This window comes from Gymnoscopelus braueri (genome assembly GCF_963280865.1).
Source record: "Gymnoscopelus braueri genome assembly, chromosome: 2".
NCBI classification, from domain to species: Eukaryota; Metazoa; Chordata; class Actinopteri; order Myctophiformes; family Myctophidae; genus Gymnoscopelus; species Gymnoscopelus braueri.
This window is the reverse complement of record NC_137604.1, coordinates 19,607,282-19,751,460: the sequence shown is the minus strand read 5'-3', so window position 1 is coordinate 19,751,460 and position 144,179 is coordinate 19,607,282. Positions and strand designations below refer to the sequence as shown.

Below are 144,179 nucleotides of genomic sequence, written 5' to 3'. Positions count from 1 at the left end.
TTGATATCAGCTGAAAGGAATAGATATTTGAACTATTCCAATCAAATTGGGAGATATTTCACCTAAGTACACAATGGTTGTTGTGAGGCAAATTGTCCATTGTTCATTATCAGATTCCCCCAGCCTCCACAATATGTTACCCCAAAACACATCCCTTTCCAAATAGATCCACTAGTGAACACTTTGTTTGGCTTTGGCCTGCGTTGCCAGGGTGGTGGGACTCTGTGCTTCAGAAAAACAATGATGAATCAGAAGATGGCGTGAAGCGTGTCCAAGAACATGCCTTCCCAAACTACTGGGACCTTACGAGAAACATCTCTCCAGCCATCCATCCCTCCTCTTTTCCCTCCTTTCTTTCATTCCCATAAAACATTCTTTCTTCCGGCCTCTCTTTAATTCTGGCGACTTGTTGAAACCATGGGTGGTTTTGGCACTGGACTTGGTAAAAGTTAAAGAATCGGGTGTTATCCATGGTGGCCATTTTACTTTTTTTGCCAGAGTTAAAACCTTGACCTTTGATTTGATTCTCACAATAGCTCTGTTTTGCTCCCAAACATCCTGTGCTATTTTGATAGATTGTGCAATGTAACCAGGTTACCAAATTACTGTGGTTTTGTTGAAGATTTGGCATCTAACTAACCCTCTATTGAACGTTACACTCACAAATTGGATTGCATTACACAAATTGATTGTGTCCACAAATGGACTATTTGTGCCACTGCGGTCAGGCAAACACCTGCGCTGTCACAAGTCACTACAGAGAGACACAAAAAGAGCTTTTTGAGCTTTGAACAAGGACCCACCTGCCAGGTCAACCGTCTTAATCTAGGCACATACAGCATTTTTGGACGATATCTTGCAAAACCTTCTTGCATAAATTGCATGTTCTTTATTTGTTTTCAGTGAGAACTGTTACAATTCACCACATAACACTGACTGCTATTTGTTAATAAATTATTCATCCTTCTGCTGCATGAATGTATATTCTGTATATCTTCGATCACTAATTCATTCGTCCATTTATTTTCTGTTCATTCTATATTCTGTATTTTATTTTTTGGCATATAGACATATAATCTTCCTCAATAACCCAGGGAAGGTGCAATTCCAAACTATCCTTATATCCTCAGTTGTTAATTTCTTCACACATTCTTTCTTTTTGTTTGTATATTCTGTATTCTGTATATTTTCTATGTATATCATACCTCAGCGAATGAGCCCCAGGGAATGATTTCTTCTATAGGCTATGATCACTCACTACACCAATGTCTGTGTATACTGATGCTGTTTTTACAATTTATTACTTACTTTATTACTTATTATTACTACCTTACTTGAATTATAACTGAATTTGTATTACCTACTTTTATTATATTTTGTACTACAGTTTATAGTTATGTTGGACAATTACTTATAGCACTTTCTGGAGTCTCCCGCACCAACATTTCACTGCACATACACATATGAGTATGTGAGAATTAAAGTCTTGAACAAGACTTTTTTCTGTCTGGGCCATGTTATTTGACTAAGAGAAGTCACACAGCACAGTTACATGACTGTACAGTAGTTGAAACTAATTCCTTTCGAGACAGATGGAGATGGCATTAGAGCTGATCCACTGACCTCACTCCCCTTTTCTAACTTTTCCCCAATGTTAATTGTTTGTGCGTCCCCCCCACTTTATTTTAATCAATGAGATATAAGGTTTCTAATCAGACATCTGCACTCCATATGTTTCCAATTTCCCTTGAGAGACAGTGCATTATAGTAAAAAAAAAAGACTGTAAATATGTGGGGGCAAATATTCTACATTATGGACTTCAGCAGTGCAAAATGTACATGACACTTATTGACAGTGTCAGTGTGTAGCCTACAGTAGATGCAAGGAAAACACCTTAATGGAATAAGTTCACAATGATTAAGCATAGTTTGCAAATAAGTGTACTTACTTGTCATACCACATAGCACTAAACTTACTAAATGCATACTCTAGTATTACAAGCACACATGTCCAACATGTGTTCAAAGGAGAAACGTATTTGAAATATTTTTCAAATATGTTACCTTTAATCTGTTGTTCTGCAAAAGCTAATTATAGTGGAGATGAAAGTATACAATTTGTTTTGAAATGTAGTGCAGTAAAATAATGGCATTCCCTATAATGTAAATACACAAATATATAACTACTGCAAAACAGCATTAACATAACTGAAAGTACTAACATACTTAGTTTTCACCCTTATTAGTCCCAAACCCATTAAAACCCTATATCAAGTCATATATCATATCATATCATATATCAGTCATCTTAACACATAACCCATTATGCTACTGTCATGATGATGGAATTCTAAACAGTACATAACAATCATCAAACCCTCATGTCCCTTTGTGTTATGCTGATGACTCAACTACAGAGATGTATGGAAAATCTGGAGTTGTATTTAAACTTAGTTGCACGCCAAAAATAGCAGATCTACAAACTCACAACGCATTGAGTAGATTGCCTATTTTCACTGTGCGACACCGTCATACAATGGAGCCTAAATTGGGCATAACTATGTCTCAATGCAGTGACTGGAACGAGACATTTATTGTCTCATAACCCCTCATTCAATGCTTCCATCCCACCCTCCCATACACCTGCACATTTCTAACAAGCTGATCACAGAGCTTGCATACCAGACAGCAATTCCAGTACATGCCTGCCCTGTGTGCACACTTTCCTCCCTTTGTTAGCCCACCACGGCCACACACACACACACACACACACTACACACACACCAATGTAGTTTCCTGCCAGCAAACACTGCAAGACGTGTTTCTAATTATAAATGTGAGTAGGTCTGAGGCACACTCTCTCCCGTCTCCGCAGGCCACTGCAGCCGCTAGTGGAAAAGCCCTATAAGATTTATGACGCAAAGCCCCACACTTCCACCCCAAATGTAGCAGAGACGCAGAAGACTTCACTTTCTATGGCTGTAAATTAGACAAGCTTGGCCAGCAGTAGTGTGTGCATGCGACCCTGATAGCATTGTTATGGAGGTGGATAAATAGGCTCCCAGAGGCCTGTTGGGAATGGATGCACTTGTTACATTCACTCCAATAACTCACTCGGCCTGATAAAGTATATATCTTTTACTTCATCACTGCTCATCATAATGTGTTGTGTGTTAAAGGTCAAAAATGTCCAGTCCACGTTCAAGTCCTATCCAAATTCACAGTTTCACTAACGTGTGAAGAAGTATTTTACATACAGACACATAAACGTGAGCTTTTTATGTATTCTATGAGGTGTTAATTTGTCCAACTAATTAAACACTTTAAAATTACATTTCAGGTGGATGCTGATGTTAAATGTATAGCATATGGGGGAAAGAGTTTAAGAGTGCAAAACTCCATGCAAGCATATTAGACTTGATAGACCTGTAAGCGATGCTATGGTAGATTTTAGACAATTGCAAATTACAGTAGCTGTTTGCTGTTTGGTATCTACATTTAGGCTTACCCACCAAACAACTGTAAGGTTCAATAAGGTAATGAGCGGATGACTTTGCCAGGGACAAGCCATTAGCTCATTATCAATCAACACAGGGGTGAAAGGAAGGACTACTTTCAACCTGGAGTGCCTATTTTTGTAAATATAGATGAGAATTTAAAAAAGGGTTAGATTTTGGAATAATTTAAAAAATAGCAAATCTGTAAGCTCACAATGCATCGCATCATGATGCATTGTGAGCTTGCAGATTGGCAATTTTCGCTGTCTGTTGTACGGCGAAGTACAGTTTATAGGGCTTATTGAACTGAACTAAAGCACAAACCTTCAAAGAGCCACCGTTGCTGTCCCTAGGTAAACATTTCTCATTCATCTTCATAAACATTTTATTATCTCACCCATCTAAAACAAAGACAGAATGAATCCACTGGTGGATTATTTTAGCTTGAACCTTTCATTACTGAAAACAAAAGGAAATCCTTCACAGACAGGAAGGTTTCCCTTTTGTGTAATAAAGACAAAAACTGTTGTGCCAAAAACAATCTGAGATGGAGTAAACAGCACATGGGGACAAACTACTGTACCTTCATGACAAATCTGTTGATTACCAGGCTCTGGCATACCAGGACAATTGATCACAACAGTAGTCAGTCAGTCATATCCCTAGGGAGCAATGAGTGGACTCTGTTTAACAGTTAGGGAGGGATAGAAAACATGTGGGTATCCAGGTTGCTCTTTGAGAAATGCCTCCACTGGGACAATTATGTAGTGGGACATATTCACGTGCATTACACATCAGCTCTCAAATGGTGCACGGTTTTCCTACACATTGTTCATTACTGATGATCTAGTCAAGCAGCCAAAATGTTCATAAACACAGGAAATTGCAGTGAATATTTAAAGACATCTTTGGCAGCAATGGAGTTGAGGTCAATGTAATATTGTTGATCATAGGAAACTCGTCCCGGCTATTAACAATGACAAAAACAAACAGAGGTGGGTCAATGGGTGGACGTTTTTTAGACAAGGACGCCAACAAATAGAAGTGGGGCTTTCCTACAGTGGACGGGGCTCGCTGTGGCCCTTCAAGACATGAAAGAGGTTCTTGGAGCTGCCAGAATCACTTTCAATACTTGGAGATTTTGCAGAGGAAAAGCAGCGATCCAGAAGCTTTGTTCCTTTGTTAGTGTTCTCAAGTGTTGCTCTGGGAGCCCATAGGTGCATTGAGGGGATTTTATTAAGGGTGTGACTGTGGTTATACAATAACACTGAAGTTCAGTCTCTATCTGCTATCACACATGTTTAGATCCAGAAGATGTATAGATTAGCAGAAAGTCATGTCAACACTGGGAGCTGAGGGACCATACCATAAATAATACAGGACAGTAACATGTAAACTATGCAGTTCCCTTGCATTGTCTGTTGTGCCACAAGAGGACACATATTGCAACAGTGGCAGAGGAGGAACTTATGCATTTTGCAAAACAAATCATATTTTGACATAACATAATGACAATGACGGGGGTTGAGGATTAAAAGAAGATAAAATCACATTAGAATCTGAATGACAAATGAATGTACATTTAAGAGGCATGTTTTTTGGTGCAGGGACATAAAGACATACATACAGAGATTCAGAGCACTTACTGATACAGTACGGTGCAAGAACAACAGGAACTCACATGCTGTGCAAGAGCACTGTGGATAAACATCAAGGTTGCAATTTGAAAAATCTAAAATTAATCTGTTAAAGGGCAATTTACTTAATATGGCCCAAAGTAATAATGTGGAATTATTATGGAATAGGCCACTCTGCATGGTCACGTACTAGGCTACGTCATTATAAATATTGTCATAAATATCATTGTGACCATAGACTTTAAATGAGCGGCTCGATCATTATATGGAGTGTGCTGGCATCTAGCGGTCAAAAGATCCTTCTGCAGTAGCCTACACTCCACTTGTAGGCTACCTAACAAATTATCCTGATACAAGCAGGACGACAAACAAAGAAAGAAAGAAAGAAAACAAACAAACAAATTCACTGCAATTGCTTAAACTTCTAAATTAGTTAGTTAACGTGGGACAATGTTTGTTTTGTTACTGTTTGTTTTTGTTTGTACAGTGGTCACAATTTGTGTTTAAAATAATTTGTTTGTATCATATGGCATCTTGGCATTTTAATTTCCGAAGGTAGCATGTACTGTAGCTACAATTGATCAGTGATGGAAGAAGTAATTATTTTTTTTACTGAAGTAAAAGTATTAATACCACAATGTAGAAATACTCTGTTAACTAAAAGTCTGGTATTCACAATGTTTCACTCATGTTTACAAATGCATATAATGTATAAAAAATCCATTGTTTTATTACAAAACCTACATTAACCACTCTAGCCCTACAGTATATATGTATATGTATACATATATATATGTATGTATATGCTTTGGCTATTTGAAAATAGACGATCTACAAGCTAACGTGGTGATGTGATGTGCTGTGAGCTTGCAGACCACCTACACCTACTATTTTCAAAAGATTTTAATTTGAAAACTTGTTTTACTTTTGGGGTTTTAAGTATATTTTGATGCCAATACTTTTGCATGCTTACTTAAGTAAAGTTTTTCATAACTCTATGATCATGTCAGTATCATGTTCACTATCATGGTCAGTATTACGGTCACTATCATGGTCAGTGATAGTGACGGAAGGAATTCTGCTGTCTCCGTACCAGGCCCAGGGTCGGCTGCTTCAAATCAACTATGATGACGTGGGATTTGGAAGACAGCACAGCATGCGAGTGTGGCGAACCTGAGCAAACTGCTGAACACATAATCCACCACCTCTCCCCTGTACAGACCACCTTATCACCACGTGTCCCCTGTACAGACAACCTTATCACCACCTGACCTGTCCCCTATACTTCAGAGGCCCTCCTCTTTCCAAGTGGGACCAGAGACGTGGGCGTGGCTGCACGACACTGAGTTAGACATCTGATGATGATACACAATATATCATTGTGTGTGTGCAGTTTGTGTAGTGTGTGTGAGAGCTCAGTACTGCCACCAGGTGGGGGTAAAGTTCTTCCAGCGATCAGGAGTTCAATCTGTGGAGCATGTAAGACCTTCATCAATATCATGATCAGATGCTGTACGCTGGCTACCAGTCACTGTTAGAACCAGGTCTATGAAAACAAGCCCAAAATAAGCGAATAGGGCAGGTCAGTCAAACTTTATTGTCTAATTTGTTTTAGAGCAGTGGTTCTCAAACATTTTCATGTATTTGGCCACGGACCCCCATCGTTAAATGTCTCAAAAACAATCTGATTTTTTTTTTAGATTGTTTGAAAATTGCCTATCTACAACCTTGACGAGCTTGTGAGCTTGTAGGTCAGATATTAAAACAAAAATAAGAATCTTTATTTATTTATTTGCACAGAAAAAAATCTACCAAACACACATTTCCAAACTTTTTCTTTTATGTTTGTATATTTTATTATAACAATTGTATATGAAACACACACACACACACACACACACACACACACACACACACACACACACACACACACACACAGGATCCCCCGTGCATTCTACTGCTGAGCAAATACAAAAGGCCAGAGGATCAATTGTTTTGAACTTCATGCAATACCGCTTGTCAACCAGTAATGGTCCTACCAGACCTACCAGGGCTCTATATTATTGACTCTATACTCCTTCTTTCCCTATACATCAAATCTCTTAGCCAAAATAGCCGGTCTAAAGGCTTATAGATGGACGATTTTCGCAGAATGTTCGGCCACAGAATAGGGACGCTAGTCCATGTGGTTAAGGTAAAGTCTGCTTCTCACCAGAATCAGAAACAGAAATGCCGGCGTGCTGATCTTGGGGTTGCTGCCAGTACTGTCAAGAAGAAACATGAGGGACATTATGAGCAGTATGATACATGTTATGAAAAGAACCGTACAATTACTGCTGTTGAATTGTTGCCTTTGTTAAATGTGTTTTGCCATGCATTGTGAGGACCACATTGGAAACAAACCTAAGGCATTCATTCGTTTTCAACGTCAGATAAAACACAGATAAAAGATAATTATTATCATTACTATTTCAAGGTGCTGTATGTCAGCTGGATAAAGATGTACAGAGGACTAAATTCCACAAACCTAATTTGAAAGTCATTTGATTGTAGAAGACACCAACCTGTTTAGACAACAGCAAAAAACGTTTTATTTCTTTTCAAAAATAGCTATCATTCTCTCCTGCCCAACACCACAGAGGTTGTGGGTTCGAATTCACCGCGGTGCATCCGGCTTTGTCAGGCGTCTATGCACACACAATTGACCCGTGTTCGGGGGAGGGAAGCCGGGCGGAGAGGAAACGGATATAACTCCTGTGTACCTGGCCAATCACGATTGATTCTAAAATATACATTAATTGAACAAAGTTGAATGAAGTTATCTGAAAACAGCTAAAATGGAGAACATTTCAGCAGAGTGGCATATACAGTATCTGATCTGTGATGTTAAGGTCCACATTCTCAGTCGCTGATGTTGCAATGTTTTATTGTGGGGCAAGCACCCTGGCCACTAACACAGACAGCGGATCCAACTGAAACAGAGAGCTCAAGGCTAATGAAGCACTAAATCCATGACAAACACATTCTTCATTGAGATTAAATCAAAATAACTCCATTATCTCTCAAGAAGTCAGAGCACACATTCTGCTACTGTAAGCCAAAATACAATAGGGAAAATCAGGAAAATGTTACCTGTGCATGTGTTGCGTATGATGCAGTGCTCAATGATGGGGCTACAGTTGTCTGTCATTTCCAAGCAGTGATGTGCATGGTGGTCCTGGTCGGATTTATCATCAGGATTGAACTACACGAGACAGAAGAGAGTTTATCAATACATTTGTGACAGCAACAATTAAATAATTCACAGGTCAATATGACAAAGCATGCATGCAGAAAAGTAAAAACACCAAAGATTGCCATATGGCATACATGGTCATGTATCCAACGTATGCATCCTCGGAACCTTCAGAGAACTCACATGTAGAATACTTTAAGGTATTCTGAATGACCGCCTCATCAGCAACTTTTCCTGGAGCTATGAAATGGAGATACTATAAACTATAGACTACAACTAGATGTGAAAAAAACGTAAAAACAATTAAAAAAAATGTACATAAACTAGAAATAAAAACTAGACTTTAGAAAAAGTGTTATTTTTTAATATATAAAATGGGTTTTCTTTTCTTCTGTCAATTTCCCAAAAACAACAGCACAGCAAGAATTAAGAGGCACTAGTACATATGTTTATTGAGACTTTGATATGAATCAAATGCCTTCACAAAGTATTGTGTTTATATTGTAATATTTACTATACCCTGAGAAATAGCTCTTGTATTATAATTTAAAAACTATAACTAATACCAAAACTAATCAAAACTATATATAGAAACCCTGCTTCAGAGCCATACATGCCTAAACCGATCATTGTAATGGGCGAGTCGACATTGATCCATTCATCTGTATAAGTACCAGAGTGGATGAACATCAGACCATCAAAGTGTGCCTCCTGGACCTCTCCAAGGGCATCCTCGATGGTGTCAAAGTACTGAGGAGAGAGACTAGCCTGGTTCCAGTCCATAGACCCCGCCCACTGTCTGAGTGAGCTCCTCTTGAGTCTTGAGTGAGCCTGAAGCTCCACGCAGCTTCAGGCTGATAATCAGGCTAGAGAGAGACAACATAAAGCCTGAGTACATACTGTGGTTGTGTGCGTTGCAACCATAGGGTTGCAACGCAACACAAGCTTATCTGCTATTCATGGTGTGCGACACTGACATGCAACCAAGTATAAATCGGGCTTAAAGATATCGTTTTATGTTTTGGTGTGAAAAAAACTTGCAAACAAGCATGTTTTCCCGTCCCTTGTATTACTTGGATTACTTGTAACTTGTATTACTTGTATTACTGTAGAAGTGTTCAGCAAAGCCTGCATGGTTTAACATGTGCTCCTTTGTTCTGTGAAGAAAAATAGAAATCCCATGAATTAATTTAACACTAACTGCACATGAGGGAATTAACAGGGCATACTTATCTTCATATAAAGCTGAATATTTAATTAAATTCACACTCACTGGAACGGCGGAACACCATTAAGCATGAGTTATAAGCCTAACTAGAATTAAAGCAAAATGTGTGCAACCTTTACATTTGTACAACAGTGAGGTCAGCAGCAGAGGGTCAGTGGACACAAAGGAGATTGCATACCAGTTGCTGAAAGCTTTCCTTCCACGGCTGTTCAATGTTCATATTCTTCTGGGTTAATCTGAAAGAACTCTTCCTGCAACGGAAGACATAGAAAAGTTGTTTAAAATGAATGGAGGAATATCACAATCAATGTTGTCCTTAATACACAAGAGATAAGACACAATCAAGACAACACACGATTCAGTCACCATGTGACTAGCCATACTGTACATACTGTAGGTCTGACACGATCATGACCTTTTATTGACGATTAATTGTCATACAAATAATTGTGATCAACGATTTAATTGTGTTTTCGGCATTGAACATTGGAACATATGAATAACAATTGACATTTCTGTTTGCCTTTTAGGCTTTGTATAAAAACAAATTGCACAGGGCAGATATGACAAATATGTAACTTATACTTTGCAAATAGTTTGAAAATAGCTGAAATAGACGATATAAAAGCTTGTTGTGAACTTATGAAGATGATGGAAAAATAATAAAGTAATGTTTTCTTTCTTTAGGAGATGCTCTCCATGCTCTCTGGTGTGGGGATCATTTTGTTGGCTTCCCACCAACTAAGTACTAAAAAATAATCATCATTTATGAACTTTAACGTTAACTCAGGTGTTTGCTACTGCAGTTTTCAGTTGCATGGACCGTGACACGGATTCTCAAAGTAGGGTCCAGGCCGGGGACCCCCAGGGGTCCTTGACTAGGTAAGTAAGTAAAATGAGTTTGTACAGCAGCTTTCATAAACAGTGACAGACACAAAGTGATTCCCAGTTTAAGAAACAAAAGCTTATCAATGATCAAATCAAAAGACAGAGAAAGAAAGAAAACCATCAATATGAGACAAAACTAATCACAATGCAGGGCACAAAACATACAACTCTATGTAAAAGATCAGTCTGATGATGTGGTTGATGCCATTAGGATGCTAATGTAGATAACGACAAGGCATGTGGCATTGATCACATCACAGCTGAACACCCCAATTATGCAAGCAATACAATCTGACCTCTATTGGCCATGATGTGTTTTACAGGTCTGTTGGTTCATGGTGTCCTTCCAGAGTCAATCACCTCTGTACAATTAGTGCCTGTCCTTAAAGACAAGGCAGGTAAACTAAGCATTGATAACTATAGACCAATCGCTCTGGCCAGCATCCTCTCCAATGTATTGGAAAGAATCATGTTTGTACGTCTTGAAATGTTTGTCTTGACTGCAGATAACCAGTTTGGATTTAAAAAGAAACACGGCACAGACTTATGCATTTTTGCACTTAAATAAATTATTGCCAGCTACAGTAGCTGTAATTCCACTGTCTTCCTATGCTTTATTGATGCTTCTCGAGCTTTTGACAGAATTAACAAATCAGAAAATGGAGGATATAGACCCCTTAACAGACGACGTCACACTGATAAGAACCAGTATGTGTGCAACCAGTATGCGTGCAATGAAACCCATTCTGTCAGGTCTCGCTAGGACGCGCCTCACTAGCCAACACACAAGAGGGGGTTGGGTTGTCCTGAAACCAGTGCACCCCAAAACAACAGGTTGAGAATTGATTGCTTGAAACAATCACCTGTGCATCCAGTCTCAATGTTGGTAAACAAATAATTGGTCTATAGTTAATCCTGGGAAGAGCTGTCTCCAGTACTCGTCCAGGCTGCGTAAACACTGGCGAGTCAGTCTCTATTTTTGGGCGGTTTCACCGCCCCTATAAGTGAGATTTGGAAAAATGTACAAATATCTTGGGCAGTGAAACCGGCCCTAAAAGTGAGGTTTGGAAATTTGTACAATTATCCTGCGCTGTGATTGGCCAATCACAATCTATTCAGGACTGTGATTGGCCAGTGTCACATGACACATGTGCATAGCCCTATATAAGCAACCATAACTTTAAAAAAAAACAAAATATTGTTTTTTTTAAGTTATGGTTTTGTCCATCATAAAGTGTGTTTTACAAAAGATAAATGTTTTTATCTTTTGTACATGATTGATCGACTCCATTCAGTATTGTGATTAGCTAGCAAGACACATGCTGACACTAAGTGGCTCTTTCAGATCAAAGCATATATATTGGTTGACTCCATTCAGTATTGTGGTTAGCTAGGAAGACACCGCCCACTTCACACAGGGTGTGATTTTTTTTTCTTCTATTGCTTAATTTGTTGTGTGATGTTGAGGATTTATGTACTCTATGGACCCCCTGTGTGTCTGGAATAAAGTTTAAATTGAATAAAAGGCTGTCTGAACAGGTGAGTCTCCATGGATTAAAGCAAAATAAAATCTCACGACTGAAACATTTTGTTAGGCCAAGTCCTAATCTGCAATGTGTGAAACGGCGTGAAAGGACCCCCCCCCTTGTTTTTATGAAATATCCAAGATCATTAGGGTTTTCTGGAAGATTGATGTATTCTATTGCTAGTTTGACCACTTCAAATACTCATAAAATAAGTAATAACCGAAAATAGGCTATCTACAACAAGCCTATTGTAGATCTGCTATTTTTGAAAATGTTTTGAAAATGTTCAACAAATCTTCTCTTTATATGGAGGTCCCTGGCATAACATACTTTCAAATGGGGGTCCATCAATTATGGGGGTCCTTTACGTGATAATGTTTGAGCACCACTGAACAATGACGTTAGAAGCTATATCAATATAACATCAACTGACATTCGACAAATGAATAGCTGGATCTGGGCTGGAACAGATAGGCCAGATCTGTTCCTGGATAGATAACAGATAGTTCCTGGACTGGATCTGGGCTGTAAAAAACGTGAAACTATAATATGCTAACGTTAGCCAATGCAATGTTATACATTGGTGTGTGGGTTGTGTGAGGGTGCTGGGGGTCTGGCTCTGGGGGTGTGTGGCTAGTGGACACGCCCCCCCCCCCCACCCCCACCTACGTCGGGTACTTAAGCTGCAAAGTGATCAGATCAAAGTTTGCAGTATCACCATGATGGAGGTGACACAGGTTTGGATGGTGGTCCAGTTGTTAGGACATGGAGCTTATGGAGAGGTCAGTATGCTGGTCAATCAACAGACTGAGGAGGCTGTGGCCATGAAGGTGGTGGACACCTCCAAGGATGAATGGTGCAGCGCTGACATCAAGCAGGAGATCTACATCCACAAGGCTCTCAAGCACACCAACATCGTACGCTTCTTTGGCCAGCAGAGCGTGGGCCAGATGGCCTATCTGTTCCTGGAGTACTGCAGTGGAGGAGAGCTGTTCCACCGCATACAGCCTGGCGTGGGCCTGGAAGAGCCACAAGCTCTCGGGTATTTTGTGCAGCTGATGGCGGCCGTGGAGTACCTCCATTGTCTGGGCGTCACGCACAGAGACATCAAGCCTGAGAACATCCTGCTGGATGAGAGCGACAACCTGAAGCTGACCGATTTTGGTTTTGCCGCCGTGTTTCGTTGTCGCAGTGGCAGCGCCGGCAGCATCGAGCGTCTCTTCAGCAGGCGGTGTGGGTCACGTCCGTACATGGCCCCCGAGGTTCTCGGCCAGACGGAGTTCAGAGCCCCGCCTGCAGACCTGTGGGCCTGCGGGGTGGTTCTGACCGCCATGCTGACTGGAGAGCTGCCCTGGGATCAGGCCAGCGACACATCTCAGCAGTATCTAGACTGGCTCGAGAAGAAAATCTACTTGACACCTTGGAACAAAATCCACCCCACACCACTTAGTCTGCTGTCTAAACTACTGCTGGCCAGTCCAGAGGGGCGCATCTCCATCCCGGACATAAAGAGCCACTGTTGGTTCACCCAGACCCAGAGAGCAGGTGGAAACCTGGGGCCTGTTGCACGAAACCGAGATAGCAGATTAAACCAACATTTATCAGCTATCCTGGATGAATTTATCTTGGTTTAGCCATGAATCGGTTTCATGAAAGCTGAGTTATCTCGCTAGATTAATTTAGCCAGTTAATAAAAATAAAAAAAACACAAAAAAACTTCCTCTCCTCTTGCTGTGACCTTGCCGTGGTGGAGAGGCTTGAGTGACTCGGTGACCTTGAGAGCGATGCTGGTGGGTGGGGGTTCAAACCCTGTCAGCTTCAATATGGTTGACCGTGTCGGACCCCCAACCAGCATCTCTGATGATGGTCACAGATAAGAGTCCAGACAAACAACAGCACCAAACCGTTTCTTTTCGTATTGGGCATAGAGTTATAATATATGGTATTGGGTTGGGTAGTGACATGGGCCTTCTCTGTACATGCTATTCACACTTATGTCTGACAACCTCCAGTTTACTTCCGGGAAGTCGGAAGGGGATCGGTAGATTTTGTCCATAGAGATTTTATGCACTTCTCCAGACTCAGTTAAGCCAACATTGTTTAATTTCGAAAGGTAAAGTTAAATACTAATACTGTCTTGTTACTAATTACTATCTTGTTTTCTTGATAAAGTTATCTGTCTTTTATACTTTGCCATTCTGAAATTGCCTTAAATTTGGTTGGGAATGTATGCCAGCAACCAATGCTAATGATGCTGCTGCTGTCTGCCAGCATGTATGTGATATTTAGGACCACAATGTAAACAAGTCCAGGACTTTTTGTGTTCATTCATTTTACCCTAAATGTGTGAATATACCTTGTGCTGTTTACATTTCCGTCTAATAAAGTATTCAATCAATCAATCATCCATTCAGAGTGTGTTAATTTATCCAACTCAGTGTGTAGTCTGGTACATACTATAACCAAATGAACCTGTCACAGATACTCTCACTGACTGACTATACAGTTGAAACGATTTATAGGGATGAGGAGATTATCCACTCAATGCAACTTGATGATTTCTATTATGTTTTGTCTCCTGTTGTATTCAACGTTTACTTGGATTGATCTATCTAGTAAATTAAATAAGTGCAATACGGGGGGCTGTCTTATAGGTAACTTGTAAGGTCTATCATCAATCACCTTATATGCGCTGATGACCTGGTCGTTCTGAGTCCATACAGTGGAGGCTTACAGCAGCTATTGAAAGTGTGCTCAAATAATGACAATGATTATGACATAATTTATAATGCAAAAAAGAGCAGTGTCATGATAGTGAGAAGCCATTAGGACAAGAAATTGGTCTTCCCAACCTTTCACTTATGTGACAGTCGTCTCTCTGTGTGCCAGGAAATCAAGTACCGTGGCCACATTTTCACTGATAATCTCCATGATGAGAGAGATATCTCTAGACAGTGCCGCAAACTTTATGCCCACGCTAATATGCTGCTTTGCAGTTGTGTTCAGGCCCTGTCAAGTGTGCACTTTTTAAAGCATTCTACACTCCCATGTATACAGCTTTCCTGTGGTGCACATAAAAGAAAGGTAGCATGCGGAGGCTTAAAGTGGCCTACAATGATGCCCTGAGGATACTACTTAAGGTCCCTAGATGGCATAGTGCCAGTCACTTGTTTTGTTTGGGCTCTATTAAGGCACTCTATGGATTCACGTCTGTCTCGCCTGGATGAGTCCAGGAACAGTAGTATTGAGGATATAGTCAATCCTGGGAAGAGCTGTCTCCGGTACTCGTCCAGGCTGCGTAAACACTGGAGAGTCAGCCTCTATTTATGATTTAATGTTTAAAAATAAATAATATATATATTGTTTAATTTGTTGTGTAATGTTGATGATGTGTATGTACTCTGTGGACCCCCGTGTGTCTGGAATAAAGTTTAAATTGAATAAAAGGCTGTCTGAACAGGTGAGTCTCCATGGATTAAAGCAAAATAAAATCTCACGACTGAAACATTTTGTTAGGCCAAGTCCTAATCTGCAATGTGTGAAACAGCGTGAAAGGACCCCCCCCCTTGTTTTTATGAAATATCCAAGATCATTAGGGTTTTCTGGAAGATTGATGTATTCTATTGCTAGTTTGACCACTTCAAATACTCTTTAATCATAAAATAAGTAATAACCGAAAATAGGCTATCTACAACAAGCCTATTGTAGATCTGCTATTTTTGGAAATGTTTTGAAAATGTTCAACAAATCTTCTCTTTATATGGAGGTCCCTGGCATAACATACTTTCAAATGGGGGTCCATCAATTATGGGGGTCCTTTACGTGAAAATGTTTGAGCACCACTGAACAATGACGTTAGAAGCTATATCAATATAACATCAACTGACATTTGACAAATGAATAGCTGGATCTGGGCTGGAACAGATAGGCCAGATCTGTTCCTGGATAGATAACAGATAGTTCCTGGACTGGATCTGGGCTGTAAAAACGTGAAACTATAATATGCTAACGTTAGCCAATGCAATGTTATACATTGGTGTGTGGGTTGTGTGAGGGTGCTGGGGGTCTGGCTCTGGGGGTGTGTGGCTAGTGGCCACGCCCCCCCACCCCACCCCACCTACGTCGGGTACTTAAGCTGCAAAGTGATCAGATCAAAGTTTGCAGTATCACCATGATGGAGGTGACACAGGTTTGGATGGTGGTCCAGTTGTTAGGACATGGAGCTTATGGAGAGGTCAGTATGCTGGTCAATCAACAGACTGAGGAGGCTGTGGCCATGAAGGCGGTGGACACCTCCAAGGATGAATGGTGCAGCGCTGACATCAAGCAGGAGATCTACATCCACAAGGCTCTCAAGCACACCAACATCGTGCGCTTCTTTGGCCAGCAAAGCGTGGGCCCGATGGCCTATCTGTTCCTGGAGTACTGCAGTGGAGGAGAGCTGTTCCACCGCATACAGCCTGGCGTGGGCCTGGAAGAGCCACAAGCTCTCGGGTATTTTGTGCAGCTGATGGCGGCCGTGGAGTACCTCCATTGTCTGGGCGTCACGCACAGAGACATCAAGCCTGAGAACATCCTGCTGGATGAGAGCGACAACCTGAAGCTGACCGATTTTGGTTTTGCCGCCGTGTTTCGTTGTCTTAGTGGCAGCGCCGGCAGCATCGAGCGTCTCTTCAGCAGGCGGTGTGGGTCACGTCCGTACATGGCCCCCGAGGTTCTCGGCCAGACGGAGTTCAGAGCCCCGCCTGCAGACCTGTGGGCCTGTGGGGTGGTTCTGACCGCCATGCTGACTGGAGAGCTGCCCTGGGATCAGGCCAGCGACACATCTCAGCAGTATCTAGACTGGCTCGAGAAGAAAATCTACTTGACACCTTGGAACAAAATCCACCCCACACCACTTAGTCTGCTGTCTAAACTACTGCTGGCCAGTCCAGAGGGGCGCATCTCCATCCCGGACATAAAGAGCCACTGTTGGTTCACCCAGACCCAGAGAGCAGGTGGAAACCTGGGGCCTGTTGCACGAAACCGAGATAGCAGATTAAACCAACATTTATCAGCTATCCTGGATGAATTTATCTTCGTTTAGCCATGAATCGGTTTCATGAAAGCTGAGTTATCTCGCTAGATTAATTTAGCCAGTTAATAAAAATAAAAAAACACAAAAAAACTTCCTCTCCTCTTGCTGTGACCTTGCCGTGGTGGAGAGGCTTGAGTGACTCGGTGACCTTGAGAGCGATGCTGGTGGGTGGGGGTTCAAACCCTGTCAGCTTCAATATGGTTGACCGTGTCGGACCCCCAACCAGCATCTCTGATGATGGTCACAGATAAGAGTCCAGACAAACAACAGCACCAAACCGTTTCTTTTCGTATTGGGCATAGAGTTATAATATATGGTATTGGGTTGGGTAGTGACATGGGCCTTCTCTGTACATGCTATTCACACTGATGTCTGACAACTTCCAGTTTACTTCCGGGAAGTCGGAAGGGGATTGGTAGATTTTGTCCATAGAGATTTTATGCACTTCTCCAGACTCAGTTAAGCCAACATTGTTTAATTTCGAAAGGTAAAGTTAAATACTAATACTGTCTTGTTACTAATTACTATCTTGTTTTCTTGATAACGTTATCTGTCTTTTATACTTTGCCATTCTGAAATTGCCTTAAATTTGGTTGGGAATGTATGCCAGCAACCAATGCTAATGATGCTGCTGCTGTCTGCCAGCATGTATGTGATATGTAGGACCACAATGTAAACAAGTCCAGGACTTTTTGTGTTCATTCATTTTACCCTAAATGTGTGAATATACCTTGTGCTGTTTACATTTCCGTCTAATAAAGTATTCAATCAATCAATCAATCAATCATCCATTCAGAGTGTGTTAATTTATCCAACTCAGTGTGTAGTCTGTGTACATACTATAACCAAATGAACCTGTCACAGATACTCTCACTGACTGACTATACAGTTGAAACGATGTATAGGGATGAGGAGATTATCCACTCAATGCAACTTGATGATTTCTATTATGTTTTGTCTCCTGTTGTATTCAACGTTTACATGGATTGATCTACAGTATCTAGTAAATTAAATAAGTGCAATACGGGCTGTCTTATAGGTAACTTGTAAGGTCTATCATCAATCACCTTATATACGCTGATGACCTGGTCGTTCTGAGTCCATACAGTGGAGGCTTACAGCAGCTATTGAAAGTGTGCTCAAATTATGACAATGATTATGACATAATTTATAATGCAAAAAAGAGCAGTGTTATGATAGTGAGAAGCCATTAGGACAAGAAATTGGTCTTCCCAACCTTTCACTTATGTGACAGTCGTCTCTCTGTGTGCCAGGAAATCAAGTACCGTGGCCACATTTTCACTGATAATCTCCATGATGAGAGAGATATATCTAGACAGTGCCGCAAACTTTATGCCCACGCTAATATGCTGCTTTGCAGTTGTGTTCAGGCCCTGTCAAGTGTGCACTTTTTAAAGCATTCTACACTCCCATGTATACAGCTTTCCTGTGGTGCACATAAAAGAAAGGTAGCATGCGGAGGCTTAAAGTGGCCTACAATGATGCCCTGAGGATACTACTTAAAGGTCCCTAGATGGCATAGTGCCAGTCACTTGTTTTGTTTGGGCTCTATTAAGGCACTCTATGGATTCACGTCGGACCCCCTGTGTGTCTGGAATAAAGTTTGAATTGACTAAAAGGCTGTCTGAACAGGTGAGTCTCCATGGATTAAAGCTAAATAAAATCTCACGACTGAAACATTTTGTTAGGCAAGTCCTAATCTGCAATGTGTGAAACAGCATGAAAGGACCCCCCCTCCCCCCCCCCCTTAAAACAAGCAGAATATGTACAATAGTTATAATGTTTTGGTAGCCAAACAGTCAGCCAGTTGAAGAAATTGCAGATTAAGCCTTTAACCTTTGTTTTGATGAAATATCCAAGATCATTAGGGTTTTCATAACAATCTATCTACAACAAGCCTATTGTAGATCTGCTATTTTTTAAAATGTTTGAAAGATTCTCAACAAATCTTTTTATGGAGGCCCCTGGCATAACATACTTTCAAATGGGGGTCCATCAATTATGGGGGTCCTTTACGTGAAAATGTTTGAGCACCACTGAACAGTGAACAATGACGTTAGAGCTATAAGCTATATCAATATAACATCAGCTGACATTTGCCAAATGAATAGCAAACATTTATCATGTTTGCTAACTGGATCTGGGCTGTAAAAACGTGAAACTATAATATGCTAACGTTAGCCACTTAGCTTAGTAGCTTAAGCTAAGCCACGTTAGCCTTAATTAGTCTCTATATTTACCTCACATACACTGAAGCCAGTGATTATTATTATTAGATTTAGCTAGACTTTCTTATTCCTCGTGAATTAGATCATTATCCTCATGGATTAATCTGTGTTATATTAACGTTGTAATGTTGGTCAATGCTACGTTAAATTAGCTGTTTTCGCTCATTCAAGCTGCTACATGACATTATAAGGACTTGCATGTTTTTACTGCACAAATAAACGTTCAATAACGTTACCTTGGAGCTCACAGGTGGTCCATCAGATGTGTCATGCCAGTGTTAATAACACAGCTGTTGATCCACTGCCTACATTTACCCAGTTCACTTAAATCTCTGTGTCCAAATGGACCATTTAATGTGATCATTATATAATCCATATTATTCTTCATAATTGCCGTGTTTATTAACGCATGCTTGTTTACGTTGATCATTTCCCCGTGACGTGTTTGTCTGATAAAAATGGCGGCTATATACACTAGCAACGGTTGCTATGCGCGACAATCGGTCGCTATTGGGGGGCGGGGCTTAGCTCCGCAGTTGTGCGAGCGCTGGGTATTTAAACTGTAAAGTGATCAGACAATTTCATTATGGAATTCATCAACATGATGGAGGAAGTGACACAGAGTTGGACGGTGGTCCAGGTGTTAGGACATGGAGCTTATGGAGAGGTCAGTATGCTGGTCAATAAACAGACTGAGGAGGCTGTGGCTATGAAGGTGGTGGACACCTCCAAGGATGAATGGTGCAGCGCTGACATCAAGCAGGAGATCTACATCCACAAGGCTCTCAAGCACGCCAACATCTTACGCTTTTTCGGCCAGCGGAGCGTGGGCCAGATGGCCTATCTGTTCCTGGAGTACTGCAGTGGAGGAGAGCTGTTCCACCGCATACAGCCTGGCGTGGGCCTGGAAGAGCAACAAGCCCACAGGTATTTTGTGCAGCTGATGGCGGCCGTGGAGTACCTCCATCGTCTGGGCGTCACGCACAGAGACATCAAGCCTGAGAACATCCTGCTGGATGAGAGTGACAACCTGAAGCTGGCTGATTTTGGTTTTGCCGCCGTGTTTCGTCGTCGCAGTGGCAGCGTCGAGCGTCTCTTCAGCAGGCGGTGTGGGTCACTTTCGTACGTGGCCCCCGAGATTCTCGGCCAGACGGAGTTCAGAGCCCCGCCTGCAGACCTGTGGGCCTGTGGGGTGGTTCTGACCGCCATGCTGACTGGAGACCTGCCCTGGGATCAGGCCAGCGACACATGTCAGAACTATCTAGACTGGCTCGAGAAGAAAATCGATGTGACACCTTGGAACAAAATCCACCCCACACCACTTAGTCTGCTGTCTAAACTACTGCAGGCCAGTCCAGAGGGGCGCATCTCCATCCCGGACATAAAGAGCCACCGTTGGTTCACCCAGACCCAGAGAGCAGGTGGAAACGCGCACTCCCTGGGATCTGCCTGCAAACACAACAACATACCCAGAAGAACCAGCTGTGAATTCTAATATTATGGCTGTGGGAACATGGTCGAAAAAAGGCACTTGCCCATGGGCTCCAGTATTGCACCCAATGAGTGCCAGAGTGACATTTTGAGCTCAGACTTGAGCTGGCTGAATAAAAAAAAAAACACAAAAAAAAAAATCCTCTCCTCTTGCTGTGACCTTGCCGTGGTGGAGAGGCTTGAGTGACTCGGTGACCTTGAGAGCGATGCTGGTGGGTGGGGGTTCAAACCCTGACAGTTTCAACCCCCCCATCGCTGATCATGGTCACCGATAAGAGTCCAGACAAACAACAGCACCAAACCGTCTCTTTCCGGGTTGGTTAGTGACATGGGGCCTTCTCAGTTGCAAACCCCTCCCTATAGAACTCCCTCCCAGCTCACATCAGAGCTGCCCCCACCCTCACCTCGTTAAAAAGCACCCTCAAAACAACCTCTTCAGACTTGCAGTCCCCACCATCATACGGGGGTAAGAGTCCCTATCCATTCGGACACTATCCCTTATGGGGGCCCCACGTTGAGAACCAGTGGTGTAGTTCTCTGTCTTACAACATGCATACAAAACAAAGCATTGTTTATACATGGTGATGGATGAGACAACGGTGACACAATTGGTTATATGTTTTAATATACAGCAAGCGTTACCCAAACATTTTAGTGCTGCGACCCCCCAAAATAATCATATTTGAACTGGGGACCACCCCCCCCCACCCTGACAAGTACTTGGAATTGTAGGCATAATAATAATAATAATGAATTGCATTTTTATAGCGCTTTTCTACCCAAGTACTCAAAGCGCTACACAATAGTTCATTCATTCATACATTGGGAGGTGAAGCGGCGAACAGTCAACGCCAGCGTCCTCACTTCCCACATTCACACACCATTTCTAGTTTGATTCGGTTCCACAGATAAATATTGTGAAAATAGCCGAACCACAACCACAAGAGCTTGTAGATCAGCTATTTTCACAATATTTGCCTCTTTCTTGCGTAATATTTGACAATTTGACATTTTTTCCACATTAAATTGTCACTTTAGAAATGTGCAGGTGCCCTATCAAACATACAAACATTTAACAGTAACATACACTTACACTGTATGTTCTTTTGTTTACTGTTGAGTGAAAAAACAATCTTGCACATTAAGCTAATCATCTGGGACCCCCCAAAATTATTTGGGGACCCCCAATTTGGGAACCGCTGATATACAGTATGAGCAATTATGAACAAAAATATACTCATTTGATGTCTTGTTACTGGACCTTTTACTGGACTGTACTCAACCTGTAACATTCTAATGGAAGTCACAATATGGTGTTTTACCTACTCTACCACTGCACACAAATGAGACATTTTCACACTTGATAAGGTTACACTAAAATATAGGAACATTGTTTAGAAATGTATTTCTCCTTACTAACAGTAAATGGATCATCATGTTATCTTTTTAGCCCTATAATGTCTGACTGTACCACATGCTGTTTACATTTCTTACTAATGAAGTATTATTATTTTTCATATATGGTATGTATGCTAGGAAAAATAATTACATCTTAGAAAACGGTGTCTGTATTATGTTACTATCACGCCAAATGGTACATACACTGTACACATACATGTGAAAAACTTTCGGAAGCTCCACTACACATCAAGTATATAAATAAACTGTGGGAGAGAATGCACATTATTGCAGGTGAACATTGTTACCTATAATACAGGTAGACCTCATAATGGTAAGTTCCAAGTAAAATAAAGTCTGGAGTAATGGAAGACAAGAAAACTCAATGCAAATTAACATATTTATTGATGTGAAAAGAAACAAACTCAGTGAAGTTATTGCTAATATCTACAAACAATCCTCATCGTGGATATTTCATTTGTGGAAGTGTGTGTTTGTGCAACCCTGCAAGTCTATTCAATCAATTTCAATGTGTTGTGTTGTGTCCTGCCTGAAGAGCATCTTTCTTTTCACATGGGAATGTGGTGCAGGTACAGTTTTGGACCAGTAGGTGGGAGTACGCTCAAACAGGCTGTCTCACAGAACGCAACCATAGACTGATTCTGATTTGATTTTTATATGTTCTTTTATTTGCTTTTTACAACAATTAATTTACAAAATTCAGCACAAAACATATATAAACGAGTTAAAAAGTTCATTATCTTCATTTCATGTCAAAACGCATGCATGATCTCTTCTCACAACTATTAGCATTTGCATAACAAGCATGACAAACATAATGGGAAAAATGATAATCCACAACACTCCTATTATACATTCTATATTTAGTTAAGAGTGCAAGTACTGATATTCAATTACAGGTCTTTTATATGCTTTGTTTCCATGCATCCTAGCTAGGAGGACGGTCTGAAACCCCTGTAAAGAAATACAGGACTGAGTCAGTTGTGTGGTCACAGGTCGGAAATGTTGCCACAGGTAGAGGGGATGCTCCTTTCGTAGGGTTTCTGATGGTGATCAATTCAAACACACGTAGTATGGGGGGGATTTAACAGTTTTTTGTACAATACTCCCAGTGGCGTCAGTTTTTGTTTTAAAAAACAATGACATGTCTTTTTCAACCACAGCATGATGCCTTTTGGATCCATCAAGACCTTCTGCAGAACTTCATTATCAGCTCGAGTCTTTGAGTCCACCATCTTCTTTAGGCTGAGCATTTCAGTCCAAACAGAGCTACCTGGGGAGCTTGATCTGCAGTTTATCACCCAATGTTATCCGTGCGTCGGCACGGCGGCACGCCCAGGCCTTCATTTAAAAGCATAAAAAGAAACATTTCAATACAATTTTAAAAAGTGAAGCGAATATCAAATAAAAGAAAATTAAGACAATAAATATACTTACAGTGCTGGTAGCTGTTGAAGTCCTCTGACAGATCAGCTGCAGAGTATCCAAGGCGTTCACAGACAGCCTTCAATGTTTCATCCCACAGAGGACTGCAGCATGGGCTATGGGAGACAAACAACAAGGCACAGAACATTTACACAAAAAATGTAGGGCATTTAACCACTTAAACCCCCTAGAATTGGCACTATTCTTGTATCACTTTTTTCCATCTACACCAAATCTTTTCTCAAAAATATAAGAATAATACGTTGAAATAGAACATAAAAATACAAGAATATACTTGTAGGGGGACACCTTCGGTTACTTTGAATACAAATACTAGTTGAGGCGGACAATATTGACTGGAAATAGGCTACAGTTAGTATCTGAATGTTAGTTACTTTCAACCACTGACATAATAAACTGTCATATATCTCTGTCTCTCTCTCCCCCTTTCACAGGTGTGTCAGCTCTCTCCCTCCCTCTCTTAATATTTTAAGAGGAATTTAACATTGGAATTTAATGAACATTCCAGTTAAGAAGAACGATAATCAAACTAACGTGTTTTCCATTGCAGAGCGTTCCAGAAGGCAGAGCAAGTTGATCAACGTTCATGTGGACAACTTGAGGAACCGTCCCCCGTCCAATGACGACATCATGGAGGCCATCACAGAGTGCATCCGTGCACTGTACACTGGCATCGATCAGGCAAGTGACCTTTCCTCACTCACAGTAGTTGACGGGCAGCTGCTCAGACCTCCAGAGGATTTCACAGTGGTGCCTCCTCTTCAGACACACTGTTGCTGCGCAGCTGCGGTGGGGACCACCCCAATTGGCTGAGGCCACGGCCGCCTCCTGTGAAGCCACCTGCGGTGATGTCCACCGCAGACACCGTTCTATTCCAGGTCTTCTCCGGGTCCCTGGTGACTCCGCCCCACCCTGACACCCTTACTTCACCCTTCAGGTGGAACGCCCGCAACCAGTATGACCTCATGGAGGTGATCGGGCAGCAGCTGCCCAGAGTCACCTCCCGTGTGGAGTGGAGACAACTTCTGGATGGGTGCTCCAGCGCTAGTGGAGGGTGACTGTCTACACTCTACAGGACAGATGGACAGATGATGCTGACGGTGTTCTGTAGCTTCCCCGGAGAGAAGGTACGGAGGAGTTTCATCTTTAGCGACAACCTGCGACAAGACGGAGACTGATGTCGATGAGACCATCGGCAGAAGCCCTCCTCGAAGCAAGAAACCTTTTAAAAAAAAGAGTAAACCAGATTCCGTCTAGAACTGTCTAGTGCTGTCACACAGTCGTTGCTGTCGTATTTTAAACAGTGAACTAGGCCTCAGGCATGCAAACAGCCCCGAGGTGAAAAGGGTGACAACATGTTTTTTTTTCGGGTCAGGTGTCACACTATTGCCCTATTTGGATTCAAAACGGCTATTGTAGCTGAAAAGCTACAAGTTTGCATGTCTGAATAATGCAAAAACAGAATTATTTGTTTGCATTTGCTTTTTTTCCTCCCCCATATATTTTCATAATAAAAAAGTGCGTATCGTATCGAAATCGTATCGGCACACCCCTAACACACAGATGTGCCCGTTTTTACAGTAGACATTACAGTAGACATGCTCCACATATAGTACACATTACATTCCAACGTACGAGACCAAGCAAAGAATGGAATGAAGCCATGAATCCCATGATGAGATCGTAAGCTCTGTAAGTCAGCATACACTGCAACAATCATGAAAATTCACATAAAAAAAAAAAAAAAAGCTGATCTACAAGCATCACAACCCCTGATGCTACAAATATATATCGCTGCTGCCGGGCGGAAACCTTCCATCTCCAGATTCTAACTTTTTGTGTTTTTCCGTAAATTAAATAACGCCATTCTTGATCATACAGTGTCACACGAAAGCATCAAAAGTAGCAGATCCACAAGCTCTCTCCTGATTGAGCTTGTAGATCTGCTACTTTTCGAATCCTGAAAAATAACAGGTTTTGGACATACTGTATGAATGATGTTTCCGATCCGACAGAGACCGATATATTCAAGACTTGTCAAAGTGTACTTGCCTGCTAATGTGTTCCTCCTGCCATCCGCCCTGATGATGACATCAAACTCCAGCTCGTTGACAGGGTGTGTCCTGGGGAGGACCTCAGCCCTCCAGGCGATCCCTGAGAAAACACGCCGCATGGAATCATCAGCCCAGAAGTGCTTCCACACACAGCCAACAACCACTCTGTCTCTGTCCGCAGCTGCACTGCTGCAACCACATGCTCTCCTCCTTCAGGGCTGCAACTATGGAGCATTTTCTTAGCGATTATTTCTATCCATTACTTTTTCGATTAATCAAGAAGCATACAAAAATAAAAATAAAATCATTTGAATGTATCAACGAATGAATTAACCGCATATACGCTTTAATTTATACTTTGTGTGTCATGCAATAATAGTGAAAATAGCAGATCGAACGTGCTGTTGTGAGCTTGTGTTGTACATCGGCTATTTTCACTATTTTGGAAAAGAATTTGAAGCCTTTCAACCATCATTACATGCCCTATAGCGATCGATTACTAATAGATTATCTTATTAAATTATTGATTATTTTCTATAATCGATTAGTTAAGTGCAGTTAGTGTAGTTAACTGCAGCAGACAGTGCTGGTCGTCAGGGGTCACTTACGCTCCGTTTCCTGGTCTTCGGGTGGCTCGATCAGACCCTTGAACTCCACGTTGACGTGGATCTCGATGCCGAGGAGGAGAGCCACCTTGAGCAGCATGAGCTGGAGCTGTCGAATACCTGCAGGAAGAGACCAAGAGGAAGCACGGTCAAACCCTGACACTATGAAATAAATGCATGAGGGACAGTCAAACACTGATGCTATGACTGCATAAGGTACAATCAAACACTGATGCTATGACTGCATTAGGTACAGTCTATCCCTGATGCTATAAACTGCATACGGTACAGTCAATCCCTGATGCTATAAACTGCATACGGTACAGTCAATCCCTGATGCTATAAACTGCATAAGGTACAGTCAATCCCTGATGCTATAAACTGCATAAGGTACGGTCAATCCCTGATGCTATAAACTGCATAAAGTACAGTCAATCCCTGATGCTATAAACTGCATAAGGTACAGTCAATCCCTGATGCTATACGCTCCATAAGGTACAGTCAATCCCTGATGCTATAAACTGCATAACGTACAGTTACACACTCATGCTAAGAGACTGCATAATGTACTGTAGAGTAGACATAGGGCCCCATCTTGCACGCCGCCTTATGCCTAAACCGTTCAGGCGTTTTTCACTATTTTGAAAAACATTTTTTTAAAAGAATTCAAACAGCCGATCTACAAGCTCACAATGTGGCGATGTAGATCGTCTATTTTCACTATTTTAAATGTTTTTGAAAAAAAGTAAAAAATGCCAAAAACGTTTAGGCATAAGGGGTAAGGCGCCGTGCAAGATAGGGCCCATAATGTCACTACGATACATCAGACTTCAACACAATGAGGGTATAGTAACAACTTTCAATAATATTGAATGTTGTGATATATCAGAGACATTGCGACAGGATTTTGGACATTACACAAGTCTATTACAAAATCATCCTCCAAAAGATGAGAGCATTTCAGATTTCATCTTTATCTACTCACTGATATGATCGATTGAACCCGCGCAGAACTTCACGTAGAACTTCTTGGCCCCGAGGCCCCTGAGGTCTTGGATGGTGAAGGGCCAGAGATGGAGGACATTGTTCCTGGAGAAGAGGGAGCACCACCTTGGCTCCAAGGAAGCCCAGCTCAATGGCTGTACGGAGGCCACATGGCCCCGCACCGATGATCAGACACTGGAGAGGAAGAGAAAACAAAAGTTTGGCTGCCGTCATCTGACACAGTAACAAATAGGGGTTTTATGAAAGAGAATTGTCCATCGTTTTATTTGTTTGCGTTTGTCTGAGGAAGAGCTAGATGCTTGAAATGCCAACTTGGTGCCAACACAATTATCCATCGAAGCATGATCCAGTGTTCTAATTTAAAGGGATAGTTCACCCAATTTTATTTTCTATCTATTAGTCACCCCATGGAGACTTGAATTCATGAATATGTTTTTGTTTTTGTCACATTCCTAAGCCAATAATTTCATGACCAGCGGACCGGTAGGAGACACAAAGAGTCTCCTTTGTGAACCGGAACCGCTGCCGGTCATCAAATTGTTGGCTTAGGAATGCGACAAAAGCAAAACAAATATCCATGAATTCATGACTCCATGGGGTACTAATCAATTGAAAAAGTCATTTTGGGGGTGAACTATCCATTTTATGTTTCCTTCTTTCCAGAACCTAGGAATTTATCAAATGATATTTGTGCCTTGGTAAACTATATATTTTTTTATGCTTTGGTGTAAAGTTCAGAGAATCCAGAAATGAGGTTATACTTGCCAACTTTTCAATAACTGAGCTCAAGAAAATGTTATGTCAAGCATATTTCATATTTTTGTGTGTAGTTCAAACCTCTCTCCTTGTCTCTTGTACTTAACCACTTGTTTTATACTTTGCTATACGGGTCGAGCTAAAATAACTGATATACTGTACAAGCACACAGCTTGTAGGTCTATTTTCCCTTTATTTGAAAATTCTTGAAATGCTTTTTTAATGATGTTTTTTCACCTATAATGACATGCCGAAAACAGGTTCAAAGTGGTCGAGTAAGTCTCACCTTTGAGTTGGCACATGCTCGTCCCTTCTTGTACTCCTTCTGGGCGGCCCTCTTGTCCAGCTTGGCCCACAGGGCCTTGGCCTTCCAGTAGTTGAGCTTGGACTTGAGCTTGTGGTAGAAGACCCTGTACTCGTGGGGCTTGAGCTCCAGGTGGTCGCAGAGCTCCTGGAAGGACTTCAGCGTGCCCTTGAAGGTGCTGGCGTGGACGAAGTTGTCGAACAGGACGTGCGAGCGCTTCGGGCCGTCTCCGACCCCCGCCGCACCGGTGGCGCCCCCGTCCCCCATGGTCCAGCGGAGCCCGACACCGGCAGGCTCCTCCTGAGGGCCCCGTCACGTCGTCACCACCACCAGGCAGGGGACTGTGGGTGCAGCACCACCCAGTCCTGGAACTGTTGTCTCTAGTTGCTCTGGCCTGGGAGGGGAGGGGTGGGGGGGGGCTCTTAACTACCAGCACCTCCAGTCATCCTCATCCTGGGAAGGAGACAAGAACAAAACCTACAAGATGTCAGGACGCCGTTTGGGCAATGGTCGCCCGAGAAATTACCTGGGCATGGCACCAACCCCACTCAACCTCGGCCTGACCGTGGAGTTAAGGAAGGAATCCATCCATTCATTCTGTGTTTTGTAGTAAGACGTCCAGTTTTCACCAGCTCCTCCAAGACAGCTGTCAAAAGCACATGGAAGCAGCAACACACAGCAGGCTATAAACTACTGTGTCTCTAGATATGCCACACTACGTTGTGACCAGTGCCATCTATTAGAGAGTTACGCCAACTCCGTTCACTTCTTCGGGCCAGGTCTTCTACATACACATACATTGGCGAATAGTGACAAATCCCTGAACCGGAAGTACATGGAATGCATTGAAGTGGACGGCTCCTTGTCACTATTTCCAGCTACATGAACCACGTGACCGACGCTGTTTCTGACCCCTCATTGGCGCAACTCTCTAATAGAAGGCTCTGGTTGTGACTATAATAATGTATGTATAATTAAGTCAAAATTAAAGAACGGCTTGCAATATAGAAGATGTTCCTGAAATCCAAACGTTCGAATCATGGTGTCAAGGTTGCGTATTAGACACTGAACCCAAATGCAAAGCCACAGTAGACCAGAGTAGATTGGCAGTCCAAAAGCAGTCTAAAAGGCAAAGCTTACAGGAACGTTGCAGGCAGGAGAACAAGCGGTCCAAAAATATAAAAAATCCAGGTAGGCTACATGCAAACAACCAAAACCTCCACGTAAAAACACTGAGGCCGGCGAGGCGACAAAGGTTATTAACTCTCAATGAACCGATGTCCATTCTTATAGGTAGCCTACTGATAGTAGGTTGATTGGAGAAGTGGCCTCGGGTGTGTAATGGGCATGGCATGCCACTGTTGGGCTAACCTCGCGTCACTAATCTTTCCACCTGTTGGGCTGATGAGTTATGATGTAGTGGAAACAGGTGTGTGCCATAGGCGTGTGGTGTGTACAATCTTTGGGTGTGTACAAGGACTGAAGTGTGGTGGAATCATAGATACACAAATCTTCCCTGGCACAAAATGTTTTCAGATGGGGTCCGCGGACAAATACTGTACAAATTAATCTCAGGACCTCAATGGAAATACGTTTTGTTTTTTAAATCCTTTAGCATCGTTTTGTATAAATCTGTACCACTGTGCCTTCTTTTACAAACTGTTTAATAAAGTATTTCAATCAATAAATCAAAAGATCCTTGACATGAAAATGTTTCAATGACTGGTTTAAATAAACAACTTTAGACAGCAAGCCCAAATAGCCAAAAAAATTGAAACAAACAAGCTAAAAAAAACGCTACCACCAATATTTTCAAATGACTTTACAGAAAAACAATCACAAAGTCACTAAGAATTAGCAGAAGAGTGTTATGAAGTAAGGGCATATAACCACGTCCACCTGGGCTAAACACCAAAGACAGAAGGATTCTCCGAACAGGGTAGGAACATAGAGTTAAAAATAAGGGTAGGAACATAACGTTTAAGGCTCTGGGGGTAGGGCATCGGCAATCCCCGCCCACATTGTGTGAAATTAACTCTGATTGGGAGGAAAGCCTGGTGACGCAGGGTTATTAGTGTTGCCATGTCCGATTATTATAAGCGACTTTGGGCTTATTTTTCTGTAAAGTTGCTTGTAAATATTTTTTTTTGTCTTGTTTCTAAATGTTTTGAATTGTCATTTTAACCAGTGGTTCTCAAATATTTTCATGTCATGGACCCCCAAAGTAATACGCATTTGTCCCTCCTTTACCACCACATCTGAAAATGTTCAGATGGGGGGGACCCCTGTCCTGTACCAGATTTGTGTTCGAATATTTAAAAGATCTTCCAAATATTCCACATTTGATTTCAAAGTTTTGGGAAAATAGCAGATCTACAAGCTCATAACGTGTCGCATCGCTTGTTTTGTTTTCCTAGAACTGGTTGCTTATTTCTCTCGCAAAATCTGGCAACGCAGGAGGTTACGTATCAAAGACCCCATGCTTTCACTGATCGGGTGTTATTGCTGCAATCAGTTCTTGAATAAGGTAAACAGACGTTACAATGTTCCCAAAATAACATTTACGTTGATCAATTTATATGCTTGCTTTTAGTCACGTATGTCTTGCTTGCATAGAAAGATGCTGCATGTGTTTATAGGCTGAACGCACGAATTGTAACTTTAAATGTCACAGTTTTATAACTGTCCATGAAATGTCCTCTGCACACAGCCATGTGTTAGACTGATGTCTTGAGTCAAACATTGTACTGTATGATTTAACCACTACATGCTCTGTAAAAGTAAAAGATCTACACTGATACTGTAACTGGGTGCAGAGCTGTCTTTATTCTGAGCAATGAGCATTATATAAAAAGGAGGTTTATAGAGGAACTATAGAGGACTATAAGAAGGTTTTACAGATATTAACATTATGAATTGATTCCTTATGACTGCGGACCAGTGCTAGCCTTGGATCTATCATAGATGTATTTTTTTTAATCAATTCTGACATTTGCATAGATATGAAAGAAAAAGTCAGACTTGATCAAATATATCTATGATAGTCTTGAAGGCTCTAGTCTAGACCAGTGCCAGCTTTGTATACAGAGTGTTTTACAGTAATCATTCATCAATGCCTGATGACACTAAACTACCTTACAAATTACAGAACAAATTGGGCTGTTGGTTATGTGTTGTTGGCTCAATCTGTTGTTGGCTGCTGCTGCTGCTAAATGTCCCATGCCTGCATTAAGCTGCATAATGTCTGTGTTGAAACACACAACAACATGGTCGATGTGACTGCAGAAGTTTCACAGTGTGACTCATGCTAGCCATGATATTATGACATCTGTTACTGTCACCTGTTATTTTATGCAATAGTGGTGCGTGGTGCTCATTTAGCCGTGGCAGTATCGAGGCTTTAGTGCACCCAGCACAGGTCCCACTGCTTTCTTCTGATATCTTATAAGCACAATACACAAGATCTTTCAGTCTAACACAACATCAAAGAAAGTTATTTTGAGTCCACAGTTTCCTTGGTGGCATTTATAATGTGATGATGTACTTGTAGGCTATATGGCCGAATGAATGCTGAGAAAAAAAAGCTTCTCTCTTTCTCTCTGTCCTACCAACATCCTTACTTGATGCAGAAGTAAAAAATTACTACTGAGGTAATGCCAGAATCAAAATCCAACGGTGTATCAAATGGAGGAGCAAGGATTGTTGTCGAGGATGATGATGAGGTTTTAAGGTAATAGTATGTTGTGTTGTTCTTCTTAATCATTGCTAAAGTAATCTTTAATATACATTTCTCTATGAGAGATCATGAATGCTCTACGACTAATAGCTACTGCTCTGGGAATACGCAGTTACGTTTCAAACAAATTATGAATTGTGGAGATTAAGTCATAATTATTATAATTGAAAATACCTTGCATACAGTAGTGATTGATAACCATAATGCAGCATGACAGCTTTGCGCTTCTGTCTTCTATCATCTCCACCCACCATCAGTCCAACTGACCTGTCTGAGCTGTTAGCAGAGGGGACCAAAGACTCACATGACAAGGCGGAGAACTGTCAGTTTGTCAAAGAGTTCCTTAGAGGGCGCATCAAACGAGAGCTTTTCAAGGTTTGTCTCCTGGTCGCCAGTGAGTGTATTTACATGGATTCTGCAAAATGTTAGAGCTTTTTCAATAGGCCTATGTCCTATATTGGGTACGCTGTTTCTATGTATTTGCTTATATGCTTCTCTTTACAGTATCTATAATACAGTAACTGTGGAAGTTACACAAACAACAAAAAGCTGTTTTATTAATAATGTGTTGACAACTTGGCATGCTTTATTTGGTACATAATTGAGGTATGAGCCTAGCCTACAGTATATGAGGTATTGTTAAAGGTAGGGTAAGTGATATGTTTCGGTAATTATTATGTTTTTGTTTTAAAAGGTTAAAGGTACTATATTCTGATAGTAATCATTGCTACAGAGCGTTTGTTCGGTCACAGGGGTCTCTGCACTCTTTAGTAAACAGAATATAGTACATTTTCAGGTAGGTGACAACAACATTTAAGCCAATCAGGAGAGCGCACTGAAAATGCATTTTCTGTTTAATAAAGAGCTGGAGAGACATGGGAGACTTTACTGAACAAACAGTCTATAGCAATGAGTACTATCAGAATATAGAGCTATTTAACACTTATTTTAACAAAAGTAAATCACTTGCCCTACCTCTAACTGTATGCATGTACTGTATATTATCTATTGCAGTGGTTCCCAAACTTTTTAGTTCAAGACCCAAAAGGGAAATCGGCTGTTTGCCCGGGTCCAAAACTAGTGAAAATAGTAGATCTACAAGTCAAGCTCACAACGCGTTGCTTTGTGCCACGTTGCAAGCTTGCAGATCTGCTATTTTCACTACTTCTTAAACATTTGTTTTCTAATTTAGGGAATTTCTTTGATTATTTTTATTTTATTCATGAAATTCTTTTTGACATTTAAAAAAAATAAGTTTTCATTTGTTTTCACCTCATGAAAATGTGTGCGTGTTTAAAATAATAATTGACAAAATTTAGGAAACAAAAAATAAAGGGATATTCACAAATAGACCCAGTTCCACTGTTTGGGAAACCGTGATCTATAAAATCTCCCCCTCTCTCTCTGTACTTATCTTTGACCAGAGGGGCACACAAGCACTCTACTTTGTCTACTCAGCCTTGGAAGAGGAGATTGAGAAGAATGAAGACCACCACCAGTTTGCACCCATTTATTTCCCCACTGAGTTAAATCGGAAAGAGGCTCTTGCCCGAGACCTGGAGTATTTCTACGGAGAAGACTGGGAGAAACAGGTCAGCAGGGGCATGTTGAGCCTTGATAGTGCAGTGGGCACCAAAACAGAGTCGATTGTGACGGTTGTGAGTGTGGCCATTGCAACCGAAGGATGTTTTTCTTTCGGCAGCAGAACTGTCTGGTGCTTGAGCCTGTGCAGGTTAAGCATAATTTATACTCCATTGCATGACAGTGTTGCTGTGCCGAAATAGAACTGATCTGTCTTGACAGTTGACACCATCATAATACAGAGCATAAAATAGGCTTCAGGTCACCACACATCAGCTGATGTATCAATGGAGAGGGGCCTTTGAAACACCTGCTCCAGTCACCTCTGATCACGGAAAACATGATTGTTTATTAAAACACAATGATTCAATATTATAGCAGTTTGTATGGCAGACACCAGCTTTCATGTTGTTTCACCACATCCCAACAGATCAGCCTCTCCCCAGGTGCAAAGCCTTATGTTGACCGAATTCACGAGGTGGGAGAGAAGGATCCAGTTCTGCTGGTGGCTCACTCCTACACCCGCTACATGGGAGACCTTTCTGGAGGACAGATCCTGAAGAAGGTGGCGCAGCGGGCACTGAAACTCCCTTCCACAGGCGAGGGCCTCAACTTCTACCAGTTCGAGGGGATCCACAGTCAAAAGGGCTTTAAGCAGCTGTACAGGAGCAGGATGAACGAGATAGAGATGGATGCTGAGACCAAGGAGAGTATCGTGGCCGAGTCCAATCGGGCCTTTGGCTTCAACATGATGGTGAGGGAAATGCAGTGCTTGTGGAAATGTTTATCTGCCAATAGAGGTTCTGATTCTCAAAATAGTGTTTCTACTTGTTGAATGAAAATGCATTTCATCCTTATGTAACAGAGGCAATTATTCTGTCTAAATTAGTGCACTATATACCATTTGTGTTTTCTAAATGGAATCCAGTCATTATTTCCTCAGTGCAAACCTGCATAAACAAGAACAAGAGAACTGTTATAAGAATACCGTATTGGGGAGCTTTTTCATACCTATATACATTTAAGGAAAGTCAGCCCTTCCTGTGGTGCGACTGAAGGCACTTCATTTTTAATCATTTGTTTCGGCGAAATAACCACAATAACATCTCACATGTCACTACAACACCAGTCACAACGTGCGCAATTCATTCACGCAGTTATTCGTCCACTTTTCATTGCTCAACACACATTTGCCCCCTCACACCATAATTAAATCCGTCCAACACAAAATTCCCCACACGGGGAATGGAACGGCATCCATTGTTGGTTGTGCGAGTCAGGGTGCACTACTGCACTTCTTATTTTCGCTTATTAAACGCTCTCAAACTTCTTCTTTGAGGCAAGGAATTCACTTATAACATATGGTTTGGATATAATTCAGTTGTTTCACTTCATATGTGTGGTTAATTAATCATGACAGAGCCTCTTTAAAAATAAAAATTCAGAGAACCGGCAGGGTCGAACAGTCACACGCTGCGTCATGGCTGTCCCCCCCGCCCCACCCCCACAACACACACACACACACACACACACACACACACACACACACACAGATCTGTTGTGCTGTAGTCAAGGCTTTGTATTGCAAAAAAAAAACAGCCGATGGGGTCCGCGATGTTTCACGGGGCTCGCGATGTTTCACGGGGGTCCGCGATGTCTCGCGGGGATCCCAGACTCCCAGGGGGTCCGCGGACCCCCTGGGAGAAAAATTATTTACAAAAATTAAAAAACTTTTTTGGGGGACATTTCTTCATGAAAAAAAAAAAACAGCCGATGGGGTCCGCGATGTTTCACGGGGGTCTGCAATGTTTCGTGGGGGTCCCCAAGACTCCCAGGGGGTCCGCGGACCCCCTGGGAGTAAAATTATTTAAAAAAATGTAAAAACTTTTTTGGGGGACATTTTTCTCCCACGATTTTTTAACCCCAAAATAAGCAAGCCCTCGCTTAATTTTGCCCGGACGTAATTTGTTTGTCATGTTTGTGTGTGTGTGTTGGAGCGTCTCAGTGCGGCTGCAGAGTTCATGTGCAACATCTTGCATGTGGCTGTGGCTTTACAGTTTTCCTTCGCCGTGTCTGCAGGTCACGGCTAAGGGTGGGGGGGGGGGGGGGGGGACGCTCTGGTTTTTTTTTTATTTTTTTTATCCCATGATTTTGTACCCCCAAACACTTTTTTCTTTGGGGGGGTTGGGGGGGGGGGGTAGGGGGGGGCACTAGACGTTCTGCCCGCGTAGCGGGCAGAACTTCTAGTACCTTTACATGTCTTAAATGATATAGATACTGATGTCAAACAAATAGGTATAATTTCCAGGAGCAGGGAGCAGAAGTCCATGGTTGGGATTTATATGGAGTTACGAACACTGCTTTTTATGCAGGTATCTAAAGTAATGGAGGGGGAAAAAATGAATGAAAAAATGTTCTACAAATTCACCACCTCTATTCACCACCTTCTATGTATTGTGTAAAGTTACCCCTGATGGAGTCTGTTTACCACAATGATATCATAGATTTTTATTAGTCTCTAGTAGTGAAAGGTATAGTAATTTTGTGTAAAACATTTAATTGGCAAAATGTGTCTGAACATGTACTAATGAAGATTTTAAGTTCCAACTGTAACGTTTTTTTGTTTTTTAAAGCTGTATTATGTCACTTTTTACTAATCTTTATAAAACATATCTAATCCTACCCCTTCATTCGTCAAACCTTAGCGTAGGGGTGTAACGATACGATACGATACGATTCAATAATTTAAAATCGATACAGTTACTATTTAGCTAAGAAATTAAATCTGTGTGAAACAAGTGGATAGATATTATTATGGATATAAATAAGTAAACAGTAATTCTCTGGCAAATACATGGACATTGTATTTGAACACATATGGACAAACCCGCACCTTGACCATTTATTTGACGTTCATATTTACACAACCGTGGTATAAATACAACATAACTTGTGTATTTGGTCTCCCTGCTCTTGAGTATTTAACAGGAAAGTTATATAGTGCCGCTTTAAGTATAGTAACGCATTTGAACATGTTTAAATGTGTCTATATTTATTGAATCACAGGTATTCACAGAACTTGAAGAGATTGGGAAGACCATCGAAGAGGAGGTCCAAGATGCAGGCTTTGGACACAGTCATGCAGAGACTATGCAGGGAGAAGACATCAACAAGTGTCCGTATTATGCTGCTAAAATGGGTAAGTCAACACAAAGAGTCTTTTGTGATGTTAATGTTATTTCCATATTTGACTGTCAATAATTAAATTAATCATCCTGGTCTTTTTGTCTGCCACACTCATTCACGCCTCTGTCTTCTTTCTTTTCTTCATTTGCCTTTTCTCCATAGCCGCCAGTGGAAATCCCAGCTATGCATGTCAGTTAGCCCTGACACTTCTTAGACACCCTACCTGCCAGTTGGTGCTGGCTTCTTGGGTGGCTGCCTTTGCTGGACTGGCTGCCTGGTACATCATGTGATCTGTCATAGATCGATTCAGCCGGTTACTACAAGGCAAAGATTAAAGGACACAGTGTATTGTTTTGAGCTCATTTTGAGATTTTTGCTCATGTACCAAATTTGACCACCTCCCATCCAACTTCTCTCATTGTTTCTTCAGGACAATAATAATGTGTTATATAGTACTGTAGACCTGTTGCTCCCAACCCATATCTTTAGGGACCCCTGGTACTGCTGTTTTTCCATTCTACCAGGACTTTAACTGCATTTACCCTGTGTCTTTGTAGTTATGAACACAACATTATGGTATCAACACAGTGCCTGCGGGCATGGTTGATGTGGCGCTTACACTCGCACAGGATGTTCCACGGGGAGCTGGTGTGCTCGGACACTTCCCTGACAGGTTGGGGGGTAAGTCAGTGAGTCATTGGAAGCCCCCTTTGTTGGACAGCCAATCAATGTCTTGACCTGAGCTTGGAGCTCAGGGTTGTTCACCTGGCTGGTTCTGCAGTTTTCCCTAGTGGGTAGACATGTGGTGGTGTGGACAAACAATGCTACAGTGGTGGCTTACATCAACCACCAAGAGGGCGAGTGAAAGATCTCCACGTCTCCACAGTGTGGCAATGGCTGAGAGCCTGCGTCTGTGGGCACAGGGATATCTACCATCTGTACATGCAGCATACATTCCCAGGGTTCACAACACGGCAGTGTACATGCTGGAGGGCAGGGCCACAAGAGGGGGACAGATGCCTGCATCATAAGGTTGTAGAGCAGCTTAGGAAAATGTTTGGCAGAATCTGAGTAGACATTCTTGCCTCCTCAGGGAACTCTTTTTGTCAATTCTGGTTATCAGTGACAGAGCCACCGGAACCCCTGGTTCTGGATGCCCTCTGCCCACAACTGGCCGGAGGAAAAATCAAACTGTGCCCTGTACAGTACAGCAGGGATTCAGAATCCCTGCTGTACTGTACAGGGCACAGTTTGATATTGATTACCCTGTCGTGCTCTTTGAGGCACCGTGAATATATTTCCAGCAGGTGTGTCTTGGTGGGAAGGGCCTTTATAGGGGTAGCCTAGCCACATAATGCAAGTGTGCATCATGGTAGTGCATCGTTAAATCCTTAACTCGAATGTGTCCCTCTGCCGTTGAGTTATTGGACATTGGAGTTATCCAGTCAGGTCACATAACTGTAGTGACCTATATAACCTTTGTTGTAACAGTCTTATGTTATGTGAGACAAATTAATCCTGGTAGGATGGAAAATCCTCAATAACAGAGAGGTCCAGAGGACCAGAGCCATCTCTTCTAGATACAGAAGTTTATTGTTGACATCTCAGTGGTGTGCTATTGTGTTTTATGCATTTCCAGCCCCTTTACTTGGTTTTGATTTCCTACCTGAAATTTACACTGTATTATGTACCATGTGTAATAACTGTAGAGGAGATTCATTATGCAATGCATATTTATGGACATAACTGTGTTACAGTACATAGTGTGAGAAATGTGTTAAGTGTAAAATCTCATACTTTAGTTTGATCATGTTATTCTCAATAATTCATAATAGGGTGCAACAACATGGTATGCTTTGTGACCTTGGATGTACTGTAATAGAACATACTCATGAATTCACTCTTTCAGGATACTGTAATTATGTTTTAACAGTGAACAGGCGTGTCTCAGTTAAATTTCTCGGTTGGAATAATTTATTATGCATTAAATACTGAAACATGAATGATTTTATTCACTTTGAATGTGAGTTCAAACAGCAGAGAACATGTTCGACGCACAACACTGAAATATTCAACAATGTACACAAATATTTTAAGTCTGTCTTTTAACAAATCATGTTAAAGACCCAAACACTTTTTCAAATGCACGTTTGTCCACCACTTGTCCAAAGCGCATGGAGAAATACAAGGTCTGTGGAGTACTGAACCTCTTCAGCTTCAAAATGGGTTCACCTATAGCGTCGCCTGCATCCCCGATGGTCATGACGTCTGACACAGGCAAGTACATATCATGGCGCTTGCCCCAGAAGGTGAGGCGAGAGACTTTGAGGGTGGTCTGGGAGGAGTCCAGGTACATCATCCCCACCACTCTCCTGAGGAAATGACTTGCCGTGTACAACATGGCGCCGGCGAATGCCGCTATACCAGTGCTATAACTAACCAGGAGGTAGGACACGTCTCCTTGGAGATAGAGGTAATAGACGGGAGGCAGAATGACCAGAGTGATGGCTGTCTGAAGCAGTTTGAGCCTAGAGAGACCACTGAGAAGCTTTATGTGTGGTAGTTTGTAGATCATACTGTATTTCTGTGTGGACAGGTCACAGTATTTTGACAGGGTGATAACTTGGGAAGAACAATGCTGAATGGGTGCCAGTAGTCTTCCATGTGTAGCTAGATGGGGCTGTACACTTGAACTTCTCAGTGCACATGATGATCCTCTGGCACAGGAGAGTAGTTGTGAAGTTAGCCTGGGAAGGACTGTTGTTGACCTAAGCTGTATCAAATAGAAAGATCAAAGGAATTGAAATTACCATTAAAATGTATAAACGGATGACATGTGTGTATATACACATCTTGACTACACTATGACATCTGCATTGTAGAAAATGGTATAACTAGCTAACTGTCTAGGTTAGGTACAATTATACAATTGCCTATGGGCACTAATAAGCAGTATCTAACGTTAGTTGGTGTCTACTTTTTCAGACCTCTTGCATGTCGAGTGAATTAAAACAAAACTGAGAAAATTAATCAGTCTTACCATGACGGACAGCAAGCTTACGACCAAATGTCAATAAAAAGATCACTGCATGGAAGCAGCCATGTCTAAACTTCGACCCGGATGTAGACAATGATAAAAAATAGAGATGTTACCGTTCGTTTCCATAGATATATATAAAGGCTAGATGGCTCAAGGGGACGGAGCAAGCGTAGCTCAACCGCGGCCATCTTGAAACAGTCATTCATAACATTATGTCTATGGTGCATATACTTTGAAATAACCATAGCGTGCTCAATTTTCATCCGATTTTCAAACGGTTTGGTGTGTTGTAAACACCAAAGATGTAGTTATGATACTGCATACTTATAATTATAATCATGTTTTTTTATTTTTTATTTTATTTTATAATTGTATCATTTATTACATCTTTGGTGTTTACAAAACACCAAACCGTTTGAAAATCGGATGAAAATTGAGCATGCTATGGTTATTTTAAAGTATATGCACCATAGACATAATGTTATGAATGACTGTTTCAAGATGGCCGCCATGTGGCAACGTCGTACTCCATTGGCCAGCAGCGCGGGTGAGTCATCTAGCCTTTATATATATCTATGTTCGTTTCCGCCTACACGTACGTCACGTGGATCAACGTCACGTGATGCCTTTGTTTGGCCCGGAGAAGCGTCAGCTGAGCCTGTCCCGAATCCGGGCCAAATTTGTCAAAAACCCGGATTTGTGACTCAAAGAATGTATTATCAATTATCAAAGAATATATTTACATAAATTGAAATTATTCGCTGGTTGCATTTGACGTAACGTCGCATATCAAGCTTTCTGCAGTACCTGAAACTTCACTGTTCTATTCACTGTTACGCGCTCGGATCCGACCCAGAGCCCGCCTACCGTATCCGGTCAAACTCTATGGAATACACGCGTACATATTTTTTCCCGTATCCGCTCTAAACCGGATATCCAAACTACAACAATGTGAATGGATCCCCTTGATCCCCAGTCTTTTGGCGTACGTGCGTAACGTGATGCGTAATAAGCGTAAATGATCTGCTGAGCTGTCATATCAGATATAGGCCATAGGTTATCAGCTAGCAGCTCTCAACCCAGCCATGTGTTGTTTGACAGTGACACTAATAGAACGAGAATGTTGCTGAGTCGTCATTTATAATGTCATGATTCTCAGACAGACGGAACACGACCGTTTCCGGGGACGTGCGTGTTGAAAGAAAAAGGACAGAAAGTTCCAACCCTGGACACTGTGCTGTGGGTCACATGTAGCCTGCAGAGACATCATGCTGCAGCTCGGAGATGATGTGACTCTCTACTCCCTTGTGTTCGTGGTGGTTCTGCTGGGGACCAGGAGTCCGCTGTGGTCCAGCGGCCTCACGGCTGCCCTGTACGTCTTCTTGCTGGCGTTTCGGTTCCCTCAGGTGCCACCAAGCCGGGCACGACAGGTACTGCGGCCTGCCAAAGCTCCAGGCTCCTCCTCTGGGATTGCCCACCGTGGTGGGGGACACGATGCGCCGGAGAACACCCTGGCAGCTATTCGAGAGGTGAGGAGTCAAAAGAGGGACACCCATTATTATGGGACAAACAAGGGCACTTGGTGGTAAACGTTCTCAGATTTTTTTACTGAAATAAAAGTATCAATACTGCAATGTAGAAATAGCCTGTGACGAGAAAGTAAGAGTCCGGAATTCAAAATTGACTTGAGTAAAAGTACAATAGTATATCAAAATATACTCAAAGTATCAAAAGTTGAAAGTACTTATTATGCAGAATGTCCCATTTCACAACTTTTCAAATGTATACAATGTATAAAAGTCTTTTGAAAATAGCAGATCTACAATCTCTACAAGATCCACAATTCGTTGCATGGCGACGCATTGTGAGCTTGTAGATCAGCTATTTTCAAATGGCCAAAATGTATGTGGCTGAAGTGGTTAATATATGTTTTGTAATCAACATCTACAAAGTAACTAGTAACTAAAGTGTTCAAATAATTGGTGTGGAGTAAAAGTATAATATTTGAGATGTAGTGGAGCAGAATTTTAAGTACTGAAAATTGGAAATACTCCAGTAAAGTAAAGATACCTCACAATTATACTGTACACACAAAAGTACAGTACTTGAGTAAATGTACTGACACCACTGGACAAGGGGGTCTTTACCCAAGAAGTCAAAATGATCACTGCCCAAAACACATCTGGGCCCCAGATGCATGATGTGTGTCCTGTTTGGTGCACCACCACACATTTGCTTACAGCCTATTTCCATGCTAGCTAGGATATTAATTAATAAAATCTTAGATTGTATATATCGTATACATTCTTACCTAGAGAAAACACTAGTAGTGCATCCTCATTATTTATTTGTGTCCCTACCCAATTTAGATTCACAATTCTTCCCCATCTCTTTGAAATTTAGATTACTCAAGTTTGAAGGTCTCCATTGAGGTTAAAATTAAAGGATAGGCTCGTCATCAGATTTTTGGTGAATATTGTGACAAAAATGTGCGATTCTCTCATATTCTTCTTCTGCTGCTAGGCCAGTAAGAATGGTGCATCAGGTGTGGAGTTGGACCTAGAGTTCTCATCAGATGGCATCCCTATTTTGATGCACGATGACACGGTGGACCGTACGACCAACGGGTCAGGAGCTCTCAGCCAGATGAGCTTCTCGGAACTGGCTAAACTGGATGCAGCTGCCAAACATCGGCTCAGGTGAGAGGGAGAGAGCTGGCCTCACTGTCTGTCAGGCCTCACTTAAACATAGAGGCAGATAAGAAGCCTTGTCTCAAGGCCTGTCCACAGTCCACACACCAAGAATGATAAATATAAAGATAACTATAACGTTAATGATGTGAGCAAATCCGCACTGATGAACAATAGTGTTCTGTAAACATGTGGAACGTGAGTGATGTGTTGAGCGATGCCCTGCAGTTTTGGATGGATTGTGATTGGTTGTCCCAACTTGTCCGTATTTCTATCGTTCATTAAATCTCTCTGGAAGTGATCCCAACAATATCATTCACCGCTGTTGTTATAGTTGTGGTGTGGTCTCTGCCATCAACTTGAGTTAGAACGAGTAAAAAAAACAATTTAGTTATCATGATAGTGTGGGAGGCCCTTGAAGAGGGTCATGACATTTTTCACATGCATTGTGTGATCATAAATGTACAAATGCTGATTTATGTGTATATTATATTATGTGCACTCTTTCATGTTGACAATATATCATGGTGGTGTGAAGTTAATCATTCTGCTGTTGTATTCATAGGCTCTGTAAAAGCAAGTCAGATAAATGACTAGACAAACAATGGGGAGAATGGGCTTCCAAAACACCATATAATAAAGTTTAACTCAAGACTCCTCTCGTAGAAAGCCACTTGAATGCAGAAATGTATATATTTTTGCTCGTATTAGCAATTTAGCACTAAAATACAGCACATACAAGCAATGAATGCGATGTTCATTTCTTCTTTTTGTAACATCAAGGGACCAAGGTCTTAACTGTTTGCTTGTTGTTGCGGCCTTTCAGGGACACATTTGCTGGCGAGAAGATCCCAACGCTGCAGGAGGCAGTGGAGGAATGCATCAAACTCCAGCTCACCATCTACTTTGATGTTAAAGGCCACCCAGACCAGGTACAGGCAATCAAAGTCAAGACCCTGAATTGAAGTCTGAATGTGTTAATCGATTTGGATCACTAAAACATTGTTTCTCAGAGAATGTCAGAAATAGAATCCATTCATCATCAAAATGCAAGGCTGAATTCCTTGCAGAAAATCCTTGCCCACTCATTTCAATGAAAGTTGCTCATCCAGTGCAGACTGCCCCAAAATTGTCTGTCTCCTTCTGGGCTTCGAGGACATAGAGCATGCACATTAGTGTCCTTTATGCGTCTTACGTCATCTCGTACACGTTTCAATACTGTAGTAAAGCTTGCGGTACCAGTTGGCCACTTGTCAACTATTGCTTCAACCTTCCGGTCCTCTGGGCGTGCATTATAATGGCTATGCTCTGTCAAGTATTTCATCCCAACTAACCTAGATCGATTAATCATTTTGTATGTGGGAATGGTTGAGGACTTAATGACTGACACAAGTCTGTTTGTTGTTAATCAGTACATTTTCAGTCAAGCAAAGGAATTCAGGTCTGTATCATAGATGGGGTTGTTGTTTCAGCCGGTCAGGGCAGAGCCAGAGCAGTTTTCCTACAGACCCGATACACAGTGGTCAGCCCACCTGCAAGTCTGTGAGGAACACTCACGTACTACAAACAAGTATCACATACTATCCGAAAATGTGCTTGTTATCCTCTCCTAGGCAGCAGCAGCTCTGAAGGAGTTATATAAGAAACATCCAGTTCTTTACAACACCAGCATCGTCTGTTCCTTTGAGCCCAAAGTAATTTACAGGGTAAGTGGGCAGTGCTATAAGCGCTTTATATGTAATTATACACATTTGCACAGACGTGTAGGAATGCACATTGTGGCTACATATCAATGGTAATCTGTACTCAGTTGTTTGAGTCAATGAATGTTTAAAAACATAATCGCTGAATGGGTCTCACAGCAACATTTTGTCTCTGGTTGACTCCTGGCTCAGATGAGGCAGGCTGACCCGGACGTGGTCACAGCGCTGACCCACAGGCCGTGGAGTCTGAGTCTCTTCGGAGACGGCAAGCCACGCTTCTCGTCACGATGGGAACACCACTGGACAACCCTCATGGATGTGCTGCTTGACTGGGCGCACCATAACCTGCTGTGGAAGTTCTGTGGAATCAGTGCCTTCCTGGTGCAGAAGAACTTTGTCTCACCGTGAGTCTCTCTCTAAGCTAAACCAAAGGCACTAAATCAGAAGTCTCTCTAAACGGCACAATTATGTAATATTCAATCCTACAAGCAATTTGGGAAGCAGCTGTGTTCCAAAATGGTGCATTTCCTGTATACACACTTAAAAATAACATTTCACTGTTATTATGTAACACCCAGTGGTGGAAAAAGTACTCAGATGTTTTACTTAAGTAAAAGTATCAATACTGCAATGTAGAAGTACTCCGTTACAAGTAAAAGTCCGGAATTCAGAATTTACTTGAGTAAAAGTACAAAATTATTGGTATCCAAATGTACTTAAAGTACCAAAAGTAAAAGTACTAAAATGTTTGAAAATAACAGATCAAGAAGCTCACAACGTGTCGCGATGCGATGCGTTGTGAGCTTGTAGATCGGCTATTTTCAAATAGCCTATGTATAAAACAAGGCTAAAGTGGTCAATGTATGTTTTATAATATAACAATATCTGCAAAGTAATAACTAGTAACTAGTACTCCACTCCAATAAAAAATTGGAGTGGAGTAAAAGTGCAATATTTGCCTCTGAGATGTAGTGGAGTAGAAGTAAAAGTATTGAAAATTAGAAATACTCCAGTAAAGCAAAAGTATCTTAAAATTGTACTTAAGTACAGTACTTGAGTACATGTACTTAGTTACTTTACACCACTGGTAATACCTAATGTGTTATGTGTACATATTTTGTTTTTTTATGTTGAGTAGGGAAAACACATCTTGTGTTATTTATTTTCAACACATTGTTCTTTTATTTTTTATTCCCCCCCCCCCTTTTTTTTATTTAGAGTAGCTAATACTTTTTTACCCCCTTTTCTCCCCAATTTAATTGAAAGCTAAATGATTAATGAAACATACGTCGGTTAGGCTGGTGAAACAACCTAAACACAAAATGTTGTGATTGTATCGACCTGAGGTGTCTGAGGGACGTGAGGTTGTTCAAAATGAGGATTTTTACACCATATTCTTTCTCATGTCAACAGGGACTATGTCCAATACTGGGCCCAGAGGGAGGTAGAGTTGGTATCGTGGACAGTCAACACAGCAGTGGAGAAGCAGTACTACCAGGACCTGTTGCAAATCAACTATATTACCGACAGTCTAGTGGAAGATTGTGATCCTCATTATTGACATTAGCATGGAGATACAATTGTGTGTGTGTGTGTACACACACAGAATTTATGATAGGGTATAGGGCATCATTTTATACATTGGCAGAATGTTGTTCACATTCATTTGTGGGATAAAAGTGTGACTTTGAGACCTTTTAAACCATGCAATATAAGCCAATTGGGAGCATAAATCATTTGGCAGTTACATCATGGTAAGGTAACTAACTATACAACCCAAACCTCTACCAAAGTGTAATTGTTTTAAGCTTACAGTTGCAGTACATGTGATTGTCTCTCAACCTGGCAATGCTAGTGCCATGTCACTCACTTTACACTACATATTCTAACTGAACTACATATTTTGACCTGTGACGTGACAACATTGTTTGAACATTCATATCCTTGTAGTGTTTGTGGTCTGCAAACCAGGAATCAAATACTAAACATATCTGATGTACTGTATCCATCAATAGAGTGAATTGTTGCTCATAATCTGTGTTTGCACTTTTTAAATTATCCATCCTAATGACCTTAATGCATAGCCACACAGTGAAATAACAGTCTCTGCTTTTTATTCTCATTCAGTTGAACAACAAAAGGGACAGTCACAATACCTTTTCACCAATAATAATAATAGTAGTAGTAGTATATTACTAATAATACCTGTAAAAATACAATAATAGATGTACAGGAATTGCATCTGACTACCACATTGACGAGAGATGGAATAATGACTAATGCTTAGTAACAAGGCATACATGGTAGCGGAAGCTCATAATGTAAGGTAACATTGCAAGGCATACATACATTAGACCGGGATAAAGAAAATAAAATATTACGATATAAAGAAAGCATTAGATGCCGAGAAATGTTTTTATGAGACAGCATTTTGAAACCATACTTGGACACAAAGCTTCTGTCATTCATTCAGATACAGTTTGGTGCCAAAGGGTCCACACGTGGGGTGTTTTTAGACCCCTGGCTTTCATATCAGCACCCCTAAACATAAAATATTAATAAATTATTAAAACAAAGTCCCCAGCCACTTATTTTGACAGTATGGCTGGACATTTGGAGTTGATGCTCATTAGGAAAGGATACTTTAATTTTCATTCAGACTGTTTTTTTAACAGTTTGGCATGTGAAAATATATGGTCTTCTGTCTGGGTTTCGTCCCTGCTCCTATCACATGTCATTTGTTTCATCACACATAGACCTAATCAAAATGGGCTAGTCTGTTCTCTAACCTTATTCTTAATTAGTTTACACAACATTAAGTGGCTCAATCAGGGTGGGCTGTTGATCACTGGCATCTTGGTTTGGAGATGTCAGGTGTTGTTGGCTGGGTTTATAAACTACAGATCACAAGCATCGCCCTGGATTAGCCAGTCTGAGCTGCTTTTCTTGTCGGCCTGTGTCTTCTAGCAGCAGTGTTCACTGCAGCTTAATGACAACGTTTTGTCACTTGTGTGAACTGTAGGTTAATGCTTACGACCAAATGAGACCCAAGCATATACTTCAATTTAGCCAACAAATGGCTATCTCACACAGGAGCTGTCCTGTCCTAAAATGTAGCCTGGGGGCTGTGTCTGTGGCTTTGCTACTGGTGTCAGTCACCACAGTGAATCGGTTATTATAAGTGCATTTTCTACTGTAACATATTTTATTCTGAATTCATAATTAGGACAGATTCACACGTGCAGCCTAGGTAGGAATTAATAGGTGAAAGGTGAACTGTAGTATTTTGGAAGAACGCCCCCCCAGTGACGTCACTGAAGGGGGAGTACCCCCCCGTCACTCCTCATCGGCACCCATGTGGGTTCTGACGAAATCGACGCGCCGTCAGTGTTGCCATGTCTGCTTATAAGCGACTTTGTGCTTGTTTTTCTGTGAAGTTGCTTGTAAATATGCGGGTTGCGTTTTTTAGGGGCTTCTCACAAGCTTGTGTAGCTGCTTATTTGGGCTTGTTTCCTAAATGTTGTTGAAACCAGTGGTTCTCAACCAATTTCATGTCAAGGACCCCCAAATGTATTTGTCTGCAGACCCCCCTTCTGAAAATGTCTCCCATACAAGATTTTGTGGAGTTGAATATTCCTAGATTTTTCTTTGAAAATAACAATTCTACAAGCTAGTGGATTGTAGATCGGCTATTTTCAAAGAAGGGGTTTGAGTGCTCAGGTGGCGTGTATAGTCGCTTCTTTGGGGCTTGTTTACTTTTCATAGACCTGGTTGCTTGTTTTTCTCGCGAAATCTGGCAACACTGCGCGCCGTGCGTAACCCTCCTCCTTGTATAATAATCCACTTGCACAACCGGCTTGGCGCTGCTCCTCTCCTCTCGTCTCCTCTGGTCTCGAAGAACAAGGTGAAACAACCTGAATAATTTCCGTTGGAGATAGGGCGATTGGAGTGGAAGGAAGGGACAGACAGACACATGCACACACACACACACACCCTCGTTTCAAAGATCACAATCACGTGGAAACGGTTCACCTTGAATGACCTATTACAGGACACCTTTGCAGGAGCAGCAGCAGCAGCAGACAGACGGCGCTTTAAAACGAAGTCACACGTTTTGCATTGGATTGCATTGCATGGCCGACGTCTGACCAGCTGACTTGGAAAAGCTGCAATATTTTTTCCACTGTGGCTGCATGATCGAGAGGATTCCTAAAGAAGAGGGGGGTTGTTGAACTGTTGACAGGCAACATAATAAATAGAGCCACTGACTGACTGCACCCTGTGTCACATCACACCCTAGGGACGCTTCAGTTCCGAGGATATTAGTTTTATGCAACACTGAAGTTATTGGGGAAGGCGATCACATGATGTACACAATTACTAGAGGTCCCAGTAAACTTGCTACACAACGGAGGACAGGTGAGCAAAGCATTCCAAAAAATAAATCAATTATTTGCAAGACAATGGGAGAACTATGGCTAACTATGGCTTATCACAATTCACAAGATATTGCTAGAAGAACTGGACTAATGTAATAATGGGCTGATCACTGTATAATCTTTGGAATTGTCTCACTATAGGGCCCACACAACAAATTGAGACTAAAAACAAGGACTTGAAGCTTAACCAGACCTCTTGGTTAACGTCAAAGTAAGTAAAAAAAACATTCATTTTGCAATCTTATAGGAGTATATAGGTCCAGGACTATATTATAGGCCATTCCTGTAGCTACAGCGCAAAGCATGGGCCGAAAACATTTCCAAAAATTGCACAGCACATGTGCTCAGCCCCGGTGACTGTATGATAATAACTTATATCACTGATATCATTCATGTCGTGACGTGCGACATGAATTATACCAGTGACAATGACAAGTTGAAAATCGAGAGATCATGTACTGTAGACAGTGACTGTCGTATATATTGCAGCCAATCCTTGAAATCAATGACTTGTAACCAGAGACAGTATCGTCCATAACTCATGATGACCTTGCAAGGTTATAGCTTGTCTGTCGTCTGATGGTCGCTGTGTGTGTGCCAATTGTCATCGATGACACTCACACTGACAGTGACTGTCTGCCCCGGCGGGTGGCTTCGTTGTTTACGGGCTCTGTAGCCCCTTTTGGAACCTCTCCCTCTGCTAAATAGTTCCGAGATGAGGTTCCACAGCGTAGGGTGCCGGCAGATGACGACACCGACTAATATTGTTGATTCTGACCTTTTTCCGCGCATCGTATCCAAAAAGTAAAGGTCGTCTTCCCTGCTCTCAGATGTTTTGCATTTTAGCGGTCAAGAAAGTCTAACTGACGGGTTGAGACAAGCGTTTAAATCGCTATTTCAGTCAGCCTGTGCCATGTTTTCCCAATGCAATCTGACGGGAGCAGTACTGCGCATGCGGACGGGGGTTGACCACACGACAGGCTGACTAAATAAGCGATTTAAACGCTTGTTTCAACCCGTCGCTTAGATTTTCTTGACCGCTAAAATGCCAAACATCTGAGAACAGGGGGGAATACCTTTACGTTTTGGATACGATGTGCGGAAAAAGGTAAGAATCAACAATATTGGCCACCGTTCGCCGGTGTCGTCATCTGCCGGCACCCTACGCTGTGGAACCTCATCTTGGAGCTATACACCTGAGGGAGATGTTCCGATTGGAGCTAGGGGCACTGCTGTTTGTCAACAGCAACAAGGACGCAGATTCGACTAGCCTGTGCTTATTTGGCACAGAAAAAGAAGCACGTCTGTGACTGTCTGTCTGTCGGCCAACAATGCATTCGATTTCGTTCCAACTCCCAAGCTCTGCCTTTTCTATGTAGCCTGGTATTTAAATGACACATTTCCAATGTTGCTGTTTATTTTTGTGTAGCTTTTGTCGTTAAAAATGTTTACAAAACAATAGCCTAAACACCTGTGCTTTAGCCTACATTAAAGCTGCAAGAATCCATAAGTTGAATGTCCTACAATAAGATTATTCAAACCTGGGTCTCCCGATATGGGACCAAGAAGACGGAATCCCCATATTCCCCACTTGTCTGGGGGAGATTGTATTTTATGAGCTTGAGTCAGTACTACTTGTCAACCAGCAGGTGTCCTACTCCTACCTGACACCATGCAGGGTCTAACATTCTCAGTGGAAGAGCAGGGAGAGGGGAGACCACCTCCAACCCCTGCAGATGTACTAGATATATTGTGTCAACATAGCCTACTCTACCAAATTGGTTAAAATTCTTCATACAAATTCAATATGATTGCACCTTTTTTAAAGGACAACAAAAACATGAACATACAGTACTGTATACAAAGTATATCCCCTCTCCCTCCCAACCACACATCAAATACAGCATTTATCATCTTCCCAGTTGACATATAGAGTGAGTGCGGATCAATGAACATCTGGAATCTGTTTAATATTGACAGAAAAGCAAAAATAATGAAGCCAGCAAGGACGATGAACAGTATGGGCCTGTAGTGCCTGGATTCAATTATAAAACTAACAATATACCGTCAAGAGACAGACAAACACCCCTATCCACACACACACAGACATGCACATACGCGGTAAAATCCAGAGGTTTTTATTTTTACTCTGAGAGTGTACCAATGTGACCAAATAGACCCGTTGGGGGTCCATTTGTACCATTCTCAGAGTTAGAAGTTGATGTAACACCGATCATTTGACTGTTTACTGTACATACACTCATGCACACACTCCCACAGACAGACAGCCATGTACATATTCATAACAGACAGACAGACAGACAGACAGACAGACAGACAGACAGGTGTCTCCTCTGCTGTATAATTACATGTCACTGGAGAATTCCCAACATCACACTAATTTGTGTCAAAACGCTAACATTACAGATATGGATGTTTAATTAACTTTAAATAAGAGACACGTGTGCCTAATTTAGGTATCAGCTGTATACATAAATATCCAGGATTACATTCACATTTTTGGGCATATGGCCTAAACATCTTTGACTTAATTAATGCTTACATTGTTGTGTCTGAATTTTCCAGCTCTCCGCCCCCTAAGATCGTGTTCAATCGTCTCAACGGGAAACGCTACAACACAGCAGCAACGCAAAAGTCAGACAGCTCTGCCGAAGGCTTCACACCTGCCCATGAAGAGAATGTCAGATTTGTCTATGAAGGTGAGGGCCACAGGATGTTAATGTTTGATTTACTCTACTGATCTCCAAGTGGGAGTGAATTCATCTGTGTACTAGACTAGGGCATCCATCAACAGCGAGGTCAGACCTCAGGATCGGACACGGAGCAGTATCTCTGGAGCCGGGAGGGTTCAGTGTCTTGATCAAGGACACTTCTTCAAAATGAGTAATATTGCCACTAAAAAATAACATATACTGGTGATGAATATAGATTATTATCTGGGCATTTGTCATCCGAGTTTGGATAACAAGGGCAAGGATGACAGGCAATAATTTATTTGTTGTTATCCCACCTCGGTTAAGGCTGTGTCAGCCCACAACGAGCCTTAGCTGGATAACCTTGAGCAACTACGAATGCCTGGTTAATGGTGTATATATCACTCTATTGATGAACGGATGATTCCAAAGACACCGCCCAGTAAACAAGGGAAATTACTCTTGTACTGTATTTAAAAACATTTTGTCAACATACAAATAGTATGTAACATTTTTGGTGACAAAATATATTATGTTTTTTTTTCCCCTTATTTTTTTGCAACATCATGGCAACAGTATAGTATGACTTTTTTGACAACGTAATGATGTATGAATGTTTTATGCAATTTTCAGTACATTGCTGTGAGTTTTTATGGCATGACTCTGAAAGAGGCTAAGCCATCCAAGAGTGTCTGTCTGTCTGTCTGTCTGTTTGTATGGAGCTAATCTCATAAACTGCTGGACTGATCAGCGCCCAAATTCTTGTGCACACACTGTCATTAGGCTAACGTACCAACATAGAATCCCACTAATGAATGTTCACATTCGTCTCTTGTCGGGTGGAAACCTCATTATGTCCAAAATTGTTACTTTTCAGGATTCAAATTCAAAAATAGCAAAAAGTAGCAGATCTACAAGCTCGAAACGTCGCTTCGTGCCGCGCCTCAAGCTTGCGGATCTGACGCTGTAGTGTCAAGTAGGGCATTCATTTAAAATATGAAGATAAGAGGTTTCTGCCCATCAGCAGTGATATGTTCAAAGATTTGCAAACAAGATCTTTCAAAACTAGCAGATCTACAAGCGACGCACTATGAGCTTGTATATCTACTATTTTTTAATAGCCAAAGTATAAAATATGGTTAAAGTGGTAAATAAATTAGCTGGGGACCCCTTTGGGTCCACGGACCCCACTTTGAGAACCAATGCCATAATATAGCCGAGAGCTTTCCAATCTTTCATCATGACCTCATTAGCTCCAAAACCCTACTGTACACACACTGAGCTACAGACTCCTTTCTGCTTGTCCTCTGATGTTTAAAAAAAAAATCTGTCCTCTGTATGTACATATGTACTGTATGCTTTCAAAACTTTCTTTGACATGAAGAGTGTGGGATTTAACACTGCCATTGTCACTGCTCGCGTGTTGCCACCCCTGGCTGCTTTCTCCTGTGTGTGTGTGTGTGTGTGTGTGTGTGTGTGCTGTACGTCTCATTGTGTTTCTGTAATTACAGTATGTACTCTTGGAGGTGCATGCTTGATAAGCAGTGTTATAATGTTTCTATGTGCTGTAGTAGGTCATTCATTTGTAGACAGGTCTGAGCAGTAACATGTCAGGTTTCATGTGTGTTATTGGGTGTGTGCGTCACATCGTCTGATGACGCGAAACAACTTTTTGAATGCCACGGCCGTAATACACAGAAGACATGGTATTTCTTTCCAGCACTATATAGATTATCTCACATACAAACAGGATTTATACCAGTATCATGATCACTCACTATCATGTCAGTATGATGTCAGTATCATGATCAGTTTTAAATGGGCGAAGCTTCCCTTTAAAAGGCATGAGCTAAATTTTTGTCTGTTCTTATCAAAGTTTGGTAGCAGGGTTTCTAATTCAAGAGGACAAAGTTTGAGTATCCTCCTGTCATTTGTTGTCATTTGTCATGTGTCATTTGTTGCATACCACATGCTGCTTACAACAGCCGTTCTGCTCACCATATTCTGTTGAAAGTTCCCAAAACAAATACTGTGTTGTGTCTGTCGTCATTCTGGTCTGCTGCCTGCGGCCAGGGACTGAAACTACTTGCAAAAACACATTGTAACATCGCAAAACATGTGTTGACTTGAAGAGTGTGACTGGAAATTTAACCTGGGACCTTTTGTTTCCCAGGTGGCCTCTCTATGTACCCATCCAGCTATGGCCACCCAAAACAACTACAGGCTGTACAGGCTACTAGGTTGTGAATGAGCTTACTTTTACTGGGTTTAATTCCACAGCAGTTATCCTGGATATATATCATGGTAATAATGAATCCTTAATCGACTGCCTGGATTTAGGCTAAATGCCTTACGGTACCTTGACTGTAAGGCATTTATTGTATGCATTTTCTTCTGTACCTGTACGTCCATCCTAACACCATTTTGTATGTGTGTGTGTGTATGCAGCGTGGCAGGAAGTGGAGCAGAGCCTGGGAGATGGTGCTGGGGTCCGTGGGGAGCCGGCGCCTGGCCAAGGGGCTGTTCAGTATGCAGAGAAGACCCCCAGCACTGTAATGAAGAGTAAGTTGTGTACACAAGTCAACACTAACATCTCTCTCTCTATTGCCCTAACAGGGGTAGGCAACCTGCAGCTCTTTAGACCCTTTACAGTAGCTCCCCTATTGAAACAAATAACGGTTATTTTCCTTTTTCATTTATCATTGCTGTTGGCCTAAAGTTATTCTTACTTTCTCCAATTGTAAAAATGTATAGCCTATACACAAATCTACCTTGATCTGCATTGAGAAATTGAAAAAGTGTTCAGCTGGGCATGAAAAAGACGGTGAATTCCGATTTACTCAACAGAGTAAAGAATCGTTTTAAGAATTGTATTCCAAACTCCACTAGTGCTGCTAGTTTTGTGGCAACTCAGAAGACAGTAAGCTGTGGCTGTAGAAAGCTGTTCATGGAAGGTGAATAACCACATTAACCGTAGTGTCCCTATTCTGGGCATGTAATAATAGGCAAACATTCGGAAAATAGGTGTCCAAAAATCGATAAGCTCATAACGCGTTGCTTCTTGTGCGACGACACCTGTGTTCATGACATATATACTATACGCTTGCAATGACATATATACTATACGCTTGCATTAGAAGTTAACTTCTCTGATTATTTTATGACATCCTCAACTCATCTGTTCTCCCTCGTTTTATCCATACTGTAAAGACCTTGTGACAAAACTACCTTTTAACCACTTAAAGGGGAAATCCACCCATTTTCAATATTTAACTATGTCATTAATATAGCATAAAGGAGTTGTGTGGAAATAAGAAAAAAAAAAAAAAAAATTAACATTGCAAAAAAATTTAACATTGCAAAAAAATTAACATTGCAAATTACACCATGATGAGTCATCACAGTGTAATTTGCAATGTTAATTTTTTTGCAATGTTAAATTTTTTTGCAATGTTATTTTTTTTTTAAATTTTTTCTTATTTCCACACAACTCCTTTATGCTATATTAATGACATAGTTAAATATTGAAAATGGGTGGATTTCCCCTTTAAGCCCTATTTCCCAAAATGTACAACATTATTTTGAAAATGTGAGACAGTTTGGAAAACTTTCGCTTATAATGACATGCCCTAGTGTAGTGACACCAGGGTTGAAGTGGTTAAGATCTTTAATTTTGGGGGGACTTTCAAGGCCCTTGAAGGGGCCTGCTCAAGGGCCTTGGCTTATCTTTTTTTTAACCTTTTGGCTCAGGCTTATCTGTAGATAAAATATAACTGTTGAAGTAGTTCTCTTTTAATGTCTAACTCGTCTAGTCTGCAAACTACACTAACCTTTGACCTGCTCTAGTTATTGATTCAACAGGCTCTTGTCAAGTTTCTCACCCAAACCTGTCTCCTCCTGTTCTTTCGAGGCTCTCTTAACCACATTTCAACATTTGGCGATTTGCCGATCTACAAGCTTAGCTCACAACGCGTTGCGATGCGTTGTGAGTTTGTAGATCAGTTATATTCGGTGCAAAGATTAGTGTAGAGGGGGCTGGGGGGAGTAGGTTTTCTAGTATAGACCCCTGGGGGATCATAGACAAAAAGCTTTGTCACGTCACAGTAAACCTGTGACGTGACAAAGATTGATTCACCTGTTCCTTTACAATCAAATTCTGTCTGCCCACACTCACCTTCTGTCCCTTCATTTCTATACAGACTTTGTGCCCATCGACCTGGAGGAATGGTGGGCCCAGCGTTTCCTGGCCAACATTGCAAACCTGTCATGACTGGTTGATGCCTCTGCTGGGGACCAGGAGGAAGGACTAGGGGAGGCGGGGCCAGGTGGACGCCCTGCTGCTGACCACATGAAGAATGTGGCCGTAGGGACATGAATCAGTACGACGCACTCGGATTTGTGTGGAGCCTGAGCACCTGCTGTGATTCGATGCTCTGCGCAATCGTGCTTCATCCTACTGCAGAGCGCTGGGTGTGCAATACGCAACAATCACCTGTTTATGAACTCTGACAGTGATGACTTGATGTTGCACTGCTAAGAAGGACCCCTCTCTGTACCTGAATAGCCTGTTGGGTGGAAGATGATGATGATCTTGGATTTTTTTAAGAACCTCCCTCCTGACTCATGTGCTCAGCTGAAGTATGTATTTCTTGGCTGATCTTTGGATATAAAACATTTGAAAATGCAAAAAGTAAAATGTTTTACAAGAGCTCACTGTGTGCTGAAATTTATTTTGAGCCTGTTTTAGTTCAATAGCGTCCAATTTATTGCAGTGGTGGAAAGTAAATTAAGTACATTTACTCGAGTATTGTACTTAAGTACAAATTATGAGGTACCTTTTACTTTACTGGAGTATTCAATACTTTTACTTTCATCTCAGAGGCAAATATGAGTGCTTTATTTGATTATAGGTACTTAAACGTGATTAAAGGGGGGTAAAAGGTAGCAACCAAATATCAGACTTGGCGAGCTACACTTAAAATGTATCTGAAATTGTCTTTTCTAATTACTTTGCATAATATTAACCACTTCAGCCCTATATACTTTGGCTATTTGAAAATAGCTGATCTGCAAGCTTGTAGATCGGCTATTCTTAATGGATTTTTACACACATTCTCATACATTTGAAAAATGGGACATTCTGCATAATGAGTACTTTTACTCTTGGTTCTACAATTAGAATTTTTGGAACACCACTTTTACTTAACAGAAACTGAGTATTTCTACATTGTGGTATCAATCCTTTACTGAAGTAATTTATTTTATTACTTCCATCACTGATCAATGTACAGTACATCATACACATGCAACCATCAAATTAAAACCTCAAAATACACAATTTACAAAAAATCCTTTTACTTTTTATATTGTTGAACAATAAAACCAGCGTTCAGCTATTATCTGAAATATTTATATTGCACAGAACCATGGTATCTGTAAAATTTCAAATTTGCCTCTATTTTAAAACGTACATTTTCTTATGTTCTCTTTCCTCATAGTTATTTCCAGAAAAAAACATTATGTTCCCCACAGTGTTTCAGGCCATGGCTGTAGCAGCTCCTCGTTTTCTCCCTCTCGCTCCCCCTCTAGCTGCTCCTCTAGCTCCTTGGCCCCTGGCTCGCCTCCGGGTGGGTGCGGAGCGGCCGGGTTTGGCCGTGGTGAAGGTAATGCACTGAGAGTCCAGGTAGTCCAGAAGCTTGGCAGCAGCCAGGCGGATGCCGGCGGCCTTCAGCCGGGCCTGGAGGTGAGACAGGACCAGGGGCTGGTACTGCAGGATCTGGCTGTACAACGCCGGGTCAGACAGGATGAAGGAGCGCACCGCCTGGAGACGATCCTCGAGGCGGGAGGAAGCCTGCGAGGCCGTCACATCGCTGTCCGAATCTCCATCAGAGGAGAGACACAGCTCTGGGTTGGACCTGCGATCACAGAGGATATCGTCGTTGTCTCCAAACTTGTGTTTTTTTCATAAATTAATGCCCTACTTGATCATACAACAGTGTCACACAAAAGAATCAAAAATAGCAGATCCACAAGCTCGGAACGCGGTGCGAAGCAACGCATTTTGAGCTTGTAGATCGATATATCATCACTGTCGGTTGGAGACATTGAATGTCCAAAACTAAAAGATATTCTGTATTCCAATAGATCAAGTGTAGCTATTTAGTCACAAGCTCTTGTTATACTAGTTGGTTAAATATTTATAAAACCCACAGAGAGACTTAACCACTTTCAACTTAGCGTCTCTAATTTGGACATGTCTATATCGCCGAAAACGTTCAGAAAAACAAAATGTTTCAAAAATAGCGGACGTAGCTATTGTTAGCTTCTTTTACACAATACTGTCACACGACAAAGTAGGACATTAACGTATCCATATAATTGTATATAAGGTAAGTATATAGTCAGAGCACAATCATTTAGGTATAGACGAATCCACAGAGCGGCAATCATAACTGCGGTGTCTAGCGGGTGCCGCTCTGCATCGCGACACCGCAGCGTCTCTGTGGATTCGTCTACAACAATGAGACAACACGTACATCCTCTAGTCCAGGGGTCTTCAACGTTCTTCAGCCCAAGGACACCTTAGCTGAGAGAGAGATGAAGCAGGGACCCCCCACTATAAACTTTTTCATAGATAGCTTCATAGACTTGTTTGACAGCACTGTCAATGTGTAGCGTAGTGTTGGATTCATGTAAATGTGTATTTTCAGACAGTTAACCACTTAAACCCTCTATTACAAAACTTGTACTTTGTCTGCTCTTTTTTTCCCTTACACCAAAGAGGTGAGAAAATAGCCAATCTACAAGCTCACAACGTGAGCTTGTAGATTGGCTATTTTCAGCTAATGTTACCCTCAGAATAGGGATACTAGGATTCAAGTGGTTAATGTAAAATAAAATAAAGTTCCTATCACACACAGATTTGGAGGACCCCCAGTAGTAACTCTGAAGACCCCTGCTCTAGGGTTAGGGTCTAAACCTTACCTCTCAGAATCTTCACTGGCAGCAGTTGAGGAGGTATTGGACCCTTGTGAGGCAGAGAGGGGTTCTGCATCTTCCTCACCGTGGTGATTCACATCATGAGAGACGGTGGGGGGCTGTTTGAATGTCACTGCCTTGGCACAGGAGCCTGGCCGAGTGCTGAGGGCAGCGCTACTGGTGGTGGTGGTGGTGGGGAGGGACTTTGAGGGTGCCTCATCTTCGGACTCTGAGCCAGCTATTTGGTGTGTGTACTGATGAATCTCCTTCAGCTTGAGGACCATCTGGCGTTTGGGTAAAGGACGCACACCAAACCTAATTGGAAGGGGGGAAAAAAAGAAAAAACCCACTGACAATTAGTGACAAGGAGCCAAGATGAGCACATGGTGATCATTAAGAATGGTAATTAGTGTGGTTGCCCGAATGGGCAACCAGACTATTGTTTTACAGAAACTTTATCTCTAGATAAACAATTTTTTCAACCGCATCTCCTCCCACAGTTTATTTTTCCCAATTTAGTGCCATATGTCAAAATGACCGGCCTCACCGGGAATCGTCTGCTTGTATTTTGTTAAGAGATTGGTTGCATAGTTTTATTGATATTGATTTATTAGTGCATTAAATGTCCCCATCCACTTTAATGGAAAAGTGAAAAAACTAAAATTCAAGTATTTTTTTCTCAGAAACCGTAAGAGCTAGAGTTACCAGATTTGGAGGGGAGGTTTATAATTTAGTCCGAAATTATGTAAATAAATAATCACACCATTCGGCCTCATGGTGGCGCTATAACAGCCCACTTTACGTTTTTGGCCTATAACTTTTGAACCGTAGGTCCTAGAATAAAAATCTTTTTCCCCCTAGATTCCTTGGGTCATGACGCAACTCCCCATATAGGCCACGCCCATTTGCGTCATGATAGATTTTCCGCCATTTTGAATTTTCTTCAAAACACACTTTTAGCTCCTCCTCCCACATATTTTCTTCAAATTTCACAAAAATCGGTACACATTATCTCTGGACCCATGCGATAATCTGGATGAAACAGAATTTTGATAGGTTGTACCGTTTGTCCGTAAATGGCTTCCAAAGTTAGAGGGAGGGGCCCGTTTTACAAAAAAGCCCACAAATCACGAACAAAACGTCCAATCAATCCCAAATTTAAATCACATGTCGAGGGTGGTTTACTCAACAAATCACCAAAAGCATTTCCACTTTGATCCATAGGGGGCGCCACAACTGCGCAAAACGTAACCGTTTGATGCAAAAACATGATTTTTGGGGGGATCACTCCTCTCAAAATGAAAAGCAGGTGATCTCAGGAGTTACATGACGATGTCATTTGCCCGCTACATTTGTGGGAGGGGCTTATTTATTTAGTGGGAGGGGCCTATTTCTTAAAATCAAAACGCCATGTATCACGAACGCAGGATCCAATCGGCACCAAATTCGAACGGCACGTCGCACGGCCTCCGACGGTATTCCTCCAAGCGTATTCCTCAAGTCCTGGCGGCGGCGACCCGCGACTGTCGTCGGCGCAACCACACTTTGCAATTGCCCTGAATTGCGACGCGTCTAGTTAGTGTGGTTGCCCTAACAGGGCAACCAGACTATAGTACTGGATGGTCTTTATTAATCCGGATAAACAATACTTCAAACTGCTATTTCTCCCACAGTTTTTATCCCCCAATGTTGTGCCATATCTCAAAATGACCGTCTTGACCTGGAATCGTGCGCTTGTATTTTGCTAAGAGATTGGTTAAATAGTTTAATTGATATTGATTTATTAGTGCATTAAATTTCCCCATCCGCTTTAATGTAAAAGTGAAAAAACTCAAATTCAAGTATTTTTTTCTCAAAAACCGTAAGAGCTAGAGTTACCACATTTGGAGGGGAGGTTCATAATTTAGTCCAAAATTATTGAAAAAATAATTACACCAATCGGCCACATGGTGGCGCTATAACAGCCCCCTTTACGTTTTGGCCTATAACTCTTGAACCGTAGGTCGTGAAATCAAAATTTCTTTTCACCTGGATTCCTTGGGTCACGACGCATCTCCCCATATAGGCCACGCCCATTTGCGTCTGGATAGATTTTTTGATATTGATTTATTAGTGCATTAAATTTCCCCATCCACTTTAATGGGAATTGCAAAAACTCCCATTCAAGTATTTTTTTCTCGGTAACCATAAGGGCTACAGTTACATGACTTGGAGGGGAGGTTAATAGATTATTGCAAAATTATTTTAAAAAAAATCACACCAGTCGGCCACATGGTGGCGCTATAACAGCCCACTTTACCTTTTGGCCTATAACTCTTGAACCGTAGGTCGTAAAATCAAAATTTCTTTTTCCCTAGATTCCTTGGGTCATGACGCAACTCCCCATGTACGCCACGCCCATTTCCGTCTGGATAGATTTTCCGCCATTTTGAATTTTCTTCAAAACACACTTTTAGCTCCTCCTCCCACATATTTTGTCCAAATTTCACAAAAATCGGTACACATGATCTCTGGACCCATGCGATAAACGTCTCCAAGCTGAATTTTGATAGTCCTTACGGTTCGTCCTTAAATGGCTTCCAAAGTTAGCGGGAGGGGCCCGTTTTACAAAAAAGGCCAAAAATCACAAACGAAACCTCCAGTCAATCCCAAATTTGAATCACATGTCAAGGGTGGTTTACTCAACGGATCCCCAAAAGCATTTCCACTTTGATCCATAGGGGTGCGCCACAAATGCGCAAAACGTAACCGTTTAATGCAAAAACATTATTTCGGGGTGGATCGATCCTCTCAAAATGAAACGCAAGTGATCTCATGTGAGACGTGACAATGTAATTGGCGCAGCCTCCGACAGTATTCCTCCCAGCGTATTCCTAGAGTCCCGGCGGCCGCAGCCCACGACCGGCGTCGGCGCAACCACACTTTGCAATTGCCCTGAATTGCGACGCGTCTAGTATTAACATTGTTCTTGAACAATGTTAATAAACAATATTTCAAACTGCATCTCCTCCCACAGTTTTTATTCCCCAATTTCGTGCCATATGTCAAAATGACCGTCTTGACCGGGAATCGTGCGCTTGTATTTTGTTAAGAGATTGGTTAAATAGTTTAATTGATATTGATTTATTAGTGCATTAAATTTCCCCATCCGCTTTAATGGAAAAGTGAAAAAACTCAAATTCAAGTATTTTTCTCTCAGAAACCGTAAGAGCTAGAGTTACCAGATTTGGAGGGGAGGTTTATAATTTAGTCCGAAATTATTGAAAAAATAATTACACTAATCGGCCACATGGTGGCGCTATAACAGTGCCCTTTACGTTTTGGCCTATAACTCTTGAACCGTAGGTCGTAAAATCAAAATGTCTTTTTCCCTGGATTCCTTGGGTCACTACGCATCTCCCCATATAGGCCACGCCCATTTGCGTCAGGATAGATTTTCCGCCATTTTGCATTTTCTTCAAAACACACTTTTAGCTCATTTTCCCACATATTTTGTCAAAATTTCACAAAAATCGGTACACATGATCTCTGGGCCCATGCGATAAACATATCCAAACGGCATTTTGATAGTCCTTACCGTTCGTCCGTAATTGGCTTCCAAAGTTAGTGGGAGGGGCTCATTTTACCAAAAATGCCAGAAATCACGAACGAAACGTACAATTGATCCCAAATTTGAATCATAGGTCGAGGGTGGTTTACTCAACGAATACCCAAAAGTATTTCCAATTTGATCCATAGGGGGCGCCACAAATGCGCAAAACGTAACCGTTCGATGCTAAAACATGATTTTTGGGGGGATCAATCCTCTCAAAATGAAACGCAAGTGATCTCAGGAGTGACGTGACAATGTAATTGGCGCAGCCTACGACGGTATTCCTCCCGGCGTATTCCTCGCGTCCCGGCGGCGGCGACCCCGCGACCTGCGTCGGCGCAACCACACTTTGCAATTGCCCTGAATTGCGACAATTCTAGTATTAACATTGTTCTTGAACAATGTTAATAAACAATATTTCAAACTGCATCTCCTCCCACAGTTTTTATTCCCCAATTTCGTGCCATATGTCAAAATGACCGTCTTGACCGGGAATCGTGCGCTTGTATTTTGCTAAGAGATTGGTTAAATAGTTTAATTGATATTGATTTATTAGTGCATTAGATTTCCCCATCCGCTTTGATGGAAAAGTGAAAAAACTCAAATTCAAGTATTTTTTTCCCAGAAACCGTAAGAGCTAGAGTTACCAGATTTGGAGGGGAGGTTCATAATTTAGTCCAAAATTATTATACATATAAATACACCATTCGGCCTCATGGTGGCGCTATAACAGCCCCCTTTACGTTTTGGCCTATAACTCTTGAACCGTAGGTCGTACAATCTAAATTTCTTTTCACCTAGATTCCTTGGGTCATTACGCAACTCCCTATATAGGCCACGCCCATTTGCGTCAGGATAGATTTTCCGCCATTTTTAATTTTCTTCAAAACACACTTTTTGCACCTTTTCCTACAAATTTGGTCCAAATCTCACACAAATCGGTACAGGTCATCTATGGACCCATGCAATAAATTTTTCCAAACGGCATTATGATAGTCCTTACCGTTCGTCCGTAATTGGCTTCCAAAGTTAGTGGGAGGGGCCCGTTTTACCAAAAATGCCAAAAATCACGAACGAAACGTCCAATCGATCCCAAAGTTAAATCACATGTCGAGGGTGGTTTACTCAACAAATCACCAAAAGCATTTCCACTTTGATCCATAGGGGGCGCCACAACTGCGCAAAACGTAACCGTTTGATACAAAAACATGATTTTTGGGGGGATCACTCCTCTCAAAATGAAAAGCAGGTGATCTCAGGAGTTACAGGACGTTGTCATTGGCCCGCTACATTTGTGGGAGGGGCCTATTTATTTAGTGTGAGGGGCCTATTTCTTAAAATCAAAACGCCATATATCACGAACGCAGGATCCAATCAGCACCAAATTCGAATGGCACGTCGCGCGGCCTCCGACGGTATTCCTCCAAGCGCATTCCTCAAGTCCCGGCGGCGCCGACCTGCGACCGGCGTCGGCGCAACCACACTTTGCAATTTCCCAGAATTGCGACCCGTCTAGTTAGTGTGGTTGCCCTAACAGGGCAACCAAACTATTGTTATAGAGAAACTGAAAAACTTCAAACCGCATCTCCTCCCACAGTTTTCATCCCCCAATGTCGTGCCATACGTCAAAATGACCGTCTTGACCTGGAATCGTGCGCTTGTATTTTGCTAAGAGATTGGTTAAATAGTTTAATTGATATTAATTTATTAGTGAATTACATTTCCCCATCCACTTCAATGGAAAATGGGAAAATAAAAAAACTAGATTTCAAGTATTTTTTTCTCAGAAACCGTACGAGCTAGAGATACCAGATTTGAAGGGGAGGTTCATAATTTAGTCCGAAATTATTTAAAAAATAATCAAACCATTTGGCCTCATGGTGGCGCTATAACAGTCCACTTTACGTTTTGGCCTATAACTCTTGAACCGTAGGTCATAGAATAAAAATATTTTTTTCCTTAGATTCCTTGGGTCATGACGCAGCTCCCCATATAGGCCACGCCCATTTGCGTCAGGATATATTTTCCGCCATTTTGAATTTTCTTCAAAACACACTTATTGCTCCTTTTCCTTCAAATTTTGTCCAAATCTCACACAAATCGGTACACGTGATCTATGGACCCATGCGATAAAGATATCCAAACGGCATTTTGATAGTCCTTACCGTTCGTCCGTAAATGGCTTCCAAAGTTAGCGGGAGGGGCCCGTTTTACAAAAAAGCCCACAAATCACGAACGAAACGTCCGGTCAATCCCAAATTTAAATCACATGTCGAGGGTGGTTTACTCAACAAATCCCCCAAAGCATTTCCACTTTGATCCATAGGGGGCGCCACAGTCCTTATTAGTGTGGTTGCCCTAACAGGGCAACCAAACTATTGTTATAGAGAAACTGAAAAACTTCAAACCGCATCTCCTCCCACAGTTTTCATCCCCCAATGTCGTGCCATACGTCAAAATGACCGTCTTGACCTGGAATCGTGCGCTTGTATTTTGCTAAGAGATTGGTTAAATAGTTTAATTGATATTAATTTATTAGTGAATTACATTTCCCCATCCACTTCAATGGAAAATGGGAAAATAAAAAAACTAGATTTCAAGTATTTTTTTCTCAGAAACCGTACGAGCTAGAGATACCAGATTTGAAGGGGAGGTTCATAATTTAGTCCGAAATTATTTAAAAAATAATCAAACCATTTGGCCTCATGGTGGCGCTATAACAGTCCACTTTACGTTTTGGCCTATAACTCTTGAACCGTAGGTCATAGAATAAAAATATTTTTTTCCTTAGATTCCTTGGGTCATGACGCAGCTCCCCATATAGGCCACGCCCATTTGCGTCAGGATATATTTTCCGCCATTTTGAATTTTCTTCAAAACACACTTATTGCTCCTTTTCCTTCAAATTTTGTCCAAATCTCACACAAATCGGTACACGTGATCTATGGACCCATGCGATAAAGATATCCAAACGGCATTTTGATAGTCCTTACCGTTCGTCCGTAAATGGCTTCCAAAGTTAGCGGGAGGGGCCCGTTTTACAAAAAAGCCCACAAATCACGAACGAAACGTCCGGTCAATCCCAAATTTAAATCACATGTCGAGGGTGGTTTACTCAACAAATCCCCCAAAGCATTTCCACTTTGATCCATAGGGGGCGCCACAGTCCTTATTAGTGTGGTTGCCCTAACAGGGCAACCAAACTATTGTTATAGAGAAACTGAAAAACTTCAAACCGCATCTCCTCCCACAGTTTTCATCCCCCAATGTCGTGCCATACGTCAAAATGACCGTCTTGACCTGGAATCGTGCGCTTGTATTTTGCTAAGAGATTGGTTAAATAGTTTAATTGATATTAATTTATTAGTGAATTACATTTCCCCATCCACTTCAATGGAAAATGGGAAAATAAAAAAACTAGATTTCAAGTATTTTTTTCTCAGAAACCGTACGAGCTAGAGATACCAGATTTGAAGGGGAGGTTCATAATTTAGTCCGAAATTATTTAAAAAATAATCAAACCATTTGGCCTCATGGTGGCGCTATAACAGTCCACTTTACGTTTTGGCCTATAACTCTTGAACCGTAGGTCATAGAATAAAAATATTTTTTTCCTTAGATTCCTTGGGTCATGACGCAGCTCCCCATATAGGCCACGCCCATTTGCGTCAGGATATATTTTCCGCCATTTTGAATTTTCTTCAAAACACACTTATTGCTCCTTTTCCTTCAAATTTTGTCCAAATCTCACACAAATCGGTACACGTGATCTATGGACCCATGCGATAAAGATATCCAAACGGCATTTTGATAGTCCTTACCGTTCGTCCGTAAATGGCTTCCAAAGTTAGCGGGAGGGGCCCGTTTTACAAAAAAGCCCACAAATCACGAACGAAACGTCCGGTCAATCCCAAATTTAAATCACATGTCGAGGGTGGTTTACTCAACAAATCCCCCAAAGCATTTCCACTTTGATCCATAGGGGGCGCCACAGTCCTTATTAGTGTGGTTGCCCTAACAGGGCAACCAAACTATTGTTATAGAGAAACTGAAAAACTTCAAACCGCATCTCCTCCCACAGTTTTCATCCCCCAATGTCGTGCCATACGTCAAAATGACCGTCTTGACCTGGAATCGTGCGCTTGTATTTTGCTAAGAGATTGGTTAAATAGTTTAATTGATATTAATTTATTAGTGAATTACATTTCCCCATCCACTTCAATGGAAAATGGGAAAATAAAAAAACTAGATTTCAAGTATTTTTTTCTCAGAAACCGTACGAGCTAGAGATACCAGATTTGAAGGGGAGGTTCATAATTTAGTCCGAAATTATTTAAAAAATAATCAAACCATTTGGCCTCATGGTGGCGCTATAACAGTCCACTTTACGTTTTGGCCTATAACTCTTGAACCGTAGGTCATAGAATAAAAATATTTTTTTCCTTAGATTCCTTGGGTCATGACGCAGCTCCCCATATAGGCCACGCCCATTTGCGTCAGGATATATTTTCCGCCATTTTGAATTTTCTTCAAAACACACTTATTGCTCCTTTTCCTTCAAATTTTGTCCAAATCTCACACAAATCGGTACACGTGATCTATGGACCCATGCGATAAAGATATCCAAACGGCATTTTGATAGTCCTTACCGTTCGTCCGTAAATGGCTTCCAAAGTTAGCGGGAGGGGCCCGTTTTACAAAAAAGCCCACAAATCACGAACGAAACGTCCGGTCAATCCCAAATTTAAATCACATGTCGAGGGTGGTTTACTCAACAAATCCCCCAAAGCATTTCCACTTTGATCCATAGGGGGCGCCACAGTCCTTATTAGTGTGGTTGCCCTAACAGGGCAACCAAACTATTGTTATAGAGAAACTGAAAAACTTCAAACCGCATCTCCTCCCACAGTTTTCATCCCCCAATGTCGTGCCATACGTCAAAATGACCGTCTTGACCTGGAATCGTGCGCTTGTATTTTGCTAAGAGATTGGTTAAATAGTTTAATTGATATTAATTTATTAGTGAATTACATTTCCCCATCCACTTCAATGGAAAATGGGAAAATAAAAAAACTAGATTTCAAGTATTTTTTTCTCAGAAACCGTACGAGCTAGAGATACCAGATTTGAAGGGGAGGTTCATAATTTAGTCCGAAATTATTTAAAAAATAATCAAACCATTTGGCCTCATGGTGGCGCTATAACAGTCCACTTTACGTTTTGGCCTATAACTCTTGAACCGTAGGTCATAGAATAAAAATATTTTTTTCCTTAGATTCCTTGGGTCATGACGCAGCTCCCCATATAGGCCACGCCCATTTGCGTCAGGATATATTTTCCGCCATTTTGAATTTTCTTCAAAACACACTTATTGCTCCTTTTCCTTCAAATTTTGTCCAAATCTCACACAAATCGGTACACGTGATCTATGGACCCATGCGATAAAGATATCCAAACGGCATTTTGATAGTCCTTACCGTTCGTCCGTAAATGGCTTCCAAAGTTAGCGGGAGGGGCCCGTTTTACAAAAAAGCCCACAAATCACGAACGAAACGTCCGGTCAATCCCAAATTTAAATCACATGTCGAGGGTGGTTTACTCAACAAATCCCCCAAAGCATTTCCACTTTGATCCATAGGGGGCGCCACAGTCCTTATTAGTGTGGTTGCCCTAACAGGGCAACCAAACTATTGTTATAGAGAAACTGAAAAACTTCAAACCGCATCTCCTCCCACAGTTTTCATCCCCCAATGTCGTGCCATACGTCAAAATGACCGTCTTGACCTGGAATCGTGCGCTTGTATTTTGCTAAGAGATTGGTTAAATAGTTTAATTGATATTAATTTATTAGTGAATTACATTTCCCCATCCACTTCAATGGAAAATGGGAAAATAAAAAAACTAGATTTCAAGTATTTTTTTCTCAGAAACCGTACGAGCTAGAGATACCAGATTTGAAGGGGAGGTTCATAATTTAGTCCGAAATTATTTAAAAAATAATCAAACCATTTGGCCTCATGGTGGCGCTATAACAGTCCACTTTACGTTTTGGCCTATAACTCTTGAACCGTAGGTCATAGAATAAAAATATTTTTTTCCTTAGATTCCTTGGGTCATGACGCAGCTCCCCATATAGGCCACGCCCATTTGCGTCAGGATATATTTTCCGCCATTTTGAATTTTCTTCAAAACACACTTATTGCTCCTTTTCCTTCAAATTTTGTCCAAATCTCACACAAATCGGTACACGTGATCTATGGACCCATGCGATAAAGATATCCAAACGGCATTTTGATAGTCCTTACCGTTCGTCCGTAAATGGCTTCCAAAGTTAGCGGGAGGGGCCCGTTTTACAAAAAAGCCCACAAATCACGAACGAAACGTCCGGTCAATCCCAAATTTAAATCACATGTCGAGGGTGGTTTACTCAACAAATCCCCCAAAGCATTTCCACTTTGATCCATAGGGGGCGCCACAGTCCTTATTAGTGTGGTTGCCCTAACAGGGCAACCAAACTATTGTTATAGAGAAACTGAAAAACTTCAAACCGCATCTCCTCCCACAGTTTTCATCCCCCAATGTCGTGCCATACGTCAAAATGACCGTCTTGACCTGGAATCGTGCGCTTGTATTTTGCTAAGAGATTGGTTAAATAGTTTAATTGATATTAATTTATTAGTGAATTACATTTCCCCATCCACTTCAATGGAAAATGGGAAAATAAAAAAACTAGATTTCAAGTATTTTTTTCTCAGAAACCGTACGAGCTAGAGATACCAGATTTGAAGGGGAGGTTCATAATTTAGTCCGAAATTATTTAAAAAATAATCAAACCATTTGGCCTCATGGTGGCGCTATAACAGTCCACTTTACGTTTTGGCCTATAACTCTTGAACCGTAGGTCATAGAATAAAAATATTTTTTTCCTTAGATTCCTTGGGTCATGACGCAGCTCCCCATATAGGCCACGCCCATTTGCGTCAGGATATATTTTCCGCCATTTTGAATTTTCTTCAAAACACACTTATTGCTCCTTTTCCTTCAAATTTTGTCCAAATCTCACACAAATCGGTACACGTGATCTATGGACCCATGCGATAAAGATATCCAAACGGCATTTTGATAGTCCTTACCGTTCGTCCGTAAATGGCTTCCAAAGTTAGCGGGAGGGGCCCGTTTTACAAAAAAGCCCACAAATCACGAACGAAACGTCCGGTCAATCCCAAATTTAAATCACATGTCGAGGGTGGTTTACTCAACAAATCCCCCAAAGCATTTCCACTTTGATCCATAGGGGGCGCCACAGTCCTTATTAGTGTGGTTGCCCTAACAGGGCAACCAAACTATTGTTATAGAGAAACTGAAAAACTTCAAACCGCATCTCCTCCCACAGTTTTCATCCCCCAATGTCGTGCCATACGTCAAAATGACCGTCTTGACCTGGAATCGTGCGCTTGTATTTTGCTAAGAGATTGGTTAAATAGTTTAATTGATATTAATTTATTAGTGAATTACATTTCCCCATCCACTTCAATGGAAAATGGGAAAATAAAAAAACTAGATTTCAAGTATTTTTTTCTCAGAAACCGTACGAGCTAGAGATACCAGATTTGAAGGGGAGGTTCATAATTTAGTCCGAAATTATTTAAAAAATAATCAAACCATTTGGCCTCATGGTGGCGCTATAACAGTCCACTTTACGTTTTGGCCTATAACTCTTGAACCGTAGGTCATAGAATAAAAATATTTTTTTCCTTAGATTCCTTGGGTCATGACGCAGCTCCCCATATAGGCCACGCCCATTTGCGTCAGGATATATTTTCCGCCATTTTGAATTTTCTTCAAAACACACTTATTGCTCCTTTTCCTTCAAATTTTGTCCAAATCTCACACAAATCGGTACACGTGATCTATGGACCCATGCGATAAAGATATCCAAACGGCATTTTGATAGTCCTTACCGTTCGTCCGTAAATGGCTTCCAAAGTTAGCGGGAGGGGCCCGTTTTACAAAAAAGCCCACAAATCACGAACGAAACGTCCGGTCAATCCCAAATTTAAATCACATGTCGAGGGTGGTTTACTCAACAAATCCCCCAAAGCATTTCCACTTTGATCCATAGGGGGCGCCACAGTCCTTATTAGTGTGGTTGCCCTAACAGGGCAACCAAACTATTGTTATAGAGAAACTGAAAAACTTCAAACCGCATCTCCTCCCACAGTTTTCATCCCCCAATGTCGTGCCATACGTCAAAATGACCGTCTTGACCTGGAATCGTGCGCTTGTATTTTGCTAAGAGATTGGTTAAATAGTTTAATTGATATTAATTTATTAGTGAATTACATTTCCCCATCCACTTCAATGGAAAATGGGAAAATAAAAAAACTAGATTTCAAGTATTTTTTTCTCAGAAACCGTACGAGCTAGAGATACCAGATTTGAAGGGGAGGTTCATAATTTAGTCCGAAATTATTTAAAAAATAATCAAACCATTTGGCCTCATGGTGGCGCTATAACAGTCCACTTTACGTTTTGGCCTATAACTCTTGAACCGTAGGTCATAGAATAAAAATATTTTTTTCCTTAGATTCCTTGGGTCATGACGCAGCTCCCCATATAGGCCACGCCCATTTGCGTCAGGATATATTTTCCGCCATTTTGAATTTTCTTCAAAACACACTTATTGCTCCTTTTCCTTCAAATTTTGTCCAAATCTCACACAAATCGGTACACGTGATCTATGGACCCATGCGATAAAGATATCCAAACGGCATTTTGATAGTCCTTACCGTTCGTCCGTAAATGGCTTCCAAAGTTAGCGGGAGGGGCCCGTTTTACAAAAAAGCCCACAAATCACGAACGAAACGTCCGGTCAATCCCAAATTTAAATCACATGTCGAGGGTGGTTTACTCAACAAATCCCCCAAAGCATTTCCACTTTGATCCATAGGGGGCGCCACAGTCCTTATTAGTGTGGTTGCCCTAACAGGGCAACCAAACTATTGTTATAGAGAAACTGAAAAACTTCAAACCGCATCTCCTCCCACAGTTTTCATCCCCCAATGTCGTGCCATACGTCAAAATGACCGTCTTGACCTGGAATCGTGCGCTTGTATTTTGCTAAGAGATTGGTTAAATAGTTTAATTGATATTAATTTATTAGTGAATTACATTTCCCCATCCACTTCAATGGAAAATGGGAAAATAAAAAAACTAGATTTCAAGTATTTTTTTCTCAGAAACCGTACGAGCTAGAGATACCAGATTTGAAGGGGAGGTTCATAATTTAGTCCGAAATTATTTAAAAAATAATCAAACCATTTGGCCTCATGGTGGCGCTATAACAGTCCACTTTACGTTTTGGCCTATAACTCTTGAACCGTAGGTCATAGAATAAAAATATTTTTTTCCTTAGATTCCTTGGGTCATGACGCAGCTCCCCATATAGGCCACGCCCATTTGCGTCAGGATATATTTTCCGCCATTTTGAATTTTCTTCAAAACACACTTATTGCTCCTTTTCCTTCAAATTTTGTCCAAATCTCACACAAATCGGTACACGTGATCTATGGACCCATGCGATAAAGATATCCAAACGGCATTTTGATAGTCCTTACCGTTCGTCCGTAAATGGCTTCCAAAGTTAGCGGGAGGGGCCCGTTTTACAAAAAAGCCCACAAATCACGAACGAAACGTCCGGTCAATCCCAAATTTAAATCACATGTCGAGGGTGGTTTACTCAACAAATCCCCCAAAGCATTTCCACTTTGATCCATAGGGGGCGCCACAGTCCTTATTAGTGTGGTTGCCCTAACAGGGCAACCAAACTATTGTTATAGAGAAACTGAAAAACTTCAAACCGCATCTCCTCCCACAGTTTTCATCCCCCAATGTCGTGCCATACGTCAAAATGACCGTCTTGACCTGGAATCGTGCGCTTGTATTTTGCTAAGAGATTGGTTAAATAGTTTAATTGATATTAATTTATTAGTGAATTACATTTCCCCATCCACTTCAATGGAAAATGGGAAAATAAAAAAACTAGATTTCAAGTATTTTTTTCTCAGAAACCGTACGAGCTAGAGATACCAGATTTGAAGGGGAGGTTCATAATTTAGTCCGAAATTATTTAAAAAATAATCAAACCATTTGGCCTCATGGTGGCGCTATAACAGTCCACTTTACGTTTTGGCCTATAACTCTTGAACCGTAGGTCATAGAATAAAAATATTTTTTTCCTTAGATTCCTTGGGTCATGACGCAGCTCCCCATATAGGCCACGCCCATTTGCGTCAGGATATATTTTCCGCCATTTTGAATTTTCTTCAAAACACACTTATTGCTCCTTTTCCTTCAAATTTTGTCCAAATCTCACACAAATCGGTACACGTGATCTATGGACCCATGCGATAAAGATATCCAAACGGCATTTTGATAGTCCTTACCGTTCGTCCGTAAATGGCTTCCAAAGTTAGCGGGAGGGGCCCGTTTTACAAAAAAGCCCACAAATCACGAACGAAACGTCCGGTCAATCCCAAATTTAAATCACATGTCGAGGGTGGTTTACTCAACAAATCCCCCAAAGCATTTCCACTTTGATCCATAGGGGGCGCCACAGTCCTTATTAGTGTGGTTGCCCTAACAGGGCAACCAAACTATTGTTATAGAGAAACTGAAAAACTTCAAACCGCATCTCCTCCCACAGTTTTCATCCCCCAATGTCGTGCCATACGTCAAAATGACCGTCTTGACCTGGAATCGTGCGCTTGTATTTTGCTAAGAGATTGGTTAAATAGTTTAATTGATATTAATTTATTAGTGAATTACATTTCCCCATCCACTTCAATGGAAAATGGGAAAATAAAAAAACTAGATTTCAAGTATTTTTTTCTCAGAAACCGTACGAGCTAGAGATACCAGATTTGAAGGGGAGGTTCATAATTTAGTCCGAAATTATTTAAAAAATAATCAAACCATTTGGCCTCATGGTGGCGCTATAACAGTCCACTTTACGTTTTGGCCTATAACTCTTGAACCGTAGGTCATAGAATAAAAATATTTTTTTCCTTAGATTCCTTGGGTCATGACGCAGCTCCCCATATAGGCCACGCCCATTTGCGTCAGGATATATTTTCCGCCATTTTGAATTTTCTTCAAAACACACTTATTGCTCCTTTTCCTTCAAATTTTGTCCAAATCTCACACAAATCGGTACACGTGATCTATGGACCCATGCGATAAAGATATCCAAACGGCATTTTGATAGTCCTTACCGTTCGTCCGTAAATGGCTTCCAAAGTTAGCGGGAGGGGCCCGTTTTACAAAAAAGCCCACAAATCACGAACGAAACGTCCGGTCAATCCCAAATTTAAATCACATGTCGAGGGTGGTTTACTCAACAAATCCCCCAAAGCATTTCCACTTTGATCCATAGGGGGCGCCACAGTCCTTATTAGTGTGGTTGCCCTAACAGGGCAACCAAACTATTGTTATAGAGAAACTGAAAAACTTCAAACCGCATCTCCTCCCACAGTTTTCATCCCCCAATGTCGTGCCATACGTCAAAATGACCGTCTTGACCTGGAATCGTGCGCTTGTATTTTGCTAAGAGATTGGTTAAATAGTTTAATTGATATTAATTTATTAGTGAATTACATTTCCCCATCCACTTCAATGGAAAATGGGAAAATAAAAAAACTAGATTTCAAGTATTTTTTTCTCAGAAACCGTACGAGCTAGAGATACCAGATTTGAAGGGGAGGTTCATAATTTAGTCCGAAATTATTTAAAAAATAATCAAACCATTTGGCCTCATGGTGGCGCTATAACAGTCCACTTTACGTTTTGGCCTATAACTCTTGAACCGTAGGTCATAGAATAAAAATATTTTTTTCCTTAGATTCCTTGGGTCATGACGCAGCTCCCCATATAGGCCACGCCCATTTGCGTCAGGATATATTTTCCGCCATTTTGAATTTTCTTCAAAACACACTTATTGCTCCTTTTCCTTCAAATTTTGTCCAAATCTCACACAAATCGGTACACGTGATCTATGGACCCATGCGATAAAGATATCCAAACGGCATTTTGATAGTCCTTACCGTTCGTCCGTAAATGGCTTCCAAAGTTAGCGGGAGGGGCCCGTTTTACAAAAAAGCCCACAAATCACGAACGAAACGTCCGGTCAATCCCAAATTTAAATCACATGTCGAGGGTGGTTTACTCAACAAATCCCCCAAAGCATTTCCACTTTGATCCATAGGGGGCGCCACAGTCCTTATTAGTGTGGTTGCCCTAACAGGGCAACCAAACTATTGTTATAGAGAAACTGAAAAACTTCAAACCGCATCTCCTCCCACAGTTTTCATCCCCCAATGTCGTGCCATACGTCAAAATGACCGTCTTGACCTGGAATCGTGCGCTTGTATTTTGCTAAGAGATTGGTTAAATAGTTTAATTGATATTAATTTATTAGTGAATTACATTTCCCCATCCACTTCAATGGAAAATGGGAAAATAAAAAAACTAGATTTCAAGTATTTTTTTCTCAGAAACCGTACGAGCTAGAGATACCAGATTTGAAGGGGAGGTTCATAATTTAGTCCGAAATTATTTAAAAAATAATCAAACCATTTGGCCTCATGGTGGCGCTATAACAGTCCACTTTACGTTTTGGCCTATAACTCTTGAACCGTAGGTCATAGAATAAAAATATTTTTTTCCTTAGATTCCTTGGGTCATGACGCAGCTCCCCATATAGGCCACGCCCATTTGCGTCAGGATATATTTTCCGCCATTTTGAATTTTCTTCAAAACACACTTATTGCTCCTTTTCCTTCAAATTTTGTCCAAATCTCACACAAATCGGTACACGTGATCTATGGACCCATGCGATAAAGATATCCAAACGGCATTTTGATAGTCCTTACCGTTCGTCCGTAAATGGCTTCCAAAGTTAGCGGGAGGGGCCCGTTTTACAAAAAAGCCCACAAATCACGAACGAAACGTCCGGTCAATCCCAAATTTAAATCACATGTCGAGGGTGGTTTACTCAACAAATCCCCCAAAGCATTTCCACTTTGATCCATAGGGGGCGCCACAGTCCTTATTAGTGTGGTTGCCCTAACAGGGCAACCAAACTATTGTTATAGAGAAACTGAAAAACTTCAAACCGCATCTCCTCCCACAGTTTTCATCCCCCAATGTCGTGCCATACGTCAAAATGACCGTCTTGACCTGGAATCGTGCGCTTGTATTTTGCTAAGAGATTGGTTAAATAGTTTAATTGATATTAATTTATTAGTGAATTACATTTCCCCATCCACTTCAATGGAAAATGGGAAAATAAAAAAACTAGATTTCAAGTATTTTTTTCTCAGAAACCGTACGAGCTAGAGATACCAGATTTGAAGGGGAGGTTCATAATTTAGTCCGAAATTATTTAAAAAATAATCAAACCATTTGGCCTCATGGTGGCGCTATAACAGTCCACTTTACGTTTTGGCCTATAACTCTTGAACCGTAGGTCATAGAATAAAAATATTTTTTTCCTTAGATTCCTTGGGTCATGACGCAGCTCCCCATATAGGCCACGCCCATTTGCGTCAGGATATATTTTCCGCCATTTTGAATTTTCTTCAAAACACACTTATTGCTCCTTTTCCTTCAAATTTTGTCCAAATCTCACACAAATCGGTACACGTGATCTATGGACCCATGCGATAAAGATATCCAAACGGCATTTTGATAGTCCTTACCGTTCGTCCGTAAATGGCTTCCAAAGTTAGCGGGAGGGGCCCGTTTTACAAAAAAGCCCACAAATCACGAACGAAACGTCCGGTCAATCCCAAATTTAAATCACATGTCGAGGGTGGTTTACTCAACAAATCCCCCAAAGCATTTCCACTTTGATCCATAGGGGGCGCCACAGTCCTTATTAGTGTGGTTGCCCTAACAGGGCAACCAAACTATTGTTATAGAGAAACTGAAAAACTTCAAACCGCATCTCCTCCCACAGTTTTCATCCCCCAATGTCGTGCCATACGTCAAAATGACCGTCTTGACCTGGAATCGTGCGCTTGTATTTTGCTAAGAGATTGGTTAAATAGTTTAATTGATATTAATTTATTAGTGAATTACATTTCCCCATCCACTTCAATGGAAAATGGGAAAATAAAAAAACTAGATTTCAAGTATTTTTTTCTCAGAAACCGTACGAGCTAGAGATACCAGATTTGAAGGGGAGGTTCATAATTTAGTCCGAAATTATTTAAAAAATAATCAAACCATTTGGCCTCATGGTGGCGCTATAACAGTCCACTTTACGTTTTGGCCTATAACTCTTGAACCGTAGGTCATAGAATAAAAATATTTTTTTCCTTAGATTCCTTGGGTCATGACGCAGCTCCCCATATAGGCCACGCCCATTTGCGTCAGGATATATTTTCCGCCATTTTGAATTTTCTTCAAAACACACTTATTGCTCCTTTTCCTTCAAATTTTGTTCAAATCTCACACAAATCGGTACACGTGATCTATGGACCCATGCGATAAAGATATCCAAACGGCATTTTGATAGTCCTTACCGTTCGTCCGTAAATGGCTTCCAAAGTTAGCGGGAGGGGCCCGTTTTACAAAAAAGCCCACAAATCACGAACGAAACGTCCGGTCAATCCCAAATTTAAATCACATGTCGAGGGTGGTTTACTCAACAAATCCCCCAAAGCATTTCCACTTTGATCCATAGGGGGCGCCACAGTCCTTATTAGTGTGGTTGCCCTAACAGGGCAACCAAACTATTGTTATAGAGAAACTGAAAAACTTCAAACCGCATCTCCTCCCACAGTTTTCATCCCCCAATGTCGTGCCATACGTCAAAATGACCGTCTTGACCTGGAATCGTGCGCTTGTATTTTGCTAAGAGATTGGTTAAATAGTTTAATTGATATTAATTTATTAGTGAATTACATTTCCCCATCCACTTCAATGGAAAATGGGAAAATAAAAAAACTAGATTTCAAGTATTTTTTTCTCAGAAACCGTACGAGCTAGAGATACCAGATTTGAAGGGGAGGTTCATAATTTAGTCCGAAATTATTTAAAAAATAATCAAACCATTTGGCCTCATGGTGGCGCTATAACAGTCCACTTTACGTTTTGGCCTATAACTCTTGAACCGTAGGTCATAGAATAAAAATATTTTTTTCCTTAGATTCCTTGGGTCATGACGCAGCTCCCCATATAGGCCACGCCCATTTGCGTCAGGATATATTTTCCGCCATTTTGAATTTTCTTCAAAACACACTTATTGCTCCTTTTCCTTCAAATTTTGTCCAAATCTCACACAAATCGGTACACGTGATCTATGGACCCATGCGATAAAGATATCCAAACGGCATTTTGATAGTCCTTACCGTTCGTCCGTAAATGGCTTCCAAAGTTAGCGGGAGGGGCCCGTTTTACAAAAAAGCCCACAAATCACGAACGAAACGTCCGGTCAATCCCAAATTTAAATCACATGTCGAGGGTGGTTTACTCAACAAATCCCCCAAAGCATTTCCACTTTGATCCATAGGGGGCGCCACAGTCCTTATTAGTGTGGTTGCCCTAACAGGGCAACCAAACTATTGTTATAGAGAAACTGAAAAACTTCAAACCGCATCTCCTCCCACAGTTTTCATCCCCCAATGTCGTGCCATACGTCAAAATGACCGTCTTGACCTGGAATCGTGCGCTTGTATTTTGCTAAGAGATTGGTTAAATAGTTTAATTGATATTAATTTATTAGTGAATTACATTTCCCCATCCACTTCAATGGAAAATGGGAAAATAAAAAAACTAGATTTCAAGTATTTTTTTCTCAGAAACCGTACGAGCTAGAGATACCAGATTTGAAGGGGAGGTTCATAATTTAGTCCGAAATTATTTAAAAAATAATCAAACCATTTGGCCTCATGGTGGCGCTATAACAGTCCACTTTACGTTTTGGCCTATAACTCTTGAACCGTAGGTCATAGAATAAAAATATTTTTTTCCTTAGATTCCTTGGGTCATGACGCAGCTCCCCATATAGGCCACGCCCATTTGCGTCAGGATATATTTTCCGCCATTTTGAATTTTCTTCAAAACACACTTATTGCTCCTTTTCCTTCAAATTTTGTCCAAATCTCACACAAATCGGTACACGTGATCTATGGACCCATGCGATAAAGATATCCAAACGGCATTTTGATAGTCCTTACCGTTCGTCCGTAAATGGCTTCCAAAGTTAGCGGGAGGGGCCCGTTTTACAAAAAAGCCCACAAATCACGAACGAAACGTCCGGTCAATCCCAAATTTAAATCACATGTCGAGGGTGGTTTACTCAACAAATCCCCCAAAGCATTTCCACTTTGATCCATAGGGGGCGCCACAGTCCTTATTAGTGTGGTTGCCCTAACAGGGCAACCAAACTATTGTTATAGAGAAACTGAAAAACTTCAAACCGCATCTCCTCCCACAGTTTTCATCCCCCAATGTCGTGCCATACGTCAAAATGACCGTCTTGACCTGGAATCGTGCGCTTGTATTTTGCTAAGAGATTGGTTAAATAGTTTAATTGATATTAATTTATTAGTGAATTACATTTCCCCATCCACTTCAATGGAAAATGGGAAAATAAAAAAACTAGATTTCAAGTATTTTTTTCTCAGAAACCGTACGAGCTAGAGATACCAGATTTGAAGGGGAGGTTCATAATTTAGTCCGAAATTATTTAAAAAATAATCAAACCATTTGGCCTCATGGTGGCGCTATAACAGTCCACTTTACGTTTTGGCCTATAACTCTTGAACCGTAGGTCATAGAATAAAAATATTTTTTTCCTTAGATTCCTTGGGTCATGACGCAGCTCCCCATATAGGCCACGCCCATTTGCGTCAGGATATATTTTCCGCCATTTTGAATTTTCTTCAAAACACACTTATTGCTCCTTTTCCTTCAAATTTTGTCCAAATCTCACACAAATCGGTACACGTGATCTATGGACCCATGCGATAAAGATATCCAAACGGCATTTTGATAGTCCTTACCGTTCGTCCGTAAATGGCTTCCAAAGTTAGCGGGAGGGGCCCGTTTTACAAAAAAGCCCACAAATCACGAACGAAACGTCCGGTCAATCCCAAATTTAAATCACATGTCGAGGGTGGTTTACTCAACAAATCCCCCAAAGCATTTCCACTTTGATCCATAGGGGGCGCCACAGTCCTTATTAGTGTGGTTGCCCTAACAGGGCAACCAAACTATTGTTATAGAGAAACTGAAAAACTTCAAACCGCATCTCCTCCCACAGTTTTCATCCCCCAATGTCGTGCCATACGTCAAAATGACCGTCTTGACCTGGAATCGTGCGCTTGTATTTTGCTAAGAGATTGGTTAAATAGTTTAATTGATATTAATTTATTAGTGAATTACATTTCCCCATCCACTTCAATGGAAAATGGGAAAATAAAAAAACTAGATTTCAAGTATTTTTTTCTCAGAAACCGTACGAGCTAGAGATACCAGATTTGAAGGGGAGGTTCATAATTTAGTCCGAAATTATTTAAAAAATAATCAAACCATTTGGCCTCATGGTGGCGCTATAACAGTCCACTTTACGTTTTGGCCTATAACTCTTGAACCGTAGGTCATAGAATAAAAATATTTTTTTCCTTAGATTCCTTGGGTCATGACGCAGCTCCCCATATAGGCCACGCCCATTTGCGTCAGGATATATTTTCCGCCATTTTGAATTTTCTTCAAAACACACTTATTGCTCCTTTTCCTTCAAATTTTGTCCAAATCTCACACAAATCGGTACACGTGATCTATGGACCCATGCGATAAAGATATCCAAACGGCATTTTGATAGTCCTTACCGTTCGTCCGTAAATGGCTTCCAAAGTTAGCGGGAGGGGCCCGTTTTACAAAAAAGCCCACAAATCACGAACGAAACGTCCGGTCAATCCCAAATTTAAATCACATGTCGAGGGTGGTTTACTCAACAAATCCCCCAAAGCATTTCCACTTTGATCCATAGGGGGCGCCACAGTCCTTATTAGTGTGGTTGCCCTAACAGGGCAACCAAACTATTGTTATAGAGAAACTGAAAAACTTCAAACCGCATCTCCTCCCACAGTTTTCATCCCCCAATGTCGTGCCATACGTCAAAATGACCGTCTTGACCTGGAATCGTGCGCTTGTATTTTGCTAAGAGATTGGTTAAATAGTTTAATTGATATTAATTTATTAGTGAATTACATTTCCCCATCCACTTCAATGGAAAATGGGAAAATAAAAAAACTAGATTTCAAGTATTTTTTTCTCAGAAACCGTACGAGCTAGAGATACCAGATTTGAAGGGGAGGTTCATAATTTAGTCCGAAATTATTTAAAAAATAATCAAACCATTTGGCCTCATGGTGGCGCTATAACAGTCCACTTTACGTTTTGGCCTATAACTCTTGAACCGTAGGTCATAGAATAAAAATATTTTTTTCCTTAGATTCCTTGGGTCATGACGCAGCTCCCCATATAGGCCACGCCCATTTGCGTCAGGATATATTTTCCGCCATTTTGAATTTTCTTCAAAACACACTTATTGCTCCTTTTCCTTCAAATTTTGTCCAAATCTCACACAAATCGGTACACGTGATCTATGGACCCATGCGATAAAGATATCCAAACGGCATTTTGATAGTCCTTACCGTTCGTCCGTAAATGGCTTCCAAAGTTAGCGGGAGGGGCCCGTTTTACAAAAAAGCCCACAAATCACGAACGAAACGTCCGGTCAATCCCAAATTTAAATCACATGTCGAGGGTGGTTTACTCAACAAATCCCCCAAAGCATTTCCACTTTGATCCATAGGGGGCGCCACAGTCCTTATTAGTGTGGTTGCCCTAACAGGGCAACCAAACTATTGTTATAGAGAAACTGAAAAACTTCAAACCGCATCTCCTCCCACAGTTTTCATCCCCCAATGTCGTGCCATACGTCAAAATGACCGTCTTGACCTGGAATCGTGCGCTTGTATTTTGCTAAGAGATTGGTTAAATAGTTTAATTGATATTAATTTATTAGTGAATTACATTTCCCCATCCACTTCAATGGAAAATGGGAAAATAAAAAAACTAGATTTCAAGTATTTTTTTCTCAGAAACCGTACGAGCTAGAGATACCAGATTTGAAGGGGAGGTTCATAATTTAGTCCGAAATTATTTAAAAAATAATCAAACCATTTGGCCTCATGGTGGCGCTATAACAGTCCACTTTACGTTTTGGCCTATAACTCTTGAACCGTAGGTCATAGAATAAAAATATTTTTTTCCTTAGATTCCTTGGGTCATGACGCAGCTCCCCATATAGGCCACGCCCATTTGCGTCAGGATATATTTTCCGCCATTTTGAATTTTCTTCAAAACACACTTATTGCTCCTTTTCCTTCAAATTTTGTCCAAATCTCACACAAATCGGTACACGTGATCTATGGACCCATGCGATAAAGATATCCAAACGGCATTTTGATAGTCCTTACCGTTCGTCCGTAAATGGCTTCCAAAGTTAGCGGGAGGGGCCCGTTTTACAAAAAAGCCCACAAATCACGAACGAAACGTCCGGTCAATCCCAAATTTAAATCACATGTCGAGGGTGGTTTACTCAACAAATCCCCCAAAGCATTTCCACTTTGATCCATAGGGGGCGCCACAGTCCTTATTAGTGTGGTTGCCCTAACAGGGCAACCAAACTATTGTTATAGAGAAACTGAAAAACTTCAAACCGCATCTCCTCCCACAGTTTTCATCCCCCAATGTCGTGCCATACGTCAAAATGACCGTCTTGACCTGGAATCGTGCGCTTGTATTTTGCTAAGAGATTGGTTAAATAGTTTAATTGATATTAATTTATTAGTGAATTACATTTCCCCATCCACTTCAATGGAAAATGGGAAAATAAAAAAACTAGATTTCAAGTATTTTTTTCTCAGAAACCGTACGAGCTAGAGATACCAGATTTGAAGGGGAGGTTCATAATTTAGTCCGAAATTATTTAAAAAATAATCAAACCATTTGGCCTCATGGTGGCGCTATAACAGTCCACTTTACGTTTTGGCCTATAACTCTTGAACCGTAGGTCATAGAATAAAAATATTTTTTTCCTTAGATTCCTTGGGTCATGACGCAGCTCCCCATATAGGCCACGCCCATTTGCGTCAGGATATATTTTCCGCCATTTTGAATTTTCTTCAAAACACACTTATTGCTCCTTTTCCTTCAAATTTTGTCCAAATCTCACACAAATCGGTACACGTGATCTATGGACCCATGCGATAAAGATATCCAAACGGCATTTTGATAGTCCTTACCGTTCGTCCGTAAATGGCTTCCAAAGTTAGCGGGAGGGGCCCGTTTTACAAAAAAGCCCACAAATCACGAACGAAACGTCCGGTCAATCCCAAATTTAAATCACATGTCGAGGGTGGTTTACTCAACAAATCCCCCAAAGCATTTCCACTTTGATCCATAGGGGGCGCCACAGTCCTTATTAGTGTGGTTGCCCTAACAGGGCAACCAAACTATTGTTATAGAGAAACTGAAAAACTTCAAACCGCATCTCCTCCCACAGTTTTCATCCCCCAATGTCGTGCCATACGTCAAAATGACCGTCTTGACCTGGAATCGTGCGCTTGTATTTTGCTAAGAGATTGGTTAAATAGTTTAATTGATATTAATTTATTAGTGAATTACATTTCCCCATCCACTTCAATGGAAAATGGGAAAATAAAAAAACTAGATTTCAAGTATTTTTTTCTCAGAAACCGTACGAGCTAGAGATACCAGATTTGAAGGGGAGGTTCATAATTTAGTCCGAAATTATTTAAAAAATAATCAAACCATTTGGCCTCATGGTGGCGCTATAACAGTCCACTTTACGTTTTGGCCTATAACTCTTGAACCGTAGGTCATAGAATAAAAATATTTTTTTCCTTAGATTCCTTGGGTCATGACGCAGCTCCCCATATAGGCCACGCCCATTTGCGTCAGGATATATTTTCCGCCATTTTGAATTTTCTTCAAAACACACTTATTGCTCCTTTTCCTTCAAATTTTGTCCAAATCTCACACAAATCGGTACACGTGATCTATGGACCCATGCGATAAAGATATCCAAACGGCATTTTGATAGTCCTTACCGTTCGTCCGTAAATGGCTTCCAAAGTTAGCGGGAGGGGCCCGTTTTACAAAAAAGCCCACAAATCACGAACGAAACGTCCGGTCAATCCCAAATTTAAATCACATGTCGAGGGTGGTTTACTCAACAAATCCCCCAAAGCATTTCCACTTTGATCCATAGGGGGCGCCACAGTCCTTATTAGTGTGGTTGCCCTAACAGGGCAACCAAACTATTGTTATAGAGAAACTGAAAAACTTCAAACCGCATCTCCTCCCACAGTTTTCATCCCCCAATGTCGTGCCATACGTCAAAATGACCGTCTTGACCTGGAATCGTGCGCTTGTATTTTGCTAAGAGATTGGTTAAATAGTTTAATTGATATTAATTTATTAGTGAATTACATTTCCCCATCCACTTCAATGGAAAATGGGAAAATAAAAAAACTAGATTTCAAGTATTTTTTTCTCAGAAACCGTACGAGCTAGAGATACCAGATTTGAAGGGGAGGTTCATAATTTAGTCCGAAATTATTTAAAAAATAATCAAACCATTTGGCCTCATGGTGGCGCTATAACAGTCCACTTTACGTTTTGGCCTATAACTCTTGAACCGTAGGTCATAGAATAAAAATATTTTTTTCCTTAGATTCCTTGGGTCATGACGCAGCTCCCCATATAGGCCACGCCCATTTGCGTCAGGATATATTTTCCGCCATTTTGAATTTTCTTCAAAACACACTTATTGCTCCTTTTCCTTCAAATTTTGTCCAAATCTCACACAAATCGGTACACGTGATCTATGGACCCATGCGATAAAGATATCCAAACGGCATTTTGATAGTCCTTACCGTTCGTCCGTAAATGGCTTCCAAAGTTAGCGGGAGGGGCCCGTTTTACAAAAAAGCCCACAAATCACGAACGAAACGTCCGGTCAATCCCAAATTTAAATCACATGTCGAGGGTGGTTTACTCAACAAATCCCCCAAAGCATTTCCACTTTGATCCATAGGGGGCGCCACAGTCCTTATTAGTGTGGTTGCCCTAACAGGGCAACCAAACTATTGTTATAGAGAAACTGAAAAACTTCAAACCGCATCTCCTCCCACAGTTTTCATCCCCCAATGTCGTGCCATACGTCAAAATGACCGTCTTGACCTGGAATCGTGCGCTTGTATTTTGCTAAGAGATTGGTTAAATAGTTTAATTGATATTAATTTATTAGTGAATTACATTTCCCCATCCACTTCAATGGAAAATGGGAAAATAAAAAAACTAGATTTCAAGTATTTTTTTCTCAGAAACCGTACGAGCTAGAGATACCAGATTTGAAGGGGAGGTTCATAATTTAGTCCGAAATTATTTAAAAAATAATCAAACCATTTGGCCTCATGGTGGCGCTATAACAGTCCACTTTACGTTTTGGCCTATAACTCTTGAACCGTAGGTCATAGAATAAAAATATTTTTTTCCTTAGATTCCTTGGGTCATGACGCAGCTCCCCATATAGGCCACGCCCATTTGCGTCAGGATATATTTTCCGCCATTTTGAATTTTCTTCAAAACACACTTATTGCTCCTTTTCCTTCAAATTTTGTCCAAATCTCACACAAATCGGTACACGTGATCTATGGACCCATGCGATAAAGATATCCAAACGGCATTTTGATAGTCCTTACCGTTCGTCCGTAAATGGCTTCCAAAGTTAGCGGGAGGGGCCCGTTTTACAAAAAAGCCCACAAATCACGAACGAAACGTCCGGTCAATCCCAAATTTAAATCACATGTCGAGGGTGGTTTACTCAACAAATCCCCCAAAGCATTTCCACTTTGATCCATAGGGGGCGCCACAGTCCTTATTAGTGTGGTTGCCCTAACAGGGCAACCAAACTATTGTTATAGAGAAACTGAAAAACTTCAAACCGCATCTCCTCCCACAGTTTTCATCCCCCAATGTCGTGCCATACGTCAAAATGACCGTCTTGACCTGGAATCGTGCGCTTGTATTTTGCTAAGAGATTGGTTAAATAGTTTAATTGATATTAATTTATTAGTGAATTACATTTCCCCATCCACTTCAATGGAAAATGGGAAAATAAAAAAACTAGATTTCAAGTATTTTTTTCTCAGAAACCGTACGAGCTAGAGATACCAGATTTGAAGGGGAGGTTCATAATTTAGTCCGAAATTATTTAAAAAATAATCAAACCATTTGGCCTCATGGTGGCGCTATAACAGTCCACTTTACGTTTTGGCCTATAACTCTTGAACCGTAGGTCATAGAATAGAATAAAAAAAGATATCCAAACGGCATTTTGATAGTCCTTACCGTTCGTCCGTAAATGGCTTCCAAAGTTAGCGGGAGGGGCCCGTTTTACAAAAAAGCCCACAAATCACGAACGAAACGTCCGGTCAATCCCAAATTTAAATCATATGTCGAGGGTGGTTTACTCAACAAATCCCCCAAAGCATTTCCACTTTGATCCATAGGGGGCGCCACAGTCCTTATTAGTGTGGTTGCCCTAACAGGGCAACCAAACTATTGTTATAGAGAAACTGAAAAACTTCAAACCGCATCTCCTCCCACGTTTTGCTCCTTTTCCTACAAATTTTGTCCAAATCTCACACAAATCGGTACAGGTCATCTATGGACCCATGCGATAAACCTATCCAAACGGCATTTTGATAGTCCTTACCGTTCATCTGTAATTGGCTTCCAAAGTTAGTGGGAGGAGCCCGTTTTACCAAAAATGCCAAAGATCACAAACGAAACGTCCAATCGATCCCAAATTTGAATCACATGTCGAGGGTGGTTTACTCAACGAATCCCCAAAAGCATTTCCACTTTGACCCATAGGGGGCGCCACAACTGTGCAAAACGTAACCGTTTGATGCAAAAACATGATTTTTGGGGGGATCACTCCTCTCAAATTGAAAAAGGTGATCTCAGGAGTGACAAGACGATGTCATTGGCCCGCTACATTTTTATTTATTTTAGTGGGAGGGGCCTATTTCTTCAAATCAAAACGCCATGTATCACGAACACAGGATCCAATCAGCACCAAATTCTAATGGCACGTCACGCGGCCTCCGACGGTATTCCTCCAAGCATATTCCTCAAGTCCGGGCGGCGGCAACCCGCGACCGGCGTCGACGCAACCACACTTTGCAATTTCCCAGAATTGCGACGCGTCTAGTATTAACATTGTTCTTGAACAATGTTAATAAACAATATTTCAAACTGCATCTCCTCCCACAGTTTTTATTCCCCAATTTCGTGCCATATGTCAAAATGACCGTCTTGACCGGGAATCGTGCGCTTGTATTTTGCTAAGAGATTGGTTAAATAGTTTAATTGATATTGTTTTATTAGTGCATTAAATTTCCCCATCCGCTTTAATGGAAAAGTGAAAAAACTCAAATTCAAGTATTTTTTTCTCAGAAACCGTAAGAGCTAGAGTTACCAGATTTGGAGGGGAGGTTTATAATTTAGTCCGAAATTATTAAAAAAAATATCACACCATTCGGCCACATGGTGGCGCTATAACAGCCCCCCTTATGTTTTGGCCTATAACTGTTGAACCGTAGGTCGTAAAATCAAAATTTCTTTTCACCTGGATTCCTTGGGTCACGACGCATCTCCCCATATAGGCCACGCCCATTTGCGTCAGGATAGATTTTCCGCCATTTTGAATTTTCTTCAAAACACACTTTTTGCACCTTTTCCTACAGATTTTTCCCAAATCTCACAAAAATCGGTACACATGATCTCTGGACCCATGCGATAATCTGGACCGAAACAGAATTTTGATAGTCCATACCGTTCGTCCGTAAATGGCTTCCAAAGTTAGCGGGAGGGGCCCGTATTACAAAAAAAGCCCACAAATCACGAACAAAACGTCCAGTCAATCCCAAATTTGAATCACATGTCAAGTGTGGTTTACTCAACAAATCCCCAAAAGAATTTCCACTTTGATCCATAGGGGGCGCACACAAATGCTCAAAATGTAACCGTTTGATGCAAAAACCTTATGTTGGGGGATCAATCCTCTCAAAATGAAACGCAAGTGATCTCAGGAGTGACGTGACAATGTAATTGGCGCAGCCTCCGACGGTATTCCTCCCAGCGTATTCCTCGAGTCCCGACCGGCGTCGGCGCAACCACACTTTGCAATTTCCCAGAATTGCGACCCGTCTAGTATTAACATTGTTCTTGAACAATGTTAATAAACAATATTTCAAACTGCATCTCCTCCCACAGTTTTTATTCCCCAATTTCGTGCCATATGTCAAAATGACCGTCTTGACCTGGAATCGTGCGCTTGTATTTTGCTAAGAGATTGGTTAAATAGTTTAATTGATATTGATTTATTAGTGCATTAAATTTCCCCATCCACTTTAATGGAAAAGTGCAAAAACTCAAATTCAAGTATTTTTTTCTCTGAAATCGTAAGAGCTAGAGTTACCAGATTTGGAGGGGAGGTTCATAATTTAGGTTTCTGGATAGATTTTTTGATATTGATTTATTAGTGCATTAAATTTCCCCATCCACTTTTATGGGAATTGCAAAAACTCCCATTCAAGTATTTTTTTCTCGGAAACCATAAGGGCTACAGTTACATGACTTGGAGGGGAGGTTAATAGATTATTGCAAAATTATTTAAAAAAAAATCACACCAGTCGGCCACATGGTGGCGCTATAACAGCCCACTTTACCTTTTGGCCTATAACTCTTGAACCGTAGGTCGTAAAATCAAAATTTATTTTTCCCTAGATTCCTTGGGTCATGACGCAACTCCCCATATAGGCCACGCCCATTTGCGTTTGGATAGATTTTTTGATATTGATTTATTAGTGCATTAAATTTCCCCATCCACTTTAATGGGAATTGCAAAAACTCCCATTCAAGTATTTTTTTCTCGGAAACCATAAGGGCTACAGTTAAATGACTTGGAGGGGAGGTTAATAGTTTATTGCAAAATTATTCAAAAAAAAATCACACCAGTCGGCCACATGGTGGCGCTATAACAGCCCACTTTACCTTTTGGCCTATAACTCTTGAACCGTAGGTCGTAAAATCAAAATTTATTTTTCCCTAGATTCCTTGGGTCATGACACAACTCCCCATGTACGCCACGCCCATTTCCGTCTGGATAGATTTTCCGCCATTTAGAATTTTCTTCAAAACACACTTTTAGCTCCTCCTCCCACATATTTTGTCCAAATTTCACAAAGATCGGTACACATGATCTCTGGACCCATGCGATAAACGTCTCCAAGCTGAATTTTGATAGTCCTTACGGTTCGTCCTTAAATGGCTTCCAAAGTTAGCGGGAGGGGCCCGTTTTACAAAAAAGGCCAAAAATCACAAACGAAACCTCCAGTCAATCCCAAATTTGAATCACATGTCAAGGGTGGTTTACTCAACGGATCCCCAAAAGCATTTCCACTTTGATCCATAGGCGGGCGCCACAAATGCGCAAAATGTAACCGTTTAATGCAAAAACATTATTTCGGGGTGGATCGATCCTCTCAAAATGAAACGCAAGAGATCTCAGGAGTGACGTGACAATGTAATTGGCGCAGCCTCCGACGGTATTCCTCCAGGCGTATTGCTCGAGTCCCGGCGGCCGCGACCCGCGTCGGCGCAACCACACTTTGCAATTGCCCTGAATTGCGACGCGTCTAGTATTAACATTGTTCTTGAACAATGTTAATAAACAATATTTCAAACTGCATCTCCTCCCACAGTTTTTATTCCCCAATTTCGTGCCATATGTCAAAATGACCGTCTTGACCGGGAATCGTGCGCTTGTATTTTGCTAAGAGATTGGTTAAATAGTTTAATTGATATTGATTTATTAGTGCATTAAATTTCCCCATCCGCTTTAATGGAAAAGTGAAAAAACTCAAATTCAAGTATTTTTTTCTCAGAAATCGTAAGAGCTAGAGTTACCAGATTTGGAAGGGAGGTTCATAATTTAGTCCAAAATTATTATACAAATAATTACACCATTCGGCCTCATGGTGGCGCTATAACAGCCGCCTTTACGTTTTGGCCTTTAACTCTTGAACCGTAGGTCGTAGAATAAAAATCTCTTTTCCCCTGGATTCCTTGGGTTACGACGCATCTCCCCATATAGGCCAAGCCCATTTGCGTCAGGAAAGATTTTCCGCCATTTTGAATTTTCTTCAAAACACACTTTTTGCACCTTTTCCTACAGATTTTTCCCAAATCTCACAAAAATCGGTAAACGTGATCTATGGACCTATGCGATAAACCTATCCAAACGGCATTTTGATAGTCTTTACCGTTCGTCCGCAATTGGCTTCCAAAGTTAGTGGGAGGGGCCCGTTTTACCAAAAATGCCAAAAATCACGAACGAAACATACAATCGATCCCAAATTTGAATCACATGTCGAGGGTGGTTTACTCAACAAATCCCCAAAATAATTTCCACTTTGATCCATAGGGGGCGCCACAAATGCTCAGAATGTAACCGTTTGATGCAAAAACCTTATTTTGGGGGGATCAATCCTCTCAAAATGAAACGCAAGTGATCTAAGGAGTTACGTAACAATGTAATTGGTACAGCCTCCGACGGTATTCCTCCCAGCGTATTCCTCGAGTCCCGGCGGCAGCGACCCGCGACTAGCGTCGGCGCAACCACACTCTGCAATTGCCCTGAATTGCGACGCGTCTAGTTAGTGTGGTTGCCCGAATGGGCAACCAGACTATTGTTTTACAGAAACTTTATTTCTAGATAAACAATTTTTTCAACCGCATCTCCTCCCACAGTTTATTTTTCCCAATTTAGTGCCATATGTCAAAATGACCGGCCTCACCGGGAATCGTCTGCTTGTATTTTGTTAAGAGATTGGTTGCATAGTTTTATTGATATTGATTTATTAGTGCATTAAATGTCCCCATCCACTTTAATGGAAAAGTGAAAAAACTCAAATTCAAGTATTTTTTTCTCAGAAACCGTAAGAGCTAGAGTTACCAGATTTGGAGGGGAGGTTTATAATTTAGTCCGAAATTATTTAAATAAATAATCACACCATTCGGCCTCATGGTGGCGCTATAACAGCCCACTTTACGTTTTTGGCCTATAACTTTTGAACCGTAGGTCCTACAATAAAAATCTTTTTCCCCCTAGATTCCTTGGGTCATGACGCAACTCCCCATATAGGCCACGCCCATTTGCGTCAGGATAGATTTTCCGCCATTTTGAATTTTCTTCAAAACACACTTTTAGCTCCTCCTCCCACATATTTTCTCCAAATTTCACAAAAATCGGTACACATGATCTCTGGACCCATTTGATAATCTGGATGAAACAGAATTTTGATAGTCCATACCGTTCGTCCGTAAATGGCTTCCAAAGTTAGAGGGAGGGGCCCGTTTTACAAAAAAGCCCACAAATCACGAACAAAACGTCCAGTCAATCCCAAATTTGAATCACATGTCAAGGGTGGTTTACTCAACAAATCCCCAAAAGCATTTCCACTTTGATCCATAGGGGGCGCCACAACTGCGCAAAACGTAACCGTTTGATGCAAAAACATGATTTTTGGGGGGATCACTCCTCTCAAAATGAAAAGCAGGTGATCTCAGGAGTTACAGGACGATGTCATTGGCCCGCTATATTTGTGGGAGGGGCCTATTTATTTAGTGGGAGGGGCCTATTTCTTAAAATCAAAACGCCATGTATCACGAGCGCAGGATCCAATCAGCACCAAATTCGAATGGCACGTCGCGCGGCCTCCGACGGTATTCCTCCAAGCGTATTCCTCAAGTCCCGGAGGGGGCGACCCGCGACCGGCGTCGGCGCAACCACACTTTGCAATTTCCCATAATTGCGACGCGTCTAGTTAGTGTGGTTGCCCGAATGGGCAACCAGACTATTGTTTTACAGAAACTTTATCTCTAGATAAACAATTTTTTCAACCGCATCTCCTCCCACAGTTTATTTTTCCCAATTTAGTGCCATATGTCAAAATGACCGGCCTCACCGGGAATCGTCTGCTTGTATTTTGTTAAGAGATTGGTTGCATAGTTTTATTGATATTGATTTATTAGTGCATTAAATGTCCCCATCCACTTTAATGGAAAAGTGAAAAAACTCAAATTCAAGTATTTTTTTCTCAGAAACCGTAAGAGCTAGAGTTACCAGATTTGGTGGGGAGGTTCATGATTTAGTCCGAAATTATTTTTTAAAAAAACATTACACCAGTCGGCCTCATGGTGGCGCTATAACAGCCCACTTTACGTTTTGGCCTATAACTTTTGAACCGTAGGTCCTAGAATAAAAATCTCTTTCCCCCTAGATTCCTTGGGTCATGACGCAACTCCCCATATAGGCCACGCCCATTTGCGTCAGGATAGATTTTCCGCCATTTTGAATTTTCTTCAAAACACACTTTTAGCTCCTCCTCCCACATATTTTCTCCAAATTTCACAAAAATCAGTACACATGATCTCTGGACCCATGCGATAATCTGGATGAAACAGAATTTTGATAGTCCGTACCGTTCGTCCGTAAATGGCTTCCGAAGTTAGTAGGAGGGGCCCGTTTTACCAAAAAGGCCAAAAATCACGAACGAAACGTCCGGTCAATCCCAAATTTGAATCAAATGTCGAGGGTGGTTTACTCAACAAATCTCCAAAAGCATTTCCACTTTGATCCACAGGGGGCGCCACAAATGCACAAAACGTAACCGTTTGATGCAAAAACATGATTTTTGGGGGGATCACTCCTCTCAAAATGAAAAGCAGGTGATCTCAGGAGTTACAGGACGATGTCATTGGCCCGCTACATTTGTGGGAGGGGCCTATTTATTTAGTGGGAGGGGCCTATTTCTTAAAATCAAAACGCCATGTATCATGAACGCAGGATCCAATCATCACCAAATTCGAATGGCACGTCGCGCGGCCTCCGACGGTATTCCTCCAAGCGTATTCCTCAAGTCCCGGCGGCCGCGACCGGCGTCGGCGCAACCACACTTTGCAATTGCCCAGAATTGCGACGCGTCTAGTTGGATATTGTCGCTGTCGGGTGGAAACCTCATATGTCCAAAACTGTTAGTTTTCAGGGTTCAAAATAAAAAAATAGCAGAAGTAGCAGAACTACAAGCTCAAAACGTGTCGCTTCACGCCACGTTTCGAGCTTGTGGATCTGCTACTTTTGATCTGCTTTTGTGTGACGCTGTAGAGTAATATGATCAAGTAGGACATTAATTTACAAATATGGAGATAGGAGGTTTCTGCCCGACAGCAACGATATACTCCCGGCTTTATAGCCTTGATCATTTGGGGTCCCAGGGGGACACCCCCTAGCGTTTGCATTTGACTTAAAATGCAGTTATTTTATATATTTTTGCTGATCTGACTGAACTGGGGGTTGTTCCCCTCCTGATGAGTCTGGTTTTAAAGACAAGGGAGACATAAAAACAATAACTGGCATGCTCAAATCACAGCAGCACATTTTCAGTGATTCTGTGACATACTATGTGGGTGTGAGAGGTGTTAAGCTTGGTTTTAGGACATGGCTTACACCTCTATCTCATGCACATTACACCCAAAATTGTGAATTTGCTATGTTCCGTTAATAGGCTTTTTAACCGGTTAATCGGTAAAAATTCTTAGGGCTTATCTATTCATCATTACTCTAAGTTAATCAATGTAAAATTGGGAACACGCAGAATGAAATATTCTGGTTTGATAAACACTGTTATAGACACGTGTTGTCTTGTCTGCAACCATAAATTAATTGCCGTATGCAACTTCTTCTGTTTTGCCACCATTTAGTTTTTTTTAATGAAATGACGCCTCTGGTAAAAACCCATAGTAACCTTTTGTTAGCCGTCCTTTTCTATATGGGGTTGAACATGAACCGACTGACCTGTTGAGTTTGTTCTTGAGGTCTGGCGTGTCCATGTCAGAGTAGCTGGGCATCGGGGTGATGGGGACCAAGGAAGGTCGCTTTCTGCTGCGGGACGTCACTACAGAGAGGAGACGACAACCGTCGGGAATATGTTATTATTAAATGTCATCAGATTTGCTTAACTCATATAGTGCCAATGACGTCTTTTGACGGCCGTTTTCAGTGTGCCATTAGTGCCAATGACGTCTTTTGACGTCTCCTAAAAAAAACGGTTTTGTTATTTTTTTGTTATTTTTTTTTCTTTTGAATCTCAAAGGAACTAGGAGAAAACGATTTTCAAAAAGTTATTTCTCCATCCACTTCAATGTTAAAATGTAAACGGAGAAATTTTTTTCTCCGTTTGACCCAAAATGCCTTTGGCATATGGATCAACTAGCTTGAAATAAGCCTGGCAGTGAATGAGTTAACATGGCACCTTAAAAATATGACAGAAATGTTACTTCATTGCAGTGCTGCAGTTACCTGGTGTTTTGAATGGGGATGCAGGGTTCACTCTCTGAGACAGTGTAAGAGCTTCCTCCTCCTCTTCCTCCTCCCAGCTATCCCATATCTTGGATTCCAGGAGGCTGGCATTGACCTTGGTCGTGGTAGGGCTGATGTGTGGAGGTGGAGAAGGGGTAAAGGAAGCGCCAGCATGTGTAGGAGATTGAGATCGGGGTCTAGGGGACCGTGTGGTGGTAGGAGTGGAAAACCCCATCATTTCCCCACCTCCTGCACTGCGTTGAAGCGGGCTGGCACCTCCACTGTCCTCCAGCCTCAGACTGAAGCGTACACTGGGGACGTCATCTTCATCAGCCCCTGCATTGAGGCCCCAAGAGTCATCGAAAACCATGGGAGGGTCTTCCATAGCCATGAAACTCTGCTGAAAACTGGATTCAGAAATGTCCGCCGCCTCCGTATCTTCTTTCACCGACCTAGCGGAATCATTCAGTCTCTCCGTGTCTGTCCCCTTTTCCTCTACTTCAGACACTCTCTCCCCTTCCTCACTCCCCTCTGGGTTCTCTCCAGTTACCTCTGCTGCTTTGCTGCCTTCATGGTAGTCAGACTGACTAGAGCATCTAGTATGACTGGAGGACACGCTGTCCCCGGGTGGACTTGGAGGACATCTGTGAAGGGATGAAGGCTGGGACACCGGGTTTTCAGACAGGGAGAGATGAAGGGTCCCCAGAGCTCTCTTCTCCGGGCTCTGGGAGAGCGCGCTCCCTCTCCTTGTAGACGTTTCCCTATCGTGGTCGCTAAGGAGTGGGGAGGCCACAGCAAGAGCCGGGGTCTGAGGTAGATCCATATTCAGGGGTGTGCTGCTGTAAGCTGGACAGTGTTTGTGGAGAGGTGTGCCCTGTATAGAGTCACCCTGTTGGAGAGGGACGGGTTGGGAACGAGCAAAGCTGGAGGGTCTAAAGGGTGGGGAAGGAGGTACTGTACATACAGGAGAGTGGCTGCTGGAGTCAACGCCGCTGCCGTCTGCCCGAGTAATGTGATCAGAACCTCTGGGTCTGAGCGGACTGACGGAGGTGTGAGGTCTGTTCTTTAACGACAGCGAACGAGAGGGGGAAGCGGACTGTGAGGACGACAAAGATGAAGAGCTGGTTTTTGGGAAGAGTTGCGACCGCCGCATACTGCTGTAGGTCTGAGTAGAACTGGTGCTGGTGCTTCTGCTGTGGGGTTCTGGCGTGGCCGGGATGAGCCAGGACACTTCCGGAGAGCAGTCCATTGGACTCGGGTCCAAACCAGCAGAGCAAAGTCCGGGTTGATCTAGGTCTGGCACTGGAGATGATGGGGCGTTAGAGTTACACGACTCTTGATTGTTTTCTACGTGTTTCACTTTTGGCAGAGTTTTGATCTGGGTGTAGCTGTGGCCGTGTTGGCTTGTGTAAGGGGAAGGCGGAGAGGGACTTAGGGAACAGACAGCAGCTGGACCAGTCTCCATCTCCTCCTCAGAGTCAGACAAAACGACCAGTTCAGGCTCTTTACTACTTGGACGTGAAGCAAGAGCGTTGCACGAGCTTATACTCAGACGGCCCTGGCTTTCTTGCTTTGGAGAAACTCCTCCTTCCCGAGGACAGACTTGATCTTTGAAGAACGCCTTGGGCACATCCAACACGTCAACATCTCCTCTTCCTAAAGCCTCAGCTTCACTCACAGCAGCAGGGGACAAACCGGGCACAGGCATGTTGGACACACTGGAGGGGGGGCTTATGGATATGTCGATGAGTTCAATGGCTGAGACCGAGGACTGGAGGCAGGACGCGAGTTTGCGAGACGAAGGGCAATGTTGTCGTTTTTGCGAGGCGGCATTTTGTTTCTCGGGTTGTTGGGAGGAGGAGTCTTCCTCGTAAGCACCCCAGGATTCTGAGAAGAGCCGGTTGTAGCTGCGATCCAGGCTAACGTTCAGGTCACATTGGGGGCTTCCATGAGGGCTTTTTTCCTCGGAACCCATTGATCCCCTTTGAGGTTCTGTGACGACTGGTCTCATGATTTCATCATCTCTCTCCGTCTCAGAGTCCAGGTCTCCCTCCCGTCTCTCCTCTTCTCTCTTTCTCTGCGTGGCGGCAAACTCGTAGATCTCCTCGATCTCCTCCTCGTTCACATGTTCGTCGGGCATCTCTCCGTCACCTGATGTGACGCCGCCGGCGAGCCTGCCTTCATCCATTTCTGTATCTGGATCCCTCTCTTCATTCCCTCCTCTCCCATCATCGTCCTCGTCTTCTTCGGTCCACATGGAGCGAAGCAGCTCCCGGAAGGCCTCCTCTACTCCCGATTGATGCTCCTGACCTGGGCCGTCTTCTCCTGCTCCTTCACCCTCGTTCTCTGTCTGGCTTGAGTACAGCTCGCACAGCTGTCGTAGATCCTCCAGGTCAAATCTAAGGAGGAGAAGAGATGGTAGAATGTTAACCACTTTCAACCTGGCATCCCCATTTTGTAAATGTCATTATAGGAGGAAATTTATCATTTTCACATTTTCTAAAAATAGCCAATCCACAAGCTCACAGTGCGTCACAATGCGACATGTTGTGAGCTTGTAGGTTTCTATTTTCACTATTCGTAGTGAAAGTATAGGCTGGGGTAGGCTGATGATAGGTTCTTGGTTTACGTATGTATTAGTTATTATTAGATTATTGGTTTACTTATGTATTACTTTATTTAGATTACTATTTTTATGCATTTGATGTGTTAATGTTTTATGTGTATTATGATGTATAATGATGTATTATCTTGTGTCCTTGCTTACTGTAAATCGCTCTGGATTAAATGCCTAAACTGTAAACTGTATACAGGGCTTAACACTGGGAACCCACCAAAAAAAGCGTCGCTCACGCTCTTTATTGTGCGCTGAGGTTTGTGCGTGACTGTTCTCGCCAAACCTGGCCACAGCGGGACATCTGGGTCAATGCGTTTAAATGAGAATGCACGCAGGAAAAAAAGCGGTGTCTGGGTTTCAAGCCTATGTGTTCAAAATGAATTGCTTCATTCACCAAAAACATAATAATCATGTTATATCATTTAGTACTTGGGCCAAATCATATGACATTTTCTTTGTTTGACTTATAGGCCAATCAACTCAGAGAGCCGATTCCTTAACATTACAAGAAGTTACCAGTAAACGAGAATAACGCTCATTAACACCAGAGTTTCATTTTTCAAACTGGACAAAGTTAGAACAATAGAGGAGTGTGTTAAAATGTGTGCAGCTACAGGCTACACTCACCTGGATGCTAGCTCCAGCACATGGGGCAGCAGGGAGGCTGTGACTGAGCAGTGGGCAGTGTAGAGGTACTGGAGCAGGAAGTACACGGCCTGACCTGGCACATCACCCAGCAACACCCTCTGGGCAGGGGGCATGTCCTCCTCCTGCACCCCAAACCCACTGTCATGCACCTTGGAAATGTGTGGATGGTGAAGGAAAGAGGAATAAAGTAATTATGAACACCATATACATTTTGACATGAAACTATTTTGAAAGACATATTGGTATATATCAGGCCTGGGTTGGCTCCGTCAGTCAATCATGATTCCATGATTGGTGTATTTTCACCCAAATTCAAATACTGTACATGTTTAAGTAACATCATTTTCTTACTGTCATATCCAACCTTAAGAGTTAATAAATAACTGTGAAGCTCTGACTTCACAATTGTCTGGTATGATTAAGTATCGCTATGTTGTGGCCGCACTTGTCATGATATCTATCTATTTACCATTTGTACCAGCAGGGGGCAGCGAGCATAAAGCATGAATGAATGGGCAAAGTAGACCTCTCCAGTGTCAACTTGGATCTGCACATCACTGAGCTGCGGGTTGTTCACCATACATTTCAGGTCTGATGCTAACCTGGACAGAGGCTCCTATGGAGGACAAATACAATGTATCAGTGAACAGTTTTGTGCACTATTATGTCTCACAAATAGTCCACTGATTGTAATGTTATTTGGGTTGGCAGCAAGTTTGGATAGCGATAAACAGTCAAGCAGGAAGTAGTGATTCCATTGACTCTTATTGCATGGTGTAAACAGTGTCAAAATCACACTTATAGCACATAAACAAATTAGATTTGTCGTATATGTCCTCATTCAAGTTACACATATATTGGCAATCTGTAGATTTGTGTGGCAATAGAGAACTTCCGTTAAGGGTAAAATAACATAACCAGAACTTTTTGACTTTTTCATGCCCAAGGTAACTATATAACCAAAGGTTCAACAAAGGTTTAGTTTAATGCAGTTTTGTCTTGTATGCTCTGCATGTTCAAGGTTCACTTGCTTACTTTGCTGGCTTAAACTGCAGTTAGGTATGACACCACATGCAGGATGCATGCCTGGTGTTTACAATTATTCATAATCTTGCACTGCCATCTCAGCAAATGCCTGACCTACCCTGGCAGTAACAGTGACATTGGACTAGAGCATCTACAAGGGTTCTTCAGAAAGACAGTCTTTGGCCCATCTGCTTTCTCGGTTAAGTAGTGGAGAAATCAATTCAGTACTCATAAACATTCTCTGGAAGCTTTGCAGCGTTTAAAACCATCCACAAGCTCTGGCTAAAGTCAGAATAAATGTGTCACCATCAATGATTACCGTGTTTATTGTTTTTATTATATTTGTCATATTTCTTCTCTGATCTCACAACGATGGACTTGTGCTGTTTGTTGTGTGTAATTGATGTTTTGCGGTTGTTTTTATCTAGCTGCCCAGGGACAACAGAGGCAAATTAGCTAGCTAACTCTGTAATAATATAATATAACAAATAATTGAAAAAGAAAGAGTATCAACTAAAACAGTATAACCGGATTATTGTGCTGATCCCTTAAAAAGAGGCCTTACCGATTTGTGAGTGCATTTTGCCGTCGGTACTCCTGGCTGGCTGGCTGGTGCTTGGCTGTGGGTGGGTGTTTTTTCTGGTAAGAAGCCACTGAGATGCAGATCATCCTGCTCTGCTGGCTCTTCAGGCACAAAACCACTGACTTGAAGATCTGGCACCGGGGGATACAGATTGAGAACCAGAGCAACAGGTATGTTTAATATCTGTGGTACTGTATTTGACAAATGTAGTGAGTGGTTGCGTTACAAATGATGGACTCGATTACAATTGTTACTTGGATGTCACTGGTCATCAGATCACATAAGGACACTTTAAATGAAGTTCAGTATTCACACTGTACATGACCTGAATGTAGAAGTGCAAAAGAATAAACATTCCAACAGAGATCACATAATCATGTTTCAAGTCAGGTGTGAAAACCATATTACTCATTTCCCTTCCCATTTCAATATAGTTGACACTGTAACTATGTATCAATAGACAGTAGGTCCATGTATCCCTGAGAATGTTACTTGTCTTGTACTGCACCACTGAGCATATTCACACATATGCTCAATATCATATCTGACATATCATATCATACTAGGGGGTGGGGAAATCCCACCCCAACTGTGGGGTGGGGTAAACCACCCTCCAGCAAACCACCCTCCAGCATGACAGAAGAGCAAAACGACCGCCATGTGAATATGATCAATTAGATAAGTACAAGTTCAAGTTCCCCACCTTTTGCAGGCCTGGTGGGAGCGTAGCCCCACTGGCTGAGTGTCATGCCCTCATCAGCCAAATCAATCAGATCACGGAGGACTTGGCTTCCCACCGGCAGGTGCCCTGTCCCTGGTGTGGATGGAGTTGGGGTGGTCACTGACTGGGACGAGGAGGGGAGAGTGGAGCTCTCAGCCATGGTGAGTGGGGTTCCTTCTCTAGCAGGCGGGCAGAGAAATGTTTCAGGGTTGTCCTTGTTGGAAAACATCTCTGTCTAGAAAGTAAAAAAAAAAAAATGGACAATTAGAAAGGTGTCAGCATGTACACACAAACCTACACTACATAGGGTGCGTTCGGACATTGCGCACCGGAGCGCACTCGCCTATTAGTTTGTATTGGCCAGTGCGCTCAGTGCTGTATTTCCGAACGCACCCATTCTTTCTTGGTCAAAAGGAGAATGCTATATAAAATAAATGGGCACTTCCATGCAAACCAGAACAATGTGACAGCTATCGTAGGCTTCCATGATCATGCACGATCTACAGACTACCCCACTTGATTTCTGAAAGTGATAAGTCATAGAGGTTGGTGTGTAAAACAGTCACCACTAAAGCTAGCAGAGCTTTCAGAGGAATAGTGAAAGCGTTGCTTAGCCCTTGCCTTAACGTTGTGTGTGTTTTCCTCATGGATGACTCCAACCCCTGCTGCAAGAATGGTAACTTCAACGCAAACCAAATCTGCCGACTGATCCAACTTGCCTCTGCGGATTTCCAAGCCACAATGAATTCCCCAAGCTCTGGCGTGTAGAACTCCGACGGACAGCTGGGCCCTCCGTCACGCAGCTGGCTCTTGTGCCACAGTGGGGCAGCGCTGCTCTGAGCAGCCAGGCTGCTGGGGCAGCGGGTAGGGGTGGGAGGTGAAGAGGCCGGGCCACACAGCAGGAGGACGGCTACACGCTCCTGGAGCCTCCTCAGTGCCGTCTCGGCATCCTGGACGAGGAGCAGTGGAGGAGGGCGAGGGACACCGTCTTTTTTCCTCTTCCCACGGCCTTTACCTGTGATGACAACGAGGACAAAGAGGTTGAGATGCTACCACTCGTTGTTATGATATCAATGCCACGTTTAACCCATTCAATCCGGGAAGGCACGTCTGTCATTGTCTTTGGCTATTCAAAAATAGTTGCGTTTTTTATATATATATTTTGAAAGCGAACATTTGTAAAATATTGTGTTCTAGGGACCCCCAGAAGCAAAACATATATGTATTCAAAGATTTGCACAAAATGTTCAAGATTAAAAAAAAATCGCAGATCTACGTAGAGTGCCGTGCTACGAGCTTGTAGATCTGCTATTTTTGTATAGCCAAAGTATAAAATAATGGTTATAGCTCAAATCTAAAATGACACAGATGCGATCCCGAATTGAATGGGTTAAAAGTATACATTGTTGCAGTTTTTGTATGCTGTGTGTTGCCAAAAACAAAAGCAGCAACTAAGAAGCTTTACCGGCATCAGGTTTCCACCTTAGCAGTGGAGGTACTGAGGTGTGGGGAGCAGCGGTCTGCCTTTGTATCTCGCTCTCCATCTCTCTCTGTCTCTGTTCTTCCTTCATTCTCTCCATGAGGGAAGAGGAGAGAGCCAGGGCAACCATGGTGTCCTCATCCAGGGCCTTCTTTTTGGGTTTCCTTCGCTTCCTTGCTGGCAAATCAGGCTCTGATGGTCCTTTCCTCTTAGAGCTTCCCGTCTGCCCACTAAAAGTAGAAGAAGAGATCACTATTAGACAGACATGGCTTGATTAGAGACAATCACACAGTGTATGGTATTAGGCTTGCACTGGAAGGGACATGACTCATGATAATAAATACATAGATCAAGGCAAGCAGTTTACTCATTTGAGCCAAAGCATTAACCGCCTTTAACCTGGTGTCCCTAGTTTGGGCATGTCATCATAGGTGAAAATGTTGAAAAATGTTCACACACTTTGTGTTGTTCACAACAATCTGGTTCCTTATGGATCGGCTATTTTTGCTATTCGTCTCAAGTACAGGGCTCAAGTGGTTAAAAGTTCAAGTCCAGTAATGAGGTTCATCAGTCCAGTAGTCCGTGTATCAGCAGTGTCCGTGACTGTAAAAAATGCACTTCCAGCTAAGACAACAAGGGGGCAGACTCACACTTGGTTAGCGACACTACTATCACTGTGAGCCTCAGTGGCCTGTCTCTGCAGAACCTGCAGCAGCACGGCTGGGGCCACACCCATGTCTGAGGAACAGCGCTTCAGGTGGACGGAGCGACTCTTCTGGGACTTGAACCTCTTGCCACAGATGGGACAGTTTGGGACACTCGGGGGAGGGGGAGGTGCCGGGGCGCCGTCTTCACTTTCGTCCAAACACCTTCCAGAGAAATACATTACCAAGAACATTGAGAGGCGCAAGTTGATGGAGGAGGAAGCATAATCATTCATTTCCCTACAACCAACTGTTCGTCGCACGACACCATCATACAATTAAGTATAAAAATGGGCTTAAGTGGTTATCCCCTTCTCCTTCTGTCAGTAGTACTGATTATCTTTTTTCTATTACTAGATGCATACTCACTTGTAACATTACTTGTTCTAGCAGTTTTGTGGATATTCAAAATTAAATGTACTTGTAGGATGGAAAAGCATTTGCACAAAGTGCATTTAGTCTCCAGTCCAGTAGATAAAACCAGACAGAATTAAACACGATTGATTCACAACATCAGTGATTGACCATTTAACATGTTCATTTGTACCAGACATGTCATGTCAGTCTATTGGCTCTTAATATTATCATAGCCATGTACAGTACAACGTCTGTTTAGCCTTAACAGATACACACTTTTGGATTGAAGTGAATTTATATAATCAATGTCAATTTGTAATGAATTTTAGGTTGATGCTAGCGAGATTTTAAGTCACTTTCAAACTCACACCCATTGTGGGCTTGTCCATCGGTTATTTTTGCAGTGCAACGCCATGGTATGATGAAGTATATATATGGCTTAAAGTGGTTAATCCCCAGACCTGTTGATATGTTGCGTGCGTCCCTCTGCGGTCATGTGGGATAGATCTCTGTTGCAGAGCTGACAGAAAAACAGGCCTCTATCCTCCAGGTCCACAGCTTGAGCATCTGCTGCCTCTCTGTCCAGCTCCTGCTGCAGCCTCAGAGCCAGGGCCTCATCGCTGTCCTGGAGCCCACAGGATGAGGTACCGGGGCTGTCTGAACACAGAATACGAGTAAATGAAGTTAAAGGTTAATGGCACACTGATGTTAACAATTGTGTTCATAATTATTAAAAGAAACAATAACACTGAAGAAAAACAACAACTGTGCACAGATCAGAGATACTTTAAACGACTGTAGATTGCATAATACAAGGAGAGAACAGCATGTGCAAGCTGAGAAACAACGTGTTATAAAGATATGATCAAACATTATCCACCTTTATTCACTAATGGTCTTGACTCTTGATGCTGTGTGACACTGTGCAGTGCAGATGTGGGATGAGTGTCTGTGCAGTGCACTGTAACCCTAGAATGGCTGATATAGTGACATACACTTAATGTATTCTATAAACAGCCATAGAACACTCAAGCAGCATTCTAATTTGTAGGGCTCAGTACGAAGAGTGTACTCATCCAATAATTAACTGCTGTGACTTGGGATCAGCTCTTGTCATCTAGTATCATATCCATTAGAAAGTTCTGTCAGAAAACGTGTATTAAGTAAACATTGCCACTTTTCCACCACCAGATTCACACGGATCACATTCTGTGGGTGACATTCATAGCACTAATGTAAACTTCTGTCAATTAGCACATACATTTGGGGGCACACATTGACAGGTAAGTTACACAGGTAAATTGGTGAGTAATTTCTATAACCCATACCCCGCCGCATACAGATAATGTGGTCTGTGTGTGAATCTCGTGTAAAAGTGGAGACTAAATACATGTTTTCTGAACAAAATTGATACGATACCCATATGACAACAGCTGACCCCAACTCACAGCAATTTATTATTGGGTCACACAGAGCACTACAAATTAGAATACCACGGAGAATGCTTCCCTTCATGAAAATGCATTGAGTGTTCTATGGCTATATATAGAAAACATGCAATGTATATGGTATATCAGCCATTCTAAGCGTAAGTGCACTGCAGATGTGTGATGATGTGTAATCTTACCTTTCTGTACTGACTGAGGAGTGATCTCATGCTCAGTCCCTCTTGAAGGGTTCTTCTCGCTGTGCATCATCTTCTGTGGGCTGACTCTCTTAAACTGCTGCATTCTGAAGAGCACTTTCTCTTTGGCCCCTGCTGCTGCACCCTTCTCAGTAATAATGTTGCTTGCCTTGGACTCACCAGAGCCAGCAGAAACAGGCGGCCCCATTATTGAGCAACCTGTTTCTGCTGGCTCTGGTGAGTGGTCATGTTTCTGGGGATATGGGGCCGTCGTATCTCCAGGAACATGTCCAATACTTCCATTGACATCTGGCTGTTTTTTAGCTTCACATTCTTCGTTAGAAAGCGCCTTGGAAGTGGCAGCAGCAGAGCCAGTGGAAGATTCAACATCTCTCTTAGTTCTCTTTCTTCTGTTCGTGTCTCCGGACTGAGTCGAGGTGGAGGGCTGAAGCTGTGTGTTTCTCGTTGAGGAGGGCTGAAGCTGTGTGTTTCTCGTTGAGGTGGAGGGCTGAAGCTGTGTGTTTCTCGTTGAGGTGGAGGGCTGAAGCTGTGTGTTTCTCGTTGAGGTGGAGGGCTGAAGATGTGTGTTTCTTGGTGCCGCAGTGGTGTCATTGTTTGGTTTCCTGCGAACTCGCTTCAGCAGCTTAAAGTTGGAACACAGATCCACGAAGTCCTGGTCAGAGTCGTCCATGATGTTCCAACCAGATTAGCCTACAAGCAGTGGTGTAAAGTAACTATACATTTACTCAAGTACTGTACTTAAGTACAATTTTGATGTATTTTTTACTTTACTTGAGTACGTCCAATTTTCAGCACTTTTACTTCTACTCCACTACATTTCAGAGGCAAATATTGTACTTTTACTCCACTACAATTATTTGCCAACTTTAGCTGCTTTGTATGTTTTGATTTTTATACAAAACATACACTAACCACTTCAGCCTCATTTACATTTCGGCCATTTGAAAATAGACGATTTACAAGCTCACAATGGGTCGCGATGAGACTCAGATCTGCTATTTTTTATACATTTTATACATTTAAAATGGGACATAATGAGCATAATGAGTGCTTTCTACTTTTGGTACTTTAAGTACATTTTGATGCCAATACTTTTGCACTTTTGTACATTTTTAATTCCGGACTTTTACTTGTAACAGAGTATTTCTACATTGCAGTATTGATACTTTTACTACAGGAAAACATGTGAGTACTTTTCCCACCACTGCCTACAAGCTGCTGCTAGCTCATGATGCTAACATGATGCTAACATGATCTGGATGTTCTCCAGAGCCTTGCTGATGTAATTCACGTACCTCTCTGTACAGGTACAGATAGCATTCACCATGGCAGTGCTTGTTTAGCTAGGCCAACGAGGTACACAGAGTTATTATATATCATGAAAATAATTGTTATGTTACGGTTTGTTTACCCACAAATCAACCACTTCCGCTTCATCTTCAACTTCCTGTCACGTGGTGTCCTTGGTAGCCAGATTTTGCGAGAGAAACAAGCAACCAGGTCTATGAAAACAAGCCCAAAAGAAGCGAGCCCTTCGCCCATAATACTACATTGGCTATTTGAAATAGCCGATCTACAAGCTCACAGCGACGCGTTGTGAACTTGTAGATCTGCTATTTTAAAAAAAAACGTTAATACATTTTGATTAAAAAAAAAAAACACACATTTTAACAACACAAATCTTATGTGGGGGTAGGCCTTCCACTGGCCCGCAATCCGCAAATACATTAAAGGGATACTTCACTTTCGGAACGGGGAAACATTTAAAAAATATATTAAAAATAAATGAAAAAAGTAATGGAAAATTCATGGCCCCCTCACGCATTAGAGTGTCCTACTAATGTGTGAGGGGGCCTTTATTTTGCCATAACTTCTTTAATTTTTTTTTAATATATATTTTTAATGTTTATTTTATGTGAAAGTGAAGTATCCCTTTAACTTGACTTGAAAATGTTTGAGAACCACTGGTTTAAACAACATGTAAGAAACAAGGCCAAATAATCAACTACACTTTAGAAACAAGCCCCCCAAAAAAACGCAACCACTAATATTTACGAGAACTTAACAGAAAAAGAAGCCCAAAGTCGCGTATAATAAACCGACATGGCAACAGTGTTTATCACGTGATGACGAGAGCTCGAATAAATAAACATAACTACTCTGTTATAACGATCTAAAACGACAAAAATAAAGACTGTCCAGATGTTTAGACAGTAGCCTACATTTTTACTTATTTATTCTCTTTTTTTGTAAAGCACCTTACAACCCTGTTGAATAATAATAATTATATATTAGATTTAGATGATTTATTATTATTACATTTATTATTATCATCATCTATGTGCACTGTGTCATGCACACAGACTGACAGCAAAATCTATGGTTTTGTGAATTTGTACTTCCATGTACTGATGTTCTCATGTCTTACTAAATAAAAGTACATCGATCAATCAATGGTTTCCGCTGTCTGGGACGAAACCATCCAAGGACATTATATTCCCAAAACGTCCGTGGAAAAAACTGGAGGTCACTTAAGGGGCGTGGATTATTGGTCTGTGGTGCTGAAAGGAATACAGGATAGGGGGGGCAAAACCATCTGGGCTGGGCACTAGGGACAACTGGGCACCTGGACGAGTGGGCACTTAGGGGTGGAGATAACTGGGCACTAGGAAGAGTGGGCACTAGGGACACGTGGGCACCTGGAAGAGTGGGCACTTAGGGGTAAAAAATATGGTGCCCAGATGTCCCTAGTGCCCACCTATCCTGTATTTGCTGAAAGTACTTGATGTAGCCGAATATAAAGCATGGATATGCACGAATACTCTTCTCCTGAAACTGATGGGCTTGAACACAATTCACTGAAAATGTAGGAATGTTATCTATTAGAATTTCAGTTCAGTTCAGTTCAGTTTTATTTTCAGTTCCTTTGGACAAGTATACAAAATACAAAATATATATATATATAAAAATATATATGTACATACAGTCAATTCATTTGGTTAATATATTACACTAGTATTCATAATAATGATAGTATCACTCATAACAGTTGTCCAAGTCCCTGAAAAAGGGTTTGGGAGAAGCCTTAAGCTTGTCGAGCCCAACCCTTAATAACTTTCAACGAAAAACAAACAAACAAAATAAAAAAACAAAAACAAAAAACAAAAACCAAAAACAGATCAGAATACAATGAAAATAAAGAATAATAACAAAAGAATAACAATAATATTATTATTTCTTTTGTTTTCTTTTCTCTTTTTTCCTCTGTCCATGTTTTTTTTTTTTTTTTTTTTTTTTTTTTTCTCTTTTTCTTCTCTATTTTATCTATTCCCTTTTTTTTTTCATGAAATATCATGAAATTACGCGCCTCAAAGCGCACAGTCTATGTACACACGCATAATACATATATATACACACACATGTACATACATACATACATACATGCATGTACATACATACATACACACAGACACACAGTATGCAGCGTATAACGATACCCTTGAACATACATTGTACACATTTATGCACTAATGCAATACACCAATGTCCACTTTAAGTCATTTATTGGGGCTATTTATTGGGGCTAAGATGGCGAGCATCCCATGGTATGTTATAATAATCTATACAATATACATATACACCCACCCAACATAGCACACTTTCATACATTTTGTAGAGACTCTTCCTCCCGTCTGTACCTTTCGAAGATAGATTGTTTTAGTCTATATTTGAATTGATTAATATTTGTACTATATTGTATTTCCTCATCTAATTCATTCCATATTGTTACACCATATGAGGATATACACATTATTTTCAGATTAGTTCGCATCACATGTTTCTTAAAGTTCAGGGGTCTCCTGAGGTTGTATCCCCCCTCCTTATCCAGAAACTTGTTTTGTACGTTTACAGGAAGTTGTTTATATCTAGCTCTATACATAACCTGCAGAGTTTTAAAGTTGACTATGTCCCTGAACTTCAAGACATGTGATGCCAGAAACAATCTATGTGTGTGGTCCCGATAGCCTACGTTGTTTATTAGTCTTATTGCTCTTTTTTGTAGTATAACTAGTGAATTTATTGTTGTCTTATATGTATTGCCCCATACTTCCGAGCAGTAGTGCATATATGGTAAGATCATTGCACAGTAGAGGGTGTGCAATGACATGGGATTAAGTATGTCTCTCGCTCTACCTATAACTGAAATGCTCTTCGCCATCTTAGCCCTCACATACTCTATATGGGGTTTCCAGCATAGCTTATGGTCTATAATTACCCCTAAAAATTTGTTTTCATATACTCTTTCTATTGTAATATTGTCTATCATCAACCGGATGTCTATTTCTATCTGCCGATTACCAAACACCATGCATTTTGTTTTATTTAAATTTAGGGATAACTTATTTTTATTGAACCAACATTTTAATTTACTCATTTCTATTGTTACGACCTCCATAAGCTGCTCAATGTCTTCCCCTGTACAGAATATGTTTGTGTCATCAGCAAATAGGACACATTTCAGTACATTTGATACCCGGCACAAGTCATTAATATATAGAATGAAAAGTTTTGGCCCCAAGACCGACCCTTGAGGGACGCCACATGTAATTGTTCTACAGCTTGATTTGCAGTTTCCAATTTGGACAAATTGTTCTCTGTCTTTTATGTAGGTTTTAAGCCAATTTGACACAACCCCTCTGAAACCATATTTTTCCATTTTCTTTAGGAGGATATTGTGATCTATCGTGTCAAAGGCTTTTTTTAAGTCAACGAAAACTCCTACTGTATACATCTTATTATCAATATTACTAGTTATTTCTTCTATTAATTCAATTAGTGCCATTGCGGGCGATCTGTTGGCTCGGAAACCGTATTGATTCTCTGTTAAGAGGTTATTTCTTTCCACAAAGTGATCCAATCTGTCCCCAAATAATTTTTCTAGGATTTTTGAGAACTGTGATAGCAATGAGATTGGTCTATAATTTGTAAATAGTTTTTTATCCCCGGCTTTATGAATTGGGATGACTTTTGCCGTTTTCATTTGATTTGGAAAAACGCCGTTTCTAAATGATAAGTTGCATATATAAGTAAAGGGTTTTATGATGGTATCTATAATTTTTTTGACAAGTAACATGCTTACATCATTATAGTCAGTGGATGTCTTATTGTTGCATTTGCTAACAATGTCAATGACCTCTTGTTCCTCCACTGCTTTTAGAAATACAGAATTTTGGTTGCTGAAACCCCACTCCTCAGCAGGACTGCTGTCCTCCAGTGGTGATGTTATAATTTCATTTGCCAGTGCGGGTCCTATATTAACAAAGAAGTTGTTGAAACCATTTACTATTTCATTTAGGCTGGTAATAGTTTTGTCATTGTCTTTAAAGCATTGTGGGTAATTTGTGGACAGTGATCCTTTCTTTATAATTTTATTTAGAATACCCCATAATCCCTTAGCATTATTTTTATGACTTTCTAACAGGTTATTATAATAATGTTTTTTACTATTTCTGATCATAAAAGTTAATTTATTTTTATATCTTTTATATTTACTTTCTGTTTCTGCTGTTCTATGTCTTATAAATTCCTTATATAATGTGTTCTTTTTCATGCAGGCATTTTTTAATTTTGGAGAGATCCAGGGTTTCTTTATTTCAGTTCTCTTTTCTTTACATTTATGGATAGGGCAGTTTTTATCATATAACTTCATAAATATACTAAGGAAGGAATCATATGCTATATTTGTGTTATTTTCACTATATATATTGTTCCAGGTTTGAGCCAACAGATCCTGCTTAAGGGCCGCCATGGTCACTTCCGTTATTAATCGTTTATATCTAGGAGTAGCAGTTTCGTTTTTATCGTCATAATCACATTTATATATTGCAAACACTGGCAGGTGGTCAGTAATGTCGGTTACTAGAATTCCACTCTCTATATTCTTTCCAATTTGATTAGTATATATATTGTCAATTAAAGTTGCCGAGTTTCTTGTTATTCTAGTTGGTCTAGTTATTAATGGATATAAATTAATGCTATACATATTATCAATGAATTCATCTATAGCTTTATGTTTATGTGGGTTCAATAAGTTAATATTATTGTCCCCACACACAAAGATAGCCTTCTGGAGGGACTTCGAGAGCAGGTTTTCCATTGTATTTCTAAATATTTCTATATCAGTCCCAGGTGCTCTGTAAACACAGCTAATAATCATGTTTTTATGGCTTTCTCTGCATATTTCAATAGTTAAGCATTCTAGTACGTTATTGATAATAATAGACATGTTCTCTATCACCTTATATTTTAGTTTGCAGTCTACATACAGGGCAACTCCCCCCCCTACTTTATTTTCTCTGTTCTTGTAATTTAGCTCGTATCCTTTTAGAGGGAAATTGATACCTCTATCCGGATCAAACCATGTTTCAGTAATTGCAATAATGTTAAAGGGGTTTTTGTACTTATTTAGGTGATCCTGAATACTTCCGAAGTTTGAGTACATGCTTCTACCGTTGAAATGTATAATTGAGATATCATTTTCTATTGGCTTCATAATTAGCTGCTCCTCAGTATAATAATTGCACTTTTTATCTAGGTCATTGAATATATTGTTGTCAGGGTCAATGTATTGCTCAAAATCGTATCTTCCATATTCAGTATATTTGAATGTCTCCAAATTCCAGTCTTCTGAACTCTGGAGACAGCCAATGTCCTGGGTCAGTTCGTCAATCCCCATTGAACTCATGTATTATATATATATATATATAATAACAATATATACACAATATATGGACAAAAATATAGATAAATAAACCAGCGTACCCACAATGGGCTATATGTATTATATAATATATGGTATGCATATAAGATAAGGAGTATTTGTGGCTTACGATATTATACAGTATAGTATTTGTAATACTACATGGATATTTGTAATTCTGATATAGATAGTGAAACATATGGTACATAGTTATGAACATATTCCCTGATATCATGAATATTATAATAGGTGAAAATATGCATAATATATATAATAATTCATTCATGTTGGTAGTAATATGATGATGATAATAGAGAAGGCACGGCAACTTGGTATTAAACATTATAGTACAATAAGGTATATTATATAATAATTGAGTCATCGGATTCATCATGTATATCACCTTATTCATACATGTCCAGATCAGAGAGGTCTCTGATCAATAGCACCTTTGCCTCCTCTGGGGAATCTCCATTGAGCTTGATGAACACCTTGCAGTTTGCCGTCCAGGTAGCCTGTATCTTCTCTTGCTTTCTCAGGATTCTTGCTTGTCTGGCAATGTCCCCATTTTTTTTCGTTAGGTGCTCGTTCATGTAGACCTCCGATCCCTTCAATTTTCTTCCTTGTTTCAGCATTGCAATCTTATGTTTTCTGTTGACAAAGCGTAGTATTATGTCCGGGCGAGCTTTTTTATTTCTTCGTGGTAGAGGGTGACATGCCTCTATGTCTCCACTGTTGATATTTATTCCTTTATCGGCCATGAATTTTATCACCTGTTGCTCAATTGATTCAACGTCTTGTTCCGTGGGTTCAGCGTCCTCAGTCCTCGCCACGGCTCTGGCGTACGACCGGGGCTTGGTCACCATACCGTTTATGATGACGTTGTTTATCCTGGAGTATTGTTCCAGTTCATCCACTTTGGATTCCAACGTTGCAATCTTTTTGTCCTTCTCCAGACTCATCTGTCTGAGCTGCTTGATCTCTCCCATCAGCTCCATCATGGCTTGTTGTTGTTTGGAGATTTTTCCAACTTCATCCGTGAGGTTGTCGAGCAACTTCTTGATGTCCTCAATCTCAGCCTTTTGCGCCTTTGCCATGCTTCCAGGTGGCCGACTCACCCACACACACCTCGAATTGTTTGTTAGCTAGCCGCGATTAGCTGCACGCAGCCTCGCGCTAGCCTCGGGTGCTAGCTGGCAGCAGCTGGAGCGAGATGGTGTTGCGGCGTCTAGCTGCTGGTTGCCCGGGGTGACTGCGTTGTCGTGGCGTTCAGCGTCCGTAGCGAGAGGGTGGCGGTCCCGACCACGTTGATCCACCGCACCGGGACGGGCTGGACTGCCCGTCCGGGGGACACCCAGTATGGGTGGCGGTCCCGACCCGTGGCCACCCGCAACCGGGCGGGTTGAATTACCCGTCCGGGGGACACCCTCGATGGTAGCAGTAGGGCTTGGTGGTAGCAGAGCAGTGAGGAGCAACGTGCTTGTCTCTCAGCGTCTCAGTGGTAGCAGGTAGCAGAGCAGCGTCTCCCAGCATGCAACTGTCTGTCTGTCATGAATAGAATAGAATGATGAGGATAGTCAACATTCTTACCGATCATCATAATACATCATGACCCAACACAGTAGGCCCTACACCTGTGGATGGCAGGAATACACCTACCTGCCTGCATGCCACCCGTAGGTGGTCAAATAATGCAGGATTCCGATTGGGATTAGATTAGAGTGAGGTAGATTCATATTACAGCTTCAAGCTGTGCACCACCGACGCTATAAATTGTCGTGCAGTGTTATTTAATATCTCACAATAATCTTGCACAAATAGCATGTGCTGACAGGAGGGATTTTAAAAACTTGTCACCCACCATACCAACTTTAAAACACTGCACTCATGGAGGACTGAAATTGACCATTGTCTTCTCAATTATGTTAATTTACTGTATATTCGATTAAAACTATCGTTTAAAGCCTGTTTTATTTTTATTTAATTTGTTTATCACTTTGATACAACCAATATCTGTATTTGAAATAGCCATGATCTTAGGAGTGTAATGTATGTTAAAGTGCTCTTCCTCAGATCTTTGGCTCACTAAGGTATGTAGGCCTAGACACTTAACAAATGAAGTAACTCGTGTCTGTTGCACACAGTTTATTTAACAATATGGTATAGAAGTAAGAAATGAGTCTTTAACCAGTTTATACAGTGATTTCATTCTCTCTTCCTTAGATTTATAATATTTCACTTAATAACTTGCATGATTTACAATAGGAGAAAAAGTAACTCCCCCTAATTCAAGTTTTTTTGAGAGGAAGAATAAGGGCTGATAATATAGCTTTCCTTGGGATGAATCTGAAACTACACCCTTGACTCTAAGCGGCACTTATACTTTGTTGCAAAACATTTCCCTCACGATGACTATTATTTTCAGCGAGCGTATCCTACATCGAAGTGTAAATTTGACGTTAAGTGCAGTACATCAGAGCATAGGGGGACATCCAATATGTGGCCTACAAATAAGCAGTCAACCAGTGATCATCATTCCATCTCAGCTTAGGGGGCTGCGGTCTCTTTCTCACTCTCTTTACACTTTACATTTTTGTATGACAAAAAAAGTATGACAAACCTTTTATTTAATATCAAAGCAAGAACTTTCCACGCCCGAAAGAGAGATTTTCTGATTTCCAGGCCAGAGAGATGTAGGTTATAGTCCTTGTTTTTTTATTTGTGAAATCGGTCAGAACTGTGTTTCTTTTTGAGTGACAGTGAGTTTTGTCAGTGTCTTCATGTGCGCCTGCATACATGCCTGTGTGTACATAACCTGCCATAGTCCATTTCCTATTTCAATACATCCAAGTGCTCGTCATACACATACAGAGGAGAGGAGGAGGATCCTTCCCAGAACAACGTCTTGAAAAATGATACAACACTAGATTACAATTGCCAGGCATGAGAGCTTCAAGAGAAAGAAAACCTGGCCCCATTTCCCAGACAAATTATTTTACAGTTTCAACACAAAAATGCTTTACGTTTTTTTTCCAAAGGTACAAAATAAAAAGGTATGAATAATATAATGCAATTGTCTTGTAAATTTTCTTTAAAAAAGAAATGAGAAAGGCATGAAACCATACCAAAACCAAAAAATAAAACGAGTATCGAGCACATTTGGTCTCAACCAAAAAATATATTCTTTGTGATTTAAATTTTCTTTATGACGACATTTGCGAATCCATCTCTCACTTGGGTTTAGGAAACTGACATTCCCGCAGAGTGTTAACAAGTTAATCTTTTACCCAAAATGTTCTTTTTCTTTTCCTTCTCTTTACAACTCAGAACTTTTTACATGTCAGTACAAAAAGTGTTCTCAACCTTAGAAAGAACAAACAAAGCCCTCAAACTGGACAAGAGTCTGGGGGAACCAGGAGGAGAGGGAGGATATGTCCCTGGGAGTGAGACGGTGTGTTTCAAGACAAAGAGTCTCCCAGTAGAAATGCTACAATCCCTCCACAAACTTCTCCAGAGTGTCCCCTGTAGCGTCTCCCACCATTCCCAAGTCACTGTTCAGCCCCCCTCTGTTGGGTGCGTTAAGCTGTGGTAGCATAGCGCTCTGTTCTGGTGTTCCCATGTGTCCCTGTTCCATAGACCCTGACAGAGGGCCTCCTAAGCTGGGGTGGTGGGGTGACCCCGAGAGTGATGGGGGCGGGCGCTGGGGCGAAGGCTGTGGCTGGTTCTGGACCTTCGGCGAGGGGCTGGAATGTGGAGGAGGCTGCTGGGGTTGCTGTTGTGAGGGCGGACAAGGGGACTGGACCGGCGCCGGGGAGCGGACTTGGTTGCTGAGGGCAGGCTGGCCGGGGAGATGGGCTCCACCCTGGGGCTGGCCAGCCAGCAGGTGGGTTTGAGGGCTCATAGGGCCGGGCTGGGCCGGGGAGCCCATCTGCTGTTTCAGGACAGCTTGTTGTTGCTGTTGCTGCTGTTGTTGTTGTTGTTGTTGAAGTATGCGTTGATGGAGCAGGTTCTGGGTGGAGTCCATTCCCATGCCAGGTTGGCCTATCTGAGCGATGGGTGGGAGCTGGCCCATGGGACCCCCACCACCTCCGGCACCTGCCTGCATAGCTAGCTGCTGCTGCTGCTGCTGCTGCATACGGAGCTGTGAGTAAGTGGCTGCGGTGGCCTGGGCTTGAGGGGGGAACTGGCCAGGATGACCTTGAGGCATCACTCCCTGTTGCTGTTGTTGCTGCTGCTGTTGTTGCTGCTGTTGCTGCTGCTGTTGTTGTTGCTGCTGCTGCTGTTGTTGCTGTTGTTGTTGTTGCTGCTGTTGCCTTAAAAGCTGTCGACGGTAGAGCTCCTGGATCTGGGGGTTGGTGTTCATCAGCTGCCCTTGGGGACCTAATGCTGCCATGCCTTGGGCGGTAGGTTGCTGAGGCTGCTGTGGGGGCATCCCAGGCCTTGGCACTGCCCCTCCTTGCATTGCCATGGCCTGCATCGCCGGCATGCCCGGCTGCTGTGGCGGCTGCTGGCCTGCTTGTTGCTGCTGCTGAGGCTGGCTGGCGTGGTACTTGGCCGTTCGCTGCTTGATGAAAGCAGCCATAAGCTGTGGGTTGGATTTCAGGATGTTGAGGACTTGCTGCTGCTGCTGAGGTGAGCTGGGAGACTTGAGGGTACGGAGGAGGTCCTGGAGGGCATTGGGAGCAATGGCGCCGGTTCTCTGGGGTGTCGGTGGCCGGGCACCAGGCTGCTGGGGGGGCACCAACATCCTCTGGGCCAGCTGTGGCTGCTGCCCTTGTGGCATCATGGCTCGCTGTAGGGTCATCGCCTGCTGTGGGGACTGCCCTTGGGGAAGGCCCGGTTGCTGAGGCTGGGCAGCCTGCATTGGTCCACCCGCTCCGGGCCACTGTCCCGGGGCCATGCCGGGCTGCATGACCTGGGGCCCCCGGGGCCCTGGCACCATCTGCATGGGCGCCTGCATGGGTCCGGCCATGCGCTGCTGAGGGCTCATTTGAAGACCGTTCATGTTGACGCGGTAGCTCTGCTGGTTCTGCTGCTGGGCCTGGGCCATCATCTCTATGTGCCGCGCCATCTTGACGGCAGCCGGCGGAGGCTGCTGCTGTGGGGGCTGCTGAGGCTGCTGGGGCGGCTGTGAGAGGGGCGACGGCTGCTGGTGAAGAGGAGAGGCCTGGGGCCCCGGCTTGCCTTGCGATACCGGCGTCTGAGGCTGTCCATTGCGGGGAGCGTTGGGGAAGCCGGGGGACATGACACCGGCTGTGTTGTTGGGGGTCTGGGACTGGTTGGAGAGCGACTGCTGGGGGGTCTGGGGGTTGTTGGGCTGAGGGTGAGAGGTGGGCGTGCTGGGGGCAGTGGAGGCCGGCGGGGACGGTAGAGGCATTGTTCTGCCTTGCATGGTGGCCATCCTCCTCCTCATCATCTGGGCCTGCTGGAGGCGGTGCTGCAGCTGCTGCTGGCGAAGCTTGTGCTTTATGTTCAGGCAGAACGGCACAGGACACTTGTTTTCCTGACAGTGCTTGGCATGATAGCAACACAAAGCAATGAGCTGTTTGCACACAGGGCAGCCCCCGTTGGTCTTGCGCTTGCAGCCCTTCGTGTGCTGAACCACCCTCTTCATCTTCTGGCAGGACGGCAGGGAGCAGTTAGCGTTGCGGCACTGGCAGGCGTGGACAAGGGACTGGATGCAGCGCTGGATGCTTAAGCGCCGGCTCTCCTGAGGGCTCTTGGAGGCCTCTCCACTCTGGCTGTTGCTATCATCGTCCAAGCCCAGGCCCCACTTAACCATCTGGTGCTCATGGCCCTTGGTGTTGTAGCAGTTAATGCACAGGTCAAAGTCCTAAGGAGGGGGCGAAAGAGTGGAACAAGAAGGTTAATACAAGCAAAAGATCAAAATATGTGAAATTGTGTTTTTAATTTATCATTAATATTTGTTATGCTTGGTATGTTTTGTTTTTTGTGTGGCAACAACAATGCATAGATCTCACCTCGCAGACAGTGCAGTGCCAGCGCGTCTCTACGTGGTGCTTGCAGTCGTTGCAGGTGTAGACGAAGCGATCCTGGCCTTGGTTGTGTAGCTCCACCAGCATGCACATGCTGCTCCACTTGCACCTCCTCAGGGAGCTGAACTCCAGGTGCTTGTCCCTGGCCAGAGTCAGGAAGGCGTCGCGGCCATCCATCAGGTCACAGGTCAGTAGGGGGTCAGGGTCCATGATGGGCGGCAGGGTGTTGACCATGGAAGCGGGGTGCAGGTGGATCACAAAGAACACCTTGTGAAGAACAAAACAGAAGGGAGCGTTAGCGAATGAGGTAATGATAGGGTGGATCTCTTATTCTGGAACAAAACACTTGCTTTAACACCTCACGAACACACTAATAAGGAACGTGTTATGCAAACATTTAGGGGAACTTACATCCAATCTAAATACTCACAAATGGTTGCTCTCCAAAAATAAGAACCACTGGCTGCGGTTACATGGACAGGAATATTCCACTTATATTCGGAATGACTGCTCATTCAGAATAAAAATGCTCATGTAAACACCTCAATTGGAATAGAATATTCCATACCGGTCTGATCGGAATGGAATACCATATAAACACTTTATTCCGAACGCTCCTCTCTGTTTGGAATACATGCATTCTTTTGCACATGTCTGCGCTTAGTAGTGCTGTCAGAATTGTCCAAAAATGGGTGTGGATCTCGAATTTTTATTATTTTTAATATAAAATATTGTATGCAGTAAAACTTTAATTCAAAGATTGCATAAGTCTATTTATGTCTCTTTACGCGTCAGCCACGGTTGGTGCTGAGAAGCGCTCGCTCCTGCGGGATAAAGTTAACGATTCATATTCTATAGCGTCATTTAATTAAGCTCATATACTGTAATGGTTAAGCCCAGACTTGTCCAGGAGAACGGACGCTCCGAGGATCTGAGCCTGTGATGGAGGAACAATCTTTATCCGTCCTTGACATGAAACGGGAAGTTATAATCAAAAGAATCTATTCAGTCAGATGAAACGTTTTTTGTTTAAATAAAATTAAGGTAGCCTACATGAGAAATGTGACAAGTAGTAGGCTAGCTTAAGTTTTACAGTGTCTGGTACCAATACAAAAAAACAAACTGGTCTGAACATGTAGATCTGCTACTTTCGCATTAAAACGGCGATAACAAAGGAACAAGGGCTCGCACTGCATACAACGCTGCCTGGCAGGAGTAAGTGCCTTGCTTCCCGGCCTGCCTACGGACTTCAAACCTCCGCCGCGGAGGCACAAGGGGGCTATTGCCTCCTCCCCATGCCCACCAGGGGAAGCTCCGCCCCGAGTAGTGGAGCCGGGCGGCCCCATGTCCATGCCCGGGCGTAGTCGGGAACCACGTTGTGCAAGTAAAAAGTTAAATGCCGAATGAATGCTTTGGGTCATGTAAGCTTCCATGTAAACAATTGGGTATGAATCTCTGTTCGGAATGAATAAATATTGTCCATGTAACCGCAGCCATTTACCTCTTTGTGTTTCTCCAGGGAGGCGTAAAGCTTTTGGGACAGGTCATTGGCTACATTCGGCATCCCAGGCTTCTTCTTATTGGCTCGGCTAACGCTGCCCTTGTTTTTATTGGTCTTCTTGCTGTTTTTCTTCTTGGCATTCTTGGTGTCAGTTGGTATGCCCTGTGGGCCAAATACAATGACAGATTAATCAAACACTCTCACCATACATAGGATTAAACCAATTAAATCAATTTGGTAGGCACTGTAGCATGGTCTAGTTTACTTGCTGTAACAAAAAAAGGAGTTAGACTTTGGCCATGTCCACTTATGTGGATAAAGGCGCAAACGCCATTCGTGTGTCCAAAGTTTTCCATCCACACCATCATTTTCCAGAAGCTTGCAGTTCACATTGAAATGCCAAAATAATATAATAAAAAAATGCTAAAATCTCTACTGTGTGGTTACTATGCACTCGTGTGCAAGCCACTTCAGTCAGCAGATTTCTGCCAGCACTGACTTTTGGCCCTTTTGAAGACCATACATGAAGAATAGAGTGCACCGGCAAATCAACATTCAAACAAATGTCTAAAACATGATAAACCGAGAACAATAATTTACGGCTTGTAGATTATAGTAGATGGAGAGATTCAAACTCCAACCAATTTTTTAATGTTTGGGTAGAGCCTGAATCACGTGACAAAGACAATCATACATTTTGGAGAAATGATCCGATTTCACTGGCCAAAAATGCTGACTTTAAAATAAAAGGGAGGGAAAAGGGCTTTCAAAATGTGTCCACATTTGTTTCAACATGGACAGGGATGGACAACCTTTTGAGACATGAGATCTACTATTTCCAATGCTGGAGAAATCTACCAACGCCAGACAGACAGTGAAAACAACATTAAAGTCTTATTATAAGCTGCTAACCTCAATGATGAAAACACAGAATAAGTCAATTATGTAATATCAATAAAATAGAGTTCAGTTATCAATACTTTGGAGAAGTCATGTATTGTACACAACACATTGCAGTATTCTCTACTTTCAGAGGCAAAGCACAATACATTTGTTATGCATAAAGATACCATGACGGACATGTTCATCACCACAAAACAATCCAATGTTATTCTGTTGTTCTCCTGGACAACTGAGGCTGTGGGTGACATCCAATCTTGTTTGTAAAAACAGTGCAAGCTTCAACATAATAAACGACAATATATAATTTTTTCCTTCAGCTTAGATAGCATGAAATCCATTTTCATTACAGCAAAACCGTTTCCTGGACAACTGGAACTGTGGGTGGCATCCATCCAGCCTTGTTCGTAAAATCACCAAAATCATTGGCAGCTGTAAAGGCCTCCTTGACTATATCACCATCTTGACTTGATTTCTAATGTTTGACTAAGATGTGGATATCAAAAAGGAAAGGCTCCACACTCATAGAATATATTTTCCCGTCTTAATAATAAAAACATCAGTAGAAAGAAAAGAGAAACATAAGCAGGTTCACATGTGACACGATAGGAGGCTGAAGTCCTCACCTTTCATTTCACAACGGCTTTCTGAAACCAGATTGCTTTCCTGCCTCACTGCCTGCCCTGTCTAGTAGGGCATACAGTCAATACAATTGCAATTTGGCAACATGAAAAATTTGTATTAATTTGCTCCCCTATCAAAAAAACCTCCTTATCTACTATGAATACTTAGGCTCTCTTTTTATGGTCAGCAGCCAGTCTTTTAAACTCATCTGAAAATCCTAACGTGATTTGACCAACAAGCTATTCATTTATGATTGTGTGACCACCCTCACACAAACAAACTGCTAGACAGTTTACACCCACTGGGTGTTAGCTAGCGGTTAGCTACCTGTCGTTAATGACACAACAGTGATAGACCTGATCTCTGACAATGACGATACAGCCCACAGGTAAGAGGTCAAAAACCTGACATAATGGTGCCAGGAGAACAACCTGGCTCTCAACATCGACGAGACCAAAGAGCTTCAGACGGACTACAGGAAGCTGGACAGAGAACACACCCCCATCTACATCGTTGGCCATGTGGTGAGGAAGGCACGGAAACGCCTCTTCCACTAAGGCAACTGAAGAAGTTTCATCAAATGAACCATTCGCACTCACAGAATAAAGTTTCAGAGCTACAGTATTAATATGCCAAAGCAGCAGTCATTGATGACATGCGTACATGCCCTATATATAGCTGATCGCAGTCATTAAATATACAATATTTAACATAAAAATATTCAATTTCATAATCCTGAAATAGATTAGAAAATATAAAAGTACAAAACTGAATATACATGTCGAGAAATCACAAAACCCACAGGAGTTCAACATGAATTCCTCACTTAATCCTTTTGAGAATTCAGCCTTAGAGCATGAATCCAGTAAGCTGTCTCCATCACCTCCTTTTCACAATTTTTTATCTCCTTTTCGTAATTTTGTATATTTAATGACTGCGATCAGAGCCATTTACACTACAGCTCATAGAACACGAGGCCTGGAAGTGTTTATAGCACAAAATAATAAACAGTAACATTAGTATAAAAAGACATAAGTCAGAGCCCTCTCCTAAAAAAATAAAGAAAAATAAATAAATTCATTAACAATGTGAATGCATGGTTATGATTCAAAATCAGTCAAGACTAAAATCAAATAAAAGTGGCCAACAGAGTTGCGGTTCTGACCTCGGGAGTTTCACAGACGGCGGTGTTCTCCTCCTTCTTACGCTCCTCCTCCTCCTGTTCCAACTCCTTGATGCTTTCCTCCAAAACGTTGGGCCAGAAGTCACCCTCAAAATAGGGAAGCTCATTGGCGCTGGTCACACGGTCCTCTGTTGCCTGCTTGAAGATGTCCTGAGAAGAGAGTCCAAAGATAAATGAGGTCAATTGGGGGTGTTCAGGTGAAAAAGGGCTGGCACACTGCCAATGTTCAACCCGGGAATATGTTCAGTATTCTTATATGAAAGGCCATCAAAATCCATTTACATGGACAACAAAAGCACATGCCTACATCGATATAGACAGGAACTTTTCCTACTAGAGAAAATTGTGGTGCCCCCAAAGAGGGGGTGAAGGAAAATCACCAGCACCAAAAGGTCAGGTGATCAGTATTATCTATGGGTCTGCGCTCAGGGCCCAGTGATTGACAGATGCTGATTGGCTCTTCTACTTTTTGGTTTCTGCAAAACGCCTACCCAGCGCTTGGGGCCAGACCGATCTGCAGAAGAGACGCGATAATGTGAATTTGCGCAACCGGGATGGTTTACCAGGCTACCTTTACTGCACAGTCATGACACGGACGTTCTTGCTTACTGTCATGCATAGTCACCCCCCGATGTCAGAAAAACCTTGACAGAACTGGTATTTATAATAGAGGGATGAATGTAATGAAGTAAATAAACACACGCAAAAAGTAGTAAATGTATATCTTCCATTTTATATTGAGAATATTATCCAATCCAATCCAATCCACTTTATTTGTATAGCACATTTCACAACCAGGGTTAAGGTTGTTACATAAAGAATGCACAATAAAGCCTGATTTATACTTAGTCATACGACTGTGGTCCACACCAAAAATAGCTGATCTACAATAGGCTATTTTCATTGTACGATGGATTATAAGCGTAATAGTTTGCCAGTGATCTCTACCATGTAGTTGTGCAGGATCCTCTCAGCGTAGGCCTTGTCCAGCATCTTCCTGTACCACTCCTGAAGCCTCTTGGGTTTAGGGATCTTCTGGTCGGCAGGGTGGCAGTGGAAGATGTAGTCGTCTCCTTCACTTGGTGGACACGCCCAAATATGACCCTGGGCATACCTGGGCAGAGGAATACACACCAACATTTAGACCCGAGTCTACCTCGATAGATGGACCACTGCCTCAAAACCTTCATTCAAAACGTCTGGTGCACTGTAGGATACAAATAACTTCTCTCCTGGGACTTTTTTTCCCTACTTGCAAAACTCTGTGGTCATACTTTGTCAAAGAAAAACATGTCTAGACTCATTTATTTGAAAAGGTCAGACATGAAAATAGAAGGGTTTTCATCTTGCGACAATGCCAAGAAGAGAAAAAAAGACATTGTTGTTGAAAATCAATCACAATAAAAGGGGGGGAAATGCTTGGTTTCCATTTAAGGCTGCAGTTCATGGAAAGGTGTCCAGTGACGTTTAAGGGGAAATCCATCCTAAAATAGAATTTATGTTATTTCTATATTTTTACAATACAATACTTTTTTTTTGTTTTTGTGAACCAATCTGTATAGTATAGTATGTTAATACAATATAACTAGCACATGTGCAGTGTTTGGGGATCCCCAACCCTGGGGTTGGGGGATCCAACAATGTCAAAGTCAACAATGTCAAAGTTATCTGAAGCAGATGGTGCACCGGATTGGACACAAGATGTGCCGCCATCTTTATTATAGTTTTTCGTACATCGTTGCAATTACCCATCTCGATCGAGGCAGAAACAAAACTTACGAACTGAAGCTTTAAGATGTTTCTCTTTAAGCTGAAGAGCAGAGTGACAAGATGTGATGTCATCTAGAGACAAACCCTGGAGCTGTCCATAGACAGTGAATAATGGAAAAACTCCCTAGGACACTTTGATAGTAGTGTTTATTAGGATATGGGAACAACTTACTGATTCAGAGCTGGAAACTATTTTTTTTTAAATAATATTTTATTGAATTGTGCACAATAGGGGGACCATTTTCAGTGTAACACCACTAGAAGTCGACCGGAAGTGCGATCCCGTTTTTTGTTTCCCGTCGGCCTCCATTCTAAGTCGTACACTAAAAGCCCTGTAAAACCTATGTAGTTTTTCATCCTCGCATTTCCCATGTTAACATAAACGGTCAGAACTCAAACATGGCGGCTCCGTTTGACACGCGGTCTCGACGAGTAGACACCAGGACATGTGCCCGTTGTTTACAAACAGTGGATCGCGCAATCTAAAGGATTTTAACGGGGCCTATGGCGACCTGAAAAAAACTAAAAACAACAATAAAACATTGGCACTGGTGAGTACATTATGAGATTAGCCCTTGGCGGTGGATGTGTTAAAGTCACTCAATAGAGGGGACAGCAGAAAGAACAGTTTAAAAGAGAGAGAAAGCAACACTTACCCAAGTTTCTTGACATATTCTAGATAGCCAATCAGAATCTCGTGGTAGACTGCCGTTCTTAGCCCCCGAGGTTTGAAGAAGTGAATACTGTCGAGGTATGATATGTATACCCGCCTGCAGAGGGTCAGAGGAGTAGTTAGCATTTCAGTTTTTAATCACTTAAACCATACAGTATATACTTAGTTGACCGGGTTGCTTTTTCCCTCTAGACCAAAATCTCTTCGCCAAAAATTGCCAATCTACAAGCTCACAACCAGTCACAATGTGATGCATAGTGAGCTTGTAGATCGACTATTTTCGCCCCACAATAGGTACGCTAGGGTTTATGTGGTTAAATAATTCAGTGGCAGGGCGGTCTGGTGATTAGAGAGACTGACCCGTAAACAGAAGGACATAACTTTGTCAGACAGGAAAAAAAAAACATGTCCAGTACTGACTTAATAAGATGCCAGTACTATAATTATTACAATTCCCGGCCTGCGTTTTGAGTACAGACCTGGTGTTGGGGAACGAGCATTCGGAGCCATACTCCTGTACGTGCATGCCAAAGAAGCACACGTCGACTCCATCAATCTCCTCAAAGGCGAAAAGTGCTTTGGTTCTGTAAGGAAAGGTCTCGGGCATATCACCTGTGTCCACAAACCTGGCAAACAAACACAAAAACAAAGTCCATGTCAGGTAAATATTTAACCGCCTCAAGTTATCCATTCCATTTCATCTCATTTTAATAAAACAAAGCCGTGGTCTTTTGTGAAGCAATATAGTTTTGAAACTTACAAATGTAAGATGACAAGCTAGCAAAGATCAGTTCAACAAGCAAATGAGGATTTTGACAGCTGATGAGCATTCACTTGATACCCGTAAACTTTTAGCATAAAGAGAAAGTTAAACAGAACAACAGATTCTCATAAGCTTTTCTTAAAATCTGTTTGTTGATAATCAATATTTAATGAGAAAATGAGAAAAATATAGGCGTGATCTGTAAGCCAAGAATGTATTCTCTGCAAGTGCATAAACAGATCATTTTTGGTGATATGGTGGTTTTAGATTTATTTTGGGCTTTTTATGCCTTTATTATTGATAGTACAGTAGATTGACAGGAACTGGGAAGAGAGATGGGATGACTCGCAGCAAAGGGGCGTCGGGATCGGGACTCGAACCCGCTGTCAGGCTACACTTTGATCTCCCTGCTCTATTGAAATATTTAGATCCTGTATCTAGGTCGGACACGACCTTTGACACGCTCCCGTTTCTGGTTTGACATGAATTTTGACCTGAAGGTTAAACTTCCAATTTCTCCCAGAGCAAGCAGGCAGGCTCTATTAGCTCAGTGGTAAAAAATTTCAGAACTTGCACAGGAGGCCCGGGTTCAAATCCGGGGTAGAAAAGGAAGGTTACATAGAGCAGCTTGTAGCGGCGTGAAATACTACCTTCGATTTTGGTTGCAGGGGTGCCAGTCAGGGCGTGGCCTGACAATAATAAAATATTAAACTTACCGAAAATAACCAGGGACCAGGGTTGACCAGACTGGCAGTTAAAAATTACGGAGGCTCCAGCCGGATCACCACAAGCTTTAAGATCATTTGCTTAGTCCCCCTGCCATGCCTGTGTAAGTGCCTTTGGAGACAGTCTGAGTGTAACGGCACAACCCAAAGCAAATTAAATTGAGTCAATAAAATCGAGCAGCCTTGAAACGGTTAACCTGAAGATAACAGACTGTTCTGTGTTGACCAGTGACCACCTCCTTCCCAGGATCTGACAGACATCATAGTCTGTCATCATAGTCTTGTGTCTGTGTAAATAGTGAATACACCTTTGGGAGAGGCAAAGGGTGCGTTGCCCCGAGTAAATAATGAATAAACCTTTGGGAGAGGCAAAGGGTGCATGTGTGCCATTTAACAAACATGCAGGCTCCACAAGAGCCGAGTGGATGATGTAAAAGCTATGTAGGGTATAATCAAACACCTAAACTCACTATGAGGTTCAAAGGGGTAGGCAAGGCTCCATCTAGTAGAACAATAGTTAACATTATGGTACATAGCAGGGCTTTATATCAGTTTAAAGCTTCAGAGATAAATAGACTATATTGTTATTACATTTTACTGCTGTGTGTTCTCTAAATCCGAGGCCATGGTTCCTAGTAGGAAACCGGTGGATTGACCACTCCGGGCAGGGAATAAGACCTTACCCCAAGTGAATGAATAAATTAGCCCAGGGTCTTGATCACGAGTGAGGGGAGGGCAGAGCGGGAGATCAGCGGGAGAATCTTGAGCAGTAGGAGCGGTGTTGCGTTCACTCTTACCACACTGGTGTGAGAAAAAGAGAGCTAAGCCAGGAGGCAAAGCTCTCGATCTATTGGTCAATCTTCGTTCCTACTCTCACCTATGGTCATGAAATGTTGGTCATGACCGAAAGAACAAGATTGCGTTTACAAGCGGCCGAAATGAGTTTTCTCAGGAGGGTGGCTGGCATCTGCCTCAAGTTAAATGGGTAAGAAGCTCAGTCATCCGGAGGAGACTCTTGAGCACTTTAGGTGGAAAGCCAGTTTAGGTGGTTCGGGCACTCTAGTACGGATGTCTCCTGGGCTTCTCCCTAGGGAGGTTTTCGGGGCATGTCCAGCTGGGAGGAGGCCACGGGGCAGACCAAGTACCATATGGGGGAATGATATCTCCACACTGGCCTTGGAACGCCTTGGGATCCAGTTAGGAGTAGCTAATGTGGCCCAGGAAATGCACGTCTGGGATTATCTGCTGGAACTGTTATCCCCGCAACCTGACTCCCGATAAGTGGATGAAGACGGATGGATGGATGGATGAATGGTCTGTGTTCTTGAGCTTTTTAGACACTCAAATAAAAACAAAGCCTACCAAACATTTAATGAACTAGACACCGTTGTGACATTTTGGAGAATTAACAACAAGCTTGTAAAAATACCATTCAGAGCATTTTGGATGATCTGTTCATGATAATGGTCTCAGCGCTCTTTACCTGGTTTTCATTCCAGGCTTAACCTCCGTTGTTTTGTCGGAGCTGGCCACCACTCGCACAAACACCTCTCCAGCCTCTGGGTGGTTCTGTCTCTTCAAGTACTTATTTACACGGTCCTCTATGTACATTCCCAACCGAGTAGACTGTAATCCTACACACACACACACACACACGGAAAAAGTTCAGAAAGGCTACCATATTACAAGTTGTTGCTGAGATCTACCGTAAATGTTGTACGTTCAAAACAGGTAATTAAGGAAATAGCTTTATTTTTAGAGCAAGCATTTTGCTGAAATCTTTTGCATTATACTGCACTATAGCCACGGAAAGCTTAATTTCAAGTAAACAAAAAAATGCATTATATTCCCCCCCCCCCTTCAAATGTCAGTATGGCATCTAATTAAAAGTTGACGCCCTATGCTTGAAATGGTTGAATTTATTGTATGAGTTAACAGGAGAATGCTAGGATCCATTTCCGATGTAACAACTTAGTCACAAGCTCTTGTTAACACTTTTTATTTATTTAATATTTATAAAAACCCACTGACAGACTTAACCACTTTCAACCTGGTGTGTCTGTTTTGGGCATGTCATTATAGGCGTAGATTTTCAAAAAAATCTTCAAAAGCATTGAAAATAGCCGATCTATAAGCTCATGTTAATTATACAAGTACAGACAACAGAGACACAAAGTTTGTGGCCGACAGCCACAGTATGCAGTCCCTATTATTGGGGTGGCTTATGTTACTCAGAGAAGCTTCTTGCTTACCTGAATGTTCCTTAAACTAAACTGCATTAAGTTACTGACTTCTGAATAATGGAGGACAAGCATTGCATGCATGACAATAAGTGCCCCTGAAAAGCAGTCCAGGGAAGCAAAAGTCAGAATGACAGTAGGACGTTAAGGGAGCAGACTCACTTTTTGCAGAAAACTTATTGTCCTTCCTTGTTTTACCGCTCTTCTTCAAACAATTGTCACAGATAAATCTAGAGTAAGAGACAATAAGGTGTTTTGAGAATACGTTCTACTTGGGCTGCAAAATATATAATTTCAGCATTGACATCGCAATGTACAGTATAGGCAATGTAAATAAGGAAATTCAACACTTTAAATTATTGATGGATAAAGAAAACTGGCAAGGTTTTTTTTTAAACAGTATCATCCATCTGATAAATAACTTCATAGTTACCGGTACGTGCATGCACATTCTGCAAGTGTCATGTTGGGTCAACCAGACTATTGAACAACTGCCTTATCTCACCCTCTAAAATCACCCTGAACATTGCTAGTGTGATGAAGTTTAGATATATGCAGATCTTATATACATGTATACTGTATTACAAAAAAAATAAAAATAAAAAAAAATTATATATATATATATATATATAGCACAATACATATTGCAAACAAAAACTAAATATCACAACATATTTTTTCCCCCAATTTGGTTCAGCCCTACATTCTAACTGTCTACCAAAGTCAGGGGACGAGTTCTTACCCAGACGGCCAGATGGTATCGTAGTGTAAAACACATATCTGGTGCATCTTCCGTCCACAATCTTTACATTCAATAAACCTGAAGAAAAGGACAAGAGAACATTGTTTTCACATTTCAAAACCAATTTATCTTCTGCCATCAGGTTCATCATTAGTTAAGAGAACATCTTTATTCTCCATTTGCAGTTCAATGTTCCTCTGGTCCATATGCACCTTTGCAGGTTTTCCTCGTTCAAGTGTAAGGTAGGTGCATGGGCACGTTTCCGAACCACACAAACCCTAGCGTCCCTAATTCTGGGCATGTCACAATGGGCAAAGATTCTGTGAAAAGGGGCCAACATCCGGCAAGAATGCATCTACATCGACCATTTTCTTTTCTGTGAAGAAATTTGGTGTAAACTCTACACCAAATCTCTTTGCCAAAGAGACCTCCCCCCCTTTCCCCTATACACTATAAAGCCTGGGAATGTTCAAATTCCCAGGCTGACCTGTACAAACATAATTGACATAAACAAACTTTATTGAACGCAAAACAGGAGTCACAGACTTGTAGGTCACCAATTCCGTCCGATATTACATCCATCGTCAAGGTCTCTCCTTTGTTCACTCTAACTTACAGCAACGTGGACAGAGTGTAATGTGGACATTAAGAGGCATTTGGCACAGTGAATCCACAGTTCATGTGTAATGAGGTATGTTCATCCATTTATGCCGAATGTTCACCTATTAAGACATGCCCCTTTATGGCATGCCAAAGCCGAGGCTAATTTGTCACCGAGCGATATCAGCGTGGATGACACCAAATACTATGTTGAGGCATCACCACCAGCCAAACACACCCCATTGCACGCGTGGGGCTGGATAATGTGAGGAAGCTGTGTGTGATTTACACAACTGTGCAGTGTTTTATTGGGTTTTTCTTTTTTTAGATATTGTACCTTTGCAACCAATAATTTATTCTTGTGAAGCACTTTGGGACACTGCTCTGGAAAGGTGTTATACACATAAACGTTTCTTTCTTACGGTGTGCACTAATAAGTTCGTTTTTCACATAACCTGTACCCAACCTGTATACATTTTACCATTTATCAGATGATAATATATTGGCTTCCAATATAACATGGACCCCTACTTATGATATATTGGTTGTTTGTAAAGCCTTAGCTGGTATTACTCTAAATAATGACACTCACTGGAAAATGTGTGTGTCTGCGTGTGTTGATGTGTGTGTACACTTACGGTTCAGCATCTAGTGTGTCATTCTTCTTCCTTTCAAATTGGTCTTTCGATATCATTCTGAAAAAGCAAGAGAGTGGCAAGTGAGAGAGGTAAAGCCAAATATACAATTATCATTACTCAAGCTTAAACAGATGCATTTAATTTTATTATGGTACCATTACTGTATGACATGAATGATTTGTTGGAAGATTTGTAAGCCACTTCAAAATCATTTGGTAAGACAAAATGAAGGACGAAGACGACAAATGATGAAATGTGTAATGTTGGCTCACAAACAAGCAAAACAAGTTTGATTTTAACAGTTTAAATCATGAATGTCTGTGATGACAAGTGTATTAAAAATGTGAAATAACTGAAGTCAGAATAATTTCCTTGTCTTACGTCTGTGGTTGAGCGGGGTCATCCCCTAAGGTCACGCTCTCCCCCTGGATCTCATTGAAGCACTTCTCACAGAAATGATACCTGTTGGGTGGCACAAATAAAGAATGTCATAATAACTCAAAGAATAATGTTTAGTTGCATAATTGTCGCTGTTGGAAGTAGTTTCTGCCCCCACATTCATCGTGAATGTCAAATAATGAAAATTGTGACAGTAAGTTCTCAGTGTGCATTGTGTATTTCTGAGATAGGATAAGCAACAGAGAGAGAGAGAGAGGGAATCCCTGTGACTGGACCATGCTGCATGAGCCCATGCTGCCGGTCTGGCTCTGCTGTATCATTACAGCCGCTGCACAGCTCCATTCTCAAAGTACCCTGTCAAAATGCCAAAGGTGCAGTTGCCACATTCATACAGCAGGGGGTGCAGGGGAACATAAGACAACTGGTCATCTGCTGGCTTACAGAAGAAGAAATCAAAATGCAATGATGCTTATGGCTTCATCCAAGGCAGTATATTTTCTGGTGATATGGGGGGGAGCACATTGTTTCAAGAATTTTAATCAAACACATCACCTTCTAACACTATGGGTGGGGGTAGTGTAACTGACTGTCTTTTTGCAGAGTCTTTGTGCCAATAAGAGAGCATGGCTGATTGTTGCTATAAGTTAAACGACTATGTTGTGCTGTGCTGCTCCGGTGGTGGGGGGACCAACATCAGTGATGGAGTCCCTCCCAGAAAAAAAGGCTGTGTGTGTATGTGTTTCACCCTCTGCGCCTGTGTTCTTCGCTCGTCTGCCACCCCTAAAGACCCATTTCATTTCTAGGCTATTTGACTTATTCAATATAGAAAATTCAAGCATGCTCGATTGTTAGATCATCATGTTAGACCCCCCCCCAAAAAAAGGACAGCAAATTAAGCGCCCTTTTCATGTTGTCATGGATGGTAGTGTACATGACAAAGAGCTGGATGTGACACTTCAATTGATGTTTTAGCTTGTGAGCCTGACGCCATGTAAGTATGTGCATTACAAAACCAGACTCAAAAAAGACAAAGAAAAGAAGTTGGACAAAAAGTGGGAGGACAAAGTGGGAGGACATAATCAGACTTTCACGAAGTATTTTGCGCCCATGCACACAGGCTCCAACAGTGAAGGCTGAACTGCACCTGGTTTATATTGCTCCTGGTTTATATTGCTCTGTCAGTTGAATGACTGGGTATTGTGGTTAATGTGAGCATTTGGTTGTTTGAATTTTTGAATTTTGTTCAAAAAGTTCAAAAGTGTATGGAAACGGTAAATAACAACACGCATGTCACAAACATGAACATAAACACACCTGTTCTGGTAGCTGTAGTATGTGCCTCCAGTAGGTATAGTGCACAGCTGTTTGCCATAGCAACAGAGGGTTTGAGGGGAAAACTCGTACTGCAAACAAAAAGGGAGACGGATGAATCACATAAAAACTTCTAAACAACAGGTGCGCTTGCTCTATGACACTTGCTCTATTTTTCAATACATGCTCCAAACAGCTTTCTTTTTTTTTTGCAATATGGTGAATTCTTCCTATTAATTCCCAAACACCATCTGCTTTTCTAATTAGAATCACACCATGCTAAATCAATATTCCTCATCCACATGCCCATAGCAATAATCACACTTGTGTTCAGAATACAAGAAGCTGACATTCTTTTCGTCATTATGAAATTATCCCATACGATGGTTCTCCACAGTGTTGCCTTACCTTCCTACCGCAGCAGTAGCCCAGGCCCTGCATGACTGGGTCGATCTCGGACTCAAACACCTCGGCCAGCTTGGAGCAGTACTTGTACACACGAGATGTCTTGCGGTTGTACAGCCAGGCGTTGTTGAACATGATCCAGACGTCCTCCACATACTGCCAAGGCTCTTGGTACTGGCCAGTATCCAGCTTGCGCTTTATGGTCGACAGGTCTATGGGGGTCTTTACGATGTCAAAGTAATCCTGGAGATGAAGGATATTGGAGTAATGCCACGTCATTGAGCGCATGGAATGATGACGTTAAACACTTTGCTGATGATATACTATATTGCCACACTATATTATTGACCTCCTCACATTGACCTCCTCACATCAAAACAATGAGTTTGCACGTTTTGGTTGGTTGCAAATATAATGAGCTTTCCATGTAATGGAATATAATAAAATGTCTCTGTTCAATACTACCAAAACTGATGTTCAAATGTTAATTCTTTAGTTACTTTGAATGACCCATACCAGGTCTTGTTTTAGCTACGGTAACCACAATTATCACTTGAGAGTTATGCAGTCAGGAAAAAAAGCTGGGGAGTTATTACTCCCCCAAAGTCAGCTAGATCTCCCAGCAAGATTTGGTCCTTAAAGAAAAAAAGCTTATCAAAGTTGTGAACGTGTTGCCTACCGGGATGCCCAGCTGCATGGGGTCTACAGGTTGTCTGAAGGGCAGCGACTCTGGGTCCTGCCTATAGAGAGATTCCAGGGTGGGCATCAGAGCCTGGCGCAGCTCCTCTGGTTTAAAGACTGGAAGTGGAATAGAAGAGAGAAATAATTGGAAAAAGTTAGAAAAACACACACAAACGACAGGGGAGATAAACAAGCGAGACAATGTAGGAGTCAGAGGAAAGGGAGAGAGATTGTCAGAGGAAAATAAGTCAAACTATTAAGGAGGTGGAGAAACTGGACATGGAAGTCACATAGTCTTCAGGACAGGACGCATCTGTCCTGTTCCTCTTAACTCACTTTTCCTCCGTGATTGAGAGGAGGGTGAAGAGGTTGTGCCGTTAGCTCCTCCTTCTTCCTCCTCTTTGGGTTCCGTCTTTATCTCTGGCTTCTTCTCCTCTACCTCCATTGCCTCCTGCTTCTCCTCTGGCTCCTCTTTCTTCATCGACAGCGAACCCGAGTCCTCCTCACTCTAAAGAAAGGGAGACAGCTCATTTTAGGTCACAGGGCCAGAGAGGTGTGCGTGTGGTTTGATAATGAATATCTTGCAAGTGACACAGATTACGTGATCAGATTACGTGGAAAACTAGCTTAAGAGTGCCTTAAGAGTCATGATAATGGATCCAATGGATGGCAAAATGAATGAATAAATACAACAATAAAATATTAATTTGCTCTCATTTACTCGTCTGTCAATTTGACAACAGACATCCAACCAACCTCCATCTTGGGCTCCGTTTTACCGCCGCCTGCCTTAAACTCCTGCTGGTCGTGGCGCGGCTCGACTTTGGTCTCCTGGATGGGCAAGTCGGCTCCTGCGTGCTGTGAGTGCAAGTCAGCACTGGCGGCTGAGGCTGGGGTGGGCACCCGGTTATCTAGACTGGCTACCGGCTGAGACAGCTAAGAGAGAGAGCGAGAGAGAGTGATTAGGGAGAGAATGGATGATATAACATGAGGTGTAATATCGACTAACGTCGGCTGGTCCACATGCAGGGATGAATCTAAGTCACGCATGAACTTCTTTCCCATTTGCAAAACATTGCTCCAAAAAGGTCCACAGATGCAACATTCCCCACTGTGATGGAGACATCCCCCCTGTGATGGACGCTACAGCGTGTTGGAGATGCAGTTATGAGGTAGAATGGAGGGTTGGCAGTGAGAGTTTAAAAGGGGGGTGGGGGTGGAGGGCATGCGGAAGGTCTCAGTCTCACCGGCGTGGTAGGGGGCTGAGGCGGGGGCTGCGTCTGTGCCGCTGCAGGGGGCTCCGCCTGGGTTTGGGGCTTGGCGGGGCGGGGCGGGGTGGAACCCTGGGCCGGGTTGGGACCCGGGCCAGGGAGGGTAGGGGTGGAGCTACGGCTGGAGGGCTGGGGGGGGTGCGGCAGGTTAGTGGACCCCCCAGCCGCGGAGACAGAGGAGGAGGAGGAGGCAGAGGGCGGAGGCGTGGAGTGCAAGGGGGTTTGGGAGGAGGCTAGCTGCGGGCCCATTGAGGGGCCGAGTGCATTCATGGGAAGGTTAGCGCTCTGCTGCTGCGGTTGCTGCTGCTGTAGAAAAGGACACAAAGGGTAGGCAAGCCACACACGATAAAAGACAAGCAGACAAACATACAGGCACAAAGGTCAGACAATGACAAACACATGTAACACCGCACACAAGATTTCGATTTAGAGAGCCCCATGTGAATGGCATGAAAATAAATTAACCACTTCAACCCTATACTTGATGTTGGCCGTGTACTTTGGGGCCCTATACTTAGTTAACCGTATTCCCATGGGCTACACTTAATATCTACGCGGAAAATAGAAGCTCACAACGTGTCATGTTGCGAGCTTGTAAGTCTGCTACTTTCTGGGAATGTTCCCCCCAGAATATAAGCTAGGGTTCAAGTGGTTAAGAGCAGGTTGGTTACAGTGGTTTTAGTTTAGCTCCCCAGCACCTTGTCTGACAGAGAATCATTTTAGTTGCTAGTTTATCACCAACATAGAGTGATTAAGGGATGACATTCACCCAATCATGTCCCTTCATTTCAACGCCGACGGTTTTTATGCCTTTCCACACTGTTCCGTCTCTCACCTGCGTAACCGCAGCCTGTGCGGGGGGCTGACCCATGCCAGGCCCCACCGTTACATTGATGGCTCCAGTTGCGGTGCCTGGAGGGAACTGGGTCTGGGCCAGGAATTGTCCCTGGTTGGCAGTCTGGCCCACCATACTGCCTCCGCCATGGGCTGCCATCATGCCTTGGGTCTGGGGCATCCTGGAGGGGGACATGCCCATCTAAACAGGATAGAAGGACGTCATGAGCAGGATAAGGGCAATTTCATGGGAGTGACACATCCATAGAAATACAATGTACACCATAGACAATTCTGTGTTTCCGTAACAAATACGGAAGAAGTTGATGCGTTGGCTATATGATATCGATAATAGGCATCATCAGGTCCCCCAGGAAAGTAGGCAGCCATGAACATGGTAGTAGGGCGATTATGACTTAGATATCTCAGAGTGATTTTTAACTTTTTTTTTAATTAGAGGTTTTTTTCAACCAATTTAGTCATTATGCCAATTAAGTTAACACTCCCCACACATTTGTATCACTGGTTTCCAATCCCCAAACAGGACCAATTGTGTTTGTATAGACGCTCAACCAAGCTGCATGAACTGGAGTGGACTCATACCCCTAGACTCTGCAGCAGTGGACAGGTACTTTATCCCTGCGCCACCAGAGCGCCTATCTCGGAGTGTTCTAAAACCCAATACCTCATTGTGTGCAGAAAAAAGCCAACCCTACAAGCTCCATCGCATCGTGAGCTTGTACGTCTATTTTATGTTCAGTGCACAATCTGCACATAAATTAGGCTCAAGGACGGCTATGTTGGTCCACCACTCGAAAACGACTTGCTGGATTTCCATGGAATTGTTCTTCGTGTTGATTACAAAGATCATGGTCCCTACTGAGTTTGGCCTAAGCTACCGTTGTTCACAATATGTATACATCCTTGAGTGAATATACAATACTGCAACTCTCCTTTCTGGCACACAAATTTGTAGCTCCAACAGTGAGTGTGACGCTCTAAAGGCCAAATTACACCTTATGCAGCCATGTAATCACTGGGGGCTGCATGATGTAAATTTCATCACACGGACATCCATGGTCCTTCCAGATTTTTTCAGATGGTGGGCCACGTTTTCGGAACATGTTTATTTTAATGATCAATCAATCGATGGTATTTCCTCCTTGGAATACATTAATGTTACATCATAAAAATCTTAAGTGTTCTGCCAATTATTTGGGGGCCCACTTGCAATATCCTTGCGGCCCACAAGTGGGTCCCTGACAAGTAAGCATATGCATGTGACAATAAAAGACTTAAAGATTTCTCTAAGCTTTCCTGAAGGAATTTATTAGCATCTGAGGAGAATAAGAAATGCACAGAAGTAACCGAAACAAGATATAATAAACTAGGACAGTAAACATCTCACAATGGCACAAGTCCTGCAGTTGTCTGGAATAAGGTTGGGCCTTGTATTGAGTGCAGCCCATGTTGCTCTTGCACGCTTCTTGAACGTGTTACAAATACCAAATTGTAGTAGTACTCGCAGCTGCATGGACACGCAAGTGTAATCAGGCCTTTGGGATGGCAATGTCGGTCAGTTCAAACCACTTTATGCTGGGTGTACAGCATAAAGCATATCTGTAGCTTCTGTAGCAGGATTTCTGGAAGGAAAAATGCAGGCCTGTCTAAAAGTACCAGAACCAAGAAGTGAATCAGGACATGAAGTTAATGTACTTATTTGCTAAATGTATTTCGAAACACGAATCATTAATTTAGTGCAAACATTTTGTGAAAGGAAGACTCAAGACACATACTGTAAGCAACTGAATTTCTGTCAGTGCCCCCTGCAATAATGTGTTGTTTTTATCTCCACCAGGAGGTTCATGTGTTTGCCCCTGTGTGTGTGTCTGTCTTTCTGTTGCTAATCTTGCATACTACTAGGCTCAGCAGCACATTTCTTGTGCACACTCACTGACACCGGGGCAAGGACCTCAATTCTTGAAGATCTTTCAAATAACTGTCATTTTTGTAAATTAATATTCGCAGAGCCTCCAGACTATGGGATACACAAAGCTATGGACTGGAACTATCAACAAGTAGAAAAGCACGCACATTTTTATGTGACGTTTCGAGACTAGTGGCTCTTCCACAGCCACTAGGATCTAAAAGGTCACATTAAGGGTGGTAATAAACCATTTATCTTTTGGAGCATATTCCAGTGTGCAGACTATTATTTCACTATGGACTGGAACTAACCATTTGGGTGCCTATCCATCCGGCTTAAGGGATATATACTACTAACCAACCAATTAGTATGTTCCTGTCCCTCTGGCTTATGGGATTTACCGGTACTAGCCAAGAGTTGCAGACAAGGACAATGGGCGGGCGGTATTGCAGCATGAACACAAACGTACCCATCACAAGATCTTTGCAGTACTAAGCCACCAGTTTTAAATGGTATCAAAGCAGTACTGATGAGCCTGCCCTGCACAACGAAGAACTGCACCCACCTTACTTGTAATATGGTGTGACAATAAAGACTGATTCTGATTCAATGGTGGATTTAGGTCACTGGTTCTCAACGTGTGGGTCCAATGACCCCCAGGCGTCCTTGAGGACTTAACACATTGACCGCCGGGCCCGTAGTTCTACGGGCCGTTAAATCCAACGGTTAAGCGCCGATCCCGTAGCCTACGGGCTGTGGTGCTTTTTCCTTTTTTTCAATTTTTTTTTTTTTTTCAATTTTCTAGGGGGACCATTTTCAGTGTAACACCACCCGAAGTCAACCGGAAGTGCGATCCCGTTTTTTGTTTCCCGTCTGCCTCCATTCTAAGTCGTACACAAAAACCCCTTTAAACCTATGTAGTTTTTCATCCTCGCATTTCCCATGTTAACATAAACTGTCAGAACTCAAACATGGCGGCTCCGTTTGACACGTGGTTTGGACTGGTACACGCAGGGAGATGTCGCCGATGTAAACAGACCGTGTACGGCTCAATCTTAAGGATTTTAACAAGATCTATGGCGACGTGAAAAAAACAAAAAACAACAATAAAACGTTGGCACTGGTGAGTACATTATGAGATTAACCTCTGGCGGTCAATGTGTTAAAGAGAAGAGTGTACAAATGGGTCCATTTGGTTCCCTTTCTACATTTTACTGTTGAAGATTAGGGTCCCAGAGATTAAAAAAAAAATCTGTTTCCTAATCCATATCAAACTGGGGTTCCCTGGAATTAGAGGGGTTGAGAATCGCTGGTTTAGGTGGCTGGTACTGTACGGTAAGTGTACTTTATCAGGCACAGACAAAAAATCTGCAGCAGTTCACTGATGGCAAGGTGTTCACGTGTGTGTGCTTTGTATTTAGTCTGTGTTGCTCTCACCGCTGGGACGGAGCTCATGTTGATCTGCTGAGGGTGGTTCATAGGTGAAGCAGCACGGGCTCCCATGGGCGCCTGAGACAGCTGGACGTTGGGCAGGGCCATGGGGTTGAACTGATTGATTCCTGCACACAACATTTTGACCACCAATGAGGCAATTGAATCACACACACAAAAAAGAAGAAACACAGCAGGAAGGGTCTCAGAGAGTCACGATAAACACAGTTTGAGTGCAGGATGAAAAGAGTACCTGGAGAAACCTGCATGCGATTCATGATCTGATTTGGCACATTGGGCATAGGCACAGGTCCATCTGTTAGATAAAGATGGTAGAGGAGGAAATTGGAGGATTGAGAAGACAGTGAAATTCCCAAATAAATACCAGCAGGGAGGGAAAAAATAAAAAGGCAAAGCAATTGAATGCTTCCAATCTAAACAAAATGCATGCTTTTACAGGCTTTCTTGTCTGGATTTGAACATCTGTCAATGGTGATTAAGATGCATGTAAGTTTAGCATTTTGGACATTACAAAAGCATAGCCACTGGCCCAACTGGCCACTTGCCTTGTCTTAACCCATTTAGACCAATTCTAAAAACACCTTCTAAATCTTTTTCTGAAAACGTTTCTACAAAAAATGTATGTTGCTACAGTATATACTGTACAACAACTACCCCAAAAGTGGTTCCCGGATTGAAAGGTATGTTACGTATAGGGGTTCCCGGTCGAAATGGGTTAATAACCAATGAATATCTGCAGCATCATCAGTTAAAATAATCCATAAATTCCTGTGTGTTTATGTGCGAACATTTCCAAGTAATGTCACCTTGTTATATGAAACTGTTTGGTTGTTAGTCAGAATGAATTGCATCGATTCAAATTCTTAGGTCAGAACCAGCTAACGTTAGTTATGCTGTCGTAATGGCTTGGACGCTTAAATATGGATTTCTGTCTGTGCAGAGTTTGCTGACAATCAAGAGGCTCCCAGTGAAAATAATTCAAAAATTCAGAAGTTTAGTGGAAGAAATAATTTCTTTGAAATATAATGTGGTGACGACGATGTACTCTCGAGCATATCGTCAGCTCCCACAAAGGAAGACATCTTGAGTTCTTTCAGTACGGGGAACAACACAAACATGACCAGCCAGAGTTCACAATACAAAATGCTGTTATCGCAGTCTTGTGTTCAGTGCTCCAATTTTGGCTAGAATATTCACTGCATTGGTGTGGCCCAAGTGGCCAGTGCAAATCTGTCTACCTCCATTGTTCCTGACAACATCAAAGATTTTGAAAGAAACCACTCAAGTGGAAAACAGCAGCACTCCATAATGACGATGCAAAGACAAGGAGCCTCAGATGCAAAACTATTTATCTGCTCTGAGGAAGGCTAATGGCCAAAACACGTTAGCCAGATTAAAACGTTTTGTATCTTCTCTCTTTGTCTTGCATTGTCATTTTTGGAGTGCCGCTGTTTTCCACTGGTTTCTTTCAAATTAGTTATTTCTACAGCTGAGCACCCACCGCTCAAAAAACACACCAGCTCTATATTCTCTATATATCATCACACAGTATGCGTGGGCTTGAGAGATTTCTTCCTCGGGGTGTACAGAAGTGTGGCACTCACTCTGTGGCCTGGGGCCCAGAGCGTTGGGCTGGAGACCTGGCTGCTGGGCCCCCTGGGCGGTCAATGGGGCCTGGTTGATGATCTGTTTCTGCAGCCGCGACCGCCTCTTCTCCTCCAGCTCCTTCTGGATCTTGTAGATCTTCTCAGCCAGGAAGTGGTAGTACTCATCCTGGAGTAACACAGAGAACCCAAGGCGAGGGGATGGACTTAAAGACGTATTACACGTATGGCAGTGGAATTAAATTATAGACCGTTTCAACATCCTACTGTTGCTAGCAAAAGTATGAACACCCATGACAACATTCCTGTTGAGCAATTTTAAAATGATTATATATTCTTACGCACGTTTACATATTGTAGGCTTGCGAGTTGGCTAGCTAAGAGCCGTTTCTCTGAAACTTAAGATTGTTTCCCAGGATTACAAAAGTTAAAAAGATTGTTCAGGACAGTGGTGTTACCGTTTACAGCCCGAAACAGTGAATTAAATAAAAATAGATTAAATGACTCAACGGTCAAATTTATTTCAACATGTAGTTACTCCCAAAGACTCCCAATTAGTTTTCTGTTAGTTTGTAATAGGGTGTTGGCAACGTGTAACTACAGACCGTATGGAAGAGTTGTGTGTATCTAGGAGAAACAGAGGAGCATGAACTTCACCCTAAATTGAGCACGTCTTTCAACACCTACCCTGCTGTTAGCTGACTCATACATGTCCCCCTCAACCTTCCTGGCATAAGCCACCAGGTTCTCCATCCGCCTGTCCTTCAGAGCTGCTGGGTCTGGGGTGGGGAATATGGCTTGAACTCTTAACAGCCAGAAGACAAGGGGAGAGAGAGAGAGAGAGAGAGAGACATGGAACCATTGAATGATAATGATTCAGATAAAGGAATTAACAGATTTTCACCCTTTCCACCCCACCCACAATGGCTGCAGACCTGGAACGCAACTGTGTCACTTTAGATTTGAGCTAAAAAGCATTATTTTACACTTTGGGCTATTCAAAAATAGCAGATATACAAGCTCACAGCGCGGCACCGAGTGCCGCGCTATGAGCTTGTAGATCTGCTATTTTTGAAAAATTGAGAAAATGTGTGCAAATAAATTAATTTATATCATTTTGAAGCGAACATTTTTAACTCAAATCTTTGCTTCTGGGGGGTCCCTGGAACAAAATGTTTTGAGATGGGGGTCCGTGGCCAAATACATAAAATTTTGGGGGTCCTTGACATGAAAAAGATTGAGAACCATATATAGAAACATACGTTTTTCAGAAAACTGTTGGGAATTAGGAGACATGTAGAATCGGCCTCAGGTCTTAACACATCCACCGCCAGAGGTTAATCTCATAATAATGTACTCACCTGCCAAGGTGTTTTTGTTGTTTTTTTGTTTTTTTCATGTCGCCATAGATCTTGTTAAAATCCTTAAGATTGAGCCGTGAACGGTCTGTTTACGTCCGCGAGATCTCCCTGTATCTCCCAGTGAAGACCGCATGTCAAACGGACTTCCATGACTGTAGTTAGAGCGGATTACGTTAAACAGTGAAATGCGAGGAGAAAAAACTACAGGAAGAGAATTGAGTTTCAGTTTCGTCTGTAGAATGGGAGCGGGCGTGATCGTCGAAACCGGATCCCAAATAATTCTATTTCCTGTCATCAAACCGGAAACGGAAGTGGATCAAAAAAATTCCGAAAGTGCACCCGGACCGCGCATGCGCGAAAAGACCGCAGCCCGTAGGACTACGGGCTCGGCGCTTAACCGTTGGATTTAACGGCCCGTAGAACTACGGGCCCGGCGGTAAAGGTGTTAATGGGTAAAAAAAAAAAAAAGCAAACCAAATTGAACCAGCTCCTTTCATGACTATGGGAGCTTCCAATGATGGTTGGCTGCCTGCCAAATTAGCTGGTAGGGGGGAGATGACATTTGCAAGTCATTGCCAAAATGTACAAGCAGTTGGTTATGTTGCCACTGTTACCTTTCCCACCCTGATAATGAACCACACAACTTGTGTTCAAGAACAGCTGTATTTTGTCAAGCAGCAGGGTACCAGGACTCACAGTTTGTGTACAAGGTGATTGCGCAGGTCCTGAGTGACGTGCTCATGCCAGGATTTCCTGGTGCCGGTGGCAGAGAGGGGTGCTGCTGTGGGCAGGTTGCCCATAGAGCCCACAGCTGACCCATCAGGCAGCAGCTGACTAGGAGGAGGAAAAGCAATAGCCGGAGACAGGAGAAGGAGGAGCGGGCGAGAGAATATATTGAGTATGACTTTGACGTTTACCTACAATCTGGGCTGTCATGATTACACATTTAAGTTAACGATTAATTGTCACACAAATAATTGCGAGTAACGATTAAAAAAACTAAATAGGAATTTAAATGGTATTATGTAGATTAGAACATGATACAATAAAAAAATTCTATTCGTTTTTTTATTTGCTTGATAATTACAAATTGCACAGGACAGATATGACAATAACTTACATATACAAAGAAATTACAGACACATTAAATAATTTTATACTTTCAAATTACTTTAAAAAATTGCTGATCTACAAGCTTACAACACTTACAATAGTAAGCTTGTAGATCTGCTATTTCTGGTAAACGTTTGAAAATATATGAACATTTTTCAACATGAAAACAATTATGACGATTATACAATTATACATGATCTCAAATAATTGCGATTAGACAAGTATGTAATAATTGTGACTGGCCTACCTACGATAGAACATTGATCACTTGGAGCCTTAACTTGCAGGCAGTTAACTCTCTCACTGCCAAGAACGACTTATGACGAGACATCGTCATAAGGCCCTGGCTGCCAAGAACGACTTATATATATATATGACGACTTTAAAAAAAGAATCAAAAAAAAGGTTCAGAACCCAAGATATCGTGATCCGAAAATGTGCTGCTCCATTCACTTCTTGGTTAACTTATTACTTAAAAAGGCTGTATCTCGGCTCCTGTGTACCTTTTTTTTACCATGTATTTTTGGCCGAGACATGCTATTTTCAATGGCGTATAAAATTGAACGGGGGGGTCGCGATGACATTTTTTTCTTCTTCGCGGTAGCACAGTGAAACCCGCTGTGATTAGCAACCATCAGGGGATCGATCATACTGGAGATAAATATTCTGTGACTACTTCAAAAGGTAAGAAAATCAAAAAGTCGCTGGCAGTGGGTGCACGCAGCCAGAAATAAGTCTGGTAGTGAAAGAGTTAAGGGAATTAATGTAGAGGGAGAGAATGCGAACCATTTTAACCACTTAAACCCTATCTACTTAGTTGACCGGAGACCTCAGTAGGTCTATACTAGGACCCCTCTTTTTTCGCGAAGAATAGCCAATCTACAAGCTCACAACTCGCCAGGTTGTGGAGCTTGTAGTTCGGCTATTTTTGCCAAGCTTGTAGGGCTTGTAGATATTTACGCAGAATTATGGCCCAAGAACAGGGATGCTAGGGTTCATGTGGTTAAGTGTGTGCCCTTAAAATGTATAGACAGCTAAATATCCATGAGTCAAAGTCAAAGAATAAGGGTATGGGCTAAAGGAAATATGACATACTTGTTAGCATTGAGTGCGTTGGGGAGGGTGGAGTCTGTGTGCAGGTTTGTCTGCTCTGATGTGGGAACGCCCATCGCTGTGCCTCCAAGAGCTATCTGGTTAGCTGGAGAGACAAAAGAAGACTGTGTCAAAAATATTTGACAACACACACCAACACATACCAACAAGCCAAGTAGTTTGCTGAAACTATAATACACTCGAAGGTGTTTTTCACTGATATTTATGGCACAACAGTGCTGCGGTTTGGAGCAAAGAACCCCTAACCGCATCACTTAAATGGCAATAAGAGTAAAGACACCTTTGAGTGTATTATTGCTGTTATACAACAGTTGCCAACGATAAAAGTTAGCATAGTTATTTTTCTTACTAACTTTAAACAATGAATTGACAAGGTTGTAAGGATATTCTGTGTACTAGTTCCTCATACACAGAATATTCCTAGCAAATAATGTCTGTTTATATCAATGGCGCAGGCGGAGTAATATTTATAGTCATGGGGCATATCGCATTTGAGCACGATTGAGGTGTGCTCTATACTAAGTTGAGCACAGCAGGAAGGCCTAGTTCGACCAATTAAAATACTTGGCTGACACGACACAGTGTACAGCAACTACATACAAAACCGAATTTATAGTGGCTATTATTATTCTCATGCCTTCACACTGTGCCTCCATGACACCAAAGAAATCTCAAAACTGTAAAGCTGTAATGTTGTCCTGCCCCATAGCCATAAATAATCTACATTTAGTGTACTTTAAAGAGCCTTTACCAAGTGCATTGATGGGTCTCATCTGCTGCGGTAGCTGCCCCTGTGCATTCTGCTGGGCAGCTGTCTGACCAGGACCCGGAGCCTGCTGGGCCGAAGTCTGGCTCGAGGCCTGGCTACTGTAGGGGAGTCCCAGTGCCGCGTAGGCCCTCTGCATGGAGCTGGGGTCGATGGGGGTCGAGGTGTTGACGGTAGGGGTGCTGGGCTGGCCTGCACCCACTGACGCCAGGGAGTTCTGGAGGCTCGCGTTCGGGGAGCTTAGCATAGCTTTAAGGAGAGAAACATTATGGTGGTGTCAGGGTCAATAAATCTGTCACCAAATACAGTAAATGTGTTTGAATTTGTGTTGGTGGCCACAAAGGCACACAATCTTAAAACTATGACTTCTTAAACTGAAGTCATAGGGGAGTAGTTTAAAACAGAGCACTAATCTAAGCTTTAAAACACATGAGGACTGAATAAATGCATAAATCCCTTTGGGGGACAGAACAGTTGCATATTTTTCCGGGTTCAGGCCTCGGTTGAGCAAAAAAAAAAGTGTTCCATATGTGTGAGACAAAAATCGGAGGAGACAGAACAAAGAAGTCCTGCGTGTTGTTTGGTTTGGCAGGAGAAGGCACAAGTCGTGGCATTGTACTTTCCAATACGCAAACCAAACAAAGATAAACAAACGCTGGAATGCTCTCAGCAATGATAGAAGCGGAGCACAGTGGTGAGATTAAGAAAAAGTGGGGGAAGCCAAGACAAGACGGAGAACAGTTAACTAAATTGACAAGACCAAAAAGTGGAGGAAGACACAGGGATAAAGAGGAAGAGTAGAAAGATTAAGTGACGGAGGGAGAAGAGGAAGAGAATAAAAGCAGAGAGAAAGAAGCATGGATACGAGCGAGTCGAAACATTTTATTCTGGAGCTGCACTCCGGTGGGGTGTAGCATTCACCAGCCACACAGCATCTCTGTTGCCCCGCTTCAGCACACTACCCCTCTCTCCCCAGTCTCTTCCACCACTCACTTTCTACCTCCCATCTTTCCGGTCGCCCAACCCAACCCAACCCCCATTCCTCCTGTGTGTCAGATTACAAGCCCAGCGGGACTGGAGTCTCGCTCATGGAGCTCTCAGCCACCGTGGATGAGCAAGCACATTGCAGGAAATAAAACTATTTTAACTGGTGGGCTTTCCTGGCAACAATTTAAAAAAGACAAATGCATAGTTTAAAAGGTCCCATTATCTTAGCACTTTTACTCAATTTTTGGGATGATTCCTGACCATCTATTTAACGCACCTGTACTCATATTTACACTGAAAAGGGGTTGACACCAACAGTTGTCCAATTGCCCAAAAAAGAAAAGAAAAAAAGAAAACAATGGGCAAGTGGGCATTTGAGTTTACGTAGT

At 42.0% G+C, this 144,179-nt stretch overlaps 9 protein-coding genes and 1 pseudogene across 17 annotated transcripts in view; 6 read left to right on the top strand and 4 right to left on the bottom strand.

Moving 5' to 3' along the window:
- Positions 1–12,730: 12,730 nt before the first annotated feature.
- On the top strand, positions 12,731–13,645 carry LOC308094629 (serine/threonine-protein kinase Chk1-like; the record flags this gene model as incomplete). The annotated part of the gene is made up of 1 exon (XM_080441395.1): positions 12,731–13,645. One exon carries the CDS (start codon positions 12,731–12,733, stop codon positions 13,643–13,645), a length of 915 nt encoding a protein of 304 aa, XP_080297521.1.
- Positions 13,646–16,182: 2,537 nt separating this feature from the next.
- LOC308094619 (serine/threonine-protein kinase Chk1-like) lies at positions 16,183–17,097 on the top strand (the record flags this gene model as incomplete). Its single annotated transcript, XM_080441383.1, has 1 exon — positions 16,183–17,097. The coding sequence occupies one exon, from the start codon at positions 16,183–16,185 to the stop codon at positions 17,095–17,097; it is 915 nt and encodes a 304-aa protein (XP_080297509.1).
- A 2,826-nt stretch (positions 17,098–19,923) lies between these two features.
- On the top strand, positions 19,924–24,751 carry LOC308094610 (serine/threonine-protein kinase Chk1-like; the record flags this gene model as incomplete). The annotated part of the gene is made up of 4 exons (XM_080441371.1): positions 19,924–20,821; positions 21,205–21,294; positions 24,244–24,355; positions 24,478–24,751. The coding sequence occupies 4 exons, from the start codon at positions 19,924–19,926 to the stop codon at positions 24,749–24,751; spliced, it is 1,374 nt and encodes a 457-aa protein (XP_080297497.1).
- Positions 24,752–24,762: 11 nt separating this feature from the next.
- LOC308094603 (protein-methionine sulfoxide oxidase mical3a-like) lies at positions 24,763–28,780 on the bottom strand (annotated as a pseudogene). The gene is made up of 5 exons (XR_013935055.1): positions 28,400–28,780; positions 27,338–27,531; positions 26,356–26,472; positions 25,742–25,847; positions 24,763–24,850 (listed from the first exon to the last, which is right to left on the bottom strand). The product of XR_013935055.1 is annotated as a protein-methionine sulfoxide oxidase mical3a-like (transcript).
- A 2,108-nt stretch (positions 28,781–30,888) lies between these two features.
- On the top strand, positions 30,889–38,097 carry hmox2a (heme oxygenase 2a). The gene is made up of 7 exons (XM_080414872.1): positions 30,889–30,944; positions 32,047–32,147; positions 32,411–32,528; positions 33,578–33,745; positions 34,165–34,488; positions 36,801–36,933; positions 37,083–38,097. The coding sequence occupies exons 2-7, from the start codon at positions 32,071–32,073 to the stop codon at positions 37,208–37,210; spliced, it is 948 nt and encodes a 315-aa protein (XP_080270998.1). The 5' UTR covers positions 30,889–30,944; positions 32,047–32,070; the 3' UTR covers positions 37,211–38,097.
- Positions 38,098–38,198: 101 nt separating this feature from the next.
- On the bottom strand, positions 38,199–40,048 carry tmem186 (transmembrane protein 186). The gene is made up of 2 exons (XM_080451266.1): positions 39,961–40,048; positions 38,199–39,693 (listed from the first exon to the last, which is right to left on the bottom strand). Exons 1-2 carry the CDS (start codon positions 39,961–39,963, stop codon positions 39,034–39,036), a joined length of 663 nt encoding a protein of 220 aa, XP_080307392.1. The 5' UTR covers positions 39,964–40,048; the 3' UTR covers positions 38,199–39,033.
- Positions 40,049–41,000: 952 nt separating this feature from the next.
- Positions 41,001–46,879, top strand: gde1 (glycerophosphodiester phosphodiesterase 1). The gene is made up of 6 exons (XM_080454554.1): positions 41,001–41,489; positions 42,484–42,659; positions 43,477–43,582; positions 44,264–44,356; positions 44,546–44,757; positions 45,767–46,879. The coding sequence occupies exons 1-6, from the start codon at positions 41,229–41,231 to the stop codon at positions 45,912–45,914; spliced, it is 996 nt and encodes a 331-aa protein (XP_080310680.1). The 5' UTR covers positions 41,001–41,228; the 3' UTR covers positions 45,915–46,879.
- A 1,334-nt stretch (positions 46,880–48,213) lies between these two features.
- On the top strand, positions 48,214–56,210 carry mcrip2 (MAPK regulated corepressor interacting protein 2). Its single transcript, XM_080446879.1, has 5 exons — positions 48,214–48,772; positions 48,934–49,003; positions 51,379–51,512; positions 53,955–54,068; positions 55,706–56,210. Exons 1-5 carry the CDS (start codon positions 48,718–48,720, stop codon positions 55,774–55,776), a joined length of 444 nt encoding a protein of 147 aa, XP_080303005.1. The 5' UTR covers positions 48,214–48,717; the 3' UTR covers positions 55,777–56,210.
- Positions 56,211–56,782: 572 nt separating this feature from the next.
- On the bottom strand, positions 56,783–104,914 carry slx4 (SLX4 structure-specific endonuclease subunit homolog). 3 transcript variants are annotated; one of them, XM_080417100.1, is made up of 14 exons: positions 104,867–104,914; positions 103,434–104,141; positions 102,268–102,463; positions 101,396–101,614; positions 100,731–100,975; positions 99,981–100,280; positions 99,248–99,496; positions 98,527–98,675; positions 97,405–97,551; positions 96,915–97,084; positions 93,671–96,069; positions 93,167–93,266; positions 58,491–58,799; positions 56,783–57,421 (listed from the first exon to the last, which is right to left on the bottom strand). In XM_080417100.1, the coding sequence occupies exons 2-14, from the start codon at positions 104,119–104,121 to the stop codon at positions 57,043–57,045; spliced, it is 5,550 nt and encodes a 1,849-aa protein (XP_080273226.1). In that variant the 5' UTR covers positions 104,122–104,141; positions 104,867–104,914; the 3' UTR covers positions 56,783–57,042. The 3 variants fall into 3 exon arrangements, with proteins under 3 accessions (XP_080273226.1, XP_080273224.1, XP_080273225.1); XM_080417098.1 differs by having other exon boundaries at positions 104,863–104,895; XM_080417099.1 differs by having other exon boundaries at positions 104,747–104,887.
- Positions 104,915–112,343: 7,429 nt separating this feature from the next.
- crebbpa (CREB binding lysine acetyltransferase a) overlaps positions 112,344–144,179 on the bottom strand; it is a 71,697-nt gene continuing 39,861 nt past the window's right edge. For 4 of the 6 annotated variants that reach the window (XM_080416725.1, XM_080416726.1, XM_080416728.1 and 1 more), the window contains 26 exons: positions 142,789–143,052; positions 142,020–142,122; positions 140,508–140,645; positions 139,138–139,255; positions 138,451–138,619; positions 137,079–137,141; positions 136,832–136,953; positions 133,469–133,669; positions 132,610–132,939; positions 132,119–132,298; positions 131,699–131,870; positions 131,361–131,479; positions 130,685–130,924; positions 130,280–130,368; positions 128,948–129,028; positions 128,567–128,623; positions 127,329–127,406; positions 126,749–126,816; positions 125,830–125,980; positions 123,338–123,484; positions 122,842–122,955; positions 121,364–121,529; positions 120,398–120,565; positions 117,709–117,870; positions 116,193–116,474; positions 112,344–116,044 (listed from right to left, as the gene is read on the bottom strand). In XM_080416725.1, coding sequence (XP_080272851.1) covers positions 113,699–116,044; positions 116,193–116,474; positions 117,709–117,870; positions 120,398–120,565; positions 121,364–121,529; positions 122,842–122,955; positions 123,338–123,484; positions 125,830–125,980; positions 126,749–126,816; positions 127,329–127,406; positions 128,567–128,623; positions 128,948–129,028; positions 130,280–130,368; positions 130,685–130,924; positions 131,361–131,479; positions 131,699–131,870; positions 132,119–132,298; positions 132,610–132,939; positions 133,469–133,669; positions 136,832–136,953; positions 137,079–137,141; positions 138,451–138,619; positions 139,138–139,255; positions 140,508–140,645; positions 142,020–142,122; positions 142,789–143,052 — 6,128 coding nt within the window. In that variant the 3' untranslated portion in view covers positions 112,344–113,698. The remainder of the gene's footprint in view (positions 116,045–116,192; positions 116,475–117,708; positions 117,871–120,397; positions 120,566–121,363; positions 121,530–122,841; positions 122,956–123,337; positions 123,485–125,829; positions 125,981–126,748; positions 126,817–127,328; positions 127,407–128,566; positions 128,624–128,947; positions 129,029–130,279; positions 130,369–130,684; positions 130,925–131,360; positions 131,480–131,698; positions 131,871–132,118; positions 132,299–132,609; positions 132,940–133,468; positions 133,670–136,831; positions 136,954–137,078; positions 137,142–138,450; positions 138,620–139,137; positions 139,256–140,507; positions 140,646–142,019; positions 142,123–142,788; positions 143,053–144,179) is intronic. The other 2 variants (XM_080416730.1, XM_080416727.1) reach the window with 2 other exon arrangements.

Coding starts and splice junctions, on each gene's coding strand:
- hmox2a (XM_080414872.1), top strand. CDS start 32,071: ATGCCAGAATCAAAATCCAACGGTGTATCAAATGGAGGAGCAAGGATT. Junction 32,148..32,410: donor GATGATGATGAGGTTTTAAG/GTAATAGTATGT, acceptor ACCCACCATCAG/TCCAACTGACCTGTCTGAGC. Junction 33,746..34,164: donor GAGAAGACTGGGAGAAACAG/GTCAGCAGGGGC, acceptor ACATCCCAACAG/ATCAGCCTCTCCCCAGGTGC.
- gde1 (XM_080454554.1), top strand. CDS start 41,229: ATGCTGCAGCTCGGAGATGATGTGACTCTCTACTCCCTTGTGTTCGTG. Junction 42,660..43,476: donor GCTGCCAAACATCGGCTCAG/GTGAGAGGGAGA, acceptor GCGGCCTTTCAG/GGACACATTTGCTGGCGAGA. Junction 44,758..45,766: donor CAGAAGAACTTTGTCTCACC/GTGAGTCTCTCT, acceptor TCATGTCAACAG/GGACTATGTCCAATACTGGG.
- mcrip2 (XM_080446879.1), top strand. CDS start 48,718: ATGATGTACACAATTACTAGAGGTCCCAGTAAACTTGCTACACAACGG. Junction 49,004..51,378: donor ACCTCTTGGTTAACGTCAAA/GTAAGTAAAAAA, acceptor TGAATTTTCCAG/CTCTCCGCCCCCTAAGATCG. Junction 54,069..55,705: donor CCCCAGCACTGTAATGAAGA/GTAAGTTGTGTA, acceptor ATTTCTATACAG/ACTTTGTGCCCATCGACCTG.
- slx4 (XM_080417100.1), bottom strand. CDS start 104,121: ATGGACGACTCTGACCAGGACTTCGTGGATCTGTGTTCCAACTTTAAG. Junction 98,676..99,247: donor TCCCACCAGGCCTGCAAAAG/GTGGGGAACTTG, acceptor CCCCGGTGCCAG/ATCTTCAAGTCAGTGGTTTT. Junction 97,085..97,404: donor GCCCCCTGCTGGTACAAATG/GTAAATAGATAG, acceptor CACATTTCCAAG/GTGCATGACAGTGGGTTTGG.